The sequence below is a fragment of the Pipistrellus kuhlii genome, unplaced genomic scaffold, assembly GCF_014108245.1.
Source record: "Pipistrellus kuhlii isolate mPipKuh1 unplaced genomic scaffold, mPipKuh1.p scaffold_m20_p_4, whole genome shotgun sequence".
NCBI lineage: Eukaryota > Metazoa > Chordata > Mammalia > Chiroptera > Vespertilionidae > Pipistrellus > Pipistrellus kuhlii.
Genome location: NW_023425540.1, coordinates 88991460 through 89097700, shown reverse-complemented (window position 1 = coordinate 89097700; position 106241 = coordinate 88991460). Strand labels below are relative to the sequence as shown.

The window sequence follows — 106241 nt, the reverse complement described above, 5'->3', positions numbered from 1 at the left end:
GCCCGCGCCCCCTCCCTCCCTCCGGGAGCCGACTCCCCGCCGCCTCGCTGCCCTCCGCCCTCCCTCCCCTCCCCTCCCCTCCCCCGCCCGGCGCCCGCGCGGCCGCCCCCTCCCCTCCCCGCCCTCCCCTCCCCCGGCCTCGCTCCCCGCTTGGCAGCTGGCGCCCCGGGCCTGGGGCCGCGGCGGCGAGGGGGCTGTGCGGGGAGGGCTGGAGGGAAGCGGAGGGAGGGCGGAGGGAGGGCGGCCGCCCCCCGCGCCCCTCCTCCTCCCCTCCTCCGCAGCCCGCGGCCCCTCCTCCCGCCGCCTCCCTCCGCCCTCCGCCCTCCCTCCCTCCGCAAGACATCCCGGCCCGGCCCGGCCGCCGCGGCCGCCTTCCCCGCCGGAGCTGCAGATGTGGCGGAGCGGCCGGGTGCCGGGCGGCCGCGCCAGGGGAGCCCGCGCCCGCTGAGCCTGCGCCCCGGCCCCCGCCCGCTGCGGCCCCTCCCCGCGCCCCCGCCGCCCGCCCGACCGCCGGAGCCCGCGCCGGAGCCCGCGCCCCGCCGCGCCGAGGTAGGGAGCCCCCGGCGTCGCGTCGTGGGGCGGGGGGCCGCGCGGGGGTCCGGCGGCCGCGCGGGGGCCGCGGGCTGGGGGTCGCCTCCCCCGCCGCGCCCGCGCCTCGCCCCGGGCCATTGTGAGCCCTCACCGGGGCCCCGCGCTCGCGCCCTCGCTCGCTCGCTCGCTGGCTGGCGCGCTCCCTCTCTCGCCGGCTCCCCGACTCCCTCCGTCCTTTGGTCTCTGTGTCTTTCTCTTCCCTCTGCCCTCCGTCCGTCCGTCCGTCCGTCCTGCGGCCGCGCCGGGCCGGGGCCGGAGCCGGGGCAGCAGCAAACTTCGGCGGGGAAGTTGGGCGGCCGCAGGGGGGGCGCGCGGCGGAGTGGGACCCCCCCTTGCCCCCGCCTGGGCAAGAAGTTGTGTGGGGCTGCTGGGCAGCCTCCCCCTTTAACGGCTGCGTCCAAAACGGGGTTTGAAAGGTGGCTCTTCCCTGTCCCTGAAAGTCTCTGACCCTGGTTAGACCCGACCCTTCCTCGGGCAGGGGAGGGGGGCGCCCCGGAGGCTCAGGACAGGGGTGCCGCCGCCGCGTTTGGACCAGGAGCTGGAGTCCTGTCCAGCGCTTGTGCCAACCCCTGCTGCCTCGGTGCAGGCAGGGGGCCCGGCAGCGTGGGGAGGGCAGGGGTACCTGACCCTCCTGAGGAAAGGTCCGGAGGGGGCGAGGCAGGTGCACCTGGAGAGAGGGAAATGCCTGTGCCCTGCTTCCCCCCGTCCCCCTGGGATGGGGCTGGAATCCAGGCTGGCACCTGGAGGCCTTGGCACGCTGCCTTGCCCAGCCGGGTACTCAGGCCACAGCAGGGCAGCATGCCGCCTGTCTCTTGTCCAGGAGGGCCCGCCTGGCCCGTCCCGCCCCCCTCCCACCCCCTCCCCACCGAGGGCAGCTATGGTTGCAGCCAGCGACCCAGCCCTGCCCAGGGGCCTGGGAAGCGGGAAGGGATCCTGGGAGGAGCCCTGGGCCCCCAGCCATCTCAGCCCAGGATCTTGGCTCCGAAGAGAATGCTTGACACTGAAGGGGCAGCCAGGCCAGCCCTGGACCTGGACCTGGGCTGCTGTGACTCTTGGTCTGGACCAGGGACAGGACCTAGCTGTGGTCGTGGGAGACAGCCATCCCAGAGGTCCCAGAGAAGGTGGGGCTTTGCAGACAGCCAGGGAGGGTGCTCTGCTCCCCAGCGTTTCCCCTGGGGAGGGCTTCCTCAGCCCCCAGACTCGGGGACAAGGAGACGGGCTCCTTCCGTCCGCCTGCCCACCCAGCCCCGCCAGTGCCACGGTGCCACAGCTGTTCCAGCCCAGCCGTCCCTCCCCATGACCTGCAGCCTTCCCCCTCTCTGCTCCTCCTTCTCCCCTCTGGGCCACAGCTGGGCCTCCCAGCTGGTCTTGGCCTGTCTTGGGGGAGGGGCTGCACCTGGGGGCCCCTCTAGGACACCCCTTTCTGAGCTTCAGCGAGCTCACTTTGCAGCCCACTCCCGGCCCAGCGTGGCACTGTGTGCAGCCCACCAAGCAGGAGGCCGTGGCCAGGAATCTGGGCCACCAGTCAGGCGGTTTGGGGACCTCTTGGAAGCAGCCCTGTTTTCCTCAGCCCCTTCTCCTCCCCCTCCTTTCCGGAGCTGCCATTAGTGCTGACCCGCTGACCCCCCCATGCCTGCCCACCATTCCCTGTCTGCGACCTTTCACCTTTGGTGTTAAATCCCTCCAGCTGGGGCCCCTCGCCCTCTGAGTGACCCTGGCACAGGCCCCCTGGGGGGCCTCTCCCTGCTCCTGGCTCTTTCCAGAGGGACACCTGCCAGTTCCTCCCTCGCTGATGAGGAGGGGTAACACCGGGAAGCCAGACAGTGAGTCACCCCACTTCTAGGCACCACGGCTTTTGGGGTTAGTGACTTTGGAGGGGGAGGGGGTTGCCGGAGCTGGGCCACAGCCTGGAGGGGGAGTGGGAAAAGCCCCCACCGAGAAGTCGGACATTCTGGAGCCCAGTCCCGGCAGGGCCACCAACGCCCAGAGGTGTCTGCGCCAGGCTCCTCCCTTTCTGGGTCTCAGTTTCCTCATCTGTCACACCAGGGGTCAGACAAGGTGAGCTTCCTGAGCTCCAGAGTCCCTGAGAAGACCTGGGGGGCGGAGGCCTGCTGAGAGAGGGGTAAGGCCAACAAAAGCCAACTCTCAGTTGTCCGTGGGTGGAGCCAGTATGAATAACTGGATGCCACAGACATCCAAAAACCTCACTTTAAACAATCGTGTGAACCACGTCTCCTCCCCCCCTCCGCCCCCCAGGCTTTTGTTGTTTCTAAAAGCCCAGCTGCAAATGGGTAGCCACAGCCATGTCTTCTCCTGCCTGGCTCCCTGGCTGGCGCTCTGGGAGTGCCCGTGGAGGGTGAGAGGCTGGACTGATGTGAAGGAGACAAAGCTCTCCAGGTCTCCTCCTAGGGCTTGTTTGGCGGGGGTGTGTGTGTGTGTGAGTGTGTGTGTGTGTGTGTGTGTCTAGACCCCTCTCCGCCCCACTGTGGGGCCCTCATTTTTCTCTCTCTTCCTTCCCTGGCCTGGCCTTGGCCCTGGGCAGTGGGAGTATCTTCTGCCACCTAATCCTCCAGGGTCTGAGCTGTGGTATAGAAAGAAGAATGCGTTTTCCTGATATTTTCCCGTGTGGGTTTTTCATCCAATTTCCCACTTAGGCAAGGGGGCGGGGGCGGGTGCCGGGCAGAGTTTGGGGCAATCCCAGGGTGCGGCCGGGGGACCAGATGTGGGAGTGGAGCCTGCAGTTGAGCTCTTCGGAAGGTGTTTGGGGTGGGCCGTCGGGCAGGGGGGAGGGGCTGGACAGGGCAGGGCAGGCTCCCGCTCCCACCTCTTTCCTCCCGTGGGGTGTGCTGCCCAGGGGAGGAAAGAGGTGGGAGCCCCAGGGGAGCCCCAGGGGAGGCAGGCGGAAGAGGCCTCTTATGCAAGTGGGAAATGCGGAGTGCGGTGGGGAGGCCTGAGCCAGGTGGAATGGGAATCAGCCTCTCCTCAGGGCTATGGCTGTCACTGTACGTTGCACACAGATGACTAAGTCAGAGGAGTGAGCCCTGCAAGGTCCTGAGTGATCCTCCCTTCACCCAGACAAGTGCCCTCCTCCGAGGTGGGGAGCATCGCTAGCTGGTGAGGGGCTCTTTGGGGCCAGCCAGAAAGATGTGGACCCCCCCCCCCCCCCCGGCTCCAGGGCCTGAGTTGTTTCCCCCTCCAGGGTCTGTGAAAGGGCCCTAGAGAGAGGCTGAGGCCCAGGCATGTGTCTAAAGGTTCATCTCTCTCAGAATGCCAGCACATCCAGCCTTGCCCCGGCCCTGAGCTTGGGGACCACAGCTCCTTCCAGGCCCTTGGGACACGTCTGCCCAGGATTTCTCCCGCTCGCCTCGGCTCGCACCTGGAGAATTCTGAATCAGGTGTGGCCAGGCAGGGACTCCCGTGCTGTGCCGATCAGCCCGGAGTGAGGCAGCTGCTTTGACGCTAGGACAGAGAAGGACTCGCGGGGGGGTGTGGGGTCTCTCTGAGGGGCACAGCGTGGAGTAGACCCAGGTTTCTCTCCGGGCTCCCACGTAACCCCGTAAACCTCCGCAGTCTCCGCAAGGAATAAAAGTGCCATCTCAGGTCCCCCGGGAGGGGTGGGGGAGAAGTGGGTCAGGGAGAAAGCAGCTTGGGTGGATCGCCTGGTAACAACTCCCTGAAAAAATCGTAGTGCCGTCCACTGGCCCCGTGAACTTTGCAGGCATTGACACCCTAGCCCTGTGAGACAGTTCGTTGGTCCCTATTGGAAAGACGAGGAAACGGAAGCTCGGCCTGGAAAAGGGCATGTGGGCCCGGGGGGGGGGGGGGGGTCCCCGTTCCTGGGGTCTGCCGTGGCGGCAGCGGTGGTGTCCGATGGCCAGGTTCCCAGCCCGGTCCCTGCTCCTGAGGGGAGCCCGAGTGGCCCCAGCAGCTGTGCACACTGGGCCCCCAGCACCTGTCCTTCCCCTGTGCTGGGCCCCCTGGCCTCTGCTCCAGACCTGTCCGTGGGAGACGTGAGGCCTGGCCCAGATCGGCCAGGGTCCCTGGCCCTCTTTTCGCTCCCAGCTCTGGTTCTCTTCCAGGGGCGCTCAGAGCTGCCACACAGCTGGTCCCCAGGGAGCCCCAGTTGTCTGACCGTCCCGACTGGATGTTTCTATCAGCTGGGCACAGGAGAGGCCCTGGCTCTGGGCATCTTGATGGGGGGAGGGAGCACTGGCCTTCATGCCCCCTCCAAGGTGGGACGGGGAGTTCTGGTTAACTGGTGGGCAGGCTGGGAGGAGCCTGGGAGCACAGAGCTGGGACGTATAATGGGCAGGGCGGGGGGTGGGGAGGGAGGGATAGGGGGCAAAAGAGACCTTCCCCATCAGTTCCAGACGCCATCTCTCTGGTGGGAGATGGTAAGGGGATGAGACTCTTCCAGGCCATAACGGGGGGGGGGGGGGGGGGGGGGGGGGGGGGGGTTTGGCTGGGATCGCCTCAGGCTCCTTGACTCCACTGCCTAAGAAGTCACCTGACATTTGAGTGGGGTATGTGTGCACATGTACCACTGCCTTGGCAGATGGCTGCCTGGGAGGGGACTCAGGCCCAGCCCCTGGCCCCCTCTTCCAGTCGTGGCCAAGGGCGGGTGGGGAGCCTGCCGAGGCCCCAGGAGACTGCTGAGCCGCTTGAGCCAGCCCCGGGTGCCTCGGGGAAACAGTCCTGCCGCTGACACAGTGTGCTCCCAGGCCAGCGCCCCACTGGGGCCCTGGGAGTAAGGAGGCTGCCTGTGGGCACGGTGGGGGGAGATAGGCTCAGAGATGTGAGGGCTTTGCCTGGGTCACTTAGGGAGGGACAGAGAGGGGGCCTGGAGCCTAGGGCCCTCTGGCCCTGGCCTCTGAAATGTCAGTTCCGCCTGGGAATCCCCCCACCTCCGCTCCTGCCCTCCTAGCCATGGCTTGGGCTGGACATGGGGGGCAGCTGTGTCTGGGTAAAGCCTCCCTCCCTCATTCCCATATCCACCTGGGTCTTGCTGGGAAGTCCCAGGCTGCCATTTCTCTCCTGGTCCACTTCCTCCTGCATCCAGAACCCCCTCTCCCCAACCCCCCCTTCCAGGCTGACTAGCCCCAGCTGTGATGCCCCCCCCCCCGCCCCCGGCTGTGGAGCCCTCCATTGTTCTGCCTGTTTTGAAGTACCCCCACCCCAGTACTGCTGGCCGTCTGCCTACCAGCCCCACCCTCTTCCAGGCCGAGCCCCCAGCACCACCTCAGCACACCTCGTGGGCACCCTGCCTGGGCCATGGACCTGGGCCCCACGAGCCTGACGGAGGCCAGGCCTGGCACGATGCTTCCTTTGGCTGGAGGCTGCCCCCTGGCTTCTGGACCTGCTTTGCTGCCTGGAGTGGACCAGCAGGGGCGGGTGGGGTGGAGCCAGACTCTGTGCTGGAGTCCCTGCTGGGCCTGGTCTTGCCCAGCTGTTCTGGGGTAGGCCCTGAGCCACCGTTGGGTGGGAGTGGCAGGAGAGGAAGCTGGGGAAACTGGGTCCTTCTGGTCATCCCAGCTGACCAGGGCGATTCTGGCTGCCCCGCCCTAGCCCTGCTCAGGGGAGGAGGAAGAATCTGTGTCCAGGCCCTGCCTCTCACCTTGACCTTGGACAAGCTACTTCCTTCTTCGGGCTGTACGCCCCTCCTGCCCGCCTCCCCTGGCTGTACGCCCCTCCTGCCCACCTCCCTGGCTGTACGCCCCTCCTGCCCACCTCCCCTGGCTGGTGGCACCACAGATGGATTCATTCACTCCGCAGACATGTACTGAGGGCCAAGTCCCAGGGAAAGCGAAGGGCAGTGATGCTGGTAGGAGCAGGGTCAGGATGCTTGAGCTCCAGTCCTATCCTGGGCCAGCTCTCTTTCTTGGATCGGTAAACCGAGGCCCAGAGCCTGGCCTGGCTTCTGGCTCTGAGCCCCAGCACTTTGCATCCGTGTCCAGTTCATGCTGGAGGGAGGAGTGGGCTGGGGGGGCTGTGAAGGAGGGGCCGTGGTCTGCCCCATGAGGCCTCCTACTTCTCAGCACCCCTAGAAGCTCTGAGCCGCCTGGGCCCAGAGATACAGCGATATCCCCACCTGCCCTCAGCCTCCCTCTTTGGAGGGGGCTCTGAATGCCCGGTGCGGGGCGGCGGGCGGGGTGTGTGTGTGTGTGTGTGTGTGTGTGTGTGTGTGGGTGTGGGTGTACTTGGGGCTGAGGGTTGGGGGCAGTGACTATGGCACTGTGTGCAGGGCTGGGCACTCAGGGCATGCTCCAGCACCGGTGACATTAGTGACCTGTCAGTGAGGACCCTGGCCCAGGGTGAGGGTCCCATGCAGCACCGGGCCACACAGGCCAGGCGTGCTGCCGGGCAGTGTGGGGACAGAGCCAGGGCCTCCGCTCCGCACTCAGGCACCTGGAAGAACAGCTCGTGTGCAGCTGCAAGGGGCTGCATCAGGGAAGGTTGCTTGTAGGGGGTCGAAGGGGAGGGCAGCCGGAGGAGATTTGGGGGACAGGGAAGGCTGTAACACAGGAGCTGGCACTTAGGAGACGGGCCCCACGCTCCTGGCGGCGGGGAATCCTGAGGAAGAAGGTGCTACAGGGGACGAGAGACTCCGGGCTGGAAAGGGTAGGATCCTCCATGGCTTCCCCGGCCCCCAGGTCCGGGCCCAGCCTCACCCCGAGCCCCCTCTTCTGCTGAATGACGGACAGCTCCCTTGTGGGTGAGCTGAGGCCGCACTCCCGGCCGCTGCGGCCCTGGACCTCGAGTGCGGGCTTCGGACCTGGAGGTGAGTCCCAGCTGTGCTGCTTACAGCTCTGTGACCTTGGCCGTGACCGCGCTGCCCTGAGCCTCCGCGATCGCTCATCTGGAGGATGGGGAGAACAGCACCTAATCGGCAAGGTGGTGAGGAGGCGTGGAGATGGTGCTGGGAGGCTTGCTGGCCGTGGTAGCCCGCAGGACTGGCTAGGACCCAGTGCTCTCTCTTGCTTTACCCCATGTCCACGTGGCCAAGTCGGATCTGCCCACCCACCTCCCCTCCCCCCTTGGCGGGAGCAGCTCACCCCTAACATTGTCTTTCTGTTGCCAACGGTTCCCCCACTGAAGTCTGGGTGCCCTTCATTCCCAGATCGGAGAGGAGGGCCGGGTGCTGGAATGCATGACTGAGAGGGGGTAGATGGGGCTGGAGGGACAGGCCAAAGTCCGAGCCTGTCCTGCCCACCTCCCCTCCCACGGGGACTTGGCAGGTGCTGTGCCGTGGGCCTGGTGCCCATCCTTTGGTGATGGGAGGGGTAGGCCACAGGCTCCGCCTCTGCTCGCTGCCATGGCCTGGCACTCCGTCGCTGGTTACCTGCCGTGTCCTGCGTGTCTCCTGTATGTGCACAGGTGTAACACATACGCACGGACCTGTATGTCGCGGGGTGTTGTGGGTGCCCGTCCATGTGCTGTGGGACACTGACCACACCTTTGCTGGCCCCAGAGAGCTCTGGAGGAGTGCCCTGCTGCCACCGAGAATGGCGGCGCCGACTGGCAGGGCCTGGGCTTCCAGTGTCTAGGCCCTGCTGGGTGTGTGTCCCGCCCAGCTCCCCCGTGCGGGCCTCTCCCAGGGATTTGGGCAGCCTGGGCCCAGCCCTTCCCTCCCCGCCTGCTGACCAGTGGGCGTGTGGGCGGGCTGGTGTGGGGGCTGCTTGGCGGGCTCCGCTCTGGCGGAGGCCCAGGTGCAGGCAGTGCTCAAGCCCCACATACCACCTCCCCCCAAGCTGGGCAGACAGGAAAATACCAGACATAGTTGTGCAAAGGTGGCTGCAGGCAGGCAGGCAGGCAGGCGGCAAGGGGCGGGGGCTGCACAAGGGCGCCTGGAGCCACCCGCCTACGGGAGACCGCGGTGCCAGGCTGGACCCTGCAGCTGGATGGGCACACGCATCCGTGTGAGTGTTCGTCTGCCGTGTGTGAGCTGCCGCCCCCGGCCGGTGTCACCCTGCTGACGCCGGAGAAGGAAGCACATCTGGGGAGCACGAGTGTTGGGGAGCCCCCTGCGTGCCTCCCGGCTTCCGCGCTGCCTGAGCCGTCTGGGTGACTTTGGCAGGCCGTGGCTGCATGGGGCAGGAACAAGAACCCTCAGGGCTACCAGTTGCTGGCACCTCCTGTGTGCCAGGCACCCAGCCAGCTCGTCCTGCAGGGTGCCCCGGCGGGGCCTGTGATTGTGGTACCTGTGACAGTGGCAGGAACTGAGGCTCGGAGGGGGCTCCGGGAGCCACCCGAGGCCCCGCAGCGAGGGGTGGAGGCAGTGAGGACTGGAACCAGGGAGCCTGGCTCGGGTGGCACTGTCTAAACATGCCAGCGCAGGTGCTGCCCGGCTGGGGCCTTTTCCGAGGCCCCCACAGCGCAGAGCAGAGCGCTTGGCCGGGGCTGGCTCACCCCGGGGTGCTCGCACCCTCACCAGGGTGAGGTCCGCGCCCAGGAGGGCCTGGGAGGGCCCTGGGTCCTGGCCGAGCGCCCCTCTGGCGACAGGGGAGGGGCCTGTCTTGGGAGCAAGAGGTTCCCAGGGAAGTCAAACCCCATGCTCTTCCAGGAAACGCCGCCTGCCCTGGCCCCTCTCCTGGGACCTGCTGGGCAGAGGCCTCAGGATAAGCCCCTCCCCCTCATCCTGGGAGGAGGCTGCTCCTTCCAGGGCCGCTCGGAACCCCTCCGGGGCCTCCCAGTGTTCTTTCCCGGAGGCAGTCGAGCCGCTGGAAGGTGACTCCAGTCTGCTGTGGCCACTCCACAGCCCAGCAGGGGCCGGAGGCTCTCTGAGGGGCACACCCTTGTCCAGTCACCCCCGAGCCCGAGCCCACGTGCTCCCCGTGTGAGACTGCCGTGTCCGTGGGAACAGCGGGGAGGGCCAGTCCTCTCCTCAGCTGCCCTCACAACTCTGGATGGGCCAAAGGCTGGGGATCTCGGCCATGGTGACAATTTACTCAGTAAGTCTGAGTAAGCACCTACTGTGCACCCAGTACTGTTCCAGGTGCTGAGTGTCCCCGCCATGGTGACAATTTACTCAGTAAGTCTGAGTAAGCACCTACTGTGCACCCAGTACTGTTCCAGGTGCTGAGTGTCCCCGCCATGGTGACAATTTACTCAGTAAGTCTGAGTAAGCACCTACTGTGCACCCAGTACTGTTCCAGGTGCTGAGTGTCCCATGCCCATGGGAAACACGAGGTGATCACTGACTGTGCACCGTCGCATTGATTTCTCCCCCAAACCCAATGGGAGTGGGTTATCACCATATTACTGTCTCCCTTGGGAGAGGAGGACCCTGAGGGACCTGCCCTAAGTCACATGGGGAGGAAGTGGCAGAACCGTGTGGAGACCCAGATGGCCTGCCCCAGGCTTAGAGCCTCGGGGTGCTCGGTGCCTGGTCCGAAAGGGGACCCGGAGAGGAGGCCTGCCCCGTCCCCAGCCCCGCTGCTTGGCTGCCGCGGAGGGTGGAGCTCAGTGGGCAGGGTGGAGCGCAGTGGTTCTCAGGAATGCAGGGTTGTGGGCCCTGTGCTTTGGCAGCATATCTGCCTGCAGCTCTCCAAGCTTCCCTGTGGCCGCCCCCAGCCGGCCCCTCCACACCCACCCACTGCTCTGCCCCTCCTAGGCCCTGCAGCTAGCTCAGGCAAACCCCGAGGCAGGGCGAGGGGCCTGCTTCTCCCCACGCCCACTGGAAGGTGAAGCTAACGGGGAACAGTTTCGGGACTCACCCGGCTTAAAACCCAGCTCTGCCACAGACAAGCTGTGTGACCCGGGACAGATTATTAACCTCCCTGAGCCTCTGTGTTTGCATCTGTAAAACGGGGGTGAAAGAGCACCTGCTGAACAGGTGCTAGCACGTTCCCCAACTATCCGCAGCTGGCTGTTGATACTGTCATCCTGTAACATTCACCCATGGCTTCCAGTCCTGGGCTTGCTACCCACTGTGTGAGCTGGGGCAGGGGTCTCTCTCTCTTTCTGGGCCTCAGTTTCTCCATTTGTACGACCAGCATGTTGGCAGTGATGGTCCAAGTCACCAGACACGGGGCACCCGTGGAGCACAAGGGAGGCAGGGACTTGCTTCCTCTTTCCAGTCTGTATCAAGAAAGCCACATGGGGCCCTAACCGGTTTGGCTCTGTGGACAGAGCGTCGGCCTGGGGACTGAAAGATCCCCGGTTCGATTCCGGTCAAGGGCATGTACCTTGGTTGCGAGCACATCCCCAGAAGGAGGTGTGCAGGAGGCAGCTGGTCGATGATTCTCTCTCATCGATGTTTCTAACTCTCTATCCCTCTCCCTTCCTCTGTAAAAAATCAATAAAATGTATTTTTTTAAAAAGAAAATGTCTCCATTAAAAAAAAAAGAAAAAGCCACATGGACTTCTGAGAGTTGCATCTTGGAATTGTCCCTAAGTCCTAAGCTGGACGAGCCACGGCTGGGCCGCTGTGAGGATAGGGTGTTCCTCAGGCCGCCTTTGACAACACTGTTCGCTGGTGGGCAGGCTCTGGCTCTGTGCTGTGAGGAGAGGACCCCACCCTCTGCGCTGCCAGGGAGGCCCTGAGCGCTTCTAGGGGGCTGTGCAGAGCCCCCTCCACCGACACAGGCCCTCCTCCAGGCTCAGGGCCAGCCACCGCCCTCCCCCAAGCAGGCAAGGAGGGGCTTTACGCAGAGCAGATTCCAGCCTGCACCTCTTAGCCTCAGTTTCCCCGTCTTTATGACGGGAAATGATTACATCTATTCACCGGGGTTTGTGAGGGCTCAGAGAATTCGTGGGCAAACAGGACAGGAAGGGTGGGTATTTAATGGATGTTGATCCCACATTCTGTATACCATCCGCCCTCAGTTTCCCCACGTAGTGCTTCGCCTGTGGAGGGGAGAAGTGTGGGGGGGACCTGCCAGGTAAGCCAGGGGTGTGGGGGGGCGTGTCTTGGTGGGCCCGGCAGCTGAGGCCGGTGGCTGGGCCGCAGGCAACACACAATAGCAGCCATTGTCTGGGCGCAGCCGGCTGGGAGGGTGCGGTGGGGCGGGGGAGGGGCGGGCCCGAGGGCCAGCGTGGCCCACCCCCAGATGACCCCTGCCCGCCCCCACCACTTCGGTGGTCCCCACACCGCCCCACGTCCCTCAGCTCCCTCCGCTCTAATTAGTTCCTTTCGCGGCTGGAGCTGCTGTGCAGCACCCGGCAGGCAGGCAGGCAGGCAGGCAGCGTGACCACCTCTGCGTCGCCTCCCGCCCAGCATCCCGCCCCCACGGAGCCCCACACCCCGCACCAGCAGAGCCCAGTCCCATCTTCAGGCCAGGTTCCCAGGGGACTCCATGCCGCACCCACGGGGTGCGTACCGAGTGCCCCAGCCTGGTTAAGAAACTTGCCTGCACCCTCAGAGCAAGACGGCTGCCCCCCCACCCCACCCCAGCACCTCCGTCCTCCCCACCTCCCCGCTGTCTGTCGAGAGCATTAAGTCGGTGACGGCTGGCTGGCCTCTCTGGTTATCACAGCACCGGTCCCAGGGTTTCAGCCTCCCGAGAGCGTAACTGGCCCTCACCCGCCCCCCTCACCCAGCCCAGGAACAAAGAGCAGAGCTGGAGCCCAGAACTGGCCGCTGGCGGGTGGCTGGGGGATGGGGGTGAAAGAGGACACTGAGGTTGGCCAAGGAGTGGGTCACTGGCGTCTTCCCCATGGAGTGGGGCCCCCATTGCGAGGGAAATGGGGGTGAGGCCAGCCTGGAGATGGGGTTGCTGGGACTGTGGGCTTTGGGGCGGCACCTTCCTCCTTTTCCAGGGCCTCCAGGCTGGGCTCTGGCTCCCGTCGGAATGAAACCCAGGGCAAAACCCAAGGGCAGTAGCGGGGGCCAGGGGTACCCCCTCCCGCCTTGGGCCCCACCCTGGGGGACAGGGTCCTTTTTGGGCCCTCCCTGGTTCTGGACTGAGGCAGTATCTCCTTCAGGTCTGCAGAACCAGGTGGCCCGGGCCGGGCCTCGGGCTCCTCCTGGTCCCCGCTGGGCTGGGAGGGGGGCAGTGGGGCTGGTGCCAAAGGATGTTGCTTGGACGACGACACCAGTGAGCGTCAGTGTCACTTTGAATTCTCGCTTCCGAACGATTCTGCCGTCCTGGTCGGTCCCCCTCTGCCAGGCTGGGTGGGGATTGGGGGTGGGACGTGGAGGCACTGGGGAGGCCTGTGGCCCCGGGCCAGCCGAGGACCAGGCCACCAGCCCTTCCTGGCTCCTGAATTCTTAATCAGCATAAATATTTACTTCCTTCCTCTCTTTCCAGGCTCCTAACACAGAGGAGCTTCAGGGAGGTTGGAAGGGGCCTGTGTCTAAAAATAAACAGGTGGAGGGACAGGCAGACACACAGACAAACTGACATGACCAGGGGGTGGGTTAGGCAGAGGGCAGCTCCTCCGCCACCCAGGAGGAGAGCGGAGGGGCCCATGGCTGCCCGTCACTGTCACTCACCTGCCCGCCTGGAACGGGGGCTCCCGGAGGGCAGGGAGGCAGTCTGGTCCCAGTCCCCCTTGCGTGGCTGGGAGCTCCTGGCCCACGTGTGGCCTGGGGGGCAAATCCAAACAGACCTGCTGGCTCTTACCTGTTGGAGTTTAACAGGAACAAGTCAAACCACAGACCTGGTCCCATGGCCACGTGCAGCCAGCTGTGCTCTGACAATACAATCCCTTCCCTAGGCTTAGAGTGGGCCTTTGTACGTGTCCCCAGAAGCTGAGGGTCCTGAGTTCTCTGCATGCTTGGAGGGTCTTAGCAAAAGTGGAGCTTGGCCTAGCCCTGGCCGGTGCTGCTAAGTGCTTAGAGGGTCAGCCCGCTCACTGAAGGGTCTTGGGTTCGATTCCCAGTCAAGGGTATCTAACTGGGTTGCAGGTCCAATTCCGAATGGGCGTGTGTAGGAGGCAACCAATCGATGTGTCTCTCTCACATTAACGTTTCTCTCCCCTTCCACTGCTCTCCCTTCCTTCCACTCTATAAAAATCAACAGGAAGCCCTGGCTGCTTTGGCTCAGTGGATAGAGTGTCGGCCTGTGGACTGAAGGGTCCCAGGTTCAGTTCCCGTCAGGGCACATGCCCGGGTTGTGGGCTCCATCCCCAGTGCAGGGTGTGCAGAAGGCAGCCAGTCGGTGATTTTCTCTCATTATTGATGTTTCTATCTCTCTCTGTCCCTTCCTCTCCAAAATCAATAAAAGTGTGTGTGTGTGTGTGTATGTGTGTGTGTGTGTATATATATATATATATATATATATTTTTTTTTTAAATCAATGGGAAAAAAATATCCTTGGGTGAGGATTAACAACAACAAAAAAGTGGAGCTTGTCCTAGGAAACAGGTGAGCCAGGGCTTGGAGCTAGGTGAAGACTGGTTACAGTTGCTGAGGGGCCTGACCTGGAGAACACGAATGGGGATGTGGGGGCTGCCCCCCGCCCCCCCGCCGCCCCCGTCCTGCTCCGCGGAGAGAGCACCACACAGCTCTTCGTAGGCATCTGTAGGCAACACTGGCCCCCAAGGAGACACACCAAACAAAACAGGCAAAGGCTCTTACCACATGGTGCTTATGGGATTATTCTGTATTAAATTGTGAAAACCTGGATTCAGTGAATGGCAGGGATATAGTACCCGTGTTTCCCCGAAAATAAGACCTAGCGCATGGAAAGATAAGACATCCCCTGAAAATAAAACCTAGCGCAACTTTGGGAGAAAAAATTAATATAAGACGCTGTCTTATTTTCGGGGAAACAGGTATCTCAGTGTTGGCTTGTTTAGCAGATAGATTTTCAGAAAGTAGTCATCTCAATGAACAAATGCAAAGAAACACTGTGACTGTTTCCCCACGTGTGAGAAGATTGCCTCTGTAAGAAGTTTTAATTTGGAATGAAGAGTAGACCTTGCTTTTGGGTCATTTTATGTGAAGAAAATTATATCACTGAGACATTCTAAGAAAATGTTGAAAATTCCAGCATGAGAACTCATAATAAAAGAATGTCATCACACACACAAAAAAAGATATATGCATATATTTTACTAGGCACCAGAGCTGGTCCACTTCCTTCCAACCCTGCCCCTGGCTGGCCTGGCTGGGCCACAGCCCCCATCTGCCCCCTAGTGGCGGCAGAGCCCTCTGGCTCCCTGTGCCTATGGGCACCTCTTCTATCTCCTGTGAGGCAGTGCCACCTGTCTGCACCCCCATCCCTTGGGGCCAGGCTTTGCTGAGCCATCTCTCAGCTTGTTCCCTCAGGGGTGACCACAGATCCCAACGGGCCCGGCACCATGGGTCCTCGGCAGTCAGTAGCTGTGGACCTCTCATGGCCACCTTGGAGAACACCTCAGGCCTGGTGTTTGGTCTTTTGGCTCAAACCAGGCATGTGCTTCAGGCATGACTTGCCACTCAGTCAGAAACGACCTTTGGGACTTGGCTGGTTATTTCTTGGGAGATCTGACCTTGAATATGGTAGCTCTACCACTTCCTAGCTCTGTGACCTGAGGCAGGGTCTCTAAAACTCAGTTTTATGGCAAAACAGACTCTTGGAGCTTTGCCTACCAGAAAAGACTTGTGGGAAGTGGACATGGAAGATCTGAGTAGATAGTCGGCTCTCTTTATGATACCTGCTGGCCAGACCACTCAGCTTTCCCTGCCTGGGGAGAGAGCCTTCACACACCTCCACACACACACTGCCTCCCTGTCCTGAGGGCTTTAATGAGTGGAGCCCAAGGAGGACTTGGGAGCACAGTGTCACAGCAAGCTCCTGCCCTCCCCTAGGTTCCTGCCTGAATACCAGCTTGCCATCCAGCCCCAGCCCCCATCACTATGCACTCCTTGGACGAGCCGCTTGACCTGAAGCTGAGCATCACCAAGCTCCGGGCGGCGAGAGAGAAGCGGGAGAGGACGCTGAGTGTGGTCCGGCACCGAGCTCTGCGCAGGGAGCTTGGCCTGGTGGATGACAGCCCCGCTCCATGCTCCCCGGGCTCCCCGCCCTCAGGTACTGCACGGGTCAGGGCCATGGTCTCTGGGCCTGATGGAGCTGGGGCAACAGAAAGAATGTCCACGGTGTGCCCACCAGGGCGCAACTGCAGCCCCTCACAGCTCCTGGCTTAGAGTGCTCCCCACACTCTGCCATTCATCCGTCCAGCAGTTTATCTTGGGAGGTCACATTGTCCCCACGAGGAAGGAAGTTCCCTGCCTAGTTTACCAAGCTGGGACAGCAGTCAGGATTCAGGTGGAGGTCTCTGGGAGGAGTTGGAGTAGCTGATAGTGGGAAGCAGAGTTTCTATGTGGTAATAAAAGGCCCTGAGACCCAACTCCCGGGCTTGGAGGCAGTGTGGGTGGCCAGCGGGTCAGTAGAGATGGGCACCTCATCCAGCAAGTTCCTTAGGATGCTTCGGGCCCAGGCCTTCTGCTCTGCCTCTGGTGCTCCTGAAAAGCACACCTGCCCCTTCTGAGCTGTCCTAGCACAAACCTCTCCTTTTAGAGGGAGCACTGAGGCAGACGGGTGATGGGAAGCTCCGAGCTTCACATTCCTAGTCAGTTGCTCACCCTGCGTACCAGATCATTCTAGCTGCAAAATGGATACTTCCCACTTTTCATGTCAGCTGATGGCCGAGCTATCATGATGGCCAAGATCACATTTGTCAGGTAGATGGGCTGTTGCTCAGACACCTGGGGTCCCAGGTGATCAGGGTGTGGCATGCCTGGGGTTTGCTTCCAGGGCCGTGGCTTAGGATTCGGAGGCGGGAGGGCCTAGCCCACCAGGACTCCTGGCTCCAGCACCCCTGAATTGTGCTTCTCTTTTAGGCTTCCTACTGAACCCCAAGTTCCCTGAGAAGGTGGAGGGACGCTTTTCAGCGGCCCCGCTGGTAGACCTCAGCTTGTCACCATCATCGGGACTGGACTCCCCCAACGGCAGCAGCTCGCTGTCCCCCGAGCGCCAGGGCAACGGTGACCTGCCCACAGTCCCTACCGCCCCGGTAAGGAAGAGGGGTGGGTTTTGAACTACAACACTCCAATCTCTGTCTGTGGTCACAGGACTCTTTCCCTCTGTGTGTCTCTATCCAAATCTCCTTCTTCCTTTTATGAAGACTGGTCACTGGATTTAGGAACCCCTCTTCCCACCCTGTCTAGACCACACTGCTAACTTGATCACGTCTACAAAGGTCTTATTTTCAAATGAGGTCACACACACAGGTACCGGGGGTTAGGACTAGGGCATATTGTGGGGACAACTGGTACTGGGGGTTAGGACTAGGGCATATTGTGGGGACAGCTGGTCCCGGGGGTTAGGACCAGGGCATATCGTGGGGACAACTGGTACTGGGGGTTAGGACCAGGGCATATTGTGGGGACAACTGGTACTGGGGGTTAGGACCAGGGCATATTGTGGGGACAACTGGTACTGGGGGTTAGGACCAGGGCATATTGTGGGGACAACTGGTACCGGGGGTTAGGACCAGGGCATATTGTGGGGACAACTGGTACTGGGGGTTAGGACTAGGGCATATTGTGGGGACAGCTGGTCCCGGGGGTTAGGACCAGGGCATATCGTGGGGACAACTGGTACTGGGGGTTAGGACCAGGGCATATTGTGGGGACAACTGGTACTGGGGGTTAGGACCAGGGCATATTGTGGGGACAACTGGTACTGGGGGTTAGGACCAGGGCATATTGTGGGGACAACTGGTACTGGGGGTTAGGACCAGGGCATATTGTGGGGACAACTGGTCCCGGGGGTTAGGACCAGGGCATATTGTGGGGACAGCTCACCTTGCTGAAGGAGACAGAGGGGGTCTGGGCCTGCTGGCCCCGTGGGGTACTGACCACTCTGCCCCACACCCTCTCCTCCCAGGATTTCCAGCCGCTGCGCTACCTGGACAGTGTCCCCAGCTCCTTCCAGTTCTTCCTGCCTCTGGGCTCGGGGGGAGCCCTGCATCTGCCTGCTTCCTCCTTCCTCACCCCCACAAAGGACAAGTGCCTCTCACCGGAGCTACCCCTCCACAAGCAGCTGGTCTGTCGTTGGGCCAAGGTGAGTGGGGGCCGGGAAGAGGGGGGCAGGGCCTGGGGCCGGTGGCCTCACACGGGCTCAGAACCCTCCCTGGCCCCGCAGTGTAACCAGCTCTTCGAGCTCCTGCAAGACTTGGTGGACCATGTTAACGATTACCACGTCAAGCCAGAGAAGGATGCGGGGTACTGCTGCCACTGGGAAGGCTGTGCCCGTCACGGCCGAGGCTTCAATGCCAGGTGAGGAAGGGCGAGAGCTGGCAGGAGGGAGGGGGCCCGGGTGTCCATTGAGCTGAGCCGTGCTCTATGCCCTCTCTGGAGCAGGTACAAGATGCTCATCCATATCCGCACACACACCAACGAGAAGCCGCACCGCTGCCCCACCTGTAGCAAGAGCTTCTCCCGCCTGGAGAACCTGAAAATCCACAACCGGTCACACACAGGTGAGAGGGGGTGCTGGAGGGTAGCAGCCGGGCAGGCATCTGACCATCCGTGGGCACCTGAGAGACAGGGATGCATCCCATTGTTGACTGGTCCGCTTGCTCGGGGAGGCCTCCATAAACCGAGCACAGAGAGGTCTTCCCGCCACACTCGGCATTGTTGTTTGTAAGATTATTGGACTCACACCACCTGTGATTGCACTCAGTATGTCTGTTTTGCTCCTCACCATAACCCAGCACACGGTAGGGCCAGCACTGGCCAACAGACCCACACACCTGATTTTAAATTTCCTAATCGCTGCGTTAAATTACAAAGAAATAGGTGAAATGAACTATAATCATATATTTTCTGGAACCCAATTATGTCCAAAGAATTATTTCAAAATCAAAAACATCTAGGAGACATTGAAAACCTTCATTTCATTTGAAGTCTGCAGAACCTGGTCTGTGCCTTACACTCACAGCTCATCTCCATTTGGAGTGGCCACGCTTCAAAGGCCCAGAGCCCCACGTGGCTCCACCCTGGTCAGTGAGGGAGCAGACGTTTATAAATCTGGAGCCATTCTGCTGAGTAAAGGCTGCATAGAAGGCAGCCGGCATTCGTGCAGTGCTCACTGTGGGCCTGCCGCTAGTAGGGGCTTTATGGAAGACTGTAATTAGGCCGTGGTTCTCCTATTGTCATGGCTGCTGTCACCTGCTGTTTGAAGCACAGCACCAAGGCCCCGGGCACACAGTCAGTGCACAGGGGTCCTGAGGGTAACCAGGCTGGCTTTTCAGTGCCTTGCTGCCCCTACCTGGTGTCACATCTCATGCCAAGCGCTGAGGACACCGCCCCTCAAATGAGAGTCTACTTTCAAGGACATCTTGGTCTGGGGTCTGCCGAGTAGGTAGCAGGTGTGGGCAGGACCCTGGGCTGGGAGACCTCTCACTCCAGCCCCACTCACAGGTGAGAAACCCTACGTCTGCCCGTACGAGGGCTGCAACAAGCGCTACTCCAACTCAAGTGACCGCTTCAAGCACACTCGCACCCACTACGTGGACAAGCCCTACTACTGCAAGATGCCCGGCTGCCACAAGCGCTACACGGACCCCAGCTCGCTGCGCAAGCACATCAAGGCCCACGGCCACTTCGTGTCCCACGAGCAGCAGGAGCTCCTACAACTGCGCCCGCCCCCCAAACCACCACTGCCCGCCCCCGACGGCAGCCCCTATGTCAGTGGGGCCCAGATCATCATCCCCAACCCCGCTGCCCTCTTTGGAGGCCCTGGCCTGCCCGGCCTGCCCTTGCCCCTGGGCCCCGGCCCCCTTGACCTCAGTGCTCTGGCCTGTGGCAATGGTGGGGGTGGGGGGAGTGGGGCGGGCATGGGCCATGACCTGCCAGGCCCTGTCCTTCCCCTCAATCTGGCCAAGAACCCACTGATGCCCTCACCCTTTGGGGTTGGTGGACTAGGCCTGCCTATGGTCTCCCTCCTGGCTGGCTCCACGGGTGGCAAGGCCGAGGGGGAGAAGGGGCGTGGGGCGGTGCCAGTCAGGGCCCTTGGTCTGGAGGGCCGTAAGACCCCCCTGGAGAGGACTGAGAGTGGCCGCTCCCGGCCCAGCCCGGAAGGACTCCCCCTGCTGCCCGGCACCGTGCTGGACCTGTCCACGGGCGTCAATTCGGCGGCCAGCAGCCCAGAGGCCCTGACCCCTGGCTGGGTGGTCATCCCGCCTGGCTCTGTGCTGCTCAAACCGGCTGTGGTGAATTGAACTCATCCCAGGGACAACTACCCGATGCTCACGACGAACAGAACCTTTTCTGCGAAATAGCAATAATGTCCTTCTGCCCCCGGGGCCTGGTTGGCTGTCCCCCCGGCAGCCCCAGCCCCAGACAAGCTGGGTGGCAAGGATGGTGCTAGGTCATTGCTGGGGTCCCAGGCTCCCAAGGGACCTTCTCCCACTGGCCAGGGAGACCTGAGCCCCTGGGTGCTGAGGCCTTGCTCACCTCCAGCCCTCAGTCTCCTGGCCCTGTCCACCCTGGTGCCTCCCTCACCCAGTGGCCAACCTGGACAGGTCACCCTCCCTCCCTCCCTCGTCACTTGCCAGCCACATCCCAGCAGTGGGGGCAGGTGGGGTGGCATCTACCCCCTGCCGGCCCAGGGCTTCTGCGCCCCTTCGTGTGGTAAGCTGTGACGAGGAGCCCTGGGATTGAGGCCCCTACTCATCCTGCCTAATTTCACCAGGCTCCTGCCCTGGGGGCTCCTTGGACCCCTCTCCCTCTGGCCCATCCTCCAGAGGGAGAGCAAGACAGACGCAGCCCCCTGCAAAGCCACAGGAAGAGCCATCTTATCCTTATGACAAGGTGCCTCCTGCTCAGAGAGGGAGGCCTGCTCTGCCCCCTGCCTCTCATCACCTACCTACTGTCCGAAGCAGCTTCTCTGGTCTGGACGGTGCTCTCCGAAATGAGGGAACAGCTGACCACTCAGCTGCCTCTTTACCACCGGCCTCCCCGATCTACCTTATAGGGAGCCTTGGAGTGTGGGGAAGGGAGGTGCCAGGGCCTCGGGCAGGCCTGGCTCAGGGAACAGGTGGGGTGGGCCTGGCCTGGGGCAATGTCCCTCTTGCACTTGGGGCTGCAGACACCTGCGGGTTGGTAGGAGGCTGGAAGCTGGCTGGGGATGACCCCAGGTTGGGACAGTCCTCATCTGGGGGTGCCAAGTCACAGCCAGCACACAGTAAGGGAGGGCTACAGGCCAGTGCTGGGCACAGGAGCTTCCCAGAGGCCATGGTCTGAGGCCTTGGGCGTGGGGGGATGGTGAAGCAGTCAAGACTGGCTATGGGAGGCCCAGCCCCTCCACCTGGGAGGGGAAAGTTGGTGGAAGCCTGGACTTATGACATGCTGTGTCCTTTGGATTCTTCCATCTGAGCCCCTGTCCTAGACATTTTTTAAATCCCAGAGGCCAGAATAAGCCAAGGATGCTGGTGTTCCAGGTGCCCGCTACCTGGCCTAGGGAACGGGCTTTCCCCACCCTGACCCTTCACTGTGCCAGTGCCTGGTCCTTGGCATCAGTGAGCAATCCTCCCCTTTCCCTGACAGAACAAGGGAGCTGCAGGACAGCAGTGGGGTCCTAGTAGCCCTGCGGTTCGAGCCCCCCTACTGTTCCTCAGCAGCTCTGCTGACCCCTCCCCTTTTCTGGACTGCCCTTCTGTCCTAGAGGGGTCACCCTGACCCAGCCTGCCCTGACAGGGCCTGGCAGTGCTGGCTCTGCCTCTCTAAGGGGCTGCGAGCAGAACAGGAAGGAGCTGGTCTCCTTCAGGCCCCACCCAGGACCCAGGCATCCCCACCCCACGAAGGGCCCCAGGCCTTTTAAGTCCCCAGTTGGGGGATGAGGGGTTTGGGTTTGCAACTGAAGCCCAGGGAGCAGAGGAACAGGGCACTGGAAGATGACATTAGCTCAGCATGTGACTCAGTGATAGACCAGGCTCAAGAGAGCTGGTATATGTGTTGTTGTTGGTTTGTTGTTGCACATTCCAGGATATCAGTATTTTAACAGGTTCTAAGTGCCTTTCTATCGTAGCTTATGTTTTTCCTCCTCTTGGCTCCACTGCTGTTAGCATAGAATAAATTTTAAAAAATGAAGAAAAAAAAAAAGATAAGCTAATGACTATAACAATATATTCCTCCATGTGAGAGGAATTTTATAAAGAAACAATAAAAGTGAGTTGCAAAGATGGTTTCTGTTGTGCCATGTTCCCGAAGCTGGGCCACCCAACAAGAAACCACTTCCAACTGTCCTGTGTCTGGCTCTAAGCTCACCCACAACAGCCTGCAGCACCTAGAGGCCACTCCGGGGCTTCCTCCTAACCCTGGGGGTGCCATCACCTCTCAACATTCTGCTGGGAGCTGGGAGGGTGGGAGGAGTCAGGTGCTGAGGAGCAGGAGTGCTAGGAGCTAAAAAGCAAGATTGTGGACAAAGCTCACAGGCTTAGCTGCTTGTCCTGAGAACCTGCTGGGCTCTGGTGAGGAGCTTAGCTCTTAGGAAGACCCAGCTCCAGGCCCCAGAGCAGAGGCTTCTCTTCCCCAGCTGTACATGGAACATTCTGCCCAAATCACTGAGATGCCAGAGTCAAGCTCAGCTGTGGAAAGCTGCTCTGTGACAGAGCTTGGGTGCCCAGGGCTCTGTCCCCAGGTGAGAAGGGCAGCGGCAGATCCAAGGATGGTCATACTATAGAAGGGACCTGGTGCTGGCACCGACAGCAGGAGTGGCTGTGTCCAGTACATAACAGTACTTGGCTAGCTCTCCACAGGCAGGCAGGGCCAGGTGGGTAGGCTGCCTGACTTCTTGCCAAACTTACCCACTCAGCCCCTTGCCCTTCTCCCACCAGCCCATGACTGGCAGGAAGAGCAGACTGAGAAATGCAGAAAAGACATTTATTAACGAGCTATAAATTAGAGGTGGAAGGGGGTGGGAGGAGCCAAGTGGTCACGTTTGTGGCCTCTTCTCTTTCTCTCTGTCCTCCTGGGCCTGGATTCGGAGCTCCTCCTCAAGGCGCTCCTTCGCTCGGACCACCTGGGGAAGGAGGTACAAACAGCTAGGAAGGGCGGCTGCACACGATGGTCCCATTCCAGCTGTGAGCCCCGGACAGCAGGAGGCAGTTCTGGTGCCTGGGGTGGGAAAGGTGGCCTGGGGACTTCCCCGTACAAGGAGACCGCCCAGGGCATGTGGATTGTCACATGGGATCTGAAGCTGCTTCTAGCAATCCACCAGCTAATGGTCCTCTTCCCTTCAAGTCATGGCTGTTGGGAGAGCCATTGTCCAGGCTGTTGCAGGGCTCAGTCTGACAGAACCCGACAGCCGAGGCAGCCAGAAGCCATGACAGTGAGGCTGGGGCACCAGGAAAAGGCCCGCACATCTTTCTCCTGCCAAGCTCTGAACTACCTGGAACATGGCTTGCCCTCCTCCCAGCAGCAAACACTACTCACCTTTGACTGCAGGTAGAAGGAGCCGCCCACAGATTTATCATTCACCTTGAAGAGGTGTTCGTACTTCTGCAGAGGAGGGGATACGGTGAGAGGTGTGCAGTCTCTGGGTTACAGAGGCGGGGGAAGCTAGGAGATGACAAAGAAGGAAAGCAAAAGGGCTCGATCCCGCTGCCCTGCATGCCTGAAACTCCACATAGGAAGCCACTACAACTACTAAGGGCAGAAAGGCGATCAGGTACCCACGGAGGGAGGGGTTTGGCTGCTATTGCCTCCCTTGGGCCTAAAAACTAACAAGGGACACTGGCTCCCACAAGTCGGATTCCCAGCTGGCTGTACCCAAAGTCTAGCCCAGCCCTTCATGCCAGACCTCCTTTACTTTTTCCCCACGTGGCTGGCCCGCCCTCACCCCCTCCCACTTTCTGGTCTGCTTGTCTCAGAGTCAGCCCCGTGGCCTCACCTTCTGGATCTCCTCGGGGTTCAGCTTGGAGACATTGAGAATCTGCTGTGCCTCCTGGAGGCTGAGGCCGGAGAGGTTAGAGGCGGCTGCAGACTGGTGTCCGGCACGTCCCCGGGCATCAGCTGCTGCCCGGCTGGCTGTGTAAACATGTGGGTTAGTGCTCAACCCTCAGCAGCCCAGAGCTCACCTGGTCTTCCATGTAGGTGGCTCACCCCTGCCAAGTGACACACGGAGTCAGAAGCAGCCAGAGGGCATTTCTCCAGGAGCGGTTTCTTTTTTGGGGGGAGGTAGTATTGGAGGGGTATCGAAGTGAGGACCAATTTGCTCCACTAGGGGTCAGGGTCTAGTCACCAAACCTGGAGCCTAATCCCCAGCCTAGACCACAAAAATTACCCTGTCCCTCTTTTCTCTCTTGCTCCCTCATCTGGGCACATAGAAAGCTGGGGATCTTTAGGCTAAGGGGAGCAGAGCGAAGTTATGGGGAAGGGGAGGCAGCAATAACTCTGCCCACTGGTTACCTAGGACACCAAAGCAGGCTGCTCCGGGGACCACTTCCTTTTCAATGACCCTAGATCAGAAGCCAGTACACTTTTACTGAAGGGACCTGAGAGCTCTGCAGGCCTATTGGTCCGTGTTGGACTCTGTCTTAAAAGCAGCCAGAGGGTGTAGCTTGTTCCAATAAAACTTTACCTACAAAAACAGATGGCTAGGGAGGCCAGTTTGCCAACTCCTGCCTGTATGCTCATGTCAACCAGGTCTCTCTCTATGGGAATGCCTCACAGTCCATCATTGCCCCCAACCATGGGAAATGCCCCAGGCTACCCAAGCTGCTAGAACCCCAACCCACAGAACTCCTGCATTCACAACTGGCCCAGCATGCGAGGGCTCGTTGCTATGGGGAAATCTGAGCTGGGCAGGAGCTCTCACCCTAGGGGATGGCAGGGGTCAAGCTTACCTGCAAATTCCTGCCGCAGGGCCCGGGCAAAGGCTCTGCCCACTACCTGCGCCCCCATCACAATGATCTGGGCCAGGTACTTGGCCTGTCGGCAAAGCAGGCATCTGGTTAGCGGGCTGCAGCCCCAAAGATGGCACCCTAGAAATGGCTGCTGAGTGGCCCCCAGAAAATTGAGGTAATAAAACACAGAACAGCAGCCACAGGCCTTTTTCTTTCTTTCTTTGCTGTGTTGTGTTGCATAGAGTTCACTTGAATAGTGTTGGGGAAATTAGAATGTCACCAGTAGAATGGAGGTTGGACCAGCTGGTCCCAGGAGCACAGAAAGTGCCCTCGTTGGCCTAGATGCCAAAGTGAGTTAGTGGTCAGTCTGGGACTGGCCCAGTTCTGGCTCCTGGCCACAGAATTATTCCTGAAGCCAGTGGCCTCTGTGCCCTGCAGCACAGATGCAGGGGCCCCTGTCCTTGGAGCTCCCACACCCATCAGGCCTTGCAGGGAAACCCTCCAAGGCAGTGCCACATGGCAGTGTTCACCCTGAGACCATATAGGTCCCCAGAAGCAAGTGGGGAGCCTCATTCAGCACGTGGCCAGAGGCATAGATGGGACCCAGGAATGAGATGGGGCTATTAGAAGACAATAGTGTTTCTACTGGGATGGGTTTTACAGGGCAGGTAGAATTATGATGGGAATACTGGGGCAAGAGGGACCAGGCAAGAGGGACTAGAGGCCAAAACTGGGAGAAAGCATAAGGAATGTCCTGGTAGCAGCAGCCAGGAGCCTAGGGGGCCAGGAAGGTGGCTGAGATGGGCAAATAAGATCTTACTGTGAACAGAGGTTACAGACAGCCTGCACATGTGAAAATGACTGTGTGTGTGTGAGACGCACAAACTTGGGTGTGTAGAAGACACCTGGAGAATGCTCACTCAGGTCAACACTGTTCATGGGGCACATGCCAGTGGTTTCCCTGTTCTTTGTACTTTTCTGTCTTTAGATTTCCTGTCAGTCAACAAGTATCATCTAAGCAAGAGTGACAGGCACCACGCCAAACACAGTTTATTGTGCTATTTATTTTATTATTTTTAACAAATATTTTTATTGATTTAAGAGACAAAGGGAGAGGGAGAGATAGAAATATCAATGATGAGAATCAGTTGCCTCCTGGCAATCCAGCCCGCAACCCAGCATGTGCCCTTGACTGGAAAGAAACCTGGGACCTTTCAGTCTGCAGGCCAGCGCTCTATCCACTGAGCCAAACCAGCTAAGGCTACTGTGCCATTTAACCCTAACAACTCAAGACACCGAGACATAAAAATGAACAACACAAAAAGAACAAAACAAAAAAAGACACTAAAGACAGTGGTATTTAAAGACCAGCCCAAGGACACACAGCTAGTACTCAGGGGAAGGTGGGCAAGGATCCCAAAGCCGGTGCTGTCAGCCATGGCATCCCTAGTTGCCGGTCTCACACAGAGTTCTGGGATCTCAGGAAGGGCGACAATGCAACCTGACAAGGAGCAAGGACCCCACCCAGAGGCCAGAGGGTCTTGTCAGATTCCAGTGGAATCCAGACTCCAGAACTGGCTTTGTTTGGCCTCCCTTGAACCTGCCCTTCCCTAGTAATTCTGGGCCGTAGTCAGGAATTAATAAATGGAAGTGGGTTTGGATTTCACGAGTGGGTGGAAATTTCATAAGCCCTGTATTTCACACCAGAAACCAAAGCACAGTGAAGACTCCTGTGAAGAGGGCTCCAGCCAGCTGCCTTGCAGGTGTCAAGACTAACAATGGACATGCTATTGATTGCAAAGCCTCACCTGACTCCCAACCCCACCTAAAGCCACTCTCAAGTGGGATGGGAGGCATTGCTGGTCCTGTCTGAGTGACAGAGAGACTGACAGGCCACTAGGTGACTCCAGAGATTTTCCTTGGCCTGGCACCTTCAACCTTCAGAACATATCTTCCTTTGCTGCCACAGGCCTGAGTACCACACCACTGTATCACCTTGTTCTCTGCTCAGGGTAGTAACTGTTGCTAAAAAAATGAATGTTAAGAACAATGCTATAATGGGCAATTCCCCAAACATCCCCTATAGACACCATCCCCTATGCTTCAAACCAAAGTGGCATGGTGGCTCCTGGTTCCAGCTGCCAGAGCTCTCTGGCTGCGGGGAAGGCTGGGCTGTTCTGCAGTTTCCCAGTAGCTAAGGAAGCTGCCTGAATTAAGACTACAAGGTTCCTGTGAGAGCCAACTCCCAGCGGAAGCGTGTGGTATAGTGGTTACGTATGCAAGCTTTGGGATTGCCTGTGTGCAAATCCCAGCTGTGTGCCCTGAACAGTCCTCAACCTCCCTGAGCCTCCGATTCCTCACCGACAATGGGGCTAATTTAATTACCTCAGGGTTAAATGAGTGTAAGTGCCTGATACAGAGCCTGATGACACAGTAGGTGATCAGTAAATATTGGTTTTCATTTATTAATATTGTTTAACAAAACTTAACAATGGCCAGTCACTATGGAGTAACAAAGCTTCTCCCAATAAAGCAGCTCATTTGATAGATTCTCTAATTACTCAGGGGAGAAGGCTGCAAAAAGCCAGGGACCTCAGAAGCAATGTGAAAGCAGAGAGAACGCTGCTTTGGGGGGGAGGGGAAAAAAAAAAAAAAAAAGCGCCCAAACCGGTTTGGCTCAGTGGATAGAGCCTCGGCCTGCGGACTGAAGGGTTCCAGGTTCGACTCTGGTCAAGGGCATGTACCTTGATTGTAGGTACATCCCTAGTGGGGGGTGTGCAGGAGGCAGCTGATGGATGTTTTCTCTCTCATTGATGTTTCTAACTCTCTCCCTCTCCCTTTCTCTCTGCAAAAAATCAATAAAATATATTTTAAAAATAAAAAGTATATATTTGTATCAATTTCAGAGAGGAAGGGAGAGGGAGAGAGAGAGAGAGAAACATCAATGATGAGAGAGAATAATTGACTGGCTACCTCATGCACATCCCCAACTGGGGATTGAGCTTGCAACCCAGGAATGTGCCCTGACTGGGAATCAAACCTTGATCTTCTAGTTCAGGGGTCTTCAAACTTCTCTCATTATGAGAATCACCTGGTGGAGGTGTTAAAACACAGATTCCTGATAGCACTTCTTATAGTTGGGATCCGGGAATCTGTGTTTTAACAACTCCACCAGGTGATTCTCATAATGAGAGAAGTTTGAAGACCCCTGTTCTAGTTCATAGGTCGACACTCAACCACTGAGCCATGCCAGCCAGGCCCCAGCTTTGCTTCTTTTTAAAAATATATTTTTATTGATTTCAGAGAAGGAGAGGGAGGGAGAGATAGAAACATCAATGATGAGAGAGAATCAAAGAGCCCCAGCTTTGTTTCTGGTTAGTTGTGTGGCACTGGGCAAATTACTTAACCTACCTGAATTTTTTTAATGTTTATTTATTGATTTTAGAGAGATGAAGGGAGGGGTTAGGGAAAGAGATAAACATCAATTTGCTGTTCCACTTATTTACACATTCAGTGGTTGATTCTTCTATGTCCTGACCAGGAATTTGAACCCACAACCTTGCCATATTAGGACAATGCTCTTACTCAGTGGTCGCCAACCGCTGCTCTTTGGCCCTTTGAGTGTGGCTTTCAAAATACCACCCAGGCACGCACGTACAGTGCGACTGAGACTTCGTGGCCCATGTGCAGAAGTTGGTTTTTGGCCTGGGCGAGTCTATTTTGAAGTGGCGTTGGAACACTTAAGGGGCCAAAGAGCCGAATATGGCTCACAAGCTGAGCCGCGGTTGCCGACCACTGCTCATCTGAAGGAGCTATCCAACCAGGGCTGAATTTCAATTTTCTTATCTGCAAAATGGGGAGAATAATACCTTTCTCACGGGAGAGCTGTGAGACCCTCAGGAGGCAATGCACATAAGACCAAGAGGACAGACAGAGAGTGGCAGGTCCAGGGCAATTCAACAGCTGCCTTTGCTTCTGGACCAGGTCCTACTTGGTGTTGAATAATCTAGAGATCAGGGGTATAGCCAAGTCTCTCATCCATCTGTTCAAAACCCAGACACCTGCTAAGCACCAACTGTGGGTCAACTATGCTCAGCGCTGAAGATTGATGGGGAGCAGAGTCCTGCCAACTAGAGCTACCAGAGGTGATAAAGAGAGCCACTGGCTGAGGCCTCTCTCGGAAAGCCCATATAGTCCACAGACTGACATTTGGGCCTGAAGACCCTGGGCCAGGGCAATTGGCTGACACAGCATCCAACTTCAGGCCAAGCTGATGGTTAAGGAGCAGGGGTCAGAGCCACAGGATTCCAAGCCTGGGACCACTGTGGACAGCACACATGCTTTCTCACCTGGGAAGCATCGTGGCCTAACGCAGGACCAAAGCTCCAGTGGGGCAAAGGAGGGCAGTAGTGTGCAGGTGGGAGCGCACTCCAGAGTGTGGTTTATCCCAAATCAAGTGCATCAGGAAGGGAGCTTGGCTTTCAGACAAACCTATGTGCAATGCTTCCTTCTAGGAACAGTTCCAGGCCCTCCGGCTGGGCAGAGACAGCCACTGAGATTCACCCCTTTCTTTCAAGGATGCACTGAGACAGGAAGGGGGCTCTGTTCATACAGGGCCCCTGCAAACAGCTGTTTCACAACTTAAGTATCACAACTAAGCAGGAGGGAGGCAGACCACAACTGTCCAATTTACCATGGTGTGTGTGGGCCTGGCCGGTGGCTGGTGCAGCAGGTGCCTAATACATATTTGAATGAATGTGACATTTAACCAAGTCACCATCAGCTCTGCTTTGGCCACACTGAAGTCTCATAATCTCTAAGTCCCAGATAGAATTTCCAAATGCTTCTCACACCCTCTGCTGAAGGAGGGCTCTAGCCTCCCCTGACAATACACACAATTCTCCACCAACACCAGCTGCAAATTCAGTCCACTCTCCATTTGGGTCCAGGTTCAAATGACTCCTCTGGTTTCTTCTTCCCTCACCCTCTCCACCATTCACTCCTAGATCCAGCTCCTCTCCTTCTTTACCTAAAATCTCTGAAGCTCTGAATTCACACACCATATAAGTCATTCTTCTAAAGTGGACAATTCAGTGCTTTCTAGTGAACTTAGAGCTGTGTGACCATCATCACTAGTTCCAAAACATTCCCATCACCCCCCAGAAGAACTCCGTACCCATTAACCTTGAATATCCTCTCTTCCACTCCAATACTGTCAAAATACAACATCCTTCAAGACTTAGTCACATGACCCCACCCAAGTGAAATCTTCCCAGTCTCCTCCATTACTACCTTCCCACAGGCCCTGTTCTTTTCCTATTAATATATTATCAAGTGGTCATCATTTACAGACGGGCCTACCTTTTCCTATAGGATACAAACTCCTCCAGAGCCACATTTTACTCAGCCCTTGAGGGTGGCTCAGAGTTACATGTGGGAGTGGGTGTGAAGGACACAGTTCAGTGAGGGCTCATCATAGGGCTTCAACAAATGGCAGTGACGCCAAAACCAGTTTGGCTCAATGGATAGAGTGTCAGCTTGCGGACTGAAGGGTCCCAGGTTCGATTCTGGTCAAGGGCATGTACCTGGGATGCAGGCACATCCCCAGTAGGGGGTGTGCAAGAGGCAGCTGATCGATGATCTCGTAGATGTTTCTAACTCTCTGTCCCTCTCTCTTCCTCTCTGTGAAAAATCAATAAAATATATTTAAGCCGAAGCCAGTTTGGCTCAGTGGTAGAGCATCGGTCTGCGGACTGAAAGGTCCTAGGTTCGATTCCGGTCAAAGGCATGTACATTGGTTGCGGGCACATCCCCGGTAGAGGGTGTGCAAGAGGCAGCTGGTCGATGTTTCTCTCTCATCGATGTTTCTAGCTCTCTATCTCTCCTTCCTCTCAGTAAAAAATCAATAAAATATATAAAAAAAAAAAATATATATATATATATATATTTAAATGGCAGTGACTATCACAAAGCAGAAATCATGTGATGGGAAACGACAAGTCTTGACTATTACAAGGCAGGAAGAATGTGATGGGAAACAGCAAGTCTTAGGACGCAGAAGGAGTGGTGCCAGTGCCATCTCAGACGCTTGTGGGATGAATGACCCTGGAGGAGTCAGACATGCAGAGCTTCAGGTTCCTTCTCTTGTGAAATGGGGATAGTGAGAGCACTGACTTAAGAATTATGTGAACATCTACATAAAGCCTCAGCTCAGGGGCTGGCACCTGTAAGCTCTTAGGTTATCCTTACCACTTTCAGTTAAGTAGTGTTTCCTCAAACCCTGCATCAATCACTTTGAGATTGGGGGCAGAGCTCAGGACCCTGTATTTTTTAAAAGTATACATTTTTCTTTTTTAATTTACTGATTTTAGAGAGTGAGGAAGAGGGAGAGATTTGTTGTTCCACCCATTCATGCATTCATTGGTATGGGGACAACGCTGTAAAGACCTGAGATGCCCGGCCAGGGCAGAACCCTGCATTTAAAAAAATATATATATATCAATATTTTATTGATTTTCCACAGAGAGGAAGGGAGAGGGATAGAGAGCTAGAAACATCATGAGAGAGAAACATCGACCAGCCGTCTCCTGCACACCCCCCACCGGGATGTGCCCGCAACCAAGGTACATGCCCTTGACCGGAATCGAACCTGGGACCTTCCAGTCCGCAGGCTGAGGCTCCATCCACTGAGCCAAACCGGTTTTGGCAGAATCGAACCCGGGACCTTACAGTCCGCAGGCTAATGCTCTATCCACTGAGCCAAACCGGTTTCGGCAGAACCCTGCATTTTTAAAGGGGGTCCCAGGTGACCTGACGCACAGTGTGGCCCAAGTGTGTGGACTGGCTCTAGGTGCCAATGGTACCGCAGAAACAGTGTTCAGAGTCGCAGGGCCTGGTTCAAGCCCCAGCCAGTTCTACCACTTTATTGTGAAAGTCTCAGAGCCGTTCCGCCAGCTTCCAAATGGGGACAATAATGGGACCGTACCAACAACTAGCTCCAGGACAGAGCAGGGGCTCGCGCGCAGGTGCAGGGCTGAGCTCCCCCTCAGGCTGCTCGCACACACACGGGCTGGAGCACCGCGATCGCGTCCGCCGGCGCCGCCCTGCTTTCCAGCTGTCGGCTCTCCCCGGCTCCGAGGCCGTCAGCGCCCGCATAGGTGCCCCCACGTGCGACGCCCTTGCCCCCGCTTCCCGCCCGGCACGTAAAGGGAACCGGGCGCCTGCTGCCCGGCCGGAACTCGCCGCCCTCGGCCCGAAACACCACCCCGCCCCGCACCCCGGACTCAGGCCTCACCATGGCAGCCGCTCTGCCTCAGGGACGCGGGCTCCGTCTTCCAGGCCTCGCGGCCCCGGCTCAAGGGCGGCCGGCAGGTCAAAGGTCGAAGAGAGCTACCGAGAGCGCGTGCGCGACGCCAGGCTGGGCATGCGCGTAGCCACGATCCAGAGGGGCGGAGTCAGTGGTTGCGCAAGAAGTTGGGGGCGGGGCCTGCCTCCGCTGGGCTCCCGCGCCGGGCCCGGAGGTGATCTGGCGCGAGTGATGGGCGGCCCCACCACCCTCTGGGGCCCGGAGCTTAACCTGGGGCGCTAGGAGTCACCGAATACAGGGGTCAGAAGTGGGCCAATTTCTTCCCTTGATTTTGTCAAAATATTGGTACTAAAAGAGAAGTAATACATACACAACACCACTCGAACATAAGGAGTTTGATACCAAGTTCTCACAACTATTTAAGAAAAAACTTCAAAATAGGGCTCATTCCCTCCTTCAGTTCTTTGCTCAAATATCACCTTCTCTCTCTTTTTAAAAAAATATATATTTTATTGATTTTGTACAGAGAGGAAGGGAGAGAGATAGAGAGTTAGAAACATCGTTGAGAGAGTCATCGATCAGCTGCCTCTTGCACACCCCCTACTGGGGATATGCCCGCAACCAAGGTACATGCCCTTGACCGGAATCGAACCCGGGTCCCTTCAGTCCCCAAGCCGACGCTCAATCCATTGAGCCAAACCGGTTTCGGCAAATATCACCTTCTCAATGAGGCTGTTTTTAATAACTGACTTACTGAGATATAATTCACACACTATATAATTCGTCTTTTTAAAAATGTATTTTTAATTGATTTTAGAGAAGAAGGGAAAGATAGAAACATCAATGATGAGAGACTATCATTGATTGGCTGCTTCCTGCACGCCCCCTTCTGGGGGCGGAGCCTGCAACCCCGCCATGGCATGTGCCCTTGACCAGAATGGAACCTGGGACCCTTCAGTCTGTAGGCTGGCACTCCATCCACTTAGCCAAACCGGCTAGGGCTACAATTCATCTTTTTTAAATGTACAATTCAATGCTTTTTATTTTTTCTTAATCCTCACTGGAAGGTATTTTCCCATTGATTTAAAAAAATATTTTTATTGATTTTCCACAGAGAGGAAGGGAGAGGGATAGAGAGCTAGAAACATCAATGAGAGAGAAACATCAACCAGCCGCCTCCTACAGCCCCCCCCCCCCCCCCACTGGAGATGTGCCTGCAAACAATATACATGCCCTTGACTGGAATCAAACCTGGGACCCCTCAGTCCGAAGACAGACACTCTATCCACTGAGCCAAACCGGTTTTGGCTTCCCATTGATTTTTAGAGAGAGTGGAAGAGAGAGGGAAAGACAGAGAGAAACATCGATGTGAGAGAAACACTTGGGCTGCCTCCTGCACTTGCACAACCAGGACCCGGGAGTAGCCTGCAACGGAGGCACGTGCACTTGACTAGAATGGAACCTGGGAACCTTCTTTAGTAAAAGGCGAAAGATTTATGCGATCTGAAGAGAAACCAGAGCATCCTGGGAACCTGGGAACCTTCTCTCTGCAAGCCAAGGCTCACTGATAGACGGTCTATCAGCTGAGCCAAAATGGCTAGGGCCAGTGCTTTTTAGTATAGTCACAGTTACAAGCTTCAGAACATTTTCATCATCACCCCCGCCCCCCACTCCGCCCTCAAAACCCTCACCATTAGCAGTCACTGCCCATTTCCCCCTACCCTTGATGACCACGAATCTATTTTATATCAGTGGTCTTGTCTGTTTTGGTAGTTTCATGTAAATGGTATATTATATGTGGCCTGTGTGTCTGGTTAAAACCTCCATTCTTTTTTGAAAAAGTATTTTTATTGATTTCAGAGAGGAAGGGAGTGGGGGAAAGATAGAAACATCAATGATGAGAAAATTAGTGATTGGCTGCCTCCCGAACATTCCCCACTGAGGGATTGAGCCTGAAATCTGGGCACATGACCTAATGACAGGAATGATAATTTTAATGACAAGTTTTAAAGGCCAGGAAGTTCCCTTATATTTTTTCAAAACCATTGTAATTTCCCCACAGGAAACCTGGGACCGGGTACAATTGACAGCGAGGAACAAATTGATTTCTTAGTCTGATATACTTTCATTTGTAATTCTGAGTGTTATCTTCAAGTATTGTTATAAAGTGAACTGCATTATAATCAGATCTATAACCATGATATTTTAAGTATTTTTTTTGTCATTTAAAGACAGTCATTGTTTTACTCTGTTGCATTTGCAAAAATGTTACATCTTATAATTTATTTTAATATATGAATTTTGGACAGTAAACTTTCAGATTCCATTAAAACATAAAAACTTAGGGCGCCGGGCTGGGGCCGGGGGCGGCGGGGGCCGCGGGCCGCGGGCCGCGCGGGGGGGTCGGGGGGGCCGGGTCCCCCGTTCATGCCAGCCCGCTGCCCCCAGGACGTTTTCCTTATGATCCGGCGCCACAAGACCACCATCTTCACGGACGCCAAGGAGTCGAGCACCGTGTTGGAGCTGAAGCGCATCGTCGAGGGCATTCTCAAGCGGCCGCCCGACGAGCAGCGGCTGTACAAGGATGACCAACTTCTGGATGACAGCAAGACCCTGGGCGAGTGTGGCTTCACCAGTCAAACAGCGAGGCCACAGGCTCCAGCCACCGTGGGGCTGGCCTTCCGGGCAGATGATGCATTTGAAGCTCTGCGCATTGAGCCCTTCTCCAGCCCTCCAGAGCTGCCTGACGTGATGAAGCCACAGGACTCAGGAAGCAGTGCCAATGAACAAGCCGTGCAGTGAAAGGGCCTGGGGCCCGCTCCTCCCCAGGGCTCCAACCTCCCCCCCCCCCCCCCCAATAAAAGAGATTTGGGTGTCTGCAAAAAAAAAAAAAACAAAAAACAAAAAAAAAAACAAAAAAAAAAAACATAAAAACTTATAGGACTCTTAAGGAATAACTGGATTCATAGAAATATTAGCAAATAATCAGGATAAACAAAAATTATGGGACTGAATAAACTGAAGCTAATTATTATTCTTATTAAGACTGTTCAAAATATTGCTGATTTTTAAAAACTTGTTTTCTTAGAGAAAATTGGTAAATTGTACCTTGATAAGCAATATTAAAGCATTTATATTTTTCTCCCTATTTATCCTTCCAGAATTTAAAAACTCTTAGTGAGTAGTATTTTTTTTAATATGTTTTATTGATTTTTTACAGAGAGGAAAAGAGAGGGATAGAGTGTTAGAAACATCAATGAGAGAGAAACATTGATCAGCTGCCTCCTGCACACCTCCTATTGGGGATGTGCCCGCAACCAAGGTATATGCCCTTGACCAGAATCGAACCTGGGATCCTTCAGTCCGCAGGCCAACACTCTATCCACTGAGCCAAACCGGTTTCGGCTTAAGGAGTACTATTATATTCATGGCAATATGTTTATTTGTATGAACCCAATAGAAATCTGATTTTTAAAATAACGACACATAAAGCCAATTCCCAATTACTGTTTTATTAACCAAGGCTTTGACTGGAATGGTAGAATTTGAGAAAGACAGGTCTAGACTCTGGATATCAGCAAAAAGGCTTTAAGGAATGAGGATTGACTCTGAAGCCTATATATAAAAAAAAAAACCCTTGGAAAAATGGCTTGGCACCTTGCTTTTACAGATGGTTCATGGCAGTCTTTCAAGGTAAGGGGCAGATGGCAAGGGGATCTTGGGGATCTCAAGAACTTGAGGAATTTACCCAAACCTATAGGTATTGCAGGAAAAACCTGGCAACTGTGTGAGTTGGCTTCTTTGTTCTGAGGAAACTTTCTTGTGAGACTCCAGCAAAGCAGATTTAAAAAACCTATATGATCAATTTGCTATTCCTATTTTGTTTATGCAAATAATCAGGCCAAATTGAAATTGGACTTAATATGGTAAATGAGTTAGCCTTAATTTGGCTCTTTGATAAAAATGAGGGTGATTTTAGGAGAAAAGATATGTCTCTATAGAAAATACACAGTTATGAATATTAGACTCTAGTTCAGTTAATTGTAAAATTTTCTTTTTCACTTATGAACTAGACTGGATCCTAAATTTTTCTAGTTTTCTGTAATACAACCCCTAACTTTCATGGAAATGGAAAAAAAAATTGACCATGGGGAACTGTAACAACAGAAAATTGTAAGCCACCCCACTATTCTTTTGCATTGTTTTTATAAATGCTGACTCTAATATGTAGCTTGTAGATAAACAGCATATTTGTATGCAAATCCTAGGAACTAACTTCAGAAGATACAGGCTCTGACCTTCAGTCATCCTAGGTCATAATTTTTTAAAAAAATATAATTTTCATTTTTTAAAATTATTTTAAAAAATATATTTTTATTGATTTCAGAGAGGAAGGGAGAGGGAAAGAAAGGTAGAACCATCAATGATGAGAGAGAATCATGGACTGGCTGCCTCCTGCACACCCCCCACTGGCGATCCATCCCCCAACCTTGGCATGAGCTCTAGACCAGAATCGAACCCGGGACTCTTCAGTCTGCAGGCCAGTGCTCTATCCACTGAGCCAAACCTGCTAGGGCCAGTCTGGGAGTTCTGTTGGTCTTCAAACATAGAACCAGAAGGACAAAGAACCAGGATGATGAAGACTAGGACAACACACCACACACTAGACCATCACTTGCCCAGTTTTGAGGTCCTTATTGGGATGGACTGGACTGCAAGGAGAGAACTTTTCAACTCCCTTGATTTCCTTGTTCTGCTTTGCCTCTCCCTCCGTATAATAGCCTCTGCCTGGCCCTGGCCAGTGCCTCAGGTGGCTGAGCGTCTTATCTCATGCACCAAGAGATTTCCAGTGCACCTGGGTTGTGGGCTTGATCGCCAGTGGGGGGTGTGCAGGAGGCATTCAATCAGCATTTCTCTCTCTCTCTCTCCCTATTCCTCCCTCTTTCTCTAAAATCAATGAAAATTCATTTTAAAACAAACACCAAAACAAAAAAACAACAACCCTGCCTATGGTTGAGAAGGGCTTAGTGACAACAGTCCTCCATCTCCTCAGGTGGTTAGCACTTGATTAATACCTCTTTCCCCTTTCACCAGCACCTGTCAAATGAGTGGTTTTTGTGGTGGCAAGCAGCCAAACTTGGGTTTGGTTATATCATCTTTTACCATATTATATTATTTATTTTTGTTTTTTATCTCTTTCCTCCCACTAGAATGTGGATTCCTGGTGGATAACTTTTATCTCTTTACTCCATGCTGGTAGTTCAGCACCTGGAAGGCACCAAATGTTTGTTGAATGAATGCAAGACAGGCTGTTTTGTGCTATGTTACTGCCCTTCTTTCCTTTCGTCCAACTCTCCAAATCTTTCTTCCCTCAGCACCCAGGCCATCCTTCCCTTTGTCTGGAACATTTTCATGGTTCTCTCTGTGGCTTCTCAGCTTTTGGTTCTTAGCTTTCTTCTTCTTTCTTTTTTTTTTTTAATATATTTCATTGATTTTTTACAGAGAGGAAGGGAGAGATAGAGAGCTAGAAACGTCGATGAGAGAGAAACATCGACCAGCTGCCTCCCACACATCCCCCACCGGGGATGTGCCCGCAACCAACGTACATGCCCCTGACTGGAATCGAACCCGGGACCCTTCAGTCCGCAGACCGACGCTCCATCGCTGAGCCAAACTGGTTTTGGCTTAGCTCTCTTCTTAAATGTTACCTTCTCAGACCCTAAATACTGTTTCGCCTGCATCCCAGTCACTCTCTTCAACATCATTTATCTTCTAAATGGCTCTCTATTTGCTTCCTTGCAAACAGAGAGCCATATGTAAGTATGGCTTCCCTACATAGTAAGACTATACTAAGCACACTGAGAAGATCATGTCACCCCATCTGTTTTACAGTATTTACCATCCAGAGCACTGTTGGATACCTCTGTGTTGGGTGAATGAATGTACTTTCAGGAGCATGCTGGGAATGGCCCCAGGAGCAAAATGGAGCCTGGGACCAGAGAGAACCCTCACCTATACTCCTGTCCCCTTCCCTTCCCAGCCATCCCAGAGACCACAGCAGCACAAGAGGTGGCAAGCTTAGAAAAGTTTAATTGCTGAAAATATCCCAGGCACGTGCAGGCCGGCCCCTGTGGGGCTCACACTCCCTTAACAGGCCATCAGCCTGTGATGCCTGCTTCTCCTGGCTTCAAGCCTGGGAGCAGGGTGACTGCCCCAGACCCGAGGCTGGTGCTGCTCCAAACGGTCTGGCAGGGGGCCAGCCCCCAAAGGCCAGTGACCAGAATTGGGTCAGCGGGCAAGATGAGGTGGCACGTAACAACTGAAGGTGCTCTGCGGAGGCAGCCGAGTCAGAGCAGGGAAACGGATTCCAGGGCTTGCTCAGGGACATGCTACGGACCCCCCACACTCATTCTACCCCCAAGACTCTGGCTCCACATGCTAGCAGGCAGCTGAGGAGAAGGTGGCAGTACCAGAGAAAGCAGAGGTGCAGACAATCCACGGGTGTTTTAGCAAGGCCTGGTGGGCATGGAAGTGCTCAAGGCCCAAAGAAAGCCAGGGTTTCTGGGATGAGTTATGCCAGAGCCAAAAGGTGCCTTCCAGTTTGAGGGGAAGATATGAGGTGTGCAGGGGCACTAGGTGGTTCTAGGAGGTGGCAACGGCAGGTGAGGCCAGAGGCGGCTTGGTAGGCAGACTAGTCCTGGGGAGATAAAGGGAAAAGTGGGTGGAGTTGGGAAGGTGTGGAGAAGGGGGTGGCACATGCGCACAGGTGAGCAGCGAGGGATGGGATGCCACTCACTCACTCACCCACTCGTCCTCGTCCACTCCTTCGAAGGAGTCCTGGGGGAGCGGGTCCTCGCGATTCCCTAGCTTTGCCACCATGGCACTCAGCAGCTAGGAGAGTGGACAGAAGAGGTGGGAAGGGAATAGGAGGTGGGAAGGGAATAGGATCTCTGATCCCAAGAATGTCAGACCCCACTTTGAACCCCATCAAGGTTGTGAAAGCCATTTTTTTCTACTTTGCCCCATGTGGGTCAGGTTAGAGCACTAAAGGGCAACTAAGGGGACCCCATTCCCGCCCCACGGCCAGCCCTCTCCTGTGCCTACCTCTTCCTTCTTTTGCTGGTCTGACTTTTCTTCCAGGTAGATCGCTGAGGATGGGGCCCGCCGGGCAGGGGCTTCACGGGGGGCCTGGCTCACTAGGGCGGGGCAAGGACAAGCATCAGGCACAAGAGTCCCTTCGGTGGAGGAATCTCCGTCCAACCCTTTGGGACCAGCCACCGAGGGGATTCTGTGGCAGAGACCCCCAGAGGTGCATTAACAACTACTCAACCCTCTGTTCTTAAGGCCTGCCCTGAACAGGCTGTGTGCGTGCATGAGTATGTTAGTATGTGAGTGTGCATGTATTGGGGGTGGGGACTTGGGATGGCAACACAGACTCAGGACCCTGCCCTCCAGTGGTTTAAGAATGAGCCTGGAGACACAGTCATCCCATCCTTAGGAGCACCAGAGGTTTCGCATGCCAGCAGGGACAGAGGATCTGTCTTCTGCCCCTTTTTCTACTCCCCACCCACTCCCTGCCTCCTACCCACCCCAGTCCCTCTTCTGACCTGGGGTCATGCCAGGGGGCTGCAGGTTGAGAAGCCGGGGCTGTCTGTTGGCACCTCCCAGCCAGTCTTTGGCACTGAGCACGGGCTCCCAGCTTATGGCTGTGTCTGGGAACACATCATCCTGGAAGAATTCTTTCTGCAGGGAGGGAGGAAGAGGCTGCCCAGAGGCACTGACCAGAGGCCCAGAGGACACTGGCATGCATTGGGGGGGGGCTCCAGTTTGGAGTTCCCGTGAGTTTCAGAATCTCAGCAGGGTGCCCCCAAAAGTAGTGAGGGGGGCAGTTTTGGGACAGAACCACTCAAGCCCCAAAGCCCCAGAAAGGGGCTGGGTGTTGGCATACTGGGCCCCCATCCTCACCCTGACTCTGGGCAACCGGAAGGCAACGGGCTCCAGGGAGGTCTGGCGAAGCCGCAGGCATCGGGCAAACTCTACTTCACGCACATCACACTCTGTCTTGGGCAGGAGCGCAAAGCCCTGCGGGGGGAGGGGAGTCATGCTGGGGCTGGGGCCCGGAGCTCACAGCTGGCACCAGACCCCCAGGTGCCAGTTCTCCTCACTTAGGAGCACCAGGACCAAGGCCCATTTCTGGACAGGTCGGTCAGGGCTGATACATGTTTAACAACCAGGTCTCTGGAGGAAAGGTGCCTGGATTCATTGCCTATTTCCATGGTTTGAAAACTGCCATGGCTGATTTCACTGGCTTGCTGCATACAGATGTGAGGAGGAATGTACAATAGCACGCTGTCATGTAGTACTTTCCATTGGACAGCTCTGACAGATGTAAATAACTTCAATGGCACAAAAGATAATAAAACCAGGTAAATAATTGGGAGATGATAAACTGAGTATTTTTTGCCTCTTTTTTTAAATTTTGTTTTGTTTTATTTTGTTAATCCTCTCCCGAGGATATTTTTCCATTGATTTTTTAGGGAAGAGAGAGCAAAAGACAGAAACATTGATGTGAGAGAAACACATCGATTGGTTGCCTTCTTCATGAGTCCTGACTAGGGTCTGGGCCAGAGAGGAGCCTGCAATCAAGGTACGTGCCCTTGACTGGAATCAAACCTGGAACCCTTTAGTCCACAGGCTGACACTCTATCTACTGAGCCCGACTGGCTAAGGCTTTATTGCATTCATTTAAAAAAATATATATTTAACTGACCTCAGAGAAGAAGAGGGAGAGAGTCAGGAACATCAATGATGAGAGAATCATCAATTGGCTGCCTCCTGCATACCCCCCACTGGGTATCAAGCACACAACCAATGGGACATATGCCCTGACTAGGAATCTAACCATGACCTCCAGGTTCATAGGTTGATGTTCAACCACTGAGCCACAGGTGAGGAAGAGGGAGGTAGGAAGGGAGGGGGAGAGAGAAGAGAGAGAAGAGAGAGAAGAGAGAGAGAGAGAGAGAGAGAGAGAGAGAGAGAGATTGACATCTATTTATTGCCTTCCATATGTGCCCCGACTGGGGATCAAACCCCAACCTTTCGGTATACAAGACAATGCTCCATCCAACCGATCCACACCTGCCAGGACTTGCTTTCATCCATTCATTCATTTATTCATTCGTTATTTAAATTTTTATTATTTAAAGTATTACATAAGTCTCGTTTTCCCCCACATTGACCTCTCCCCCAGCCTCTCCCCCCCCCCCCCCCCCAGCACATGCCCTCACCCCACTACTGTCTATGTCCATTGGTTATGCTTATATGCATGCATACAGGTCTTTTGCTTAATCTCTTACCCCTTTACCCCCCGCTTTCCCTCATAGGTTGGACAGTATGTTCCATGGCTTGCCTTCATTTTTAGCATAACTTATTTGCAGGCCCATATAACTTAACCTTATATAATTGAACTTCCAATAATGGTCTAGTTTAACCACCAGCTCCTGGGAGCTGCTGAGCACACCTGACACGCCCCTGCATTTCCCCAGATGGCCATGAGAGGGCGGGGGAGCCCTGAGAGGGAAGGAGGACCGGGTAAATGGCATTTCAGGGCTCACCTTGTGGGGGTCAGTCGAAGTGAAGCTGTTACACTCCAGGAAGAAAGGGGCCTCGGGGAGCAGCTCGTACAAAAACACTCGGGTGTCACCCTGGAGGGAGTGATGGGAGGAGAGTGAGGTTGTCAGCTAAAGCTGTCTTCACCCAATCTCCTCTGCCCCCTGCCCCGCACCTGCGCACCTCAGCTTACCTTGCCAGTGAGTAGCACCAGGCTGGTGTCTGGGTCGTAGTTGGGCAACAGAGTGGAAGGAGCCGTGTCCAACCCCAGCACTGCCAAGGGGCCACTAGCCAGGGCCTTGGCTGAGTACAGGAGTAGCTGGCGCTCACTTCGGCTACAGCGGGTTGGGGGGTGGGGGGCGCAGAAACAGGTTCATATTGCTGGAGGGGCATGAGGCAGGGCAAGGACTCCAACAAGGACCCTGATCTTGTCCAGCTGGGGGACTCAGGGCCAGAGGAATGGCCCCTGCCTATCTTTTTTTATCCAGCTCTTAGAATTAGTGGCCTGGCCTAATGCAATAATGTCCTAACTTGTCGCCTGCCTCAACCTCTCCTCCCTAAATACTCTCCCCACCTGGACCCCGCCACCCCCCCCTCACTGCCCTCCAGTGCTCCTCAGCAGTCCTAGCCCTGGCACCTGGCCCATGGCCACTGTAGCCCAGTAAGTCTGGACTGTTCTCCCCAGGGTCTGTTTCCCGCCCTCTGCTCCAGCCAGGCTGGTCAGCTTCCTGGTTTTTCCACCCACACTTGGTATCCTCTGGTTACTAGTCCCTTTGTGACCCAGTTCCCTCCCTCAGGAGGCTCTCCCTGATCCCTCCTCCAAAGTGACAAATGCCCAATCCTTGGCCCTCCCAATAGGCTTGCTTCTGTTTAGTATGTTTCGACTAGTCCCCTGCTGTCATCCCTCTGGCTCCCAGCTGACTCGCTGTTCCCTCCCTTCCCGCCTCCCTATCGCCCTCCCATCCATGCGTCTATCCATCCATCCATCTAATAAGTGATGGGTGAAGACAGCTTCTGCATGCCTGACAGGTGTATGTGTGTCTGGGGGAGGGAGACATGAGTGGCTCCTGAAGTCTGGAAATAGGTACGACAGCTCCCGAGTCCTCACCTGTCAAAGCCAGACACCAGCAGACAGTGACCATCGCACACCCAGACAATGCGGGCTCCACGGGCCCCCTCAGGCCCTGGGCCTTCCTGTTGGGGTACAGCACATGAGATTCAGCCAGACCCCCACTGGGCCCGAGGACTGCCCCATCCCATCTTGCTTACCTGCAGGGGCTCAGGGCTACTCCGGGGCTCATAGACCCGCAAGCATCCATCCTTGCAGACAGAGGCCAGCTGCTGCCCATTAGGACTCCAGGCCAGGCCAAATATCTGGGGGCAGGTAGGGAGATGAGAGGTGGCCTCTTGCCCCGTGGCTGGGTGCTTGCCCCCACAGCTGCCCTACCTGGTCTTGGTGGCCCTGCAGCCGTAACCTTTCAACTCCAGCCTGAAGGTCCCAGATGCGAATGGTAAGGTCATAGGAAGAGGAGGCCAGTACGTCGGCTGCCAAGGGGTGGAAGCGCAGAGAGTAGATCTTCTCTGTGTGACCTGGGGACAAGGCACGGGGCGACACTGAGCTCCTCAGGAGCCGCTGCTCGCCTCTCCGCCCCCTGCCCTGCCGGGGCCCACCTGACCTGTCAGCACAGCCTCCGGTGCAGTCAGCACCTCCACAAGGCCCTCCGGGGGCACCCGCCACAGACGAATCCTGGCATCCTCCCCGCCTGCAGAAAGCAAAGGCTCACCACTGCTGGGCCCAACACACCCAGGCTCCCCCCTGCTTCTCTTCACCACCTTGGGACCGTCCCGCAAGCCCAGCCTCCAGCCTCTTTACCCACGGCAAGGCGGTGGGGGTCGAAGGGGTCCCAGGCCAGATCGGTCACGGCTGTCCCATTCTGAAGGGTGGGCAGTGCTGTGTCAGGCAGGCGGCCCGGCTTCCGAAGCTGTGGGAGGTGCCCCCACCCCGAAGACCGTTAGTAACAGGCAGGGCTGCAAGGAAAGCCGCATGTCTGGGTCCCCACACCCTATAGCCGATGCCCCACTGCTGGGTGGCCCAAGCTCTCTGCCTTAACCACTTTGTGCTCTGAGTCTTAAGTGCCAACGTGAGGCCCCAGAAAGTGTGTGTGGGAGGAGGTGGGGGAAGCGTGAGGTGGTAGAAAGAGCTCTGGCTTAGGTGGCCTGGGTTCAAATCCCAGCTCCACCACTTACACAGCTGTCCCGGCAGGTCACTAAACCTCTCTGGGCCTCACCACTCTCATCTGTAAAATGGGGATAAGAGTGGCACCCCACATGGGGCAGCTGGGAGGATTAAAGGGGACGCTGGGTAGATGCCTAGCACATGGCTTGTACTCAGAGAATGTGGACTGGTGTGAATACCACAGGGACTTGGGGGCAGCTGTCGTAGGGTGGGGTCCTCACCTCGAGTACAGCCACCTGCCCACCGCTGCTGAGCAGGGGCACGGCCACACGTAGCTGGTTGGCACAGAAGCCGTCGCTCTCACCGGGTGTGGTGAGGTTGAGCCCCTTGAGGTTGGTGATATGGCTGTCTCGGTGTAGGATGGTACCCTGAGCATGGCGGAACTTGGAGCTGGGGCCTGGTGGGCAGTAGGGACACAGAGCCTTGTGAGGATACCCTACCTGACCACCCTGGGCTGCCCTGCAGGAGGACCCCAGGCCAGTCCTGGCTGTCTGCTCCCCTCACTGCAAAATCATGCAAGGCATGTGCCTAGACCCAGACCTCTGCTGTCCCAGCCAACACAACTGGCCCAAAATGGTGCCTGGGAAAGAAACTCAAGGTATCTCAGTGGAAGCGAAGGGTTCCAGGGCGGGTCCAGACCACCCTCTACCAGGTGAGACTGACTTCATACCACAGGGCATGGGACTCCACCAGGAGGGGAGACAGGCTGGGGTACAGAGGAGGATGACTGGGCTGGGGGTGGAAGAGTTAGCTGCTCCCTCACCACGCACTTACCCAGAAGGCTCTGCAGTGACCTCTGGCTGGTGCTGGTGCTAATGCCACTGGTGCTGGAGAGCGAGGGCCCCAAGCTGGATGGCGTGGAGGGTGAGATCAGAGAGCTGGGAGGGGAGGAGTAGCCCTCCTGAGGGCAAAGCACCTGGGATCAGTCACAGGCCCCTTGGCGTGTTGGCCAAAGAGAGGGGATGCTGGGATCGTCACTCTGGGTCCTTCCTCCTGGACTGGCACACTGAGCTGGGCATGAAGCCTGGCTCTGGGATGTGAGGAAGGGGCATAATGGCAGACAAGCTGGGGGGGGGCTGGGAATAACATGGGAGTTAAGGGAACTTCAAACTATGGGACAGCAGGTGGCAGCTGCTGGCTCCCAGCATTTGTGGGAAGGCGGGTGCAGGGTAGTTAAGATCTGCCAGTGTTTTAAGAGAAGCCAGAAATCTAGATTTTATGTGACAGTCTCACTTTCTACTAAATGTTTGATATGCTCGACAGCTAGAAAAGGGTAAAAAGACCATGGGGCCTCCCACTGGCACTCACACTGGGGTCCTTGTTGCCCGTCGGCAGCTTCGCAGGCTGGACGGCATCAGGGGAGGGCTCTGTAGGGGGCACCAGGTGGGAAGTGAAGCTGGGGTGAGGCTGGCAGGTCGGGTTGAGACTGACCTTCTGTACCTGTGAGGGAAGGCAGCAGTTGAGGGGTGGGAGGGGATGGGGGGCAGGACCGCTGAGTTAGTGCTCGGCTGGACTGTGGGGGCATGCATGGGGCTGCTGTCAGGAGGGCTTCCAGGGGCTGGTGGAGACCAGGAGCAGCAGCCAGGCCTTGGTCCTACCTGCTGGTTGCTCCCAGCCCACCAGGACTGTGGCTCAGAGGCAGGCACGCAGCCCGCGGTGTCGGGGAACAGGTCCTCGTAGAACTCCACGGTCTGGCGGCAGACAGGCATGTGGTCAGTAAGGCACGAAGCCCCCAGGCCCTCCCAGCCCCTCACCAGGCCTCCCTCACCTTGCGGGGCACGTGGAAGCTGATGGGCACGATGGCTGTGTCGGTCAGCTGCAGGACTCGGAGCACCTCACAGCCCATGACAGCCAGCGCCCTCCGGGGCACAAGGGCAGCCCCCCGAAGCACATTCTCCAGGAGGCACTGGGTCACTATTGGGGAAAGCACAGGAGAACAATCAGGGTGGTCAGGGGAGAGGAAGGGAGGGGAGGAGAGAGAAGGGAAGGGAAAGAGAGCCGAGGAAGAAAGAGAAAGGGGGGGAAAAAAGACACCAAACAAACAAAAAAGCGGAAAGAGAGGGGAGGGGAGGACAGGGTGAAGGGTAGTGCTTACCTGGGCTCAGTGCCTGCTGTTGGAGGGCCACCTCATAGCAGTACAGCTGACTCTCACCCTGAAACGAGCCTAATCTAAGGACCCTCATTGACCAAACTCATGACCTGGGGCAGCCCCAGGCCCAGTACCAGCTCTGCCATTCCTCTCTAAGGACCTGTGCTACAGAAGCATGGCAGACATCATGCGCTGGGCAATGAGCTGAGCCCTCAGTGGACTTAACTTCACTAGTTCTTCATCAACACTGGGAGTATACAGTCAGCATTTACAGACTGCCTGCTCTGCGCTAACACTGCCCTATGTACACCCTGTCCTCATGACGTTGACATTCATAGATGGAGACTTGGAGGCCTAGATGCTGGCAGGAGGCTGGTCAGTCTGGCATTAGTGGAGCCTGGCAAACACTACTCTAGCTCCTCCTTACCGGGGGTGGTAGCATATTGTACTCCCCAGTCTCCCAGCTGTCTGCTTAGGTCTAAGGTCACCACTAGGCGTGGCATGAGCCCTAGGGGGCCAGACGTAGGTGGACACGGGTAGGAGTGCTGGTGGTGGGGTGGATCCAGCTTCTCCCTTACCTTTCCTGCCAGGACCAGGAGCCCAGAGTCTGGGTCCAAGAGGGGCATCAGAGACCTGGGGGAGAGAGAACTGGTTGATGGGTGGAGCCAGCCACCCGAGGGCCAGGGGCAGTAAGAGGTCTGTGAGCCTTGTGACCCAGATAAGATCTCAGGCCAAGCATCACAGTGGCTGGGAGGGATGTGGTCCCTCCAGCTGCGTCCAGCTGGTCCCCCAGAATCCTCTGTCTCATCTCCCTATGCTACCAACACATCAAGCATGTCCAACATTCTTAACTTTCTTTTCCAGAGTCCTCTATCTTCTACCTGCTTCTCTTAGAACTTGTGCTGGGCCCTGGGCACAGGGAAGCCATGCCCTCTTTCTGTACCTCAGCCCCAATCTCACCCCAGGCAGACCCCACATACATTTTGTCCCTTGTCCCACCTTAATCAGCTTAGTCATCATGCCAGCATTACCAGGGCAGGTGAGAAGGTGCTGGAACTGGGGGGGGTCCCTCCATCCCTATCCAGTGCAGTTGGGTGGGTGTTCCAGGTCTGCACTAAGGTTTGGGGGCCATCTCCTTAGTCACCCCAGGCTAACATGACATCTTAGAGACTCAAATTCCCCCTCACACCGACCTTGATCCCCTATGGCCAAACCTGAGCCAGAGCAGGGCTTCCTTTGCTGCCAAGCTCCCCTGCCTCCCCATTCTTCATCTCCCTGTTCCCAAGGCAGGTCTGGGGAGGGGCGGTGGCCGGGAACATGGAGGGAAGGCTGGAGGCCCCCAGCACCCCTGCTGCTCTGCGCCCATCTGTTTCTGGCCAAGGGCCTGTGATTGCCCAGGGATTTCCGATGCCCCTCTCCAGGCCCCGAGGAGGCCCTTCACAGCCCCAGCCCTGTGAGTGCTGCCTTCCAGCCCACGGTCTCAGGGGCGGGGGGCCCAGAACTCTGGCAGGTGCCTTCATCCATTTGTTTCCTGGTCTCAGTTTCATGTCCCCATTTTGAACTTGTCTCCAGGCAGAACCCTGTCGTCACTGTGGTCCCAGCGGTCAGCCGTCACCCAGCTGTGACGGCTGCTTCTATCCCCACCCAAGCAACAGAGGGCCCAGCCCTCTCTTCCCCTATCTGTCTACCCGTCCCAGCCAGCTTCCCAAAGCTTGCCTGCTGCCCACCCACACCCCACACACATACCCTGCCGGGAGCTACAAAGTGAGCTGAGCAGCTGGGTGGGGCCCTGGGTGTCTCCACAGCTTCCTGGAAGACCCTGGGCTGGTCACCTGTGAGTAATACAGCCTCTAATTACCCTCAAGCCCAGCAGGGAGAGTTTGGCTCAGAACTGCCCTTCTTCTTCTTTTTAAAAAATATATTTTTTTAATTGATTTCAGAGAGGAAGGGAGAGGAAGAGAGAGACAGAAACATCAATGATCAGAGAGAATCATTGATTGTCTGCCTTGCTGGGGATCAAGCCTGCAACCCAGGCATGCACCTCTGACTGGAATCGAACCCGGGACCCCCGGCAGTCCATAGACTGAAAGTCTATCCACTGAGCCAAACCAGCCAGGGCCAGAACTACCCTTCTTTCTTTCTTTTCTTTCTTTTTTAAAAAAATACATTTTATTGATTTTTTTTTTTTTTTTTTTTTTTTTACATGGATCAGCTGCCTCCTGCACGTGCCCTACTGGGGATGTGCCACAACCAATGTATTGTACATGCCCTTGACTGGAATCGAACCTAGGACCCTTGAGTCCACAGGTTGACACTCTATCCACTGAGCCAAACCGGTTAGGGCACAGAACTGCTCTTCTTGACCTGGTCTGACCACTGCCTGCCTTGAGGGAGGGGCAGGCAGGAGAGCCTGGGGATGTCCCCTACACTGATGCCGGCTTCAGAGGGGTTGGACACAGGTCCCTACAGAAGCTCAAACAGGGTTTTCACTTAGCTCATTCTCAATCACTCATTCCTCAGGCAAATTGGTTTGTGCCCAGCCCTTGACTCCACCTACAGGTATGACTAGAGGTATGACAAAAGACCCCACCTCTGACCTCCAGAAGCTCCCAACCTGGAGAGGCAGACACAGTCCACAGATAAATATGAAGGGAAAGTTCTCTGAGCACATATAGCAGAGAGCAAAGGAGCTGTTCAGGGGAGAGAGTTCCAGGCAGAAAGAGCAGCATGAGCAAAGGGCCTGTGGCAGGTAGGTGCATGGCCTGTTTGAAGAATGAGGACAACGTAGCTGGTGGCCTGGGCAATTACGGCGAAGGGCTGAGGCTTGGGGAGGATAGATGCAAGACAAGAGGGGATCTAGTACATCAGAAGGAGTGTTCTGCCTCCATCGGACAAGCAACGAAACGCTGATGGAACATCTTAAGTAAACAGGATAGGAGCCGATGTGCAGAGGTCAGGTAGGAGGAGTGGAAACAAGGGGTGATGAATTCAGGGCAGCGTCTGAGGACAATTGGGCTGGGCACTCCTGCTGCCTTGGTGAGAACTGGAGGGACTGTAGTTTCTACCACAGCACTGAAGGCTCACCTGTGCTCTAAGCCAACTTCCTTAAGAGGTCTGACCTGGCCTCCCTGCACACACACCCCCATCAGTCCCAGCTGGCCAGCTCACTGACTCAGGAGCTCAGGGTGCGGGGGCAGGAAGTCATAGAGGGCAGGGCTGGCTCCTCCAACAGGTCAAGCCAGTCTTCCTCACCTCAGGCAGAGCTCTCTGAGCAGCTCGGTACGGCGGGAGCACCTGCCTGCCAAGACACTGGCCAGGAAACAGGGTCATGGCACCAGCCTCAAGGGTTGGCCAACAGCTAGCATGGGCCTGACCCCAGGCCTTACCTAGAGAGCCATGCTGGGTCTAGGTCTTGAATGCAGAATGGAGCCCCGCCTGGCAGAGGGCCAGAGGTGGTGAGAGCTGGCATAGTCACCTCTCCTGCTGCCGTGGCACAGGGGGAGGACTAACATCTGGGCCTGCCACAGGATCCTGTCTAGAGCTCAGATCTGCCTCCTAACTCTGAGCCTAGTTCCCAGAAGATGCAGGATGATGGTGGTACAGAGTGGGTCACACGGGGGAAGGATCAATCTCTGGAAATTCTACCAACTCTCCCAATATCCCGGCAATTAACACAGGAAGTACGGGAGTGTGCCTGCTTCATTTGGCCCCCTCTGGTTCTCCCTACCAGTCCACATATATATTTTTTTAAATATATATTTTATTGATTTTTTACAGAGGTAGAGAGAGGGATAGTCAGAAACATCGATGAGAGAGAATCATCAATCAGCTGCCTCTTGGATGTGCCCACAACCAAGGTACATGCCCTTGACTGGAATCGAACCTGGGACCCTTCGGTCAGCAGGCTGATGCTCTATCCCAGCGTTTTTCAACCGCTGTTCCGCGGCACACTAGATGTTGCCTGGTGTGCCGTAGGTGCAGACAAGACAAGAATTTTATAATTTTTCACTATTTTGTTTACTTAATATTTCATAATAAAGTAATTATAAAATACTTTCTTTGTGTTTATTTGATACCTATTCAAGAGAATTACTTTATATATAGTCAATATAGGCACAGAGTTAAATTTTTTAACATTTTCTAATGGTGGTGTGCCTCGTGATTTTTTTCATGAAACAAGTGTGCCTTTGCCCAAAAAGGTTGAAAAACACTGCTCTATCCACTGCGCCAAACCAGTTTCGGCCCAGTCCACATCTTAGCAATGCCACTGGTCCAAAGCAGTCCCGGTCCCTTGGATCTGTCTCTGTCACCCAAGCTGGGCTATAGGGACCCTTGGACTAAGCTCAGCCTCACTCCTTAGAGCCCTCCCTCAAAGACAGTCCAGGTAACCGGGTTCTAAAGGGAGGTGGTATCTGGAAGGCATATGAGGAAAGGATGGACAAACTTGGGAGTGGTCTCCTGGAAGCTGCCCTTGAACCTCTAGGTGGATAAGAGCCATGGCCTATCTGAGTCCAGGTGCAAGATCACGGCAGAAGATGGACCATTTAGGCAAATAGGGTCTCTCCATCATGGAGAACTGGCTGCAGAGGTAAGAGGCTTCCGGGCCTCTTTGGGAAAAGTCAAGCTGGAGGTCCTCCGAGCACCCCACTCCCTCCTACAGTATCTGTGGACACTCCTGAGGGTGCGAAGGGGCCCCAGGACACAAAGGCAGAGGCATAAAGACAGTCTGACCAGAGCCACACCGCAGCCTCATGTGAGACACCTGGGAGTGGTGGGGACAGAGGTCAGAGGGGGTAGCTGTCACTTGGCTCCAGCTGAGAGTTCCTGTTCAGGCAGGCTGGGAAGTCCCACTTTAAATTGAAACCACCGGATTTTTAATGTTTGCAATGGCATCAACGTTTTAAAAAGTTCTATCCAGGTCAAATGAAACACACCCAAGGGCCAACTCTGGTGCAGGAACAGTGGTTCAAAAGTTATGCTACCCAGCCGGGACCGGTTTGGCTCAGTGGATAGAGCGTCGGCCTGCGGACTGAAAGGTCCCGGGTTCGATTCCAGGCAAGGGCCTTGGTTGTTGTACCTTGGTGTACCTTGGTTGCGGGCACATCCCCAGTAGGGGGTGTGCAAGAGGCAGCTGATGGATGATTCTCTCTCATTAATGTTTCTAACTCCCTATCCCTCTCTTCCTCTCTGTGAAAAATCAATAAAAATATATTTAAAAAAAAGTTATGCTACCCATACACAAATTACCAAATAATCAAGGGGTGCAGGTGTGGGGTCCAGACCCCTGCCTATCCTGGAAAGGGGCCCTGTCGAGGAGAAGCCCTGAGGAAGCTACGAGCGGAGAGGGGAAGTCTGGGAGGTAAGTATTGTAGCTGGACCCTATTTAGCTAATTAGCAACTGGACATGGAGGCTGTCCCGCCTTCGGAAGGTGATCAAGTCCTACAAAGACCACCTATGCCCCCCCCCCCATGGGGTGGTCCAGTCTCACAGACAAGCCCTTGGGCCTGAGACTTCACGTTGCCCCAGGCAAAGGCCCAGCCGCAGGCCAGGCTAGAAGAGGCGGGCGTCCAGAAGCTGAGCTGGGTCCCAAAGCTAAGGCAAGTCTCTGACCACAAACATGTATGGGGCGGAGGGCAGAGCCTTTTCCTGGAATCCTCCAAGGCAGGGGATTTTTCTGGACTACTCCAGCCCCTGGCACACGTCCCTCTTGCCCCATCAAGGGCCACTGTCAGCTGCACTCAGGCTCCACCCACTGACAATGAGGCCCAACCTCCCTCTCCATCCCAGTCCCCCCTCCTCCACAAACACATTCTGGCTTTGGAGCTGCCTGTAACTGGGGTTCCCCTTCTGTGTCTCAGTCCCTTCATCTAAAACATGGGAAAGGTGATCCCAGGGATGGTCCCAGCCTGAAAGTTGTCACGTCTAAAAGGACCCCAGAACTCAGATTTGGTGTTGAGTTTGTTATCTAGGAGGCTCTCAGAAGACCCTGCCCAGGAGTTGTTGAAATTGGGATTAACTACCAACAATAGTACATTCAGAGATTTCACCTAAAAAAATATAATAAAATCCAGATTTCCAGTTTCTCTTGCAAAACCCAAAGTTCTGGCAGGCTGAAGCAGGTCGTGGGGGCTGAGTCCTTACACTGCCCCCACTCCCCTCCTCCCCTGCCTTTCCAGGTCTGCACAGGCTCTGGGGTCTGCTCCTTGAATTTATATCACCTGTCTGATGTGTTACAAGCACCCAAGTTTGGGACTTTGTCTCACTGAAATTCGCTTGCTTTCTACACGGAAAAACAGGGACCTGTCCAGGGTCATGAGGCAAACACGGCTCGCCGGCCTGGAGCTTTGAACTCCTGACTCCACACCGGGAAAGACACGATCTCTCCCGCCCGCCCCCGAGTTAGGGAGTTGCGGGGTGAGGACCGGGACGCCCAGCCAAATGACCGGTTCAGTGGCTAGGGGAGGCGGGTCTCCCTTGGCCCCTTTCCTCCCTGGCCAATGGGCAGCAGCCCCGCCCCCCACAAGCGGCAGCCCCGCCCCCCCGCCTTAAAGGCGCGACCCGCCTCCCGCGAGCTGACTTCGCAGCCTGAGCCCGCGGCGGGGGTACGTGGACGCGGTTGCCTCGGGACCCAGGAGCCCTCCGGTCTGGCCGGCGGGGAAGGACTGAGGCCGTGGCCCACCCCGCCCGGCTCCCGCCTCTGCTGTCCGGTGAGTGTCTGCTGGGCTGGGGGGCTGAGGACGGGAATGGGGGGCGCCACGGAGGCGGGTTATGCACATGCGCCGACCACACGCGCAGATCCCCCGCAGGTCCCCCTCCGCACGCACACGCACTCAGGGCGGGCGGGCGGGCGCCCTCAGCCCGCACCCTCACCTGGGCCGACCGACCACGGACAGTCTCACGGCCGGGTGCGCGCGCGGATGTGTGTGTACAAGGGCTCGCCGACCCGGCAGGGCTGCGAGTAGACAAAATAAACACCCCCTCCCTCGCTTCCTCCTCCCACGGCTGGGCCCTCCGGCATGACCAGTTTTATGAATCAAATCCCTTTGAGGGGATGGCCACGCCATGGTCTTAGGTTACTTTTACCTTCCAAAGTGGAACGGTCTAGTTCTGTACCTGGAGCCCCTGGTGCCCCTGTGCAGATTGGCCCTCTAGGGTCCTGAGGGCCCTTGTCACTCACGACAGAGCTGAAGTGAGGGGGCACAAGTATGCAGCCCAGGGGAGGTGTAAGCGGGTGGCTGGCAGGTACTAGTGCACCATTCCACACTGCCACCTCCACCCCTCCCGCCCCCTCCACTCCAAGACACTGCAAACCCTGAGTGCCTGGGCCCCAGGTACTAGCATCTCTGCCTCTTTCAGAGAAGGGGCTTTGCTTGGGCTTTGAACCCAATGGCCTGGAGCCAGCCTAGTTCTTTGTGTCTCAGGGCTGGCAGCACTGGGGCCTGAGGGCTGCCAAGGTCCCCCTGTGGTCACTTGGCAGATCAGCTGATTGGTGCCAACCATTCCTTAACCATTACCACACCAGGGTGGGTAGGGATGGAATCTGCAAGGGGAGAGGAAGAGACCCTGATGGTCCAGGTGTCCCCTGCTTGCCTTCTGCACCAAGGGTAGGTGAGGCTCTGGAGAGAGGCACCAGGTCCCAGTGTCCCCCTCCCCAGGCCAAGACCTTCTGGGGGCTAGAGGAACGGGACTGGATATCCAAGGACCCTTCTCACTTTTGGATGTTGACGGTATAAAGGGGTGGCTGGGCTGGTACCCTCCAAGTAGGGTCCATTCAAGCTGGTCCAGCAGACAGTGAATCCAGTTAGGGCCCAGCTGTTGGCAAGGCAAACGGGTAGGGGGATGGGAGAGCAGTCCCCTGAGTTTGCTGTCTTCTCCCAGGGGAATCAGGCCCCAGAGCTTCTGTAAACAGAGTGTCAGAGGCAGGAAGAGGGCTCTGGTAATGAGCAGCCCAGCTGGATTCCCTCCAGACCATTATTTGGTCTCTCCTGGGCCCAGGGAGGGACAATCAGCATACTCGTGCCAGGCTGGGGGCCTGGGCATGGCCTGACCCCATCTCCCTAGCTTTGTGCTGCTGTAAACTGACACAGCACCCTGGGACCTGTGGGTCCAGAGAGGCAAATGGGACCACTGGGGGCCAGTGTTCCAGGGCATTTGCTGGGATGGCACCACTCTCTAGACTGGAAATGGGAAAGGGAGTTCAGCACGAGAAGACACTTAGATAAGCTCTGCTTCCCCCAAAAAGGCCCTCCTGGCACGCAGCCCCAGGGCCAGGGAAGTGCCCTGGGCAGAAGATGAGTCCACAGTTTTTGGCTCCCATTCCTGACACCCCCCACTACAGCCCTGAGGGAGTTGGGACAAGTCCTAGGTAAAGAGAGTTGAGTCCTCATGGGGGCTTGTAAGTGGACCCCATCCCCGGGCTAGGCAGCTCATGGAAACAGGAAAGTGGGGTCCCAGCTAGGCCCAGGAGGCAGCTTCCACCTCCGCAGGCCAGCCAGCCAGTACCCCCTGGTGACCAGAGAGAAGCATCCCTGACCATTGGCAAGCCCTCAATTCATGGCGAGGGCAACAATGCCACCTAAAAGGGTTAGTGACCCTTTCCGGAGCCCCCCTCAGCTCTCCTTAGTCTCCTCCCTGGGTTGGAGAGCCCAGCGCTCTGTCTGCACTGCCAAGAAAACCAGCTCCCCTCACTGCTGTGGAATTTGTGAGAGTTCTTGGAGAAAGGGGAGGGAGGGTGTGTGTGTGTGTGTGTGTGTGTGTGTGTGTAAGAACACAGCCCACTTGGCGTATTTTGGGCGTGGGTGTATGTGTGCGCGTGACTGGAGCAGGGCTATGTTTGGGGGCGGGCAGGGGTGCTGCGGGAGTCTGCATGCACCACGGCGGGCGGGCGCAGGCTCAGCCTTCTTCCTTTTATCGGTTTCCACATTCCAGAGTCAGCCGGATTGCTTTCCCTTAGCTGGCTGGGCCGCCTGGCCGGCCAGGCCTGCAGGCCTCCCCCGCTTTTCCTCATTCCAGTTTCCCTGGGTATGAGGAGGCTGGGGCAGGCTCCCTTAGACCACCTCGGTTTTAGGGGGAGTGGGCAGGCGAGGAGCCAGTTCTTCTCCAAGGTTGGGGAAGGCCCCCCCCTACCAGTCTCCTCCAGAGAAATGCAATAAGGCTCTGACATTCCTCTGAGGCTGCCTGAGAGATTTAATTAAGGAGGGAGGAGAGGAGAGCTGGCTTGCCTTGAGAAGGGCTTGGGGCTGGGGCTTGGGCAGTCACTGGACAGACAGCGGTGAGAAGTGAGGAGAGGTGGGGGCAGGGGGTAGCTCCCCATATCAATCCCACCTGCCCACTGACCAGCTCACAGATCCCAGGAAGGGCCGGCCACTTCTGCCACAGGGTGACTTAGATCTCTAGGCATGGTGAGCATGAGAAGGGCAAGACCTCCTCCGGGGTCACTTCCTTCTCAGACCCGGTCCAGGCCCCAGACAGCCTGGGCCCAGCTGGCGTGGGGCTGGTGGCCTCCCTTGGTGACTAAGGACTTCCTCTGGCAAAGTCAGGGTTAATTGCAGGGTTAGGACCTTCCTTGATGAGTGCTTGGCCCTGGGTGGGGACAGGGCAGTGAGGGGCCCAGTGTCTGAACCCAGCCCTGGTGGCATCACACCTGCGCGTGCCAGCGGAGGCATCTGGACTGGCCCATTTCTAGCTGGGCCCCAGCCAACACACAGCTCCCAGGACAGCAGGTGTCCTCCCCCAACAGGGTGGCACCTCTCCTGACTGAGATGGCACGTCCCGCTGCCCTGAGGGCTCACTTTAGTGTGGATTGGCCTTAGTCACTGATCTTCCTGCCCTGGGCTGACAGGTCTGGTAGCTACCAAGTCACCCACAGTGCCACAGAAGGTCCCACCCGAGGCCTGGCATGCTGCTGCTCTTCCCCCACACCTGCTCAGGGATCTTGCCCTGACCGAGAGGAAGGCTGATGCCCAGATTGTCCCCTTTGCAGCCTCCTGTCCCAGGGTCTGAGCCCCGGCTGGAGGGGAGACTCACCCAAGGAGCTTTTCCAAAACACAGCTCTGCCAGACCTCAGTCTTATTTAGTGAGCCTGGCGGTGGAGCCCAGGCATCAGGAACTTTCCAAAGCTGTCAGGGTGATTCTGATGTGCAGCTGGGGTTGAGAAGCCCTTGGGGTTCCAGGTGGGAGATGGAAACCCAGAAAGGGAAGGGAACTGGGTGTCAGGGTCTTCTCTGTAGAATGAGCAGAGCCCGTTGGAGTGGTGTATGGGGTAAGGCAGAGACGCCGAGACTGGTGGGGACCTCCAGCTTAATCACAGGGCAGGGTTCTGCCTCCACCTGGAGAGAGGGCCATCTCTGAGGAACCCGAGGCTCTGCCCTCTTGGCCCCTTCTCTGAGGACCCAGGAGGGAAACTCCAGCCTCAGTCCTGCTGGGCCAGGGGCTGCTTTGTCCCGGGGATGGGGAGACGGGTGGGCCAGACCTGGGCCCTGAACCTCCTCAGACACGTCAGCGAAACTGGAGCCAGCTGTCCTGGCCGCCGGCACAGTCCCGCCTGCCTGGAGGGTTGGCAGACTCCTGGGCTGGGCTGCTGCCAGGCCTGGCCGGCAGTGCTTAGCCCGGGCGGGCCAACACTGGGAGCCAGAGGCCCAGGGCCCAGGGTGGGGCCTATAGTACCTGACCCTGCACTTACTCTGTAGCGTAGGGCACAGGAGGGGGGTATGCTGGCCTGTCCTTCCCCAGGAGCAGTGAGATGCTTCTGCCTTAAATCTGATGCAGTCACTGAAATGCCCATGTTCCACCCATTTTCCGGTCCCTGCCTGACCCAGGGCAGATGGCCTCTGTGTGTCCCAAACTTGGGAGTGGGTGGGGGCACTCTGGGTCCCCCTGAGAGCTGCGATGATGGATGTCCTTACTCACAGAGCCCTCACTCTGCTCTCCCCTCACCCTGAAGTCATATGCTGAAGGGGACTGGCCAGAAGACAGCTCACCCTTTACCTCCTCCAAAATTAAAGGTACCTCTCCATAAGATTGCTCTCCTACGCCCATACCCAAGGGGGGAATTTGGGGGGGGGGCAGCCTCTATATGGAGGCTTTACCCTCAGCCCAGGGAGGCTTCCGATCTGTGCTGAAAGGAGCATGAAGCCTCTCACACTGTGGCATCCGTCCCAGAGAGGACTCAGGTGTTATGGGTAGCACCCTCGGTAGCGAATGTTGACTGACCACTCAGAATGTGCTCCAAGTACAAACTAAACAATCCTGAAAACCAGGTGCTATTACCAGCCCCCCAACTCAACAGATGAGAACTGAGGTGAAGGCCCATGGCCAGGTTGCAAACACAGGTAATCGGACCCTAAAGTACCATCCCAAAAACTGTTCCTGGGGTTTGGCAAGGCTAGGAGCAACAGAGCCCCGGCCTCTGCCTGCTGTGAGAGTGGCAAACCATGGCAGGGCCAGGCCCAGACGAGGCTATGTTGAATCTAGATAGAGGACAGAAGCCCTGGACCCTGTTGCCCTCTCCCTCTAGTCTCTCCCCCCCAGCCCTCCTAGGCCCCCCCCCCCCCCCAAATGCCAGGATTGCCTTCAGAACTCTCCCCACACCCTTTTCAGAGAGAAAGGTCCCACCTCCCTGCCTCAGGTCAGCGGATCAGATATCAAAGCCCAGGCCCCTGATCCTTCAGAGCTGCTGAAATTGTAACTGGCTGGACAAGGGCAGCCATGACCCAACCCCCTTCAGGAGGCACCCCCACCCCCAATGCACTCACACAACAGCATGGGCCCAGACAAGCGGAATTGCTTCCAGAACTTGTCCATTTGAGAATAAACAGAATACTGGGTGCTCCGAACAACTCTGGAGGGTGAAGCAAGGCGGCTGAGAAACCCAGGCCCACAGGTGGGAAGGGGCTTGGGAAACAATTTAGGGGCAGAACTTGGGCCCAAATTCAAGCCTCTGTCTCCCACTGTCCTACTACCTGATGCCTGCTCCTCCACGGTCAGTCTTGGCCCTCTGTACCCCTTCTTTTGGGGGCGGCGGGGGTGGGGGTTGTCTGATGTCTGCTTTGCTCTTGGTGCCAGGCCCTCGTGGCAGAGCCCCTGGAGCCACCAGCCCTCATTTGCTGTTTTCCAAAGCCCCTGTGCCAGTCCTTGCTGAGTGATGGACGGGGGCGCAGGCCAAGGCGCTCACTCCTGCTTCCCAGGGAGTGGGAAGCAGGTTAGCTCCTGCCTGTTGCAGTCTCCCCAGCCCAGGATGCCAGTCACTCTTCCTCATGCAGCCTCTGCTCCCAGCTACTCAGCCAGATTGCCACTCAGGTCCAGACGGAGCCATAGCAGCCACTGCCTCCCTCCCCCATGAGGACTTTGCTGATTAAAGGGAGCAAAGCCTAGAGCCCATGCTAGCCCCTCCTTAATGCTGAGTGGAGAGTGCCCCCAGCAGTGCCTGTTTTGGGAGGTGTCTGTTCTAAAACGTCTGGGAGACAGATGAAGAAGCCTAGGCACTGAGAGAAACACTGTCTACACCTTACAGCTCTGACACCCATGGCCCAGGGTTGCCTGACTGGAGCATGAGTTTTTAACCATGAGCTTATGCAAGTCTTATGGGAAGCCAAAGTCACGGGTGACCAAGCTGGTCACATGTAGGGGTCCCCTCCCACCCTGAGTCTGGCTGCTCCCTTCCTGACCCTGGCCTGTTCCTCCAGGAGAGCTGATTCAGGGGGAGGTGGCTCACCCCCCACGTCCATGTGGGGGTGGGGGATGCTCATAGCCCACATCTGGAGGCCAGGCTAAACTCTGAGTCAGAGAGGGTGGAGCAGGTCCTCACAGGGGAGTAGGCTGGGTGGGGTGCACAGAGCCCCCTTGAGATGGCACTGGCAGGGCCAGGGCTGCATGTGACAGGAGTCTAGAGAGCAGGGGAGAGGGCACTGGCTAGGGGTCAGGTAAGGCCTCCCTGGCTAGCTTCTGAAGGGCAGTCATCAGTGTTAACTAGTGAAAGGCAAGGCTGATGGCCTCACTTCCCAGGCAAGAATGGCCCTGCAGATGGGCAGGGTACCCAAACTGGGTGGCAGGCCTTTACCTAGAACTGGCCTTAGACCACAGTGGCCTCCCCCAGTGACTTGTCAAATCCATCTTGGGACCACCTCATTATCCAGCCCACTTCCCTATTTGGGGGAGGGTAATCCAAGTAGATGGCAGTGGGGCAGAAGGCACCCTGGTTGGGGGGGGGGGCGGCATGTTACCTGCGTCTGCCTGACAGCTGGCCAGTATGGGGGAAGGGGAGGCTGAGCCACAGCACAAAAGGCCCTGTGTAAGCAGAGGTGCCTGGGAGGGAGGGATGCTGGCCTCTCTGGGGCTATACAGGCTCAGATCATGGGGACTGCTGCTGGGGGTGGCACCGAGATTTTCCTCAGGATCCTGAATGAAGGTGGGCCTCAGCTGTGGCCTCATCCTTGGGCAGGTCAAGCTACAAGCCAGAGCCTGGAATGACTGGGGGGGATCCACCCCCACTTACCCCGGCAGGACTGGGCCCCTCATCAGGCAGCAGGCACAACCACACCTGGACCTGCTTAAGGACCAGGGCTCTGGCTCAGATTTCTCAGTAGTGCAACGGCAGCAAGTCGCTGCATTTCTAGGAGCCCCCTTTTTCCGTCATCTGGGAGTGATGAAAATAGTTTCCACCTGGAATGGCTGCTGGGGAAACAAGAGGTGGCTAAATGTTCAGTGACACTGGCACATGGGAAGGGCTGCAGCTCTGCTTCAGTGCCCAGCCCACAGTGGAACCCAAGAAATGATAGATGAAGGAATCTGGGTAGTATTTCCAGGTCTGGCACTGCCTCTGGGGCCACCATGCAATTAATGTCCCCCAACTTGAGCCCTGGGTCAGCCCAGGGAGGCTTGGATCCCCTCACCTTTAGTTCTATCATTGTGCCCAGAAGGGGATGTGAACACCAGGCTTCCCTCTCTTCACTCCTCCCCCTGCTAATTGCTCCAGCACCTCTGCTCCCTTCCCTAGGAACTTTCCTACTGGCCACATCCTGGCCATCCCACAGCTCCCGTCCCGGGCAGGTCTGACTTCACAAGTGGAAAAACACCAATCCCATAGTTTCCATGTGAAGTCTTCCCACTGCGGTCTCTCCTCACTTGGAGGATGTAGAGCGTGGCGGCAGGGGCCGGTGGCCTGGGGCAGCCAGCTTCTCTACTTACGCACTGGGCTGACTGCCCACCAGTCTTAAAGCCGCCATTCCGCCTGCTTCCCTGTCCACCTCAGCAGAGATTTTGGGGTGTGTGTGTGTGTGTGGGGGGGGGGGGGCTGGAGAAAGGGCCACAGCCTAATGCTTTTTGATCATGTTCTCTCTAAGCCACAGAGGTGGGAGAACTGGGTGAAGGTATAGATGTCCTTTGTGGTCATGGAGTGTTTGGGGGCTGGGCCCTATTCTGCATGCATCAACCCACTGAACCATGGTGACCAGTGCAGGAAGTAGCAACTGATAGCATAATGAGGTCATGTGACTGTTCAAAATCACATAGCAAGAGAGTGATGCAGGAACTGGGCCCAGGCACTGGAGACCTGACTCATAACTACAGTGTGCTGTAGGATTTGGGGGCAAGGAGTGGTGAAGGGGGCTTGGAATTCCCTTCTCAATCTTTCCTGGCATGGCTGTCTCCTGGGCCCCTGACTCATGGTCTCCTGTCTTTCCTCTCTGCTCCCAGGGACCAAAAGATGCGCTCCAGTGTGCCCCTGCCCCTGCCCCTGCCGCTGCTGCTGCTGCTGCTGCTAGCCCCAGGGCTTGGGGTGCATGGCTGCCCCTCTGGCTGCCAGTGCAACCAGCCACAGACAGTATTCTGCACTGCCCGCCAGGGGACCACGGTGCCCCGTGATGTGCCCTCCAACACAGCAGGCCTGTACGTCTTTGCCAACGGCATTACTACACTCGAACCAGGTACTTTTGCCAGCCTGCCAGGCTTGCAGCTCCTGGACCTATCACAGAATCAGATCACCAGCCTGCCCAGTGGGGTCTTCCGGCCACTCTCCAACCTTAGCAACCTGGACCTCACTGCCAACAGGCTGCGTGAGATCACCAACGAGACCTTCCGCGGCCTGCGGTGCCTGGAGCGCCTCTACCTGGGCAAGAACCGAATCCACCACATCCAGCCTGGTGCCTTTGATGCACTTGACCGCCTCCTGGAACTCAAGCTGCAAGACAACGAGCTTCGGGCGCTGCCCCCGCTGCGCCTGCCGAGCCTGTTGCTGCTGGACCTCAGTCACAACAGCCTCCTGGCCCTGGAGCCGGGTGCCCTGGACACCGCCAATGTAGAGGCTCTGCGGCTGGCCGGCCTGGGGCTACGGCAACTGGACGAGGGGCTCCTTGGCCGCCTGCGCAATCTACACGACCTGGATGTGTCAGACAACCAGCTGGAGTTCGTGCCACCTGCCATCCGGGGTCTACAGGGACTGACACGCCTGCGGTTGGCTGGCAACACCCGCATTGCCCAGCTGCGGCCCGAGGACCTGGCTGGCCTGGCAGCCCTGCAGGAGCTGGACCTGAGCAACTTGAGCCTGCAGGCCTTACCACATGAGCTTTCGGGCCTCTTCCCGCGCCTGCGGCTCCTGGCAGCTGCCCGAAACCCTTTCAACTGTGTGTGCCCCCTGAGCTGGTTCAGCCCTTGGGTACGGGAGAACCGAGTGGCACTGGCCAGCCCGGAGGAGACGCGCTGCCACTTCCCGCCCAAGAATGCTGGCAAGATGCTCCTGGACCTCGACTATGCCGACTTTGGTTGCCCAGCCACCACCACCACGGCTACAGTGCCCACCACGAGGTCCTTGGCATGGGAACCCACACCCTTGTCTTCCAGCCCAGCCCCCACCTGGCAAAACCCCACGGAGCCTGCTGCCAAAGCCCCGAGCCTGCCACCTGCCACCCCACCCACTGTGGGAGCTGACCCTCAGCCCCAGGACTGCCCAGCATCCATCTGCCTCAATGGGGGTACTTGCCACCGGGGGGCTAAGGGCCACCTAGCCTGCCAGTGCCCCGATGGCTTCACTGGCCTGTACTGTGAGAGCCTGATGAAGCAGGGGCTATGGCCCTCCCCTACCCCAGCCACACTGAGGCCCCCAGGGCCCCTGCCCCTCGGGATCGAGCCAATAAGCCCCACCTCCCTGAGGGTAGGGCTGCAGCGCTACCTGCAGGGCAGTACTGTGCAGCTCAGGGGCCTCCGCCTCACCTACCGAAACCTGTCAGGCCCTGACAAGCGGCCGGTGACACTGCGGCTGCCCGCCTCACTTGCCGAGTACACGGTCACACAGCTTCGGCCCAATGCCACCTACTCCATCTGTGTCAGGCCCCTGGGGGCTGGGCGGATGCCTGAGGGTGAGGAGGCCTGTGGAGAGGCCCGCACCCCCCCGGCTGTCCGGTCTAACCATGCTCCGGTCACACAGGCCCGAGAGGGCAACCTGCCGCTCCTTATTGCGCCGGCCCTGGCTGCCATACTCCTGGCTGCCCTGGCTGCTGTAGGGGCAGCCTACTTCGTGCGGCGGGGGCGGGCCGCGGCAGCCGCAGCTCAGGGCAAAGGGCAGGTGGGGCCTGGGCCCCTAGAGCTGGAGGGGGTGAAGGCCCCCTTAGAACCAGGCCCCATGGCAAGTGAGGGTGGTGGGGAGGCCCCACCTGGTGGGCCTGAGTGTGAGGTGCCACTCATGGGCTACCCAGGGCCTGGGCTCAAAGGGCCCCTTCCCACTAAGCCCTACATCTAAGCTGGGAGTGATGGACTATTGGGCTGGGCTCTCAGCTCTGCTGGGACTGAACAGCGCCCTCCTGCTATAAGATCAAGAAGATCTCAGATCCATAAGATGAGGACACATCAGGGCAGGGGCTGTGTGATTACACCAAGTCCCTGCCCTTCTCTGGACCTTGGTCTCCTCATCTAAGATGCTAGGACCCAGGTTTAGACCTCTAAGGACCCCCAGAGCCCAAGTGCCTCTGAGGATGGCGCTGGCCCTGTCCTCTGCCATGTGCAGCCTTGGGTGGAGCAGGGCGGCAGGTTCTGCCGTGTGCTGGTAACAGGCATAGGGCTGCCAGGCTCTCAACCCAAGGAGAATCGGGGGGTCAGTGAAGGAAGCCCCCAGAAAGAGAGAAGAGGGAGAGTGGGGGTAAGGATGGGTATGCAGCCCAGCCTTGGCCCCAGGGAGTGAAGTAACAAATGAAACTGGAAAGAAAGACGCTTTAGGAACAAGTTTTGCTTTTGGTTTTTTTAAAATATATTTATAAGAGATCCTTTCCCATTTATTCTGGGAAAATAGTTTTCAAACACAGAGACAAGGACTTTGGTTTTTGTAAGACAAACGATGATATGAAGGCTTTTTATAATAAAAATAAAAAAATAAAATAAAATGAGTGTATCTTTGGCATGACCCCAGGGCTCCTGGACTGCATAGAGGGAGGGTAAGGGTAGGTGTAAAAGGGACAGCCCTCTGGGGAAGTGGGGCCAGGACCCCTCTTCCCAGTGGACACCAGGCCCTGGCCAGCATTCCTTGGGCTTGGGAAGGCCATGGTGGGTAGGGTGGCATTCCACAAGTTCTATCCTGGGCTGTGTCCACCCAGCTTCCACTGAGGTACCCAGTCCACCCTCCCAGTGGGGCAGCTTCCAACCTCAGTGAAGAATAACAGGGCAGCCTTCACCTACCCAGCTGCAGTGCTCCTGAAAGAGGCTCATGGCAGATACATGCCAAGAGGATCTCCAAGGGCCCTTTCTCAGGGAAGGATTGGACAGATAGTCCATGCCTGCCTTCCTCTGTGGAGGGGGTGACTTGAACTATGTCCTGCCAAGCCCTCATGATGGTGCAGATGGCACACACAGCTCACCCTCCCTACAGTCCTGTTGCCCCTCTGTATGGGCTCTTGCTCCAGCTGCAGGAAGGAGCCTGAAGTGCAGGAGCCCTCTGGTGGGTGAGGAGGCTACAAGAGACTGTTAGGAGCTGGTGGCCAAGGATCAGGATCAGAGATCTGAGTCTGACCTGTAGAGAACTGGTGGCTCTTCAATGTCCCTTTACTCTCTGCAGTTGGAATGTGCCTGACTTTCCAAAGCCCCGGAAGTGGGAGTGTTTTCCAGGAAGACCACAGGCAGGGGCAGGACCAGGGATGATGCTGGGAGCTTGGGGACAGTGATGGATGCAGAGCACCTTTTCCTAGTACTTCAGATGGTGGGCCCTGGGGCCACAGAGAGGCCCTGCAGATGCTGCAGCAAGGCTCCCCAAAGCCCCATGCCTGTGCCCCTCTGTGGGCCGCAGCCCCTGGCTCCTAGCCTCACCCTGGCAAAAAGGAGGTGGCTTCAGTGAAGCCCGGGGAACAGGCCTGCGGCTTGGGGCGTTGATGTCAGCGCTGCGTTAGGCCTGGCCACGCGAGGCTCTGGATTCAATTAGCGGCTGCGGAGGGCTCTGGCACGAGAAGGAAGGAGGTGAGCGATGGGTCGCGGGGGCAGGGGATGGTGGCGGCAGGCCTGGGTGGGGCCCCATCTTTCTGAGCCAGCGGCGGCAGCCCAGGTGGATTTCCTGTGGGCCTGGGTCTCATTACTGGAATGGCTACGCTGAGGCCTAGCTCCCCACCTCGGCAGCCCAGTCAAAGGGGCTATTGTGGGCCTGTGGGCTGCTGCTGAACACGGTGGCTGCTGAATAAATGTTTTCCCTGAAAAGCCAAACCTGGCCTCATGGGCCAGCAGGGGGTGGGTGGGACCTAAAGAAAGGGGGATGGTGTGAGCCCTCCCAGAAAAAGCACTGGGGGATGAAGGGAGGACCTGGGCTAAGTGGGGGTTGGGAGTGGGGAGGAGGTAAGCCAAGATGCAGCCCCTAGTCAAAGCGATCCCAAAGGCTCCGGGCCATGCCCAGGGATGGATGTGGACAAACACCAGCCCCCACATTGTTGAGTTCTTGCTGCCATAGGCCCTGTGCCACAGGGACTTATACACAGTCCCATTTCATGCCCATACCTATCGGGAGACAGGCTGGGAGAGGAGACAGCAGCTTGCTTACAGCAGGCGAGGACGGCTCCCAACATCCACTCCGGGGCCAGCAGAGCTTTGTGAGCCGTGGGGGAGGCCTTCGATTGCCAGAGAGGGTGGGGCCACTGTGAGCAAAAGCTACTCAGGCGGAGAGGAGGCACCCAGTCTCTAAGAACACACTGGGTGTGGGGCCTATGGCCAAAAAAGGGGCCATATACTAAACCTACAACTCAGGGGGAGGCCTGCTTGGTGGGCCTTACAAACTTAGAAACCGAAAGTAACCACAAAGGATGGTCTGAACATAAAAATTTCTAGCTAAAATTGGGTAGTCTTTTTGCATCTAAGTCAGCATATCTTTGAAATGTCAGAGTAATGTCCTTTTCCAGACCTCTCAGGGCATACCATGGTACCTGAGCAGAGACCAGAGCCTTGCATTGCTATTGTTCCCTTAATACCATCCCTAAGTGAGGTAAATGGTAACGGGTGATTATCCCATACCTACCAAAGTAAAAGAAACACGTGTCTATTATATTCTTTATCCAATCTCAGAGATTTCCCCACTTTGCTTTCTCCCACTTCCCTAATCTACTACCAATTCATTTCATATAACCCCTTACTTCTCCTTCGATTGTAATGCATAAAATAAGCTGTAGAATTATCATTCTCCAGAGCATTTTCTCAATTTGCTGAGGTTTTGCTTCCCAGCAATTATCGTCAGTTTGGCTCAAATAAATTCAAACATTCTCTACAGGTTTGGAGGTTTCTTAACCGACAGACCTCGTGCCTCTAGCTGCTGAATGGGCTTGGGTTAGGGGTCTGACCAGAGGTGGACACTTTGGTGTGTCCCAATCCTAACCTCCAACCTGCATAAGCTTTTGCTGGGATGATCTCAACAGAGGACCCACTTCTCTGGCTTCAGCTGCCTCTTCAGCAACTGGGAGGGAAAAATCCCTACTTGCCTACAGCACAGGCACCTGACCATTCACCCAGTCCAGAAGCACCAAACCTGGGACCAGAGGTGTTTGTCCCCTGGATGGAGCACAAGCTGCTTCATCACTAGATCCTTCTAAACCCCCATCTCCACCTCCACCAGCCCCTCACCTCCACTTACATCAGGCCCCTACCCCCACCTTCACCATACACTAGCCCAAGCATAGGTCAGACACTCAGGAAGTGCAGGACAGCCATCTATGGACCTGCTGCCTGAATCTGGTTTTGCAGATAGGATGCTGGTGTCCTGCTCTTCCCACCATGTCACATCTCCTTTTAGTGTCGTGTACTCCACAAGTGACAGGGATGACAAAGAGGAAGGCATAGGGAGCTGAGTCAGAGGTCCCTGGGAGGGTGGGCCCTGGGTTCTCCCTTGAAGAGGCTGGGGAAGACTGTGTGCCTGATCCCTGGACCCCTCTTGCTCTTCTAAGAACATATACCATGCTGAAACCGGTTTGGCTCAGTGGAGAGTGTCGGCCTGAAGACTGAAAGGTCCCGGGTTCGATTCCGGTCAAGGACACGTACCTTGGTTGCGGGCACATCCCCAGTGGGTGTGTGTGTAAGAGGCAGCTGGTTGATGACTCTCTCTCATCGACGTTTCTAACTCTCTATCTCTTAATTCCTCTCTGTGTAAAATCAATAAAATATATTTAAAAAAAAAAAAAAAGAACATATACCATTCTGCCTAAATTGAGATGGAACATATGTAAACAGTGAAGAAATCGAGGGCATCCAGTGGAGGCCTATGGCCATGTATTTCATCTCCAGTCCAGTTCACTGAGCAGCTCCCACACCCCAGGAGGGCAGTATAGGATTCTAGCTTCCAGGAAACCTGGGGGGGCAGGGGACCTGCCACCTCTCAGGCCAACCTGGAGACTGGCATGCATCCCTGTTGTCCACCAGTTTTGAAGAGGACTGGAGAGTCCCAATTCCTCTGCCAAGGGTGTGGGCCCGGTGTGGAGGCAGGGGCCAGGACCTGGGGACGCAGGGGGCAGGAGACTGGCCTGGCTGGCTCATCTGGGAGTAATTTGAGAAATTCCAGGCCTCACTGGCCCTACAAGGCTATTCTTAACTTCTGTAATTACAGGGTCAGCCTTGGCCAATGGTACTGTGGAGTTTGGGCATCGGTTAACTCCTCCAGAGGCTATGCTAGGGCTGGGTAGGGTGGGGCTGCTCTTCAGGGGGAGGGTGACCCCTCACAGGCCAATGGTAGAGCCTGAAAGGCAGGAAGTGGTGGGTAGGGAGCATTTAATGGCTAGTGCTGGGTCCCTTTTCCAGGTTGACCAGCTCCCTCCTCCTGCTGGGGGCGGGCCTATAGGGAAGGGGCTGTCTGACCAGGGGAAGCAAAGATGACAAGAAGCCAGTACAGAATCCGCACCAGAGGAGGGGATGCTGGAAATGAAGCAAAGAGCCCAGGAAGCTCCATTTCCTCCAGTGCATGTGGACCCTAGTGACTCCCCTGAATCCCCAGGGCCCAGAGCAGGCAAAAGCCTCACACCCAATTCCAAGGAAGGCACCGGAGCTCGCTCAGCCTCATCCTCCTTATTTGCAAAGCTTTTTAGCCTCTCCAGGGGCTGTGACAGAGGATGGGAGTGGAGGGTCAATGTCATCCTGACCTTTATCCCTTCGCTGAAAACTCACCAGGAATACCCTGGCACTCAGAGCCCAGACACAGCCCTTGCTGCTCCTGGAACTTGGAGGCGTCACAGCGCTCTCTGTGACTCAGTTTTCCCAGTTGTGAAACAGAAGAGGGTGTGGCTGACGGGATATCCAAGGACCAAGGCCTCTCTATGCTTTGACCTTTGCAGGCCTCTGCCTGGTGGTGGTGCTGGGGGTCCCAGCAAGCCTCTCCGAGAGTCATAGCTGAACAAGGCTAAGGCTTTGGAACACGGGCCAGGTCCCTGCCTCCTCCCATCCCAATTCAGCTAGTCTCCCACACTCCTAAGCCTCTTTCCCCAGCTGTACCTGGTCCATGTAGACTGAAGAGACGGCTCACTCCTCAGCACTCAGTGAGCCGCAGTGACCCTGAGCCATCTCTGCACAGAGTGGGCTTAGCCCAGAGCCCCATGGGCACCACCACACATCCTCCTGCACACCTCTTGTGAGGATGGAAGGATGAGGTGCATTTGCGTACCCCTCACCAAGGACTAGAAGGGATGGGCATGTAGCCAGGGCTGAGGAGGCCTCATAAAGCCCACAAGTTCAAGGCCTGCCTCCCTCTGCTCTTTGTGCTTCCAAACCTGCCAGCTCATCTGTCCCCACATCCATCCCAAGTCTACCTGGCTATTGTAGCTTTAGGTGTCCTAGGCCCTCAGCCCCCCAAAACACCCATAGCAAAATCAAGTGCATTCTCATGTCGACCAGCCACACATCCGCCAGGTCATAGTCTCCTCCCCCAATGCCAAAATACACCAACCTGAGTCCCCAGGCCAAAAGTCTGCCGCATGACTAAATGCCATGTGAGATGGGTCAGTTGGGTTAATTCACCCTCTCTGGGCTGCCTCACCATCCCCTGATGGTGAAGCTTCAGAGGGCTCCTCAGACACCCCCTGACTGCTCTGGTGATGAGCCATCTCTGTGACAGGATCTGAGCCAGGTTAAAGCCCTTATAGCTGAATTGGGCTCTGTACTCTGCAGATGGCCCTGCCATGGCACATAGGAGCCCTTAGCATTGGTGCCCATTCACAGGTTTGGAATCAAGACATCGTCTGGGTCCTTGCCCCACCCCATCCCCAGTCCATGCCAGCAGGCTGGCTGCTCCTACCCCGGTGAGGTGTCCAGGGTGAGGGAGGTGAGGGCACTGGAGAAGTGTCGGGTGTCCCACAGCTTCACTTCATGTTCACGCATCTGTGGGGAGGGGACAGAGAGAGAGGCTCAGAGGTCGTCTGTCAACCCCAGGGCTCCCCAGGAACCCAGTGCCCAGGGACACAGCTTGGCACAGAGGAACTTGCCCCAGAAAGAGCTTAGAAGGCAGTGGTGGTAGGGGGGGAAGCATGCCTGGAAGGGAGATATTTGGGTTTTCAGGTCCTGCCCCTTTAAGAACTCTTAGGTGACAAAGGACAGGGGCGTTTCCCTGCATGGACTCTGGTCCCTGGGGGAGCTGCCACAGTTCCCAGGGTCAGGCTTAGCTATTACAAATGGAATCTACCAGTTTTCAGCGGCAGTTGGTCCCCTGGGGCTCTGAGACCCGGCTGCACTCAGGGCTATATATGGACAGGCCTGAAGCTAGCCTGCGGCCCCTGCCTCCCAATGAGCCTCATCCCTGATCTCTTGGTATGAGTCCCTGCTCACCTTCAAGGAGCCCTACCTGGTTGAATCCAGTGGACACAAGGTGCTCCTGGGTGCCTGTCCACGCCAGCCGGCCATCCTTGCTGTTCTCATGGGCCTGTGTGCTCTGCAGGAGGCAGGAGAGAAAACTGAACCACCCAAGGGCCACTAGCCTGACAGCCTAACAGAGCAGAGGAGAGGCCAGGTCGGGGCCCCCTGGGAGCTGGTTAGAGACTGGGGAAGTCTCAGATCACTACAGGATGGACCCCAGCTAAAGGCAGTGCTGCACCTAAAGAGCAGACCTGCACCCACATCGGGCTCAGTCTCTCTCCTCGTAAGGGAATTGTCAGGCTGTCCTGCTCACTATCAGGCCCCCTTGCTACAGCGACTCAGAAGGGTAGCATGCCATTGCCCCTGCAGGTGTCTTGGAGGTAGCACTCAGCTGCTTGTCCCCATCCCCAGGTTCTGGGGACCTGTGTGCCCTGTGAGGAATTTCATTTTTCTCACTTATGCATGGGCTCATGTTGCCCAGCCCGCCTACTATCCAGGGCTGTCGAGAGGATCAACTGAGACTATATGTGAGAGAAACAGGCCTGTTGCAAAGCGCTGTGCAAATCAAGGGATTACTAGAATTACTGCTGCCTCCCGTTGCTGCCAGGGGGCCGGGGAGAGGGCCTGGTGCCAGGCTCTGTGGAATGTCCTTGGAGAGGCACAGCAGTGCCCCTCTTCGCCCTCCCATGGTGCTAGAGCTGCCAGCTGGAAGGCTCACTGGGACCCAGGAAGGAGAGGCTTGGGTTCATACCATATGCAACCCTGTCCCCTGGGCCCAGATGGGGGGGGGAGTCCAAGAGGCCAGAGGAAATGCAAACAGCTCCCTCCCAGTCACCCTGGCCTCTAGAGCCTGAGACAAAAGACCCTGTTACCAAAAATAGCTCACCCCAAACTGTGGCCAGCTTCCTCCAAGCTTCCCACGATCTCCTTGGGAATGAATGAGGGAGGGAGGCAGCCTGTAAGGAGCTGGCCCACAGCCCCCTCCCCAGCCTGCAGAGGCAGACCCCAGCGTGGGAGACCATCGGAAACAGCTTAGCGTCATTCAAGGGGCTTTTCTCACTGCTTATTTCCCACCCAGCCACAGCCGGCACAGAGAAGTCAAGGCTAGAGCCTGAGAACCATTAACTCACACCCCTCTCCACACAAAAGGAGCTGTGGGGTCAGGGTGAAGGTCACCCTTATCCCCAACGCCCTAGAGAGTAGGTCAGAAGTGTCACATGGGCTCTGGTCCTCTCAACAGCATGCAAATACCCCATGTTTAAGCAGCAAACCGGATGGCTCACAACGCATCTGAACTCCATTCATTCAATACACATGAGAAGCCTCTCAAAGGACAGGCACTATGCTAGGAGCTGATGAAGACCAAACAGGACTCAGATGAAGTCATGTACTTGGGCGAAGTAGTTCTGCTAATTTTTTCCTCAATACAAGCATTTGAGCTGCACACTACAGTAGGTACTGGGTCATGGTGAACAGAAAAGACCTCCAAACTCATAGCATACACAAGTCAGGAGACAGATGTGAACCAAATAAACTATATCACCATATGTTATTACAAATGCCACAAAAAAGGAAAGGTGGAGGTTAAGGTTGCAAAATTTGGAGTCAGACTGCCTGGGTGAAAACCCTGCCCGGCCACTGAGGGCGTCATCCCAGTATGAGATACTCAATGTCTCTGTGCCTCAGTTTTCTTATCTGTAAAATGAGCACCATCGTGGGACTTCTCTGGAGGGAAGTTTGAAGGAGTGTTAATAGTGGTGAAGTGTGCTCAGGGTCTAATGGGCATTATTCTAAAACATAGAGTACAATAAGAGGATAATTGAGTCCAGCCAGTGTGGCCCAGCAGTTGATTATCCACCTATAAACCAAGAGTCATGGTTGGATTCCCGGTCATATCACCTGCCCAGGTTTCAGGATCAATCCCCAGTGGGGGGTGTGCAGGAGACAGCCAGTGGATCATTCTCTCTCATTATTGATGTTTCTATCTCTCACTCCCTCTCCATTCCTCTCTGTAAAAAAACACAAAACAATAACAACAACAACAAAAAACCTTTTTAAAGAGCATAAAGAGAGAAATAGATTTAAGGTAACATTTGAGTTAAGACATGAAGGATCAGCGGGTGTGAGTCTGCCAGAAGTGCAGGGGGCCTAGGAAAGCAAAGGGCCAGTGCAGAGAGTGGATGGGTGGGAGCAAGGGAGAAGACGTGACAACCAGTCAGCAGGGTCCCCAGGCAGTGACCGAGTGGTTTTTCATTCAGAGGCACAGGTTGGGGTTGGAACATACTTTGGCCTGAACTCCCACCTTCCTATGTACACATGGAGAAACCAGAAGCCCAGAGAGCAGAAGCTACCTGCCCCAAGTCACCTGTTGGTTATTTGAGCCCCTTGCCGCTGTGGGCTAAGTCCATGGTTATTGCTCTCTATCTGCAAGAGGAACCTGAGGTAAAGACAGGCGAGGAGACAGAGCCACAGCTAGAAGGCAGCAGAGCCTGGGTCACAAAAAGCCCAGGGTCCTGGCTGCATCTGGGCCACCTTGGATATCCAACAAATGTCCTTGAACAAACTCCCACTGGAGGAAACAGGCCCCTGCAGCTTGCCCTGCAGCTTTCCACTTGCACCTTCTAGTCTCCAAACCAAGAAGTGAAGACAAGGTAAGAGCTTAGGCTGAGTGCAGAGTGCCCACTGTGGGTACACCCAGTTCAGTCTTCCCAGGGGCCATGGGTGGGGAAGGGAAGGCCACTGACCCCCCTCCCCTCTCCTCTATCTCCTGATCATGGGTGTGACTTTCATTTTCAAAAATAGCAAGTTCACCAGGCCAGCTTGGCTCAGTGGGGTTGAGTGTCGACATATGAACCGGGAGGTCATGGTTTGATTCCCAGTCAGGGCACATGTCTGGGTTGCAGGCTCTGTCCTCAGTGTGGGGCATGATCAATGATTCTCATCATTGATGTTTCTGTCTCTTTCTCCCTCTCCCTTTCCTCTCTGAGGTCTATTAAAAGAAAGAAAACAAAACAAACAAACAAACAAAAAAAACCAAGTTCTTCAAGGACCTCAGTGAGACTCGGGGAAGAGGAGCCTTCTTTCCAGATCCTCAGAGCCTCATCTCCTGGGGCAGCAGGGAGGCTGCAGCTGGGACCCAGGCATCCTGCAAGCCAAGCTCCAGCCCTATAAAAGGAGGCCCAGGGGGAAGCCACTGGTGGTAATCCCAAGCCTGCAGGCCAGGCCTTGGGGTTTCCCTCTCACAGGGGACAGAAGAGGGAAGTCCTCTTCTTGTGGAAAAGTCCCCCATGCCCTCATGTTTCACTCACACATGGCTCCATAAGAGAAAAGGAGGGGCTGAGACCAGGCAGTAGAGGGGCACCAGGAACATAGCATTCTGGCTGCAGGGCAGCCAAATCCCTCTGCTGCTGCCATAACACTTCCTGTATGGGGCAGGGCAGCTGGAGGAGTTGACCTGGGCTCCCTCCCCAGGTGAGAGGACCTTCTCCAGTGGTAAGACACCCACCCCATTCACCTATGCTCCTCCAGAGCTAGGCTCAGTATTGGGCTCTAGGTGCCCTTCTCCCAGGCCTGTCCAACACACAAGGTACAGGTCCACCTGCCCACACCAGAGGTGAGAGGGCTTGTCCCAGCCCTACTCCCTGACAGGGTACTAAAGCCTCACTACTCCGAGACTCAGACACCCACACTGGGCTCTGGCATAGGGAAGGGACAGCAGAGGGGTCCAGGGGCTCCCAGACCACGCCTGCCTGTTACTCAGCTGTGTGATCTTGGGGGAGAAATGATCAAAGGGCAGGCTTCATAGGCTAGTCATAGGGGTGGAAGGCAGTGGTGGGTGGAAGGAGGTGGCTCATGCCAAAGGCCTGGGACATAATAAGTATAATCTAAAAACAAAATAGGGCATGCGAATAGGAGGGGGATGCCCAAGCATCCCCTGCTCCAAGCCAGATACAGGGTCCAAAAAAGACAGCGGAGGAAGGCCTCCCAGACCTCCCCAGCCAGCTTCCAGGCTGTGGGGACAGCCACTGGAGCAGGGAGGACAGAAGCTGGACGAAGGGCGATTTCCTTCCCTGACGCCCTGCTCCAGCAAACGCTGCCCTCTAGTGGGGAAAGAGGATCTCAGGAGATGGTGCTCCCAGAAGGCCTCTCCCTAGAGCTGGCCCCTCGGCTCACACCAAGCCTGGCCGCCAGCAGCAGTTTTCCTAATAGAAGCCAGGTGTGGGCCAGATGCCCTGGGCGGAAGTAGGGGGGCAGGGCCATGCACAGGCAGCATTCCAGGCCCGCTGCCCCCACACCAGCACAGGCACTGTCCCAGCAGCAGGGAGTGGGTGGGAGCCACCCACGCTCTTCCCAGGTTTCCTCCCTGAGAAGCCCCTTTAGGGGGGCTCCCTCCAAAACCAGATCTTCTCCCTCCCCCTTCTAGGAACTTGGAACCCCTTGGACAACAGCCACTGAATCTCTACCTCAGCACCATTACCCTCCCCTCCTTGCTGGAAAAGGATGAGAAGGAGATGAAAAGGAGGAGGTGGAAAAGAAGGAGGAAGACAAAGGAAAGGAAGAAAACATTCAGGCCAGGGAAGCCGTCAATGCCCAGTCAGGTCAAGAATGGGGGTGCCACACACTGCTCCCCAAAACCTTGGATAGCAGAGGGCAACCTGAGAAAGCCGGGGGAACAGGGCTTCAGACTCCTCTTTCAAGCTGAGCCTGGGACCCTTTTTCCAGGCAAAAGCTTGGAGACTAGCTACAGAAAACTACTACAGTGTGAAGCTTACTGCTCACACCCTCACTGCCCTAAGACTCAGATTCAGCTCTCCCCACCAGCCACAGAGGCACGGCCTGGGGGCAGGAGTGCTAAAACCACTCCTGCCCAGCTTGGTTCCCCTGTCAGGGCCTGTCCTCCTTTTGGTCTTCAGCCAGCCAGAAGCGGGACTGACTGGATGGCCTTGGGCAAAAAGTTGCAAATGGCTAGTGAAGGGGATTGTGTGGGCACACCTGTGTGTGTGTGGGGGAGGGGGGGGTGCCAGGGCCCATAGCTGGTTGGGTTTAAGCTGGTAGATTATCCTTTCCTCCACTTAGGTGGGGAAACAAGCTCCAGAAATGGAGACCAGGACATCTGTAATGAGACTGGGGCTTCGCAGGAGAGTTTCTCCAGAGCTGGCATCAGGGCCTTGAACTTTACCTTTCCCAGGGAGAAGTCTCCTCAGCTTCTAGAAAAATCCTTTTAAAAGTACAAACCCCCTCATCTTTTTAAAAAATCTTTTACACAATGTAAATCCACTCATGTGTGCTTAAAATTCTCTAATGGCTTCCTACAGCAAAGGTGAGAGGCCCTTCACCATGGGCCCCCGCTCTCCTCTGTGGCCCTCACTCCTGGAACGAGCTCGTCCCACCTCTGGCTGGTTGTCCCCTTTGCACCACTCAGGCCTCAGCTCCGAGCCATTTCCTCAGGGAAGCACTCAACTGTGTCAGCAAGAGAAGCCCCGGGCAAGTACCCCTGTGTGTCTGGTTCACCACAGACTTTCCAAGCTTGGCAGCAAGCTGCTATATAATAGAATGAAGGAACGACTCTGAAGTGGCTCAATGCCTATAGCCTTCCTAGGGGCCAGCCTCCCCACTCAGAACTCATAGGGCCACACACACCTCATGCACGTCTATTGACAAAATCTAACAGGCTCATTACTGTGTCCCTCAGATCTGGCAGGCCCCTGGCACAGCCCACAGACCCTGGACAAAGACTTAGGGGTGCAGATGGCAGCACTGGGACTTTTGGTTCCTCTGGGGCTAGCCTCTGCTGGCCATGCCAGGAAGGGTGGGTGGGGATGAGGGTCTTAAAGAAGGAGAGGAAGCTGGAATCTCAAATTATTTTCCTGAAGCCACAGGACACCTCCAGCGAAGGCCTGTGGGCAGCCTGACTGTGCCCACCCTGAGATCAAAGCCAGACCCTGCCAGGACCTAGAATATGCTTCTCGGAAAGAGCTGGAGCCCACCTCTGAGGTGACCCACACCCACCCAATGGGCCTTGGCCAGGAGTATGGGGTGTGGTAGAATCTGTCAACCAGGAAACTGAACCTGCCCCTGCCTGTTCATGTTGGAGCCACTGGGGTCTCAACCGAGCCCCGCTGCTCACACAACTCACCTGGGAGGCCTCAGGCTTTGCTCTGGGGTCAAAGATCCTCAGCTGCTTGTCCTGGAAAAGCAAAGAGGAAGCAACATGAGTGCAATTAGGGTGGGCTGGGTCCCTGGGGGCCAGCCTGTCTCCTGGATCCCAGGCTCTGATGGTCCCACTCCTCAGGATACAGGGCTGGCATTCAGCACTAGGAGACCCCTCCGCAGGCTGGTTCGCTCCTTTTCCTGCCTTAATCATTCACAATAGAGAACTCACTGACAAGAGTTCACATTTCCTGCCGAAACTGGTTTGGCTCAGTGGTAGAGCGTCGGTCTGAGGACTGAAGGGTCCCAGGTTTGATTCCAGGCAAGGGCATGTACATTGTTTGCGGGCACATCCCCGGTAGTGGGTGTGCAAGAGGCAGCTGGTCAATGCTTCTCTCTCATCGACGTTTCTATCTCTCTATCTCTCGCCCTTCCTCTCTGTAAAAAATCAATAAAATATATATTATAAAAAAAAAAGTTCACATTTCCTAAGTTACATGCAGGATCTCCCCATCTTTCCAACCACCTCATGAGGCAGTGTTATCACCATGTCCCCTTCACAGACCCAAACAAAACTCTAGGCTATCAGCTACTACACGTGTCCAGTGCTGGCCCAGAGGGGCTCACGGAACAATGTCATTTCTACACTTTAAAAATTTGATGTCTAACCAAGATGATGAGCTTACATATCTTTTTTAAAAATATATATTTTATTGAGTTTTTACAGAGAAGAGAAAGAGGGATAGAAAGCTAGAAACATCGATCAGCTGCCTCCTGCACACCCCCTACTGGGAATGTGCCCACAACCAAGGTACACGCCCTTGTCCGGAATCGAACCTGGGACCCTTCAGTCTGCAGGCCGACGCTCTATCCACTGAGCCAAACCGATTTAGGCGAGCTTACACATTTTTTTTTTTTTTTTTAAAGGGAGGCACTTTTTTTTTTTTTTTAAATATATTTTATTGATTTTTTACAGAGAGGAAGAGAGAGGGATAGAGAGTTAGAAACATCGACGAGAGAGAATCATCTATCAGCTGCCTCTTGCACATCCCCTACTGGGTATGTGCCCGCAACCAATGTACATGCCCTTGACCAGAATCGAACCCGGGACCCCTCAGTCCGCAGACCGACGCTCTACCACTGAGCCAAACCGGTTTTGGCAAGTTCTTTATTTTTATTGATTTGAGAGAGGAAGGGAAATACTGATGTGAGAGAAATATCAATCAGCTGCCTCCCATATGGGTGGCCCTTGTCCAGGATCGAACCTGCAACCTAGGTATGTGCTCTGACAGGAAACCCAACCTACAACCTTTTTAGTGAACAGGACAATGCTCCAACCAACTGAGCTATCTGCCTGGGCCAGTCATGATAAATTCTGAAGTGTTAAAAGGAAGATGCAGAATAACATGGCATGGTGCAATCCTACTGTGGTAAAAGGAAACAAAGTTCCCTATTTGTCTAACCATGTATTTATAGGTTTTGCAAGTTTGCTGAGCAAGGAGAAAGATGTCAACTAGCACAAGCTATGCGTTAAAGATGAGTACCAGGGCGAGAGGTTGCGGGGGTTGATTAGCTTTTCCTTTTTAAATTTTGGAATGGTTCCACTTTGTTTCAATCAATATGGATTTATACTTTCATATTTTGAACAATGAACCTGAAATGAACAACTGGAATTTTAAATTAAAAGCATAATACCATTTACAATAGCACCTAAAATATTGAAATACTTAGCTATCAATCTAACAAAATGTACAGGATCTATATCAGGAATACCATAGAACTCTCATGAAAAAAATCAAATCCTATCTAATAAAAGGGTAATATGCAGATTGACCATCACTCCAAAAAACAATAGCTGACCCCATATGGTCAAAGATGGCTGCCCTTATGTGGACACAAGATGGCCACCACAAGATGGCCAGCAGGGGAGGGCAGTTGGGAGGCACCAGGCCTGCAAGGGAGGGTAGTTAAGAGGGACCAGGCCTATAAGGGAGGGCAGTTGGGGTCAATCAACCCTGCAGGGGAGGCCAGTTAGGGGTGACCAGGCCAGCAGAGGAGGGAAGTTGGGGGCAAACAGGCTGGCAGGGGAGTGGTTAGGGGGTGATGAGGCTGGCGAGCAGAAGCAGTCAGGGGCAATCAGGAAGGCAGGCAGGCGAACAGTTGGGAGCCAGCAGTCCTGGATTGTGAGAGGATGTCTGACTGCCCATTTAGTCGAACATCCCTCGAGGGGGACCCCAGATTGGAGAGGGTACAGGCTTGGCTGAGGGACATTCCCCCACCCCGTGCACAAATTTTGTGCACCAGACCTCTAGTAACTAAATAAATGGAGAGAGAGATAGTCCATGTTCATAGACAGGAAGACTCAATATTGTCAAGATGTTAGTTCTTCCCAACTTAAACTACAGATTCAATGCATTCCCAATGAAAATTCCAAGTTATATTGTGGATATTAACAAACTGATTCTAAAGTTTATATGGACTTGCAAAAGACGCACAGTAGTCAACTCAACATTAAAGGAGAAGAACAAAGTTAGAGAATTGATGCTACCTGAATTTGCTCTAAGCAACAGCAATCAAGACAATGTGGTACTGGCCTAAGAATAGTCTAAACAGATTAAATGAGTAGAAAAGAAAGCCCAGAAATAGATCCCATATAGTCAACTGATCTTTGACAAAGGAGCAAAGACAATAGTTTTTTCAACAAATGTTACTAGAACAAATGGACATCCACATGCAAAAAAATAAATCTAGACTTAGACTTTACACCTTTCATAAAAATTAAATCAACCTAGCCAGTTTGGCACAGTGGTTAGAGTGTTGGCCTGTGGACTAAGGGTCCCAGGTTTGATTCTGGCCAAGAGCACATGCATGGGTTGTGGGCTGGCCCCCTCCCCAGTAGGGAGCATGCAGGAGGCAGCCAATCAATGATTCTCTCTCATCATTGATGTTTCTATCTCTCTCCCTTACTCTCTGAAATCAATAAATATATATTTTTAAATATTAACTCAAAATGGATCACAGACCTAATTATAAAAAGCAAACCTATAATACATCTAGAAAATAATTTAGGAGAAAATCTAGGTGATCTAGCATTTGGCAATGACTATTTAGTTACAACATCAAAAGTATGATCTATGAAAGAAATATTAATAAATTGGGCTTGATTAAAATTAAAAACTTCTGCTCTGCAAAAGATATTGTTAAGAAAATGAAAAGACAAGCCACAGACAGGGAGAAAATATTTGCAAAGCACACATCTGAGAAACAATTTATATCCAAAATATACAAAAACACTTAAAATTCAAAAATAAGAAAAGAAGCAACCCAGTTTAAAAAGATACACAGATGAAAAATGAACATATAAAAAATGCTTGCCCTAGCTGGTTTAGCTCAATCGATAGGGCATCAACCTGTGGACTGAAAGATCCTGGGTTCAATTCTGATCAAGGACACATGCTCAGGTTGAGAGCTTGATCCCCAGTTGGGGGTATGCAGAAGGCACCCAATCAATTAGTCTCATCATTGATGTTTCTCTCTGAAATCAATAAAAATATATCTTTTAAATGCTTAACATCACATCTCATTAGAGAACTGTAAATTTAAACAACCATGTGTTACAATTACACACCTACTAGAATAGCTAACTTCTTTTTAAATGAAGATACTAAATGCTAAGGAGGATGTGGAGCAACAGGAACTCTCATTTGCTGCTGATGGGAATGCAAAATCATGCAGACACTTTGGAAGACAGTTTGGCAGTTTCTTACAAAGCAAAAAATACTCTTACCATATGATCCATCAATTGTCTCTTAAAGTATTTATCCAGATGTGTTAAAACTTAAGTCCACATAAATGTTTATAGCAATTTAATCATAACTGCAAAAAGTGGAAAGCAACCAAGATAACCCCAGTAGGTGAAAAAACACATAATGGGATATTATCTATCTATCTATTTATCTATCTATCAAAAGCCAGCGACAGGAATGCCGAAATGACCCAAACGACTGGTGACTATGACGCCCACTGAAGCCAGCAAACCGGCCCAATCAGGAGGTGAAGCCAGCTGACCAACCTCCTGCAGCCTCTCCCCCCAGCCCTATGGACCCCCACAACCCTCATTGGCCCGCAGGCTGTCCCCCCCAGCCAGCACTGCCCCTGATCACCCCCCTTATCCCAATAGGGGATGGGGTTGGCCGGTCAACCTCCTGCAGCTGCTTCCCCCAGCCTACCCCACCCCAGATGGGTCCGCACTACCCCATTGGCCCATGGCCCCTCCTCCCAGCCAGCTCTGCCCCTGATCAGCCCCCCTTCGACTCCAATCAGGGACAGGGCTGGCCGGCTAACCATCCATGGGCCCTCCCCAAGGTCACTGGCCCCCAATCGACCCTCCCCACATCATTTGGGGAAGGGGCTGGCCAGCCCACCACCCACCGCCCCTTACCATGGCCAGCCCCACCCCCTGATCAGCCCCCACCACCTCGACTGCCTTCAGCCCCTCCCCCCAACCAGCTCTGCTTCCGATTGGCGCCCAATCAGGGATGGGGCCACCTGGGCCACCATCCACAGACCCCCCCCCCCCATGGCCAGCCCTGCCCCCAATAGGTTCCTCACCCCAATTCCCCAATCTGCTGATTGGGGCTGGGCCAGCTGTACCCCACCTGTGCACGAACTCATGCACTGGGCCTCTAGTCCAGTGATAACAAGAAGTAGCTAATAGCCCAAACCATAAAACTCCTAGAAGAAAACAGGGGAAAAGCTTCATGATGTTGGACTTGGTAATGGTTTCTTAGTTATAATACTGAAGCATAGGGAACAAAAGTAAAAATAAACAAGTGGTACTACATCAAACTCAACTTTTGTTATAATCAAAGAACACAATTAACAGAGTAAAAGAGCCTATAGAATGGAAGAAAACATTTGCAAATCATATATCTGATAAGGGGTTAATATCCAGAATACATAAAGAGCTCATACAACTTAACAAAAAATAAACAAAATAACCCAATTAAAAAATAAATGAAGGATTTAAATAGACCTTTCTCCAAAGTTATACAAATGGCCAAAAAACATATGAAAAGATATTCAACATTACTCATCTTCAGAGAAATGCTTATCAACACCACAATGAGATAATATCTCACAACCATTAGGATGACAACTATCAAAATTCAGAAAATAACAAGTGTTGGTGGGAATGTGGATAAATCAGAACTCTTGGGTACTGTTGGTGGGAAAGTAAAATAGTAAAGCCACTAGGAAAATAGTGTGGTTCCTCAAAAATTAAAAATAGAATTATCATATGATCCAACAATTCCACTTTGGAGTATACCAGGTGTACCAATTAATAATGCAGATTTTGTAACCAAAGAAAACATCATAATTTTAAGAGAAACATCAAAAGTGCTTTATTTAAAGTAATGTCCATTGCTAACTACACATTTCCTCATTTTTGGGAGGAATTTGTGGACACCGGCCCAATAGAAATTTTCTTGTTTTAAGGCAAACCATTCAGAGACCCCAATTTTCCTCTTCTTCGTATGTTTTGTAGTGCTGCTCAGAAAGTATGTGTGCTATCGATCAAAACAAGTGGTCATCTGAAGGAGCAGGGTCTAGTGAATATGGCAGGTGGGTCTTCCCAGGCAAGATCTTTAAACGTGTGTTTACCTGGTTTTGAAGTGTGTGATGGTGCGTCATCATGAAGCAAAATTACTTTGCCGTATCTTCTGGAACATTCTGGAACCACGATCAAAGCATGGTTCAAATTGATTATTTATTGTTGGTAGCGATCAGTATTAACAGTTTCACCTGGTTTTAGAAGCTCATACTATACCACACCTTCCTGATCTCACCAAACGCAGAACATTGTCTTCTTTCCAAAATGATTTGGCCTTGCAGTCGATGTTGATGGTTGACCTGGATCAACACGTGATTTTGTGCATTTGGATTCTCAAAATAAATCCACTTTTCATCGCTAGTCACAATTCAATGCAAAAAAGACTTTCTTTTTTTTTGCAGTCAATGTTGATGGTTGACCTGGATCAACACATGATGTTGTGCATTTGGATTCTCAAAATAAATCCACATTTCATCGCTAGTCACAATTACAATAGATGCAAAAAAGACTTTCTTTTCTGCCATTGAAGCAACATTTTACTGATAACTTTTTGGTTTTTTATTTGTCTTTTGTTCAGTTGATGTGGCACCCATTTTCCTCCCTTTAAAATCTTTCTCATTGCTTGTAAACCATTGGACATTGTTTGCTGAGCAAACAATCTTTAATCTTTCTGCAAGTTGTTTTTGGGTTTGACACACACCTTCATCAAATAATGCTGGTAATTGTTGGTCTTCAAACTTTTTTGGTTGTCTGAACATTCTTTGTCTTTCATGTTGAATTCATCATTTTTAAAGCATTTAAACCAGCATTCACAAGGATCTTGAGATGGAGCATGTTCACCATACGCTTCCCAAAGTATTCAGCAGCACTTTTCTTCAAAATAAAGTAATCTATATATAAGACCAGCAACCAGAAAGGCGAATGACCAGTGCCTATGACATGCACTACGGTAGTTAACCAGCCTGATCCAAGCCCTGAATGGCCCCTCTGCCCGGGCTGACCCAGCCCTCCATCAGCCACCAACACCTCAATTGGGGACAGGGCCAGCCACCAGGCACACATATCCTCTCCCCTGCCCAAGGCCTGGCCCTGATTGGCCCCTATCAGTGCAAACCAGCCCGACCCCACTCATGCACAAATTTGTGCACCGGGCCTCTAGTAAACTAAAGCTTCCTGCAAATACTCTTTTTTTTTGCACAAAATTCAACATTTTTATATGTAAAAATATATATGATGTTAACACCTTCAGCAAATTTGATCTTTGAAATTTTGAAGCTTGCTGTCAATACAAACAAAATAGCATACATATCAAATCGCATATATATCAACATATGTGTAACTCCATCTATTTAAAAAAAATTTTTTGGGGGGGCAATGGTATATGTACAACGATAATAATTTAATTTTAAAAATTTAAAATAAATAAATAAAATAAAAAATAAAAATAAAAAGAATTTAAAAAAATCTTCATTATTAACAGGTACACCTAGTATACCAAAAAGAATTGGAAACAAGGTCACAAAGAGATATTTGCATACCCATATTTAAATCAGCATTCTTCACAGTAGCTATACTAAACACAGAAGCAACCCAAGTGTCCATTGCTGATGGAAGAAACAAAATGTGGTATATACGTACAATGGAATATTATTCAGCCTTAAAAGGGAAGGAAATTCTATCACATGCTACATGGATGAATCTTTTTTTAAATAAATTTTATTGTTCATATAATTATAAATGTTCCTCCCCCCCACCCCCCGTTGCTCTCCTCCACCAGGTTCCCACCCCACCCTCTGCCCTTTCCCCACCCCCCATTGTCCTCATCCATAGGTGCACAGTTTATGTTCAGTCTCTTCCCACATCCCCCTCTCCCCTTTTCCCCAAAAATCATCAGTTCACTCACCTTCCATACCTCTGATTCTATTATATTCAGCAGTTAATATTGTTCATCAGATTTTTTTTTAAATTTCCTTGGATTTTAGATTCACTTGTTGATAGTTACATTATTTGTTGTTCATAATTTTTATCTTTATTTACTTTCTCTTCCGAAAGAACCCCCTTCAGCAATTCATATAATTCTGGTTTGGTGTTGATGAACTCCTTTAGCTTTTTTTTATTAGTGAAGCTCTTTATCTGGCCTTCGATTCTGAGTAATAGCTTTTCTGGGTAGATTATCTTTGGCTGTAGGTTCTTACTATTCATCACCTTGAATATTTCTTGCCATTCCCTTCTGGCATGCATGGTTTCTGTTGAGAAATGAGCTGACAATCGTATAAGTGCTCCTTTATAGGTAACTACCTGCTTTGCTCTTGCTGCTTTTAATATTCTCTCTTTGTCTTTTGCTCTTGGAATTTTAATTATGATTTATCTTGGTGTGGTCCTCTTTGGATTCCTTTTGTTTGGAGTTCTGTGTGCTTCCTGGACTTGTAAGTCTAATTCTTTCACCAGGTGGGGAAAGTTTTCTGTCACTATTTCTTTCAGTATGTTTTCGATATCTTGCTCTCTCTCATCTTCTGGGACCCCCATAATTCTGATGTTGGTTCGCTTGAAGTTGTCCCAGAGGTTTCTTACATTATTTTCAATTTTCTGGATTCTCTTGCCTTCTAGCTTCTGCGAAGGAGTGGCTTCTGGATCTTTATGTTCCAAATCTTTGACTTGATTCTTGCGATCTTCCATTCTATTTTTAGGACTCTGTATAATATTTTTTATTTCAGATGATGTATTCTTTATTTCTTGTTGATCCCTTATCATCTCTTGTTGATTCCTTATTAATTCTAGTTGATCCCTTTTCATATCCTCATAGGTCTTATCGACTTTTTCTAGGAAATTCTTGAAAAACCTTATAAGCATAGATTTGAACTCTATATCCAGTCGCTTTTTGTCCTCCATTTCTTTTGTTTGTGATCTATTTTGTTGTCTTGGCATTTTCGCAGCTTCCCTGATGGGGCGGGGTTTCAGTGTGGAGCCTACAGCCTTGGCTTCCGTCAGCCCCGCCCTATGCGGTTCCTGAGTCTCAGTAATCACCAGGGTCCTTTAGTACTCGTTGCAAGTACCTCTGAGAGAAAGGTGCCCTCGATTTTCACCTGCTACCAAACAGTCTAGGCTCTCCTCCAATGAGCCCAGAACTGGGGTTCAGTTCAGTTGGAAGTGGAGTTGGAGGTGGCGTTCAGAGAAGTCCGGAGCTTTTGTCTCCTTCCCGCCAGGGCAATCCCACGGCTCAGCCAACCGTCCCTTTTCTGCGTCCCTTTTCTGTGCGCAATGTGCACGCCTCCGGGACCTCCTTTCGCCGCTCCCCTGGGGTTCAGCCTTACAGCCCAGCTCCCTATGGATGAGCCTGGGTCCCGAACTGGGGTTCAGAGCAGTTGTAACTGGGGCTCAGCACAGTCGGAGCTTTTATCTCCTTACCGCTAGGGAACGCCAGCCAGACACTCAGCCACCTCTCCTCTCCGGCTCCATTCTCTCTACGCGTGCCGCGTGTCTCCGTACCTTAGGCTTTTACAGCTCCTCCGCTCTTCCTTCTGGTTTTCTCCTTACTTCTCATTGTAGAATTTCCAGTCAGTCAACTTTCCTGTAGTTCTGGGTAATGTCTATTTTATATTTTAGTTGTATTTTATTGAAATTGTTGTGTGCGGCTGCGGCTAGGTGTTTATCTCTGCAGCCATCTTGGATTCTCCTACATGGATGAATCTTGAGGACATTACACATAATGAAATAAGCCAATCACAAAAAGACAAATACTGTATGGTTCCACTCATATGCAGTATCTAAAGTGGTCAAATTCATAGATATAAAGACATTAGAACGGTGGTTGCCAGGGGCTGAGGAAGGCGGCAAAGGAAAGTTGTTCTACAAATGAAAAAGTTCTGAAGACCTGTTTCACAACAATGTAAAAATACCTAACATTACCAAACTGTATACTTAAAAATGGTTAAGATGTTAAGTTTTATATGTGTTTTTACCATAATTAAAAAAAATAGCTATCAGTCCTCAAAAAGACACAGAAACCAAAAATATATATAATATTTCTAAGTGAAAGACGCCAATGTGGAAAGGCTACACATTGTATGGCTCCAACTATATGGCATTTGGGAAAAGAAAAATCTTATAAAGACAGCAAAAATATCAGTGGTTGCCTGTGGTTTGGAGACAACGAGGGAGGGATGAATAGGTGAAGTGCAGGGTATTTTTAGGGTGGTAAAATTATTCTGTATGATGCTCTACTGCTGAGTACATGACATTAGGCATTTGTCAAAACCCATTCTCATCATTAATGTTTCTAACTCTCCCTCTCTCTTCCTCTCTGAAATATATATTATATTATATATATATATATATATAAAAATGGAAAGAAGCCTAACTGGTTTGGCTCAGTGGATAGAGCGTCGACCTATGGACTGAAAGGTCCCAGGTTCAATTCCGATCAAGGGCATATATCTTGGTTGTGTGCACATCCCCAGTAGAAAGTGTGCAGCAAGCAACTGATCGATGTTTGTCTCTCATCAATGTTTCTAACTTTCTATCAATCTCCCTTCCTCTCTGTAAAAAATCAATGAAATATATTTTTAAAGAAAAGAAAAGAAAGAAACACCAGTGATGACAGAGAATCATTAATCTGCTGCCTCCTCCACGCCCCCTCCTGGGGATCGAGCCCAAAACCTAGGCATGTGCCTTTAATCAGAATTGAACTTGGGACTCTTCAGTCTGCAGGCCAATGCTCTCTCCACTGAGCCAAACCAGCTAGGGCTCATCATTGGTATTCCTATCTCTCTCCCTCACCCTCCCTTTCTGAAATCAATAAAAATATATTTAAAATAAAAAGCATGAGGAAATATGTGGAGACATGAGCTTTCTGGCATGTGATGTGGAGGGGAAGAGATTGCCATGTGAAGAAAGGGGTGGCAGGAATAAAGGGGCAGCTGGACAAGGGAGGGGCCGGCTCGGAGATGGTCTGGAAAGCCATGCCTCCCGTGGCGGACCATCCCAGGCTTTCCTGATACACCTTAGCGGGTTCCCAGGGTTCCCGGCAAAGCTTTCCCTACTAGTTTAGTGAGCACTTGCTATGTGTCAGGCGGATATCAGACACAGTTCAGGATTAGCTCTAAAGCACCACTCCACTCCAAAGCCTAAGGTTCAGGATATCATTTAGAGACCAGGCAGCCAAGGACATTAAGGGACAGAGACAGGCAGAAAGAACAGTGAGAAAGAGAAGTGAGAGGACAGAGAGAGACAAGAGAGTCAGAAAGGAAACAGAGAGACACAGAGGGGACAGAGACAGGGAGACACAAAGCAATAGAAAGAGGACAACTATAGACAGAGGAAAGATAACAAGGGACAGAGACAGGGAAGCAAGAGATGGACAGAGAATAAGGAGAGACAGAGAAATCCCAGGCAAGAGAGACTCCCTCCTGGCAGCAGGAGCAACTCACACGTGAGTGGCAGAGCCACCGTGGAGAGACAACGGCCTGGATTCAAACACCAACTCCAACATCTGGGCAAACCCAGAGCCTTGGTAGGATGAGGATAATGGCAGTGCCTCTCACGAGTCAGTAACCATCTTGGTACGTGAGCAGTCTCTAAAGGTAGTTGGGCCACCTAACCAGGGCTCAGGTTGGACACTGGAGGCTGGTCTTGTGCTGATGGGGGTCTACTGGGACTGACAGAGGGGGTGGCATAGGCTGTGGGGGACGGCATGTCCGGCTGGGCTCACAGTAGCAGAGTGGGAAGCTATCCATGAGGCAGGCGCGCCCTCTAGTGGCTCCCTGGAGAAGCTGGAAGGAGGATAGGAAAGGACTTGGGTGAGATTGGGCCCAGGCCTTGCAGGGGAATCACAGGCCCTGAGAGGAAGAGCTGCTCCAAGGTAGGATGGGAGTCAGGCCAGGCACAGGGAGGTTTCCTCACCAGCAGGGAGATGGTGCTGAGAGGGGGGAGGCTTTAATGGGAAGCTTCTTCCAGCTTCCTCCTTCCCTCCCTCCTTCCCTCTCCCTTCCTCTCTTTCATTCTCTGTGCTTATTTCTCTCACACGTGCCAAGGAAACACAGGGCAGAGAGGGTTTCTCATTGGAGGCGGAGTTCACAGACTAAATGCAGGACTCTGACGGTCGGTTCCTCTGCCTGAGATGCCTGTCTTTTCCTCAGTGAGAACTCAAACCTAAGGACCAGCTTTGTCCTCACTGTCCCTTTGGAAGTCATGCTCACCACCTTTAGCCTGAGCATTGGCCGCCACCATGACCAGCAGCCCAGTATTATTTACCTCCTGACACCCAAGGCTCAGGCCAATGTCTGGAACCTGTTGATTGCTTAATGAACCAAATGAGAGGAAAAGTTAATAAAGACTAGGAAATAGGTAAGTAAAATAAGCCAGTCAGAGAAAGACAAGCACCATATGATATACTTATATGTGGAATCTAATGAACAAAATAAACTAACAAACAAAACAGAAACAGACTCAGAAATACAGAGAACTGACAGGTGTCAGAGGGGAGGGGTTTGGGTGAAAAGGGATTAAGCAATCAAAAAAACAAAAAGAAACAACCTCATAGACATAGACAACAGCATGGTAATTACCAGAGGGAAAAGGGAGTGGGGGGAGGTTGACGAAGATAAAGTGGGGATAAAGGGTGATGGAAGGAGATGTGACTTGGGGTGGTGAATACACAATACATGGATACTATATTACAGAATTGTACACCTGAAACCTAAGTAATTTTATTAACCAACTAGAGGCCCAGTGCATGGATTCGTGCACTGGTAGGGTTCCTATGCCTAGCCTCGGGGAGGTGGGCCAGAACCAGCTCTCCAACATCCCCTAAGGGGTCCCAGATTGGGAGAGGGCAGTTCTCCTGGCTCCCTCCTCTCGGACTCCAGGTGTGTCACCTGAGAACTGCAGCTGCCAAGTCACTGCAGCTCAGCAGCTCCTGCGTTGAACATCTGCCTCCTGGTGGTCAGTGCAAATCATACCTACTGGTCAGATGGTCGGTTAGGCTTTTATATATAGACTAGAGGCCCAGAGCATGAAATTTGTGCACAGGGGCAGAGGGGGGGATTTGTCCCTCAGCCCAGCCTGCACCCTCTCCAATCTGGGACCCCTCAAGAGATGTCCGACTGCCCATTTAGGCCCAAGATCGGGCCTAAACGGGCAGTCAGACATCCTCTCACAATCCAGGACTGCTGGCTCCCAACTGCTCGCTTGTCTGCCTTCCTGATTGCCCCTGACTGCTTCTGCCTGCCAGCCTAATCACCCCCTAACCACTTCCATCCAGCCTGATTGATGTCTAACTGCTCACCTGCCAGCCTGTTTGCCCCCAACTTCCCTCCTCTGCCAGCCTGGTTACCCATTACTGCCCTCCCCTACAGGGTTGATTGCCCCCAACTGCCCTCACTTATAAGCTGGCCCCTTTCAACTGCCCTCCCTTGCAGGCCTAGTCCCCAACTGCCCTCCCCTGCTGGCCATCTTGTGTCCACATAGGGGCAGGATCTTTGACCACATGGGGGCAGCCATATTGTGTGTTGGAGTGAGAGTCAATCTGCATATTACTCTTTAATTAGATAGGATAGAGGCCTGGTGCATGAGTGGGGGCCAGCTGGTTTGCCCTGAAGGGTGTCCTGGATCAGTGTGGGGGTTCCCTTGGAGCATGGGGCGGCCTGATCGAGGGGTCTGTGGTGGTTTGCAGGCCGGCCACGGCCCCCAGCAACCCAAGCAGAGGCCCTGGTATCTGGGATATATTAACTTTCTACAATTGAAATTTTGTAGCCTGGAGTGGAACCAAGCCTCCTGCTTGCTCAGTGATGGTGGCAGCCGTTTCTGTTTGGATTTGTTTACCTTCTATAATTGAAACTTTGTAGCCTTGAGTGGAGGCTTAGGCCAGCAAGGGCAGGTGGAAAGCTTGGCTTCCTCCGTTGCCGGAGAAACACCTCCCTCCTGCTCTCTGTGGCAATAGCCATCTTGGTTGGGTTTATTTGCATACTTGCTCAGATTGGCTGGTAGGCGTGGCTCGTGGAGCAGAGTGATGGTTAATTTGCATATTACTCGTTTATTAGGTAGTACCACACAAATAAATTCCATTTTAAAAAATGTTTAAAAGACTAGTAAATTGGACCTCTAAGAAGCTAGGAAAAAATAGAGATGGAAATAGATTCCACCAAGTATGCAGACACATTTTCTCCTTCAGAGGCGTCTTTACCCACATACCCCCTCCCAACTAGCTCCTGTCCCCCATTCCCTATCCCTGCCACATTTCCCGTAAGAGCCCTTGCAGGCTTTTCCTTGCCTCCACCCCCCATTCTTCACATGTGGCTTCAGGCCACAAAATACTCCAAAAGGTCCTGAAGGTCATCCATGTCCCCAAATGCAATGAGTGTCCTTCACCTCTTTATAGACGCTACCACATAAACACAAATAGTGCCCACCTCTCTCTCTCTCTCTCGCTCTCTCTCTCTTTTTAAAAATATATTTTATTGAATTTTTACAGAGAGGAAGGGAAAGAAAAGAGATAAGAGAGCTAGAAATATCTATGAGAGAGAGACATTGACCAGCTGCCTCCTGCACACCCCCTACTGGGGATGTGCCCGCAATCGATGTACATGCCCTTGACCAGAATCGAACCTGGGACCTTTCAGTCCGCAGACCGACGCTCTATCCACTGAGCCAAACTGGTTTCGGCATGCCCACCTTTCTATCTTCAACTCAGCTTGCTGCCGAGCCCTAGTCCATGGACTAAAATGATATCTCTATTTGAATGTCCCAGATAACTCAAACCCAACAGGCCTGCAGCCAAGACCCAGAAGCCAGCCTCATAACCCCCAACATGCCTACATCTAATACCAGAAGCCAGACTCATAACCCCCCACTCCTCACATCCAGCCCCCCACCAACCCATGGCTCTCATCCCCAAGTCTGCCCCTCTGTTCCAGCCCTGGCTGAGGAGACTCCTTTCCTCCCCCAGAAGCTGTAGCACTTTTACTTTTGCATAGGGGCCCCTGCAATGCTCTGTCCACAAGGCAGCTGGGGAGCTTTCAAAATGCAAATCTGCTCTCTTCACACGATAGGCTACCCCTCTTCTGGTTTTAATCACTCCAGTGCTTTCTGGTTGTTTCTACAATAACAAGCACAACCCTTGTGCACTCAACTCTGCTCTCTGCACACAGCCCTGCCCTGACCCCTGCACCCAACCCTGCAGTTCCCAGAATCTCTCTATGTCCCATGTCATTAACCCTTCCTTCAGAGCCTATACCCAAGTCCACTGTCTATGGCCAAACTTTCCCGGCTCCTCTGACCAACTTAGAGTACTTCATGTCTCTCTCTCAGATCCCAATTCACAGGTCAGTTATTGTTTAACTAGAGGCTCGATGCATAAAATTCATGCAAGGGGCCCAGCCCCCCACCGCCAACATGGCTGCCTCAACCCCCACAGTCACAGAGGCCACCTCGGCCCTCGCAGCCCCTGCTTCATCTAGAAGGTCATCCGGAAAGAATCTGGTCTAATTAGCAAGTTACACTTTTATTATTACAGATCTTTCTGATTTCCATTGGCTGCCCCCACCTCGACAGGACTGGGCAAGCACGGGGCCTGGTGTCAGTGAGGACTATGAGGTCTGCATACTGGGTATGAGGGTTGACACAGCATCCTGAGTCTGAATTCTCCTAAAAGTCTGGACAAAGCAGATAGGCAGGCAGGTGAGGCTGCCTGAAATTGGTGATAGGAGCCAAATGGCACAAACCAGAGCCCCGCAGGGCCAGAGTGGGGCTTTACTTGGGCCCTCATCTAATAGGGACCTCAGGCCCTGGTACCAAGGTGGGATAGGTATTTGCAGATGCAGATGTGAGCCGGTGAGAGGCCAGCTGAGGTGGGGGAGGGGCTCATATGCCTTCTGCCCCATAAATACCAGCCAGCCTGACAAATACAGCCTAGAACGTGTGCTCCATGACACCATGGCCCTGAGAGGAGCAGGGCATGCCTCACACCCCCCACAGGCACTTACTTGAGCCTCACCACCCACCTGCTTACCTTGCATGTTGTGCTCAGCAGGGCTCCATCTCGGCTCCAGACAGCACCCTGCACCAGGTCCCCGTGGGCTGCCAGCTCTGCAAAGAAGCAGCCAAGGTTAAGGTCCCACATCCTGCCCTGGGCAATAGAACACAGGGAAGCAGGTGGGCCTAGTTGCAGTTAACTCTCTGGGGCAAAGGCAACAGCTGCCAGAGTCCCTTCTCAGGTGGAAGGAACAAGGACAATAACTCCTTTCAGATACTCTGTACTATATCCAAGGGCTCCTTCCTCAGCCCTACCATTGTCAGGCCATGCTCCTACCCTGAAACCTTCCAAGGTTCCCTGCTTCCCACCCCCATGGAACTGCTGTGTTGTGCTGAGGAATAATTAAACTCTTGGCACAGTGCTGGGCACGTGATAAGGGCTTGAGATGATAGTTACAGGTGGGGTGACTCCCTAATGACATCTGCCTAGTGACCTTCACCTCTGCTTCAAGGGTCAGGCTGGTCTCTTCAACTGTGCCAGGAACCCTTTGGGGGTAAGCCCTGCACCTTGTACTTTCCATTCCTTGTGGCACAAGAGGCCTCCATGGTGGGCACTGACTGAAGCTGTCAGGAGGGGAACCCTGAGACTCCTAGTTATGCTACCAATGGCCCTTGGCCTCAGCCCCACTGTGAGCTTGGTGTACCCTGGACGCTGCACAGCTCTGGGGCAGCAGTTTGTCCTTCAACTCTCTGAATGTGTTTGTATGTGTTTAATTTATTGATTTTTAGAGAGGAAGGGAGGAAGAGAAATATCAATTTGTTGTTCCACTTATTTATACATTCATTGACTGATGCTTGTATGTGCCCTGAACAGGATTAAACTCGAAACTTTGGTGTATGTGGATGACATTCTAACTAACTGATCTACCTGGCAAGAGCTGAGCCTTGTGCCTTTCCCCTAAAAAGGAAGGACTCTGCAAAATGGACTCAGTGACACTACCACAAAAAAACACTTGGGCTCAGCTGAGGTTCATACTGCAAGGTCATAACCAGTCAAATACTGAGGTGTCTGGCTCAAAGTTGTTATCATCTAAGCATGCTCTGGATGTCTGTGTCAACCTCCCCGCACCCCGGCCCAAACACACACACATTTCACGTGTTGAAACCTAACCCCCACTGTGATGGAATGTGGAGGTGGGAGCCTTTGGGAGGTGATTAGCTCATGAGGGGGTAAGCATCCATGAATAGGATTAGTACTTTTATAAAAGAGAGCTCCCTCCCCTGTTCCACCATGTGAAGACACAGGGAGTAAGATGGCTGACTATGAATCAGGAAGCAGGTTCTCATCAGACACTAAATCGGCTGGCATCTTGATCTTGGACTCCCAGCCTCTAGAACTGTGAGAAATAAATTTCTATTGTTTATAAACCACCCAGTCCATGGGATTTTGTTATAGCAGCCTATACAGACTAGGTCAATCTATATCAGGAAGATGAGAGGAAGAAAAACATGGCGAGGCAGGGATGGGCTGGGACTGTAAGAGAGAAAATCTTCAGCCGAAACCGGTTTGGCTCAGTGGTAGAGCGTCGTCGGTCTGCAGACTGAAAGGTCCCGGGTTCAATTCTGGTCAAGGGCATGTACCTTGGTTGCAGGCACGTCCCCGGTAGGGGGTGTGCAAGAGGCAACTGGTCGATGTTTCTCTCTCATCGATGTTTCTAGCTCTATATCCCTCTCCCTTCCTCTCTGTAAAAAATCAATAAAAATATATTTAAAAAAAAAAATCTTCATCTCATGGGTAGAAGTCAATAGTTTGTTTTCAAAACTGAAATAACATAACTCAAGAAATAACAGTATAAAAAAGTTATTCAGACGTGTGGAGGAAAGAGTAGAAAAAACAGCCGTAATTAAAACATGTGCCATGAGAAATGGAGAAGGTGGGGTGTTCTTAAGACTTGGTTTTATACTACGTACAAGTGATTTTTTTTTTATACTTACTTTACAACTCATGATATCAAACACATAAACAAAGAAACAGAACATTTTCCAGAAGGGGACTGCCCAGACAGTGACGTGGCTAGTGGGACCCATACCTGTTAGGGGCTGCTGCTTAGCCACATCCCAGACCTTCACGGCTGTGCCTGCCGCGCTCACCAGGACGCCATCCACAGTGGGGTGGAACTGCAGCACCTCTGCCCGGGTGTCCTCAGGGCCCAGCACCAGCCCAGGTCCCGAGGGCAGCGCCTGGCCAGAGGCTGGCAGTCTCCACAGTTTCATCTATGGGAAAGAGTAAGCCTGAGTCCGGGAGAGGGAAGGTCCTCACTGCCCCAACTCCAGGCGCCATGCTTGGGCATAAGGCTGTGTGTCTGTGTTGGGAAAAGGAGGGAGATCTGGCTCAGGGTCACAAGTGTGGTTGAAGGCTGGGGGGAAATGAGAGCAGGGAAATCAGGGTTCTTATCGATCTGTTCTGAGCCTCCCACACTCCCCCAGCCCTGATGTCCTTAGGCAGTCAAGAAGCAAACCAGCACATCACAGGCAGGGCTCCGCCAAGGGCACAGGAGTATGTGGGAGTTGGTGTGGGTTAAGGAACTAATAAGTCTGGGCTGGCCTAGCCCTGCAAATCTGTGGAGGAGCTGAGGGATAGTGGGAGGGGTTGGACTAGGAAGGAGCAGGGCCCCAGAGGCTCAGGGGCTCAGAAGGCCCCAAATAGGAGTGGGTGAGGCATTGAGCAGCAATGGTTCCACTCACCGTCCTATCTGCTGAGCTGGTAGCCAGGAGAAAGTCATCAAAGGGAGAGAAGTCCAAGTCCGTGACCAGGTCTGCAGGAAAGAAATGGTTGACTTAGGCCCAACTAGAACCCACCAGAACAACCTGCTTCCAAAACTGAAATAACATAACTTAAGAAATAACAGTATAAAAAAGTTATTCAGATGTGTGGAGGGATCAAAGGTCTGGGATCAAAGCCCAGGGCTTCAGAGGTGACATCTCTGCACATGCACACATGGAAGCAGGCTCAAAGTCCCAGAAGGAGAGCATCTCTGCAAACTATGGGCAACTGCCCTAGGCCTGCCTGCAACACATATCCCCGTGAGCCCTGTAGACCTAGGGTGGCTAAAGACCTGGCAGGGAGAGGTCAGCAGGGCAATGGGAAAAGAGCTCCTCCCTGATGTGGCTCCGTTGGTTGAGTGTCGTTCCATGTACCAAAAGGTCATTGGTTTGATTCCCAGTCAGGGCTCATATTCAGGTTTCACACTCAATCCCCAATCAGGGTGCCTAAAGGAGGCAACAAGTGGATGTTTCTCTCTCACATTGATGTTTCTCTTTTTCTTCTCCTCTCCCTTTGTCTCTAAAATCAATAAAAACAGCCGGGACCGGTTTAGCTCAATGGATAGAGCGTCGGCTTGGGGACTGAAGGGACCCGGGTTCGATTCCGGTCAAGGGCATGTACCTTGGTTGCGGGCATATCCCCAGTAGGGGGTGTGCAAGAGGCAACTGATCGATGACTCTCTCTCATCAATGTTTCTAACTCTCTATCTCTCTCCCTTCCTCTTTGTACAAAATCAATAAAATATATTTAAAAAAATAAAAAATAAATAAAATAAAATAAATAAAAACATATTTAAAAAGTGGAAGAAAAGGTATTTCTGTATAAAACAACAATAACAAAAACTCCTTGGATTACCAGGAACCTGAAGTTACCTAAAGCCCAGAGCCTAGCACAAGGTTTGGCAAGAATTATGTGAATGAACACAGTTCTGGCCCCACTGTAATCACAAGGAATTCACAAACCACTCAGTCCGACTGTCCCTCAGCACCTCCTCAAGGAGACACACATCTGTGCAGATGCAACAGGAGCAAGTTCTGCCCACAGGGGTGACGCACAGATCAGAGATAGGAAAGCCTTCAATGAGATGCATGGTGAGTCTTGGAGAAGGCAGTAGGGGGAGGGAGAGGAAGGTGGTTGTTGTCACATGCCTGACCTAGGCATTCTCTACCCTGTTACTCCCCACAAAGCTAGGTCCCAATGTGGGAGGGCACCTGATCTGTGCACCAGCAGCCAGCTTCTCTCTTAGGAGTTAAACCTAGAATAGGAAGGCCTAGCAACAGGATGCTTTAGGGACTAGGTGGGGGGTCACCAGCTCAGAGGGAGCTGGCAGCTTCCATGCCAGGACCCTCCAAGACCTGGCTGATCCTTTGGCTCTGGAAGCTTCCCAGGAATATCCCCATAAATTTATTTTTGTCTTAAGCAAGTTGGAATTGGTCTTCTGTTCTCTGAAACCAAAGAACCTGAACTGTCCAGCTCTGGCAGGTGGGGGTTGGGGTGCACAGAGTGAACCAGAGCCCAGAAGGGAAATGAGACTGGGGAGAGGGGGCAGCGGAGATGAGGCCAGAGCTTGGTGTTGAGGGGAATGTAAGCAGGACAGCCAGGCCTATATCACCACAGCAAAAAGCAGAGTGGCCACCCTACTGCATGCTCTCCACAGGCCAAGCATTACATTTTCCTTCTGGCCAGAGATAAGGAAGAAAAAGGGGAGTATGAGGACAGGTACACCTTGGGACAGCCTCAGCCTGGACTCCTGGCCACAAACCCCTGCTGCCCCACCCTGTGGGCTCCGAACTGGACAGGGCAGGGCACAAGCCCGAAGCAGCAGCCAATGCAGGTAGTCTGGCACAGTGAGGGAATAAGAGGTAGTAATGTGGCCGATCTGAGAAGCCTGAGTTCTTCATGTGCATTTATCTCACCAAATCCTCGGTGACCCACCAGGATGGCACTGTGGCATCATCACCCAAGTGGAGGACAAGGACACAGGGACAGAGAGTTAAGTAACTTATCTAGAGCTACATAGCTATGAAAGGCCAAAACTGAGGGTCAGGCCAGGCTGTCCAGCTTCAGAACCTACAGACTCAGCACATTATCACACTGCCTTTTCCAAACTGGGGCACATCCCTGGCCCACTCCACACCCCAGACATGCAGAAAGGCCCTCTTGATGCTTCCCTGCCCTCTGCTCCCCTGGGAAGCTGGGCTAAAGGGTCACTTGGCCCTGAGACACGACATAGAAGGCATCCCAAAGTCTGGGCATCCTGAAGACAGGGCAGTAGCCAGAGCCCAGCCCACCACAGTCTCCCCACCACCACTGGCACTGGAGCCTTGAAGGCAGGTTCTGAGAGAGCTGGAACTCACTATTCTCACTGCAGTTCCCAACAAGGTTGCTCTGCAAAGAGAGGCTCTGAATAACTGGAGCTACAATGAGGCTACAACCTGCCAACAGAAACCTGGTCCAGCTTCTATTTGGGATCCCAAGTCACAGGGCACTCAGCATCTCACAAACTCCACCGATTTGCAGCAACTCTCCCGTGAATAAAAAATATCTAGAAGCAAGCAATAGGGTGCCTAAGAGCACAAGGTCAGATAGACCTGGCTCTGCCAGCAGCAATATCAACATTGGCAAGATCCTAACCTGAGCCCCAGTTTTCCTAGCTGAAAAGTGGGTTATTTTTAAATATACTTGAAAAAGATATGAGAGCAGATGAGAAAGCAGACTTCTTACATATGCTGCAACACAGGTGGATCGCAAAGCATTATGCTAAGTGAAAGAGGACAGACTCAAAAGACCATGCATGGTATTTTCCATTTATGTGAAATGTTCAGAAAAGGCCAGTCTATAGAGCAGAGGCTGGCAAACATTTTCTGGAAAGGGTGAGGTAGTAAATGTTTCAGGCTTTTAGGGCCATATGGTCTCTGCTCAACGCTGCAGTTGTTGAGAGAAAGTGACTACAGAGTGGCCATCAATGAAGAGGCCTGGCAGTGTTCCAAAACAACAGTTTACAAAGACAGGCAGCAGGCCAGATTTGGCCACACCAGTAGCTTGCAGACCCCAGCTGCAGAGGCAGAAAGTACAACAGTTGCCTGAGGCTGCAGTGCCTGAGATGGAAACGGATTAAGCACAAAGGGGCAGGAGGAATCTTCTGGGGAAATGTCTAAAACTGGATGGTGGTGTACACAAGCCTGTAACATTAATAAAAGTTATCAAACTCTTCATTTAAAACAGGTAACATTAATGATGTGTAAATGATATCTTGATAAAGTTGTAAAAAGCTTTAAAGGAGGATTAGATGAGAAAATGGGGGGAAAGGACATAGAGAGGGCTCCATCAGTCTTGATTACTGTTATTTTAATAACTGCCATCATCATCATCATGATGCCTACATTGAGCTGCACATCCACAACAGGAACCAAAGGTTAGCCCCCTTCTCTCACCTAAGGCCATCCAACAGCCAGCCAGGAATGCAGGCCAAGACTGGCCCACAGCTGCCAAAGCTGAACAGGGAGAAAGGAGACAGCTGGGGGCCATCCTAGGAGAGCAAACTTGTTCCTGAAAGTGGGCAGATTGCCAAGCAGATTGTTTGGAGCCCCCAGAAGTCGCTGTGGCAGCTCTCTTTGTGACAATTTCTCTCTTGCCCTGCAGCCCAGCCCACACTTTCCTTGGAGAGCACTGAGGAGTCTGGCTAGGGAGGAGGCCTGGTGGTGAGGGGTGATCTCCTAAACTCCAGGAAAGGACAGGGGACTAAGAACCACATGGAGCTGAGTCCTCTGCAGTAACAGGAAGCCAGCATCAGGGAGTCTGGTGCAGGTTGGTGCATACCCCCTTCCTCCCAGCTTGACCACATGGAGTACCCAGCCTTCCGCCTCTCTGCCACGCCCCAATTCTCTACCAGGATGTAGCCTTCTAATCTGGACCCCACCTGTCAGAAAGAACAGTGAAAACAACAGGAGGGTCTGGAAAAGTCACAGGCCTGTGAGACCAGGTGAGTATGAATCCCTGGCCCCAAAGAAGAAGGAGCAAGTTCCAGACTTCCTGGATCCAGCCCCCACTCACCAGAATGGCAGCCCAGGTGGGTCACGTGTCTCTTGTTGTCTCCCTGGCCGTCCAGAGGCACAATGCCCAGCACACCTGCCAAATAAACACAGTTGCTCTGACTTCCAGACAGATGGGGACCATCTACCTCCCAGCCTAGGACTCCCAGGTACACAAGATCTAAAAGCTCAGCCTTGGATCTTCCTAGAGCCTCCTCCAATTGTAAGATCCCATCCCTCCCACATGTGTCAAACACAAGGCCCGCGGGCCAAATCCGTCCCGCCAGGCCTTGCAATGTGGCCCGCACCGCGCTGTCATCACTGCACTCCGCTGCGTTTCCATCACAATGACATTTTATGACTGTTCAGTAAACCATTCGGCCCGCGATTTAGGCTGGATTTTAGATTTTGGCCCCTTCTCTGATTGAGTTCGACACCCCTACTCTAGACATAGCAATTGGCCCAGGATTAGGTCCTTGCCCCACACAAGAACCTTCCGTAAAACTGGAGATATAGAAGATACTGGGAAAGAGACTCTTTCTGGCACTGGGGATCATAAGAGTAAGGTGCCAGCAGCTGCCAGTTTTCCCAGCTTTACCTAAGATAGAAGCCTTTAGCCAAGGGCGTCAGAGCTGAGGGCAAGAAAGAAACCAGGACTTAAAACATCCATGAGCCCTGGATACAGCTCTGCCTGAAGCCCCTGGACTTCTTAGATATACAAGTCAAAATGATATCATTCTTTAAAAAAAAACAAAAAAACATAAGTTTTTAAAAATATATATTTTATTGATTTTTTTACAGAGAGGAAGGGAGAGGGATAATTAGAAGCACTGATCAGCTGCCTCCTGCACACCCCCACTGGGGATGTGCCCACAACCAAGGAACATGCCCTTGACTGGAATCGAACCTGGGACCTTTCAGTCCGCAGGCTGACACTCTATTCACTGAGCCAAACCAGTTAGGGCAAGGATATCATTCTTGCTTAAGAATTCAGTTTGTGCCCTAGCTAGTTTGGCTCAGTGGATAGAGCGCTGGCCTGTCAACTGAAGGGTCCCAGGTTCAATTCCAGCCAAGGGCACATGCCTGGGTTGCAGGCTCGATCCCCAGTGGGGGATGTGCTGAAGGCAGCCAATCAATGATTCTCTCTCATCATTAATGTTTCTCATTCTCTCCCTCTCCCTTCCTCTCTGAAATCAATCAATAAATATATTTTAAAAATTAATAATTCAGTTTGAAATTATCACTGGCAACCAAAAGAGTCCCAACTAACGGAAGGAGTTTTATAAATCTTGCTATTCCTATTGATCCTAACCACCCTAGGCTCTCAGACAAGGAGTGGGGAGCATATGGAGACAACTCGGAAACAAAGGCAACAGCCCCCTCCCCACCCTCCGGACCATGCTCTTGAAGACCACAGCCAACACTGTTTATACAAAGTATGCACATACATTCTCGCCAAAACCCATCTGATTACTGCATGTTGACCAGTTTGCAGGGATCTAAGGCCCTGCATAGTGCTAACTTCTGAACTCTGTGAGACCCCTCCAAACTTCCAGCCTGCAATGAGTCTGCCCTTCTGCCCCATCCTATTTGGATGACAACGTCTGAATCTCCACACCCATGTCCACCTCCCTACCTGTACGATCGGAGTTGAAGGCGATCAAGCTGCAGCTGGATTTGATATGGTTCCCACAAGATGGGGTAGTTCCTGCTCGAAGGTCAGTGATCCAGGCCTGGAAATAAAGAATAAGAACCCTGAAGGCCAAGGCTCCACAACTGCCTAAAACAAGGGCTGAGGCGTGATTCAGGGAACCTCAGAGCTGCACCTTTAGCGATGCACTCCTTTGGGTCAAACTCTGTCCCCATTCACATAGTCCCTTAGATAATGCAAAATGTTCTTGAAATGATAATCTAAGTCATAAAGGAGCCAGATTTGCTTATTAAATCAGTTCTCTGATAAGGGAGAGGAGGCTGTCAAAAGGAAACTCAGGCTGAATGAAGTCAAGGGGCTAACTGGGAAGTGTTCACTCATGTTTGAGTGCTGTTTCTGTTAAAGGGAATAGAGAGAAACAGAGGACAGAGAAGTGAGCACCTAGACAGAAAACAGTCTCAACTTCTTCAACTGTATTGCTGAAGACTTCCACCGGAGTCCGGAGTCTTCTCCAAACACCAGGAGAAAACACCCATGCCCAGGGAAGGGTAAAAACAAGGCCTTTCCAGGAAACCCCATAGGCAGTGAATGACACACCTCCAAGAAGAGGCAATAATGCTAACACCCCCACGCCTGAAGGAGCAGAGGAGCACTTTTTCTGAAACTCAGATCAGCGAAGTCCACTTGTTTTCTCTGTTGGTATCAAAGCATCATTCAACACTCCTTCTTGCCACCCAACAATCTAGCGCTCACATTTCTCCAATTACCCACCCACAGTGTCCCGGAAACCACCTCCACCACACCCACCACACATTTCATTTTCAACGTTCACCAGCCCCTGATAAAATATCATTTTGCGTTCTTTTTCCCTCCCGATTCATGTTTACAGTACAAATACAGTGACAGGAAATACTTTTGAAAACAGGAACAGATCACCTGTTCTCCCATTTCCCTACTATAAACTGTTTTTAAATTTCCTCCATAATCTGTTTCCATGCCTGTCTGTTTACCTTGCTGGAAGGAGGACCACCTGGCAACAAGCCCCAGGGACCCTCAGGGCCACCTCAGACACACACACACACACACCCGCCAAGCAGTACTTACTGCACTCAGAGGGATGTGCTCAATGCAAATCTGAGCATCTCTCCCCAACCCCCACCCCATCTCCCCACTGCACTCAGAAGAAAAGCCAACTTCTTCCTGTGGCCTTCGGATTCTGCAAGATCGTTCTGGACTCATTGAGCAACATGCCTCCCCGTCACCGCCTTCCATCCACCATGGCCCACTTCCGTTCCTCCACCAGGCATACTTCACCCCACTCTCTCTCTAGCTGGCTGCTTCCCGCCCTTCTAGCCTCAGCTTCCTCCAGCAGCCCCCCTGATCACCCTTGGTGAGATTAACCCCCACCTCACTGTCCACCTCCGTCTCTGCAACCTGCCCTGATGATACAGGGCATTTATTAAAACTTGCAATACCCTTGTATGTAAGCCTGATCTGCTTGCTGGCTGTCCCCCTCGTGAGGCTGTACGCAACACAGGAAGGAAAGTGCTGTCCTATTCACTGTTCCAGCAGCTGAGCACAGTGCATGGCAGACGATGCAGGGGAAATACTGTCAGAAGGTGAAAAACAGGCTTCTGCCCCTACCCAGCTGCCCTGATGTGCGTTGGCCCCAGAAAGGGTCACTAGATAGGGTCAGTTCCTAGGCCCACCTATTGAACCACACTGCCAGGCCTTCCAAATAACATGAGCAGCAGCAGAACAGGGGAGGCATCATCTCTGAAGCAACTCATCGTGAGGCCCGCTGCCCTGCAGGGGCCTGAGAAGGCGCCCGGTACCTCTGGGCTCCACCCCCTCGAGCTTCTCGAGGCCCCATCCAGCCCCTGGCAGCATCACCCCGAGAGGAGGAAGCGCCGGGGGAAACCCGAAGGAGAGGTGCGGCTCCCCGCGTCCATCCGACACAGCCGGACTCGTCCGGGCCAGGGCAGCAAGGGGCGTCTCCCACACCCCAGCCCCAGGCAGGAGAGACTGGGACGTCAGGGAGGAGGAGCTGGCGGCAGAAGCGGCCGAGCCGCGGCTCCCCGGGAGGCCGACCGGAAGCCGAGGAGGCAGGCAGCCTTGCGGACTTCAGGCCTCGGACCGGCCGGGTGGGCTATGCCACCTCGGGGGCCCCGGGGCCAGGCAGGAGGGCCGACCGGGCGCGGGTCTCACCGAGCGGCCGGAGGGCGTCTCGGGAGCGGCGGACATTGCCTGCCGGGTGGCGACGGGGCGGCCCGGACGCCGGTCCCGGGCCTGCAGGGGGCGCCTCGGGACCGACGGGGATCCCGGAGAGGGATCCGAAGGGGAAGGGGGTTTGAGGCCGGGAAGGGGAAGGGGGTGCGGGGTCTGCGGGCCGGGCTCACCTCACGGCGGGGCGGCCGGGCCTCCGTATGCCGGAACTTGGACACCTTGAAGCGGCTCATGGCGACAGGGACGGTGACAAGCCCAGGTTCGAAGAGCCGGGCGTCGGCTCTCAGGTGCACGGCGAGCAGCCGCGAATCCTTCGGCCTCCGCCTCCGCCCCGCGGCCCGCACCGCCCTCGGTCACGCCCCTTCACGTCTCGGCCAATCGGAGTCCGCCCCTGCCCGCTGGGCCCCGCCCCTGTTCCCCTCCCTCCGCGCCGGGACCGGATGGCAGAGGGGCCGACGGCGCGAGTGGGGAGGTCACGTACGCGCGCTGTCTGCCCCCCCACCCCAGCCAAGCGCTGCGTGCGTGGGGACTAGGGGCTGCAGCCGCAGTTTTGTGTGCGAGGGGTTGCTTTTTCCAAGGGGCGGGGCGCCGCTTCATCCCGGGGGAGCAGAGAGGGTTGGAATGAACGAGCTGCCTTTCAGGGACGGGAACTCAGTCCTGGAGAGAGGAGCCACTGGTCCAAGTCGCACAGATAGTGAGTGGCGGCAGGGGAGCCGGAGCCCACGTCTGACTCTAATCCTTGCCCGTGGGGTCTACCCTAAAGCTTCTGCACCCCACCCACCCCGCTTAGGCCAGGTGGTCTCTGCGGGAGGGATGGGGCCTTCAGCATCCCCTTATTAGGGCATGCCTTGGCTTCAGGCCTTGGGCGCTGTGAGGCGGGGCTCCTCTGAGTAAATCGTAGTATCATTTACAGATAAACTGAAAGGGCAGACGAAAAAGGCTGTGGCTAATCCTTGAAATACTAAATGTGCCCTACAGGCGCTGCTTTCTTATTCCTGGACAACTCTGGAGGAAAAAGATCTGTGTTCATTTCACCTGAGGCCATCCATTGCACAAGCATTTCTCTTCCTTTAAAAAACTTACTCCGACCTAGCTGGTTTGGCTCAGTGGATAGAGTTTAGGCCTGCGGACTGAAGGGTCCCAGGTTCGATTCCTGGTCAGGGGCCCATGCCCGGCTTGCGGACTCGGGGCCCCAGTGTGGGATGTGCAGGAGGCAGCCAATCCGTGATTCTCATTATTGATGTTTATCTCTCTCTCTCCCTCTCCCTCTGTCTTAAATCAATAAAAATATTAAAATAAATAAATAAAATTTGATTCCATTAATATACTTTCTAAATAAGGACAGACATCTGCTTAGGTGTGTCTGAAAAACAGACTTTGATCTGAGGAATGGGAATAATTGGTTGGAAATGCCAATTGCTGTGAAAATTTCCTTTGCAGCAGCCTGCTGCAGAGAGAGCTTCCCTTGGGGTAGGCTGTAGACAGGGTGATAATGAAGCCTTGGCCTGGCAATGGGCACAGACGGATACCAAAATGCAAGTTCTCTTTTCAGTTCAGGGAGGACAGAGAGGAAACTTACCAGTATCCTACTAAGTGAGTCAGAGTAACTTTGTTCTCCATACACTAAAAATAGGAGGTCAGCCCAGCCGGCGTGTATGGACCTATGAACCAGGAAGTCACGGTTCTGGTCCGGGTACATGCCCAGGTTGTGTGCTCCGCCCCCAGTGCATGCAGGAGGCAGCAGATTAATGATTCTCATCATTGATGTTTCTGTTTCTTCCTTTCCCTTCCTCTCTGAAATCAATAAGACTATATATTTTTTTTTAAAAAAATAGGTCAGTATCGTTGACTAAAGCCTAGGATTTGGAATTCTAGGCAGCCTGGCAGCTTTCTCATGGCACATACTTTTCAGACTTAAATGCCAGCAGCTTTGGAACAGGCACCAGCAGTGCAGTCTTGAGTTGGTTGTGACATACAGCTATTGCTTCTCTTAAAAAAAAAAAATAAAATATATATATATATATATATATATATATATATATATATATATTTGTATTGATATCAGAGAGGAAGGGAGAGGGACAGAGGTAAAAACATCAATGATGAGAGAGAACCATTGGCCGGTTGCCTCCTGCAAGCCCTCCACTGAGGATCAAGCCACTTCTCTCTTTTTTTTTAAATTGTGGTAAAAACATGTAAAAAAGTTTACCTTTTATTTTTATTTATTTTTTTTTAATATATTTTATTGATTTTTTTTTTTTTTTTTTTTTTTTTTTTTACAGAGAGAAGAGAGAGGGATAGAGAGTTAGAAACATCGATGAGAGAGAATCATCAATCAGCTGCCTCTTACACACCCCCTACTGGGGATGTGCCCACAACCAAGGTACATGCTCTTAACTGGAATCAAACCTGGGACCTTTCAGTTCGCAGGCTGACACTTTATCCACTGAGCCAAACCGGTTTTGGCTATTTTTATTTATTTTAAATATATTTTTATTGATTTCATAGAGGAGGGGAGAGGGAGAGATAGAAATATCAGTGATGAAAGAGAATAATTGATCGGCTGTCTCTTGCATGTCCCACACTGGGCATGTGCCCTAACTGGGAATGGAACCATGATCTCCTGATTCATAGGTCCAATGCCCAACCACTGAGACACACAGGCTGGGCCTAAATTTTTATTTATTGATTTGAGAGAGAAACACTGATTTGTTGTTCCACTTATTTATGCATTCATTGGTTGATTGTACATGCCCTGAGGGCATCAAACTGGAAACCTTGGTATATCAGGATGATACCGTAACCACCTGACCTACTTGGCCAGGGCTAAATTTTCCATTTTAAAGTGTACAGTTCAGTAGTCTTAAGGACATTTACAGGGTTGTACAACAGATATTCTTAAGAAAGTAAATTTTATGTGCTTTTTTTCACAAAATTTTAAAATATAAATCAACTATACAACTATTGCGAAGTTTATGTAAACCTCCCATTATTTCCTTTATGTCACTTCATTGTTACCCCTAAATTCGCCTTTGTTTTTTGCCTAAACGGGCACAGTCAGCAAGTGAGAAAGTCTTTCATCCACAGAGGTAACATAAGCTAAATCTGGTCCACATATATGTTTTAGTTAGTTCACTTAGTGTTTTAAAATTGGGACACTTCCTAAAAGTTTGGATTTCAGTCTCTCTTGAAAAACAAAACCCCTGATCTTCACTCTCAGGAGAGAGAGAGGCCATGACCTGGCTGTGCTAGATCATGTGACTGTGTTTCCACAAACTGGGGGCTGGTAGAAGCCAAGTTGGAGAGTGTCCTCTTTCCCATCCCCACAGTGACCAACCTGAGCTCCACAGCAGGGGAGAAGGAAGAGCCAAAATGACATGAAGACCCAGAGAGTGACCATCTTACATGTTCCCAGATCCGTTCTGGCTGGAGAAAGTGATTCTTTCTAGTAGAAAGTTCAGAGCTCTAAGGCTGCTGCAAACTTGAGCACAATAAATTGCTTCATGAATTGCAACGTTGAACTGACATCCTCTAAAATTCTTTCCAGTCCCAAGAGCCTATGAATTACCAGCTTTGTTCCTTTATGCTCCTAGTAATTCCACTTCACTGTCTTTAAGAACTCTGGAAGACACCTCTCAACTCTAAAAGGCAGTCTATCAAATGTGGGTCAAATGCCAGCAATTTGAGGTTGTCTGGTTAGCTTGGTAAATGGCAGAATGATTTCAATATCACAGGGCCTGATTCCAAGAATGATTAATAACAAGAATTTAGGAGGCACTGTACTGAAGTCCTAGTTTTAGAAAACTCAAATTTCACGAAACTGAAGAAACATTAGCAGAAAGAAAAATGACCAGCAAGGAAAAAGAGGGCAAACACCCACAATAAAGCATCAAAAAGCCTTAAGATATATTCTCATTTTAAACTATGACACCATCCCTCGCCGGGTTGCTCAGTTGTTGGAGCATTGTCCTGTACACCAAAAGGTTTTGGGTTTGATTCTGGATCAGGGCACTTACCTAGGTTGTGGGGAAATTTGCAGAAGGCAACCAATGGATGTTTCTCACATTGATGTCTCTCTCTCTCTCTCTCTCTCTCTCTCTCTCTCTCTCTCTCTCTCTCTCTCTCTAAATCAATAACAAAACATATCTCTTGCCGAGACCAGTTTGGCTCAATGGATAGAGCGTCGGCTTGGGGACTGAAGGGACCCGGGTTCGATTCCGGTCAAGGGCATGTACCTTGGCTGCGGGCATATCCCCAGTAGGGGGTGTGCAAGAGGCAGCTGATCGATGTTTCTAGCTCTCTATCTCTCTCCCTTCCTCTCTGTACAAAATCAATAAAATATATTAAAAAAACAAACAAAACATATCTCTGGGTGAGGATAAAAAACAACAAAACTATGACACTAAAGAAAACATTTTCTGTAGGAAATGTTTTCTCAAGTCAGTGGTTTCTTTCCATAGATCAGAGTTTTTGCAAGAGAGGAATAGACGAAGGAGCTTCAGTGCCTTACATTTCATTCCTTAAATTTAGTTATCTGCCCCTGAAATGGTTTATTAAGATGCACATTGATGGCTCAGAGGTTGAGCGTTGACCTATGAACCAGGAGGTCCTGGTTTGATTCTAGTCAGGGCACATACCCCATTGGTTGTGTGCTTCATCCCCCCAGTGTGGGGTGTGCAGGAGGTAGCCAATTAATGATTCTCTCTCATCATTGACATTTCTATATCTCTCTCTCCCTCTCCCTTCCTCTCTGAAATCAATTAAAAAAATATTTTTTCAAGATGCACATTGAAAATATTTTTATAGGTAAGCCCTGCCTTGTTCATTTTAAGAGCTGGAGCAGAAAGGCATGTGCAGTTACCTCAGCATAAGAAATAAACAATTATGCAACA

General features: G+C 53.7%; 5 protein-coding genes and 1 long non-coding RNA gene across 12 annotated transcripts; 3 read left to right on the top strand and 3 right to left on the bottom strand.

Annotated features, from left to right (window-relative positions):
• The first annotated feature begins 313 nt into the window (after window positions 1-313).
• GLIS2 (GLIS family zinc finger 2) lies at window positions 314-21594 on the top strand. 3 transcript variants are annotated; one of them, XM_036410252.2, is made up of 7 exons: window positions 317-549; window positions 15326-15545; window positions 16358-16530; window positions 17406-17582; window positions 17664-17797; window positions 17879-18000; window positions 18944-21594. In XM_036410252.2, the coding sequence occupies exons 2-7, from the start codon at window positions 15374-15376 to the stop codon at window positions 19741-19743; spliced, it is 1578 nt and encodes a 525-aa protein (XP_036266145.1). In that variant the 5' UTR covers window positions 317-549; window positions 15326-15373; the 3' UTR covers window positions 19744-21594. The 3 variants fall into 3 exon arrangements, with proteins under 3 accessions (XP_036266144.1, XP_036266145.1, XP_036266146.1); XM_036410253.2 differs by having other exon boundaries at window positions 320-549; window positions 17882-18000; XM_036410251.2 differs by having other exon boundaries at window positions 314-549; window positions 17406-17797.
• Window positions 21595-22391: 797 nt separating this feature from the next.
• Window positions 22392-31817, bottom strand: PAM16 (presequence translocase associated motor 16). Its single transcript, XM_036410280.2, has 5 exons — window positions 31664-31817; window positions 24370-24454; window positions 23415-23551; window positions 22958-23023; window positions 22392-22544 (listed from the first exon to the last, which is right to left on the bottom strand). Exons 1-5 carry the CDS (start codon window positions 31664-31666, stop codon window positions 22458-22460), a joined length of 378 nt encoding a protein of 125 aa, XP_036266173.1. The 5' UTR covers window positions 31667-31817; the 3' UTR covers window positions 22392-22457.
• A 2237-nt stretch (window positions 31818-34054) lies between these two features.
• On the top strand, window positions 34055-34552 carry LOC118703363 (elongin-B-like). Its single transcript, XM_036410283.2, has one exon. It carries the CDS (start codon window positions 34103-34105, stop codon window positions 34475-34477), a length of 375 nt encoding a protein of 124 aa, XP_036266176.1. The 5' UTR covers window positions 34055-34102; the 3' UTR covers window positions 34478-34552.
• A 3193-nt stretch (window positions 34553-37745) lies between these two features.
• On the bottom strand, window positions 37746-101707 carry LOC118703344 (coronin-7). Of its 5 annotated transcripts, XM_036410226.1 has the most exons (28): window positions 101523-101705; window positions 99109-99205; window positions 97495-97569; window positions 93363-93433; window positions 92708-92891; window positions 90655-90731; window positions 75024-75074; window positions 68877-68963; window positions 68334-68416; window positions 46188-46242; window positions 45616-45673; window positions 45289-45434; window positions 45119-45211; window positions 44829-44960; window positions 44295-44421; window positions 43742-43917; window positions 43158-43266; window positions 42961-43047; window positions 42732-42874; window positions 42554-42658; window positions 42393-42478; window positions 41478-41619; window positions 41290-41379; window positions 39641-39757; window positions 39283-39418; window positions 38780-38871; window positions 38480-38566; window positions 37746-38372 (listed from the first exon to the last, which is right to left on the bottom strand). In XM_036410226.1, the coding sequence occupies exons 1-28, from the start codon at window positions 101580-101582 to the stop codon at window positions 38367-38369; spliced, it is 2772 nt and encodes a 923-aa protein (XP_036266119.1). In that variant the 5' UTR covers window positions 101583-101705; the 3' UTR covers window positions 37746-38366. The 5 variants fall into 5 exon arrangements, 4 of the variants coding, with proteins under 4 accessions (XP_036266119.1, XP_036266122.1, XP_045427279.1 ...); XR_004982997.1 differs by lacking the exons at window positions 37746-38372; window positions 38480-38566 and having other exon boundaries at window positions 38809-38871; window positions 39283-39474; window positions 101523-101707; XM_045571323.1 differs by lacking the exons at window positions 37746-38372; window positions 38480-38566; window positions 39283-39418 and having other exon boundaries at window positions 38809-38871; window positions 101523-101706.
• On the top strand, window positions 52166-64772 carry VASN (vasorin). The gene is made up of 2 exons (XM_036410233.2): window positions 52166-52317; window positions 60302-64772. Exon 2 carries the CDS (start codon window positions 60312-60314, stop codon window positions 62337-62339), a length of 2028 nt encoding a protein of 675 aa, XP_036266126.1. The 5' UTR covers window positions 52166-52317; window positions 60302-60311; the 3' UTR covers window positions 62340-64772.
• On the bottom strand, window positions 88660-90021 carry LOC118703367. The gene is made up of 3 exons (XR_004983007.2): window positions 89484-90021; window positions 89319-89439; window positions 88660-89056 (listed from the first exon to the last, which is right to left on the bottom strand). It is a non-coding gene; the product is annotated as an uncharacterized LOC118703367 (long non-coding RNA).
• Window positions 101708-106241: the final 4534 nt, after the last annotated feature.

Bases quoted from the DNA above. Each gene is read 5' to 3' on its own strand.
- GLIS2 (XM_036410251.2), top strand. From the start codon at position 15,374: ATGCACTCCTTGGACGAGCCGCTTGACCTGAAGCTGAGCATCACCAAG. The intron at 15,546-16,357 runs GTACTGCACGGG...CTTCTCTTTTAG, and splicing joins CCCGGGCTCCCCGCCCTCAG to GCTTCCTACTGAACCCCAAG. The intron at 17,798-17,878 runs GTGAGGAAGGGC...CCCTCTCTGGAG, and splicing joins GGCCGAGGCTTCAATGCCAG to CAGGTACAAGATGCTCATCC.
- PAM16 (XM_036410280.2), bottom strand. The intron at 23,024-23,414 runs GTGAGGCCACGG...CCTCCTCTGCAG, and splicing joins ACCCCGAGGAGATCCAGAAG to AAGTACGAACACCTCTTCAA. The intron at 22,545-22,957 runs GTGAGTAGTGTT...CTCCTTCCCCAG, and splicing joins CCTTCTACCTGCAGTCAAAG to GTGGTCCGAGCGAAGGAGCG.
- LOC118703363 (XM_036410283.2), top strand. From the start codon at position 34,103: ATGCCAGCCCGCTGCCCCCAGGACGTTTTCCTTATGATCCGGCGCCAC.
- VASN (XM_036410233.2), top strand. From the start codon at position 60,312: ATGCGCTCCAGTGTGCCCCTGCCCCTGCCCCTGCCGCTGCTGCTGCTG.
- LOC118703344 (XM_036410226.1), bottom strand. From the start codon at position 101,582: ATGAGCCGCTTCAAGGTGTCCAAGTTCCGGCATACGGAGGCCCGGCCG. The intron at 93,434-97,494 runs GTGAGTGGGGGC...TCTTTCCTGCAG, and splicing joins CCACCTGGGCTGCCATTCTG to ACCTGGTCACGGACTTGGAC. The intron at 41,380-41,477 runs GTAAGCTGAGGT...CACTCCCTCCAG, and splicing joins TGGTGCTACTCACTGGCAAG to GGTGACACCCGAGTGTTTTT.